Genomic DNA, 144,179 nt, shown 5'->3' with positions numbered 1-144,179 from the left:
AAATGTAGTATAAACAACAACAATTAAGAAACACTGGCCTACGAGCGCTCCAGTTGGAGAACAGCCTTAACCAAAGGTGTCATGGGCTTTGAACTCACTCGAACTCAGGACGCAAGGGAGAAACATGCTAGGAGGAAGGCACGCTTGGCAAACCCTCACCGTGATCAACTCCTGTCCAGAAACCTAGGTCCCCACTGTGGAAGGACATGTGGATCCAGAATTGGCCTCCACGGTCACTTATGGACCCACTGTTAAAATCATGTTTATGGAAGACAATCTTACTCGGCTACAAGTGATCGCCAAAGAAAGAAGAAAGAAGACCCAAGAACATATAGGCAGTACGCAGAAGGCATTGATGAACACAATAAAAATGGTGATATTTAGGGTAGATTTGGGAGCTGTTCGATACTGTAAGCATAAATCATCAGCATAATATCTATCATAGAGTACTATCCATTTTTTTTTATTTCTTATTACCTGAGCTGAATTTTACAGAAACTTCATAAAAGTACTTGAAATAGAAACAGGTATCATCTTTCACATAAAAATTTATCCTTCCTTCCTTAAGTGTGGTCACCACATAGCAAATTTATTTCTTTTAGATATTTATGGAAGTATTCTATACCATCATATCATAAAAGATATGTATCATTACAGCATGTATCATTAAAACATAAAACTCCATTGAAAACGATACAGATCATCATTAAAGTGACTAGCTCATCCAAAAATTAAGCAGCCACAAAGGCCTGTCAGCATAAAAAGGTCTTCGAGAGACGTCAGAAAGTCAAAAGCAAGAGCCCTGCAAATTTTGAATATGCTGTCACACTTCTCATCTTTCGTTTCAGCCAAGTCTTAGCCTTCTGCCGTGAGTTCCACCCACATCATTGGCTGCTTAAGAGCCTTGGCAGCCAGTCCGAGGGCAGCACAAGCTTTGAATCTTACTCCCAATTTCAACAACTCTATCCTCTGGCTTCCAAGTCATGCTGCAGCGAATCGTCCCCTCCAGGCACACGGTAGCAGCGGCAGAGCGGGGTGGGTGGGTGAGTGAGGGAGTGCTTCCCCTGACAAGCGTGTTTTCATTTCAAAACCCTCTTATCCATTACCTAGACAGAAGACTGCTTGTGTTCCCCATCAAGCTTGAACATACCGTAACCAAAGTTAGTTCACAATGTGTAAAAACAAATATATCGTGTGGTCCGGACTGGGCCACTGCTCCCAGGGCTGCCTGAAAGCCACCGAGTGTTTGAACGGCAAGTTTGGGAGAAGCAGCAACATTATCCTGAGTGGTCCCTTTCACTGTTCGACATTCCAAGGCCTTCAGACACCATCTGGCCAAATAGAGGCACTGTTTCTGAGTGGCCACTGTGGCAGGAAGTCAGGCCACACTGAGGAAACCCTGCTCTGTTTTTCTAGCTGTTTGGGGCATACATTTTATATATTATTCCCAATCCTTGATATTCGCTCCTCCCTGGAAGGAATTTAGGAGAAGCTGCTCAGTCACAAGGGCCTCTTAAACTGAGCTGAATCAATCATGCTTCATCTGTCTGTAATGTATCCCAGTGTTTTTGCAACGGGGACGGGGGAGAATTTTGATTCAGTTCTCATTTAAAGGCAAAACTTACCTAATTTGCACCCTCTAAAACAATGCAGGAACAGAAACATGGCCGTTTTTTTAAAATTCACGTGTCTTATTTTGCAGTGTAGTTCTCCAGCCAAGTTATGTGTACAAAAAAGGCCTATAACAGGGTAAAGTGTGCATACAAATACATATATTTCTGGAAATAAAACTCAAAATTGTGTATCATATCATATATGTGTGAGAGGTGGCCTTATTGTATTGGTTTGTTTTTGTTCTATTTATTTGTGTTTTTCATCCTGTATATAAATTTAATTAATTAATAAATCATCATCATCATATTCTTGAAAATTACTATCGCCAGCAACTCCAAGTAGGGCTGGAAAAAATGGTCTAAAAGCCTAGAGAACTGCAAGCAGCTAGCACAGATCAAATGGGCCCTATAAGGAGGCTTCCTATGTTCCTATGATAGGAGAGTCAGGAAAGACAAAAGAAAAAGAAACTTCACATAGCACATGATTAATTTCTGGAATTTGGTGTCACAAAATGTGCCTTGGTCCGCAAGTCTGACCCTATTGCACTCTCCTTATGTTCCAATGGAGCATTAAGTCATTGTGGGGATACTGAGCAATACGTCAGCTTAGATAGTGTTAAAAATGGGGAAATGGACCTATCCATGGAGGGAAAGTATATCAAAAGTCATGATGATTACCTGCAACCTACAGATTTAGATGTGCTATGCCTCTCTGCATAGGGATGTAAGAAGGCATTGTTGTCTGTTCTGTCTTGTATTCAAAGCATGCAGCGCTGTTTCTGCTCTGCTGTAATTCATCTCCCACCAAGCTGTCCACTGTGGCAAAAGTATGTAACTTACATGCTTAACTGCATAAGCTACATTGTCATTATGATATTCTTTCCCATTAATATGCAATGCCAGTGGGGTATGGGGATGATCTAACATGTATCATTTGCAGACTGAAAGCAGTTACAAAAGCAAATATTGGTCATATCTGGTAGATTCATTTCCATTCTGGAAATGGGACAAATATGCCAACATCAGCTGCCATTTCCGCTACCATCAAAATGCTCCAACATCTCTATCTCTGAGTACCAGCCATTGGAGAATTGCAGTGGGAGAAAGGTGGTGCCCACATGCCCTTTTTGCGTAATATCCAGAGGCCTCAGGATGCTGGACTGAAGTGGACCACTTAATCTGACCCAGTAGGGCTGTTCCTATGTTCTGGTGAAGCATAGAGTCACCATGGACTGAGTGATGTACCATAAAAGAAATGAAAATAAACTTGTCTGCACCATTTTGAGATTAGGGATGGAAATGCCATGAGCTCCATTTTATCCAGTTGAAAACTGCAATTGGCTGGTGATGGTCTTGTCCTCATCTCAACTGGGCTTGCAATCACATCTGTATGCAAATGAATACTGAAGCTTGCAGAGAAGACCTGAGCCTTTGATAGCCCTCTGCCAGACCAAACATTCTTTGCAATGTTTAGCTGGATTTGATGTGTCTTGCCCTTGGTCCAACCACAGAAAAACAGCACTGAATAAATATTAACAGATCCCAAATAGTGTTGAAGAAGCGTGGGGTTGTGTCACACCATTGAACAGCGGCAAAAAATAAACAGAGGCAAAGTAACTTGCATCGGATGAATGAGTTGTGAGAAATCAGTTCTCTTTTCTTGCATTTTGTCAGAGAAGCATGAGAAGCTGCATTATACCAGGTCATTTGCCCATCTAGCTCAGTACTGTCAACTCCTGGTTTGGAGCACTTTTTCTATAAAGGGCTGTTGACCCATGGGAAAAGTAATTCGGGGACAGGAGTAAATGATGGGCAAAGCCATAGCTATCTCGGCAGGGGCTGTAGATCAGATGGTGGGTCCAAAATCAAATATGGATGGAGCAGGAACCAAACATATGGAGTCATCCCTTCTTTCTCCCTGTTTCTTCTCTCTGCTACACCCTTCCCCAGCCTCTCTCTCTCGCTCTCGCTCTTCTCTATCCCCTTTCCTCTCTCTCTTCTCTCTAACCTTGAGCTGCACGTCCACCAACTTCCTTCAGCCCAGAGCCAGCAAGGGGCAGTGGAGTTGTGTTGGCTTCCTCAACCACCATGCTTGCTTCAATACTTGGTGATGCAACTGCCCAACAAGCACACAAATAGAGAAAGCATCTTGTGGCACCTCCAAAGTAGATGTAAAGGAGCTGGTAGGTTCATACCATCCTAAATATTCTCATTGAAATTGGTGGGACTCAAAAGGACTTTGTCTGTATATGCCATGTTTTGCTTTCTTCTCAAAGAAAACCAAAGCAATTGTTCACCTAAACACCATCCTAAGAATACATCCTTGGTTGATTCACTGCCTCCTGTGTTATAAACCAGATTCAAATACTTAAAGAAGCATGTTTCTAAATCAGCGCATAGGAATAAATCTTCAACATAGTCCAGAAACCTGAGTAAATTTCATTTCTGGCAAATTGCTCAGTTCATATTATCAAGGAACATATCTCCACCTACTGGAGCAACTTGACTTCACTGTGATAATACGCCCTCCCATCATGCAAATTAACTGCCCATTTATCAAGGGAACCCAATTTGGTGTTCCATTTCTCCAAGTCAACTTTGATACTCGAAAGACGGATGCAAGGCTTCTGTTGCCAGCAATTAGACCTGTAATACAAAGTGACCTGCAATTGCCATTTACTTAGATTGTGAAATTCAAAACCATTTACTGAATGCCTTCTTTGGGCTGGGATGCCAGCTGGTAGCACCATTGAATAAGATGTACAAACTAATTGATTGGCCAAAATCAACATCCTATAGCTACCCAGTGAGTCTTCTGATTGCATTTACACAGCTCCCTGTATATAATGGCATGCTGATCATTACAATATAGCATAGGAAAATCTACCTTAATATGTAAATAAGAACCAAACTAGATGTGACATTATGCATGTTTTTAGTCCTTGCATACATGATCAAAAGCAAAACAGGGAGATACCATAGGGAGGAAGGAGTTTATGCCTTTGCTTCATCACAAAGGATGATAAGGATTTGTAGCTCCTTAACCATGACAATTTCATCTGGTTGTCTCAACACACTCCCTTGGTGATGATTTACAGCTTTCTTTCTTATGCGTTGGGATTTGCGATTCCAAAATTACAGCTGCAATAGCAGCTTTGACCAGGTGATGGGGCAATACCAGAGCACATGTTCTACTTAGGGTAAAGCTTCTTTTCAGAATCTTAATATAAGCTCTATAGATTTGCCATGCTTTATTATTTTTACTTTGTGGGTAAAGACAGCACAAAAAGAGATGCACTATTTTCTTATGGAAGGTTATACTTTTTGAAGAATGGGGGTTCTAGTCTTTTTAAATGGATATCAAAGAACCCCCTCCCCCCAAAAAGTTATTTCCATTCTTTCCTTCCTTTATTTTTAATTTTTATATTCTGCCTTCCTTATGAAATAGCCCAAGATAGTTAACAGCATATCATTTTTAAACAACAGCACAACAATTGAACTGACAAAAATAAACAATAAAAAGCAACAGGAACAGGAGTCAAGGAGACTGTTTAAAAGCCTAGCAGAAATTCAGTTCCATTCATATTTTAATGTGAGCCTAGCTTATTTCCGCTTTCTGAAACAAGATGTGAACTGAAACACAGCCATCCTGTGCTTAGGGTACTGAGGCCCAGCACCAAAGGCCTTCTGGCAGTTACCTCGCTGCGAGAAGCCAAGTTATAGGGAACCAGGCAGAGGGCCCTGTGGAACGCTCTCCCACCAGATGTCAAAGAGAAAAACTACCAGACTTTTAGAAGACATCTGAAGGCAGCCCTGTTTCAGGAAGCTTTTAATGTTTAACAGACTATTGTGCTCTAATATTTGGTTGTAAGCCACCCAGAGTGGCTGGGGAAACCCAGCCAGATGGACGCAGTATTATTATTATTATTATTATTATTATTATTATTATTATTATTATTATTATTATTATATTATTTATTATTATTATTATCCTTCAAAATTTGTACTTATCTGAATTTTGCAGTCCAGTTCTGCAAGTAAATAATGTGTAAGAGAAAGAGTATAGTGTTGGCAAGTGAGCATACAAATGTATACCATTTGTATACAAAATAGCATACAAAAATGCATTACATTAACAGAAATTGCTTGCAAAAATGTGTATACAAGGGGAAAATGCACTAAAACGCTGGTGAATTTTCATGAGGACTTTTTTTCTTAAAGAAAATCACAAACTGATGCAGGATTGTAGTGAAATAAACCTAGGGCTGGAAAAATGAGTTTTGATTTCGGGAGAAATCAAAACTGGCAGATCTTTCCATCCCTAACAAACACATAAATGGAGAACAAACACAAAAATAACTCAACTGAGCTCCAAGCTACCGAGACATAGCAGGATTTATCTGGATGTCTGAAACATAGTGCCTGGGCTTGATGGACAGCATAAATATTAAGTGCAGCTAGCACCACCAAAGGCTGCCTTGCACCAAATCAGACCATTATTTCCTCTAGCTCAGTATTGTCTACACCAGAGATGGGGAAACCATTCACCCTCCAGATGTTGTTGTAGTTCATCTGAACTCCCATCATCCCCACCATTGGTAATGATGGCTGGGGCTGAGGAGAGGGCCATGGGTTCCTCATCCTTGATCTACTCTGACAAGCAGCACCACTCCAGGGTTCCAGACAGGAAGCTGTCCCAACCCTACCTGCTCCATCACTGAGCTACCTACTTTTTGCTAAGACAAGCAAAATAAATGAACCCCAAGCTAGACTTTTACCTAGTATGACAATGCTGGGGCCAGATGGGTGTCCCTTGGAAGGGATTTCCATTGTGCCATTCCACATCTCTGTGTAATTGTCCTCGCTGACATTGTCTTTCTGTGAAGGGTGTTACACAAGACTGGAAATGCAACTGAAAAGGCCCTGGTCCTACTGGACATCTGATATGCAGGATTTGGGAAAGGCATCCAAAGCATTACCTCTCCACCCCCAGGCAGCTGTTCCCAACTCAGAATCATCAGTCTATAAAGCAGAGATGGGGAACCTGTTTTCTCTCATGGACTGCATTCCCCAACGTGAACAGAACAACTCTCTCTTTCTTTCTCCCACTTCTTTGTCTCTTTCTTTCTGCTACCTCTTTCCCTCTCTTTGCCACTCGTTTCTCTCCATTTTTCCTTCTTGTTGCCCTAGCAAAATTAGGCTGTGGATTCTCCATACCAGTCATAAAACATGGAGACTTTCACGGCTCCCAGATCCACTTCCGATATTCACTTTGATTTCCTTCTTTGACATCCTTTGCCCTGGTGTGTCATGGACCAGGAATCAGCTTTGCCTGATGAACAGCAGTCTGAAGGGGGAGTGACTACACCTGCAACTGATCAGCTGGCTTCAGCCTTAATAATAATAATAATAATAATAATAATAATAATAAACTTTTATTTATATCCCACCCTCCCCAGCCGAAGTTGGGCTCAGGGCGGCTAACATCAGATATATAACATCAGTATAAAATCAAACAATAATTAAATTACCTCCTAAAAACAGGTCAAAATCAAATTAAAGTCTAATTAAATGGCTTTCCACAGGGTTAGGGTTGGGAACAGTAAGTGCTGATCTTATATGGGCCTATGAGAATGCTGGGAAGCCTCTTCCATATTAGTTCTTACACAAAAAGAAAAGGGGAGTCAGGCTGAACCCTAACCAAAGGCCTGGAGGAACAACTCTGTCTTGCAGGACCTGCAGAAAGATGTCAAATCCTGCAGGGCCCTGATCTCTTGTGGCAGAGTGTTCCACCAGGCCGGGGCCAAGGCCAAAAAGGCCCTGCCCCTGGTCAAGGCCAGCCTAATCTCTCTGAGGCCCAGGATCTCCAAGGTGTTATTATTTGCAGACTGTAAGGTCCTCTGTAGGCTAAGGCCAGAATGAGACTGATGTGGAAATGACCCAATCACGCCAGTGGACGAGCCTCTACTGCCTATGTTGGTCCAGACACCTTTACTACAATCAATGCCTTACCCCATCACCAAGTGCCAAGGAACCTCTCAGGATGTGTCTTAGTATTTATCAGTAATGCCTCCCAGGAACCTCTCTCACAGTGAAGCAGATCTCTGCATGTGGCTTCATGAATGGGACAAGGAACTGTGTGGAGTTGAGCCAAACCACAAGGGCAATTTTCATGCCTGAGTGTCAGTGAAGTTTGACACCTGGTCCCAGGGGGGCAGGAAACCTAACAGTCCTGGCCCACCCTACAACTTCAACCACAGCTATGTGGAAATATTGAAAGCATATAGTTTCTGCCTTGCATTCCCCACCCCACCCCCAATCCAGAAGAGGAGTTTCTGTAGACAGGGCTTCTGAAAGTGAATTAAGATTTATTTTACAGGAAAAATTAAATAAAACTGGGTCAGGGACTATTAACAGTGAAACCACATTTAAAAAAACAACAAAGCAGTGAGCTACTCTGACAAAAAAACACAAACAAACCAGAGAGAGCAGTGTTGATCCATCAGGAATTTAAAAAATCCAAATCCACAGCAGAGCAGTAATGGTATTACTATGTGCCAGAATGTCACAGGATGATATGAACTCAAAGTCTTGCTTTCCATTTTGTAATATTTGGGTTGATACTGCCCTACTATGGGTTTGACTAACTTTTCAGTCCCCGCTGGCCAAATCCAGCTCCCCTCCCCTGTTTTAATGGTGGCAGCCAAATCCAAAAATACCAGAAAAGAAATTACAGGGGAAAGAAATGGGGAGGGGGTGCTCTGATACTCTTCCCACAAAAGAATTGCAGCTACCCCCTAAACTGTTGTCAGAGTGAGTGAAAGAGCTGAAGAATTATCCTTGTCAATTTAGCCCAGCCCTACAGGATGATGCTTTGGGTAAAAAGGTAAAGGACCGCTGGACGGTTAAGTCCAATCAACGGCGACTATGGGGATGCAGTGCTCATCTTGCTTCAGACCAAGGGAGCCAGCATTTGTCCACAGATGGCTTTCCAGGTCAGGTGACCAGCATGACTAAACTGTTTCTGGCACAACGGAACATCATGATGGAAATACTGTTTACCTTCCCGCCACAGCAGTACCTATTTATCTACTTGCAGTGGTGTGCTTTCGAACTGCTATGTTGACAGGAGCTGGGACAGAGCAATGGGAGCTCACTCCATTGTGGGGATTTGAACCAGTGACCTTCTGATCAGCAAGCCCAAGAGGCTTGGTGGTTTAGACCACAGCGCCCCCCGCATCCCTGGATGATGCTTTTTCCCACATCTGACCATTGGTTCATCAAGTTCAGTATTGTCTACACTTGACTGAGAAGTTTGTGGGAAGGGCCATAGCTCAGTTGCAGAACATCTGCCTTGCATGAAGGAGGTTCCAGTTCAATCCCTGGGATCCCCAGGTAGGGCTGGGAGAAACCTAGCTGATTCTGGTCAGTATAGACAATGGTGAACTAAATGGATCAATTGTTCTGACTCAGTGTAATGCAGCTTCCTATGTTCCCAAGCAGAAAACACAACACAGCTTCCAAGAAGATGTGCATTTCTCATGGTGCCAATTACATGTATGGGAGATTGTGGAACTGAATCGGGGCCTTTTTGCCTCTTTTCATACATGTTCCTTCTCTCAGCCATTTTTAGACCTCTATATGCATCTTTGGAGAGCAGCCAAGATGCTCATGAAGAACTTCTTTCTGTCCACAGTTCAGGCACCAGAGTATAAGAACATAAAACAGTATTCATCAATGTTCTCTTATAACACTGACCCTAAATTATGGGAAGTAATGATAATTGCAGTTAGTCTTTTGGCTAAGGACACCTTCTGCCTGATAGTGGATTGTTCAGAAATCTAACCATAAGCGGCTGAAATCCACAGAGAGCTTACAGAGTTTGTGAACACCTACCCTGATAACTATTGCCAGTCTAATATGACTGACACCATAGGTTTGTTCACACGCTACTCTTTACACATGTACAAGCTGTCTCTACACGTGTCTGTGTGAAAGGGTGTACACCTGTTGATTTGTACAGTTTTGTACAATTTGTGTGAACTATTTGTGTGAACAGATTCTACTCTTGTTGAGTGTCAACATGCCTCATACATTTTATACCGATCTGTCTATACATGAGTAAGGAAAACCTCTTTTTAAAGAATTTGGGTTATTTTAAACCTAACTCTCACTTATGTTTTCCATTGAGGGGGAGAAGGGATCCAGCCATAACTCAGAGTAACAGCCTTGCTGTTATCCACGGGTCATCAAACTTTTTCAGCGGAGGGCTGGTCCACTGTCCCTCAGACCTTGTGGGGGGCCGGACTATATTTTCGGGGGGAAGTGAATGAATTTTTGTGCCCCACAAATAACCCAGAGGTCATTTTAAATAAAAGAACACATTCTACTCATGTAAAAACACGCTGATTCCTGGACTGTCCACAGGCCGGATTTAAAAGGCGATTGGGCCGGATCCGGCCCCCGGGCCTTAGCTTGCCTACTCATGTGTTATACTATCAGCATTCCTATGGTACCACAAATCTTCGTAAAATGCTAGCATGCTGTTGGTTTTAGCTGGCCACTCTCCTTGAAGTGTAACTTCTAAAAAACTCTGGGGAGGAAGTTTGAGAACTACAATGACTATGCTTTCCTATGCTTCCTGTACAACCAAACTCCCCTTGACAGATTTACTAAATAAGCCATAGAAAGTCATGATTGTGCATAAAATAACTTGTCAGACCTGCACAACCAAAGGGCAATGGAAGTAATAAGCTTTCAGTGATGTTTGGTTTTCCATTACTCAGGCATGTGGAAATCCCACAAGAAAAAGTCCAAATGCCTCTCTCAATATAAATCCATTAGGAACATAGGAAGCAGGCTTAGAGCAGGTCAGATGATTTGTTCATATAGCCTTGTATTGCTTACTCTGACTGACAGCAACTCTCAGGGGTCTCTCAGGCAGAGGTCTTTCCCATCACCTTGTAAGTGGAAATGCCAGCAACCGAAGCCAGGACTTTCTGTGGGCAAAACATTAATACAGTGGTACCTCGGGTTAAGAACTTAATTCGTTCTGGAGGTCCATTCTTAACCTTAAACTGTTCTTAACCTGAGGTACCACTTTAGCTAATGGGGCCTCCTGCTGCCGCTGCGCCACCGCCGCACAATTTCTGTTCTCATCCTGAAGCAAAGTTCTTAGCCCAAGGTACTCTTTCTGGGTTAGCGGAGTCTGTAACCTGAAGCGTCTGTAACCCGAGGTACCACTGTACAAGCAAAGTCAGTCGTCGCAGACCCTCCACATTCTGTCATGTTAATATGCTGGCTTGTGAGCATCCTTCTGGGTACTGATGTGAAATGGAGGATAAAAAAAATCAAGCTGAACCAGTGGCAGCCTATCCCATTTTGCCATGGGGATGGTAAACTGCCCTCCCCCTGCCAATAGCAGGTGGCAGCGGGCAGGGTGCCCGGGGGGGGGCCACCACCTTGTTGGGATTCATGGGCAGGCTAGCCCTGAACTGAACAACTCATAGAATCATAGAACCATACAGTTGGGAGGGATCATGAGGGTCATTTAGTCCAACTCCCTGCAATGCAGGAATCTTTTGCTCAGAATCAAGATGGAACTAGGATTGATTGGGAAATGAAAGAAAACAAATTGCTATGTATATAAGGTAAAAAGGTAAGGTAAAGGACTCCTGAACATTTAAGTCCAGTCAAAGGCAACTATGGGGTTGTGGTGCTCATCTCGCTTCAGGCCGAGGGAGCTGGTGTTTGTATGCACACAGCTTTCTGTGTCATGTGGCCAGCATGACTAAACTGCTTCTGGAGCAATGGAACAGCGTGACGGAAACCAGAGTGCACGGAAATGCCTTTTATCTTCCTGCTGCAGCAGTACCTATTTATCTACTTGCACTGGTTTTAAATTGCTAGCTTAGCAGGAGCTGGGACAGAGCAACGGGAGCTCACCCCGTTGCAGGGATTCGAACTGCTGACCTTCTGATTGGCAAGTCCAAGCAGCTCAGTGGTTTAGACCACAGCGCCACCTGCATCCCCTTGGCTATGTATATAAAAAGGCTGGGTTGGGTACTGCATAATAAACAGAAGGCAAGCAGAACAAATGCCACCAAACTTTTTCTAACATTCAGAGACCTTACAAAAGAGTGAAGGCAGAGAGAGAGAGAGAGATGCTGGTTTTAACACTTCACTATTCTTTCCCCTAATCCCTGTGACTGGAGAGTGTTGAGTGAGATTCTAATCCTGGATTGGAAGCTAGGTCTCTCAGAGAGTAAATCCAGCTCCCCTCTGTCCACTCTGGTGTTCTCCTTACTGTATATGATGTTACTTTGCAACACTTGGGAGATATGCCATCTTGCTTTCAAGCTGTGGATCGGTCCAAAGTGCTCCAGAGAGATTTGGAACAACCTGAGACATTTTGGATTGATCCTGAGCTGCCTCGACCAACTTTGGACCAGAACTACTTTGGTTCTGATTTCAGGCATCATTCAAAGCAGTTGTAGAACTCTGCTTTCCAATACAGTGCATTTGCTGCAGACTCTGTAACAAAACGTTTGATTTTGCTATGGTGCTTTGCCTCAGTTTATACTATATAGTTGTCTAGATATGTATATGTGTCCTTTCTTTTTCTTTACTTCCCCCCACTTTTTTTCCTCTGGAAAAAAAAGTTGAGGCTGATTTACTATTGTGATGCTGTTTTGCTTGAAATAGTCGATAAATTTTAATAGGTGGGGAAAGAAACGATTTTCAGTGCAGTAATTGTGAATCTGCTGACACCTTCCCAGAACCCCCTTTAAAATAGTTGGTGGCATGTTCGTTGTCTGCTTCTGCAAAAAAATAACAAGGGATTTTTACTTTACTTTTTACTTTACTAAAAACAAGGGATTCCGAGATCTCACCGTGGAGGAAATCCACCCTTTTTCATTCTATACTGAAAAGCAGTAACTCAGACATTTTTCACCACTTCTTTGAAAGTATGAACTCGTTACTGGAGTCTATATTGCTGGGAGCATTTTGCATTACAAGCACTGTGCCACAAATTGACTCAGGAATATGGAGCCAATTCATATTCTCTTCCTCTCACCTTGGAATATGGAATATTTTAACTGCTCATGTTCTTAAAGTTTGTGGGCTTTCTTTTCTTTTTTAAGAATGCTTTTCAGTCAGGGAACCTATGATAATAGAGTCATGTTTAATTTATTCTCTTTATCTATGCTTTCTCCAGTCTTCCAGTTTAACTAGATACTTTTTAAAAATTATTTTAATTTTTTTAAGAACTCTGCTTCACAGCGGTAGGAAACACCGACACACACATCTACACAGTACTATAAATTCAGAATGTGTACTTTCTTTCAAAACAGAATGATTTCTCTCAGACATTTCTGAGAGAAATCCCCCCTGGGTGTCATAACATAGTCTTGGTGTTCTAACATGCAGAATTCTGAGAATTCACTTCAGGTTCCCTGCTGACTCTTTCCTCATCCAAATCCAATTCCTTCCCTCCCCCCAACATATAAATACAGCCTTTATCCTTCTCCTGCATTTGATCCCAGTATTTTGACTTATCCTACATCAGTTGGTCTAGACTTTTTAAAAAACCAAAACCCTCCTAGTTGATTTGATAAGAAGCAGCCTATGTTCATACCCTGGGGAGACTTTGAAGATTTGGTAGAAATCTGCCATAAACCAGGTCAGACTGTTTGTCCATCCAGCCAATGTCCTCTACTCTGACTGGCAGAAGCTTTCTGGGGTCTCCATGTGGGTCTTTCTCAGTCCTTGTTGAAGATGCCAGGGACTGAATCCAAAACCTTCTGTGCACACGGCATGTGCTGTACCACTAGCCAATGGCCACTCTTCAGCGCCAGCCCATCCATCAGATGACCTGAGGCAGCTGCCTCAGATGGTGGAATCCAATAGGCAGCACCCCATTAGGGGACTGGACCACCACCACTGGAGAAGCAACAAAAAGCAGTTGTGGCTTCACAAAAGATCTTGTGGGGCTCTTCCAATATGTCGCTGGGAGTTACCATGGCTGCCACAAATGCTTATCCTCACTTTTTCTGTGGTGGGGGGTGCCACCCACTGCAGCCACCACCAGAGAAAGAAGAAGAAGCAATGGCGGGTTCCGGGTTTTGGTGAGATCTCACAGACCTCTTGCAAGATCTCCCCAGAACCTGGAACCAGCTTCTGCAGCTATACAAACCCAATAAGCAAGGCTCCAGGGGGTGGGGAGGAGGGTCAGCACCTTCCAGTTTTGCCTCAGGTGATGAAATGGGAGAGGCGACCCCTGCCCGCCATCATAACTGGTGATATCTCATCAAGCAAGTTCAAGGATTCCACAGAAATGTTCCACAGTAACAATAATGCCCATTAGTGGTCACACCAGAAACACTTCTCCTTGAACTCTGGTGTGCTTTCTATACTGTTCAGTGTGTCAGAATATTATTTCAGCTGGATGCTTTCATGGGATAGTTTATTTTGGACAACCCAAGTAGGGGGTATGGTTTGCATATGACGCCGTGTGTTTATACTACTGCTACTATTACTGCTAGTAGTATTTCCACACCTATTGCTATATTCTAGTTTCTGGGTTTCGAATGTAGCTGTATTTGAGCACGGTGGAAAGGCTCTTTCTGCTTACATGTTCATCGCTCACCCGTTAATAGAAGTGAGGGGCAGTTTAGAGAGAGAGAATCTTATAGGGTTCACTGACGAGAATGCCCAGAGGCTTCAAATAGGACCAGGCAGGACCAGACTTTCCTGAAGGGCTGGAAGAAGTGGATAATGAAGTCGAAAGACAGTTGTAATCAATCAACATCGCTTGTAGGGTTACAAGAAGTTTTGTGAGGAGAATTATACAAATTACTGCAAAAGGGATTAAGTATAAGTTTATTTAGGATTTGTATTTTATAGCAATAATTACAGTAATAAAATGCAGAATTAGAAATGATTTTAGAAAACCATTGGACGGGGTTGAAGGAAGTCTTAGGCTGTGATAGCCAAAGATTTGATTTGATGTTCATGAGATGTTATGCTGGAAAATATGTGTAAAATATGTGTAAACCAAGAAAAATTATTATATCTTTTTTAAAATGTCTAGGGGCTTCATGTAAGCAGGATAGATTGACTGTTTTACAGCTGGCAGTCGGGTTTTCATCTTAGAGAAAAGGCAAGCAAGCGACAACATGATAGAAGTTCATAAAATTAAACATGACATGGAGAAGGTTGGGTCGATAAAATGGTTTTCTCCTTCTCTCATTACTCTAGAACTCGTGAAAATTCAAGGAAGCTGAACATTGGGAAATCTAGGACAGAGAAAAGAAAGGAATTCTTCATACAATACATAGCTAAACTAAAGAACTCATTCCCATGAGAAGCAGTGAGGTCACCAACCTAGATGGCTTTAAAAGAGGCTTAGACAAATTCATGAAAGGGGGGGCTGTCAATGGCTACTAGTCATGCTGCGTATGCTCTGCCTCCATAGTTGTAGGTAGTAGTGCTTCTGAATACCACTTGCTGGAAATCATGGGAGAAGAAGGTGCTCTTGCTATCGAATCCTCCTTGAGGGTTTCCCACAAGCATCTGGTTGTCTATTATGAGTTGGGCCATTGGTCAGATCCAATGGTAGCCATTGGTAGGCTTTTCTTATGTTCTTATCCAGGGGTCAGCAAACTTTTTCAGCAGGGGAGCTGGTCCACTCCCCCTCAGACCTTGTGGAGGGCAGGAAAAAGAAAAGAAAAAAAATGAATGAATTCTTATGCCCCGCAAATAACCCAAAGATGCATTTTAAATAAAAGGACACATTCTATTCATGTAAAAACACGCTGATTCCTGGACCATCCATGGGATGGATTTAGAAGGCAATTGGGCCAGATTTGGCCCCCCGGGCCTTAATTTGTCTACCCATGTTCTTATCTAACTAAAGGAAAAAACTGGGAGCTCTCTGATTTCTACACTAATAAAACAGAAGCACAACAAAGAGGACCAAGCCACATAGGATATGGGAGGTTGACACCTCGGTGTTCTCTAGTTGTGGGTTGTTTTCGTTCCACTTATTTAGCCCCAAAACAGTTGGGCTAGAAGTGTGGTTGTTTAACACTTTCCCGTGTGCTGTTTTCTGGATCCAAGTTCCTCCACCAAAGTGGGATAATGCAAGCACTTTATAAGTACCAGAATATATATATTTCTGCTACAGGGTTAATGGAAGAGGAGCAATTAAAATCTGGGAATCAGAGTGAGGGAAGGGGTTAAATGGCCTCTTCCTCAGGTGCTGTTTCACCAATTAAAATCAATAGCCTTGCCAATTACAACAAAACTTTTTTAAATCCATAAAAAATATCTGATCATAGATCTCACTGAATTGTTTACTGTGCTAGTCATTTGGAGCAGTCTTAAACTCTGTAGGTCATTGAAGTCATGTTTCATATGGACTAGTTACAGATAGGTAGCCGTGTTGGTCTGCCATAGTCAAAATAAAAAAATTCCTTCCAGTAGCACCTTAAAGACCAACTAAGTTAGTTCTTGGTATACCAAGAACTAACTTAGTTGGTCTTTAAGGTGCTACTGGAAGGAATTTTTTTATTTTTCATATGGACTAGATATCTTTTCTTTTTTTAAAAAAAAAAATTGATATCTTCTAGATGCTGAATTTTGCACCCAGTTCCATCATGGGATGTAAAATTCTGAAACAATAAACAAACAAACAAATAAATAGGATACATTTAAGATTTTGGTGAGCCTAAATAGAAAGAAAGGTAAAAGGTAAAGGGACCCCTGACCATTAGGTCCAGTCGTGACCGACTCTGGGGTTGCGGCGCTCATCTTGCTTTACTGGCTGAGGGAGCCAGCATACAGCTTCCAAGTCATGTGGCCAGCATGACTAAGCCGATTCTGGCGAATCAGAGCAGTGCATGGAAACGCCATTTACCTTCCCGCCAGAGCAGTCCCTATTTATCTACTTGCACTTTGTGCTTTTGAACTGCTAGGTTGGCAGGAGCAGGGACTGAGCAACGGGAGCGCACCCCGTCATGGGGATTCGAACCGCCAACCTTCTAATTGGCAAGTCCTAGGCTCTGTGGCTTAACCCACAGCACCACCTGCGTCCCAATAGAAAGAAAAGAGAACCACAAACCTTCAAAATGGCTGCATGGAAAGGCAGCAGTTGCCACAGCTTTGTGCTAAAATAACCTCTTTTCTCCCGTTAAGCATTATCAACCTGATCTTATCAACTGGTTTAGCTTGAGTTCCCATCTTCAGTGGAGTAGGCTCTCCCCAAGCTGTCATTCACTAAGTACAGCAAGTGCAAATGTGCTTGTATGTTTCTGTCATTACATTCCTATCATCCTTTGAAATATTAATCTGTTGCAGAAGGAAGGAGGGAGAGGGAGAGATGTTCGATGTCTTTACATGCATTTATCACTTCTGGTATGGAAGTTTGCAAATGAGTGAAGCAGCAAGGGGTAGCCACTAGGCAGGACTTCATACATGTATAAATATTTGACAGTTCAGCCAGGTATTCATACACTATGTTCTGCCAAATGTTACATAGGAAGTAGCCCCTCCCTCCCTCCCTCCCTACACACAAGCACTTCCCCTCCCACCAGCCTCCTAATAAATTTGGTATTTTTTTAAATGCAACTGCTGTCACTGTCTTATTTCCTCTCTCACACACTATGTCAATAAATACATAGTGGAACATAACATACAAACAACCAGCACAACTCTGGTACAAGAGCAGACTGTGCCCACTTCTTTGGAAGACTGATAATAATGTTGTTACCCAACAAAGCCCTGTGTTACACCCAAAGGCAGTGTAATTGGAGTGCTATTTTGTATCATTCAGACTGATGAAGCGTGTAGCGAAACCTGTAATATATCCGGAGAACAGGTCTCCTTTTGCCCACTTGCGTTATTCTCACCAGGGTGGTGACTTTGATTTGCTTTCCCGTGATTGATCCATGCATACGGCTTTGTGTTTCCAACTCAAGACCCATTGAAGAACATCTCATCCAGTTCAATCTTTGAAAAACAGCTTTGAAAAACATTTTCATATTCTCCGGTGTGCTACCCTTGCCGTTGTGGCGGCATGGGGTTGCCATTCTGTGATTGGACTTACTCTACTTGTTGAACGGCTCATTTATCCAGTCTGTATAACTGCACATGTAACTTGTTAAGATAGAGTTGTACATCTATCCACTCCATGTTTACAGTATCTCCAGGCTTTGTCTTGCACATGGCACCTTAGTATGTTTGTTGTTTGAATGGTCATAAGTCTATCTCTATTCTAGCTATTGTTCTAGTAAATTTGGTTTTATACTTACCATATAAGCCAGTTTGTGGTGTTGTTGTTTTGTTGTAAAGCCTATTGCTTGCCTTCTCATTCCACAAAGTGCATTGCAGGTAGCATTGTGATATGGTACAGTGGTGCCTCGCAAGACGAAATTAATCCGTTCCGCGAGTCTCTTTGTCTAGCGGTTTTTTCATCTTGCGAAGCAACCCTATTAGCGGATTAGCGCTATTAGCGGTTTAGCGGCTATTAAAGGCTTAGCGGCTATTAAAGGATTAGCGGATTAGCGGCTAAAAGGCTATTAGCGGCTTAGCGGCTTAGAAAAAGGGGGGAGCGGAAAAAAATCGGAACACTTGCAAGACGTTTTCGTCTTGCAAAGCAAGCCCATAGGGAAAATCGTCTTGTGAAGCAGCTCAAAAACGGAAAACCCTTTCGTCTAGCGGGTTTTCCGTCTTGCGAGGCATTCGTCTTGCGGGGCACCACTGTACATGATTTAGAATCCTTCAGCGTAGATGCTTCTTCCACCAGAGAGATTCATTTCAACATCTGAGGCGAAACAGGAAGGTGCTGCCTTGCGTGTCGTTACCACCCTCCACCCCCACCAAAGCCTCTTTTACCAGTGTCACGTAGCCGTGGCTTCTGACAAGGTCTCATGAGACCCCTGCGAGACATCATCTCCAACACAATCTTGAGGGCCTCTTGAAAGTTCTTGCAGGACATTTGCAAGATCTCACCAGAACCCAGAAGCTGCCTCAGCCACTTCTCCTTGCTTTTCCGGTGGCCGCAGAGGGGAGGCCCATGGAGTTGCCTCTTGAATTCCACTGCCTGAGGCCACTGCCTCAGTCTGCCTCATGGATGGGCCAGCACTGCTTGCCTGCTCACTTTGATTCTCAGGAATAACCGTCTTAGTAGTGCTGTATGCTCTAGGGTTTGTCTTATATCCACTGTGGTCCTACCTGTGCTATGCATTTAAAGCAGTATTATAGCACTTTAAACAGTCATGGCTTCCCCCAAAAAAAATCCTAGAGACAGTAGTTTCTTAAGGGTTTGGAGAGTTGTTAGGAGATGCCTGTTTCCCTCACAGAGGTGCAGCTCTCAGAGTTCCCCAGGAAGAGGGATTGGCCATTTAGCCATTCTGGGCCACACAAAAACACTCAAGGAGGGTATGGAAGAAGGCCACTTTGAGAGGTGTGGCTTGGGGAGGAAAAATGGACTGGATAAAGTCCTGAGGGCCAGAAGGAGAGGCTGGACAGCTACATTTGGCGTCCAGGACCAACTATTCCAGCCGCTTTCTTTAACCCGTGTTAACATTTTCCTTCATATTGACATCAGCAACTTTCAGACTTCAGCACCACTTCAGTGCTTGTTTGAACTTTGCTATTATATTTTAGAGCTGAACGCAGCCTTCTGAATGGGCAAATGTGAGTGATGGGGATTGTCACATTTTTCTTTCAATGAAAAAAGGAAGGAGCAAAGAATGGTGGGAGATGAATTGCAGTGGAACAGAAACATTGCTGCATGTGACAAACACAGGGCAGAATGGAAAACTCTGTCTTCTTGCATCCTTAGCTTTTGGCTGCAATTGCAAAGAAACAATTTGAACAGTCTTAAAGCATGCTTCTGGTTCTTCCTCAGCAAGCACAGCTTGAATTTGATGGCTTCTGAAATTTGGCACCCCATCCAGGCCTGTTGGGATGGCTCCCACGCAGGGACTGATCCCCATTAACAGCACTGAATTTAACCAAATCTACTGCAAGTTCCAGGGATGTGGGTGGCGCTGTGGGCTAAACCACAGAGCCTAGGGCTTGCCGATCAGAAGGTCAGTGGTTCGAATCCCCACGACGGGTTGAGCTCCCGTTGTTCGGTCCCTGCTCCTGCCAACCTAGCAGTTCGAAAGCACGTCAAAGTGCAAGTAGATAAACAGGTACCGCTCCGGCGGGAAGGTAAACGGCATTTCTGTGTGCTGCTCTGGTTCGCCAAAAGTGGCTTAGTCATGCTGGCCACATGACCCGAAAGCTGTACACCGGCTCCCTCGGCCAGTAAAGCAAGCGCCACAACCCTAGAGTAGGCCACAACTGGACCTAATGGTCAGGGGTCCCTTTACCTTTACCTTTACTGCAAGTTCCACTGGGATAGTCAGGAATCATAGCTGCCCCAGCTGGAATTCAAGGTGCAGCTGTAAAAGGAGGGTGTACTCACCGGCAGTGATAAAGGGCTATCAACAAGCTAGGTGAATTCATGGAGGGTAAGTCCAGCAATGGCTCCTGTCATGATAGCATGGTGCTGATGATGCCAAGGTTGCAGGTTCGATCCCTGTTTGAGACAGGTGCATATTCCTGCGTTGCAGGGAGTTGGATGACATGATTCTCAGGGTCTCTTACAACTCTATGATTCTGTATGCAACCTCCAGCCATCAAATGGAAGTGCCTGGGAACAACTGCAGGAGGGCTATCACATTCATGCCCTGCTTGTGGACTAAGAAGAGGCATCTGGTTGGCCAGTGTGGATAAAGGCATCTAGGATTAGATGGGCCAGCAAGACTCTATTTAGGTTCTTACATTGCCTAGGAACCATTTATGCTGCAAGATGGAAGCAAATGAGAAAGCGTTTGCAGGAGGTTAACGGCAGCAAATATTATTCCAACTTAAGTGTTCTATTTTGAGAACATATAGCAGCTTTTAAATTCACACCGCTGATGGGTGTTGGGAGATTAAAACATATACTTCTCTGTCTGTCTTCTGCAGCAGCCAAACCTGTAAAGTTGACAACCACCGCAACTGGAAATTTCTAGTTGTTGTTGTTGTTGTTGTTGTTTTAAAAAAGAGCATTTCCATCCTCAGTTGACACCAACATTTTCACTCCCTCACCCCTTCAGGGCTTGAAAACAATTCTAAATGCACTTACCTGTGAATTTTTGAACCGCCAATTCCTTATAAATAGTAAGGCACCGTCACTTCTGAAAGGACAAATCTACCACTTTTCCTTCAGTGATAGTGCTCCAGGCATTTGCATTTCAAAGAATCAAGCTGAATTAATTTCAGACGAAATGTAAATAAGGCACCTGGATGCTAATCAAGAAAGTAAACAGCAAATTTGGATATATATTTTTTCATGAATAAAACAGCATGTTAAGGAGGCAGCACCCTGGCAGGACATCTTGAGCTGTGTGTTCCTACAGGATTCTTTCATTAACATGGGGGTGTGAGGGGAAAGGTGTGAAATAAAACGAGGAAAGGTTGCTCCCATAACAGAAAATAAGTTTTAAAAGACCCTTAACTATATAATTCCAGGTCACAGCTGGAAACCTGTGGCTACAGCTTAGTGGCAGAGCATCAAAATTTGGCGCACAAAACTTCCAAGGTTCAATCCCTGGCATTTCCAGGCAGGGCTGGGAGAGGACCCTGTCTGAAACTCTGGACAGCTGTTGCCAGTCTGTGTGCAGACTGTCAGGGGACTGCCATCGGAACAGGGGAGGGAGGCAGGGAGTCATTGGGATACAGAGAGCCTCCAAAACTCCTGAGGAGCAGTTCCTCTTCCAGCAGTGGGAAAAGCCACACCTCCAGTTTAGAAGAGAGGGAAGGGCTCGAGGATGCTGCTGAAAGCCCCAGCGCCTCACCTGGCCAGGCTGGCCAGGAGGGAAGCACGCCACTTCCGTTGCCCAGCTTGCGCAGAGGGGTGAAACGCAAGGAGGGGAGGAGGAGGCTTGGGGTGCCGAAGTTCTTATGTTGGAGGAGAAGCCGGAAGGGGCCACTCCCAGATTCTGCAAGTGACTAAGATGGACATGGACTTTGTGGATCTGCACTGTGAATAGTTTGCACAATAAAACCTGTAAAAGACAGGTCAGAGTCCTGCCTGGTTACTCACGAGCAACCACCACCAGCATCTGACAAGACTGTACGGAAGTAGGTGGACCAGTGATCTGACTCAGTACAGTGGTACCTCTGGTTAAGAACTTAATTCGTTCCGGAGGTCTGTTCTTAACCTGAAACTGTTGAGACACCACTTTAGCTAATGGGGCCTCCCGCTGCCACCAAACCGCCGTCACACAATTTCTGTTCTCATCCTGAAGCAAAGTTCTTAACCTGAGGTACTATTTCTGAGTTAGCGGAGTCTGTAACCTGAAGCTTCTGTAACCCGATTGCTGTTGTCCAGCATAATCTGAAGGGTCACTAGTCCCTCCACCCCTGGTATAGTCAGTGTCAGCTCCAGCATTTTTTAGGGTCCCCAGGCAAGACACTCTCCAAGCCCCACACCTCAGCTGGGAATCCTGATAGCAGCAGGTGGGAGCCTTTCTTGGGTGCAGACCCACCAGTATAACTGAAGGAGCGTCTCCACCCCCATCGTTCAGCCCAAACACTGAGGTCCAGCGCCGAGGACCTTCTGACGGTTCCCTCATTGCGAGAAGTGAGGTTGCAGGGAAGCAGGCATGAGGCCTTATCGGTAGTGGTGCCCGCGCTGTGGAACACCCCCCATTAGATGTCAATGAAATAAACAACTATCTGACTTTTAGAAGACATCTGAAGGCAGACCTCTTTAGGGAGGTTTTTAATGTTTGATATTATTATTATTATTATTATTATTATTATTATTATTATTATTATTACTCCGCCCATCAGGCTGGGTTTCCCTAGCCCCTGTGGGCAGCTTCCAACAAAGATTAAAAAGAACATTAACACATCAGCCCTAAAGAGGGCTGCCTTCAGATGCCTTCTAAACGTCAGATATTTGTTTAGCTCTTTTATTGTGTTTTCAGTATTCTGTTGGGAGCTACCCAGAGTGGCAGGGGAAACCCAGCCAGATGGGTGGGGTATAAATAAATTGTTGTTGTTCTTGTTCCTGCCTTTCATCCAGGTTACTTGAGAAATTCAAGAAGAGGAATCCTAAATTAATACTACCTCCTCAAAATTCCCCATTGTTTCCTCCTCCTTCCCCTTGCCTGACCAGGCTTTTCAAGCTTTCTGCGAAAAAGGTTGCATCTTTGTTAACTTCCTTTAGCTGGCTAAACTGTTCCCTCTGCTGACAAAACCAAGGAACAACTGATCAGCCAACCGAAATGATGTTGACTACAGCTTAGACTAATTTGGGTGGGGGCAACAGCAGGTATTTCAAAGTAATCTGTCCCATGACAAAATGTGCTTTTAAAGAATGGAGAAACAGAGAGCAAATACATCACGTTTGTATTTAGTGCAAAACAATGGAGATTTGACCTCCGAAAAGGAAATATTCTGTGTTTCATTTCATATTCTGTTTTCTGAATCTCTGAGGCCCCCTCTGCACCATACATTTACAACTGTTTCATACCAATGTAAACAGTCAAGCTTCCCCCAAATAATCTTGGGTGCTGACCTAGTTGGGATTTGAACCCTGGTCTCCTGGGTTCTAGTTTGACACTCTAACCACTACACCACTCTCAAGTGTGCATAGGATTGTAGCCTGGCTCAGCAAACCTATAGACACCCCAGAGGGTATTCCAGAGGCCAACGGAACACTTTCTCCCTATCTTCCTGAGAGTTCCGACTTTAGAGAGGGAGCTTCAATGTTGGATTCCCCTCCCAATAATAAATTCAGTTTGATATGAATTTTCAGTATACAGTGGTACCTCGGGTTAAGAACTTAATTCGTTCTGGAGGTCTGTTCTTAACCTGAAACTGTTCTTAACCTGAAGCACTACTTTAGCTAATGGGACCTCCCGCTGTTCTCATCCTGAAACACAGTTCTTAACATGAGGTACTGTAACCTGAAGTGTCTGTAACCTGAAGCATCTGTAACCCGAAGTACCACTGTATGTTGCTTAATAGTAGTAGTGCAAACCTACCTAATTTGCACATCCTGTAAGAACATGCAAGTAAAAATATAGCCACCCTTCAAAATTCTCACTTCTCCTGAATGTGTGCAGAAAATGTCTATATTAGGGGGAAATGCTTGTTAAAATGTGTTTATTAGGCAAAAATTGCATAGAAAAATGTGTATTGCTGGGAGAAACTGATGGGTTTCTGTGATGACTTGTTTTTCCTCAATGCAGACTGTTGTGGAAAGGATGTGACATTGAAATTAAGATGAGAAAGATGAAAAACAGAAACAGAAATAGATGGATTCATCCATCCCTACACGCTTACAACAGAATCACCAGCGGTCCTTCTCAATGACATCAGAGCTCCAACTTCACCAGCATCAAAAAGCATGTGTGTTCTGTGAGTGAATTTGGGGTGTGCAGAAAATGCAAAGGATGCAATGCCTTTCCAGTATCATGACAAACCCTCAAACTGGAGATTAAACCACAGCAGCCTTTGAACTGGCACCCTTTAATGCCAGGGACGCGGGTGGCGCTGTGGGTAAAACCTCAGTTCCTAGGACTTGCCCATTGCATGGTCAGCAGTTCGAATCCCCGCGGCGGGGTGAGCTCCCGTCGCTCGGTCCCAGCTCCTGCCCACCTAGCAGTTCGAAAGCACCCCCAAGTGCAAGTAGATAAATAGGTACCGCTTTATAGCGGGAAGGTAACGGCGTTTCCATGCACTGCGCTGGTGCTGACTCGCCAGAGCAGCTTCGTCACACTGGCCACGAGACCCGGAAGTGTCTTTGGACAGCGCTGGCTCCCCGCCTCTTAAGCGAGATGAGCATGCAACCCTAGAGTCGGACACGACTGGCCCGTATGGGCAAGGGTACCTTTACCTTTAATGCCATCCCATTTTTTCCAGTGGGAGGGGGGGAAGATGCAGGAGATGAAAAGGAAGAAGAGGGAAAAGGCCGAATCCAGGAAAAGATGGAAGAGGGCAAGCCACAGTCAATGAGAGTCCAAAAGGGCATTGGATGAGATGGAAGAGCCAACTTTCGTTCCCACATTCCTCAGTCCTGCATCCTTAAAGACCCCAGGGTCACTTGCCCCTTCTACCAAAAGCAATGCTAGCCAATATTTCCAAAGCGTGTCCTTTAATGTGCCCCATAGTGTAGCTTCTGGTTGCTGCAAGGCTATTAAGTGTTGGCAATTGGAAATGACAGCACACCAGAACCACCAAGCATGGTCCCAAGTCCTAAAGTGGCCTGTTTCTCTGGTTTCCAGGTGTAGCTGCTTTAGCAATCTGATTTCAGGGGACTGGAACTGATATCAATGGTAATAATAATAATAATAATTTATTATTTGTACCCCGCCCCATCTGGCTGGGTTTCCCCAGCCACTCTGGGCGGCTTCCATAGAAACAAAAAATACACTAAAATATCACAGATTAAAAACTTCCCTGAACAGGGCTGCCTTAAGATGTCTTCTGAATGTCAGGTAGTTATTTATTGCTTTGACATCTGATGGGAGGGCGTTGCACAGGGAGGGCACCACTACCGAGAAGGCCCTCTGCCTGGTTCCCTGTAGCTTTGCTTCTCGCAATGAGGGAACCTCAGCGTCCGGGCAGAACAATGGGGGTGGAGACGCGCCTTCAGGTATACTGGGCCGAGGCCGTTTAGGGCTTTAAAGGTCAACACCAGCACTTTGAATTGTGCTCAGAAACGTACTGGGAAACGTTAGGTCATTTTAGAACTGCATTTTTGTGGGGTGGGGAGGACTTTTTAGAAGGTATTACTTCAACTCACATCAAAACTTGATAAGCCAGCCCTGCTGTGCTTTGGGAGACCTCCTGCTCACCCTGAGTGGGACTCTGGTAGGGATGGGGGAGGAATTCGGTTGAATTTGGATTTCAGCGTGAGCCTACCTAGGTTGGACTTTCAAAAACAATATGCAAACTGAAACACAGCTGTCCTTCAATGCCTCTCAGATTTTGTGAAGCCATCCTTCTGTCAAATAATGCATGCAGGCATGCATTCAAAAGTGTTTATTGGGGGAAAGTGTGCCAAAAAGATGCAATATACATTGTTGGAATTGACATACATCGCAGTACATGAAGTCAACTATCCATTGTCCTTGGGTAGAGATGGGGGAGAAATATAATTCAGATTGCATTTAAAGGCAAACCTCCCCAATTCACACTTTTCCAAACCATTCACAAACAAACACACAGCTATTCATTGAAATCTGCCCTTCTCTGAATTTTGCAGAGCAGTTCTCCAGCCAAGTAATGGATACAACAATGCATGCATTAGGGTAAATTGTGCATATAAATGCATATATTTGTGAAAATGGCATGGAAAGAGGTTTTATGTTAGGAGAAATGGCTTGCCCAAATGTGTACACAAAGCAAAAATTGCATACAAAAATGTGTATATTAGGAGAAAATTGCACTAAAATTCCTACAAGCTTTGATGAGGACTTTTTATTTAAATAAAAATAAAAATGGCAGAGTGGTGCAGAAATGTTGAGAATTCAACTTAAGGTGGGGAGGGATGAGAAACCATGAAAAATAGACTGATCTGTCCATTCTTAGACATGTGCCCTGAAATCCCATCCTAATGGCACCACTGCCCAGAATAGCGGTCCACTCTACAACGGAGAAACCACACATCTTTTGTCTTGCTCCCCAAATCATTACACAAACACTCAAGGAAAGACTCCAATGTGAACATTTGTGTTTATTTTGTTCCTTTTTATAAATGGGCACAACACATGAGTAATAAAAAAAATAGACATTACCATTACAGTGCTACATTGGCAAAGATTATTTTTTTAATATTTTTTTAAAGGTTTTGGCCATCGACTCTGGACAAAAACAATTAAACATTTTTATTATTTTTATTATTATTTGTTTCCCCACCCTCCATTCATAAAACAGACACTAAATAGCAATTTCAGTACTAAACTCTAGAAGAGTTTATGTACATACAAAAAAAAATGATTTTAAGACATATTTTACCTTTAAAAATATTTACATGCATTGCTCCCCCGTGTTAGCAGAATAGTACACAACTTGGTATTTTGCCTAACGTTAAAAGTTTTCCATTATCCTGTAATTTGTAGTTCCCATAAGAGACTTGCAGAGGTATCTATTTGCTTGTCAAAACACTCCAGGAGGCAATTTTTTTTGGGGGGTGGGGGTGGATATCAATGCTTTGTTTTTATCTATTTATTGAAATTTTATACACGTTGGGTTCCTATTTACAAGACAAGTGGGGCGGATTTTGTCTTTGAAGACACAGAAAACAATGAGGTTGTTCTAGCAAGCAGGCTGTTGCACTGGCAATTATTTTAAAAAAGCAGTTTTATAAAACAGTGTACAGAAAAGGAGTTGTAGCTGACTTCAGGATGCAATCCTAGCCAATTCTACCCAGAAGTAAGTCTTAGTGAAAGCAACGACTTACACCCAGGTTAAGTGATGCTAGGATTGCAGCTTTTCATACTCAAAGCAAGCCCATTAAAATGAATGGACACGACTAGGTGAAGTCCATTCATTTCGGTAGCTCTACTCTGAATGTAACTTAGTCAGATACCACCCTCTCTTTTTTTGCTTTTAGTCTGATTTGATTGTCAATTGTAAAGATATTATATTCGATCCCAGCCACAAACACATCTACCAACGCTGCATCTGTGGCATTCCAGCTCTGGAGGCCTTGGGGAAAGAATCAAGGAAATTCCCACAGACATCACTAAATCTTGGGGCAATGACAATGTATTCAAAGTTGAACGCTAAGGGCTTGCACCTGTTATGACCTTCTGGTTATGCTTGGTGGACTCCAACTCTTTTGAGCTCCAGCCAACATGCCCAATGATCAGAGATGATGGGAGTCCAATAACACCTTGAGGGCATCAGATTGAGGAAGACTTCTTTAATCAGATGTATCAGGAGAACCTTTCACTTTCTACTGGATTCCAACCCACACCAGCTCCAGCCATGTATGATGGAATTTGTAGTCCAGCAACATCTGAAGGGCCACAGATTTGGCTCCTATATAGTGTTCATTGTGTGGCCTGGCCATGAGCCATATTTAGGCTGCTGTCCTGCACCTACATTAAATTCAGTGGGATTTATTTACCAATAGACATGTGTAGGATTGCACTTTAAGGAAGATGCTTCAAGCAGAGACTTGTGTATCATTAAAAGGTCTACAAATGATCTTTATTTTTATAGATATTATGAAGTTGGGGTACCATTTTTTAAAAAATGTCCAGGTTCCAAACTTTATTGATTTAGATCTAGGAACACAAGATGAACATTAACTGAGCCACCAGGTAAGGTGGGGAATCCCCAAAGTTTGAAGAAGTACAAAGAAATATTTAGGGAAGGAGAAATGATAATGAGCAAGAAAGACGGAACATTGCCAACAGTCAGAGAGCTGGAAAAGGAAAAATGGGAGTAGGGTAGAAGTGGGCATAACTGTCTGGCTGGAACCCTGAACAGAAACACTCCACACTGCAACAATTTGTTACAGGTCCTTGTGCATCTTAATAGTGATTTTGACCTCCTGGAAAAGGAACTGGAGCTTCATCTACCCTTGTCAGTCATCTGCTTGGCCGGGCGTCTGTGAAAAATTTAGATGTCCTGGTGCCCACCAATATAAACAGGGTTCTTCCTTGCTTATGTACACATTTTAAATTAATATTGTGTGTGTATCTATATGTACATACAAAAAACATGTACATATATACATTAACTACATACATATACATACACACATATGCATACACACACCGTAACCTATTCACATCATCCCCACAGTCAAACTTCTGTCAACTGGAGGTGGTTTGTATCCATTCAGTAGGGTTGTAAGCAAAGCCCCTTGGTAAGACTCAAGCAAAATGTTATGTAATAGGAGTGCAGTGACCTTTCCCAAGAAAATGAAGGCCTTTTGAAGTGTTAAAGCTAGGAGAAGAGAGCATCCCATTAATCTTTAAGTGGAGCAAAACTGCCAATTAACTTTGGTTGGTGGGATGAAAGGAGATCATGCTTTGTCGCAGAGATTATTTTTGAGTGGAAAATTTCAGCCAGTATCTAGAGGATCAAGATAAAGCATCAAGAGGGGAGCAGGCAAAAAGCACACAAGAGCTGGCAACACTGGCTGTCACACAGCCATCAACCTTCATCATAGAAAGTCAATGGATTTGCAGGAGAAGAATATTTTACGTTTCCAGTAAGAACATTATTTAGATATTTGATTGCTAGGGAAATACAATTGCTTTGCAATAGAACAGAGGTGGGTATGTTTTGGGCCTCCAGATGTTGCTAGACTACAACTCCCATTATCCTTGACTATTAACCATGCTGTCTGGAGCTGATGTGGCTTATAGTTTAACAACACATAGAAGGAAGTGGGTTCCCAGTCTTTGCAACAGATGCATGCTTTGAGAAAGAGCATCTAAATTGTGGAGAACGGATCCGTTTTTCTCCACATTGCAAAGGCACCAGAACACTGCAGACCACTATTTCAAAGCCAGAAGAATCTCAGAAAGAATTCAGGATGTTGGACGGGTTTAATTCCAATTTCCCTTTGCCTGTTCACTTTGGCCCTTAGAAAAAGGCTAACAGCATAATCAGTAGTCCCAGGACAGACCAAAGTGTTCAATGAGCTGTGTATGCTTTGGTCATTAAAACTGCTCAGATGTTATATAAACAACTTTTGAGAAGCACTTCCAGGTATTTGTGAGTTGCTTCTGCTGATGTTTATTCCATTTTTAATGTTCCTATCGGGATCACATAGAACTAAGGTAGGCAAAGTGGTGCATCTCCAGTTGTTGTTGGACTCCCAACTTCCATTAGCTCCAGCCAATGCTCAGGAATGGTGGGAGATGGAGTCCAACAATATTGGCATGACACCCTGTTGCCTACCCCTACAGTAGAATGTTTGTGAAGAAGACATTTCCTGGTATGCACTTTTTGTCTTCGATGAGCCCAGGAGTGCAAGCTCTAGCTGCTCAAGGAACTGATGACAATATACACCCTCCTTTGTCCAAGGAGGAAGGTCCTCGTCAATGTACAAAGCACTTGACATCTGCATTCTTCATTTAAGGGAAGGAAGTCATTCCTGTTTGAATGAGGATATTGGAATGAATGAGGACTACTGTGTGGCTCTCTAGGCAGAATGGCATGCTTCACAGCATGCTTTTTTTGGATTGCCTTCCTTTATCTTTTAATGCCTTCCCCCAACCAGGTACCTTTCAGGCTAACATCCTCCCTGACCATTGGCCATGCTGGCACAGTGGCACACTCAGAAAAAGGACATCTTTGCGTAACAAATCACTTTTGTTTCAATTTCCTCATTTCAGTGAGCTGAGTTTTCACGGTGTTGCGGCGTAAACACACAGAGAATCAATCAATCAATCAGTCACAGAGATTGATGAAGTTCCTTCCTCCAATCTAATCAGCCATGTTTCTATATTTACAAAGAATCCCCTTTTCTAATGTAGTAAAGGAGTCAACACCTGTAGAAAATTATTTTTGGAACTTTGTGTTGGATCATTTCCATTAACTCTGTCACAGCAAATAGGCCTGTCGTGTTGTCGGACAACAGCGGCAATAGCAAAGTTTGGTGTCCATGACCAAAGTGTGTCTTTGATTGCTACCTGCATTAAGAGGCATCCTTATATTTAAACATGCACTGTTTCTCTGGGATTAAACACATAAGGACATCTCCCCTGCCCCTTAAAAAGTAACTGTTGTAATGCTCACCTTCTGTCACTAGGTGTCGCTAAAGTGCAACTGTGTTCAGCCTTAGCTTCTTATGGAAACAGCACTACAGAGGCCCCTAATAGAATGTGCATACTCTTAGAAAGAAAGACAATACCTTGGAAACAGCTGCTGCTTCATTGGCTTTTAGGAGGACCTAATAAACCTCTCCAGTTTTCCAAGAGACGCTAGATTTTTTACAAAGAAAAACAACTACAGTCTGCATCAGACTGAAAGTGACTACTGATGAGAATTGCTACTCCAGAGTTACAGCAATATGTCCTTTTCATGAGTGTGAGTACCAAGAATCAAAACTCACATGGAACAAAGTTAAAACTCAGATCCATCAATGCATAAACTCACCCAGAGTCCCAAAGTGTCACAGATACAGCAAAAGCATTGCCTAGTTTCTGCATTTATAAAAAGAGAACTCCATAATAAAATCAAGATATTAAAGAGAATTTTTTTAATCTCGCCCCCCCCAAACACACACACATGAGATTTCAGGGTTTTACTGCCAGCTACTTAGTCTTTGTCTCCTTTTCTGCACGCAAACCAGTAGGACCTTGCAGTGCTTTGGATATATTACAAAGGCTGAAGTCTTTAGGCACAATTATCTGGGAGTGAGCCCCATTTGAATGTAGTGAGGCTTATTTCTGAGTCAGCATGCATGGAATTACATCGGAAATCAGTGTAAAAACCATTAGAAACCAGACACAAAGATGCTTCTCAAGAATTTCTAATCTGCATGCATGAGGATAATTGGTGTAAAGCTAGAAGAATTTTAAAGACACCCAGGAGTTCAAAGGAAAAGTGACAAGATTAATAGTCATGGAAGCGTTGGGTTGGATCCAACTCACTTCTACTCAGAGTACATCCAATGAAATTAATGGACCGAAATTTGTCATACCCATTAATTTCAGTGGGTCTACCCTAAGAATGATTGACATTGGATACAACCCACTGAAATTAATGGGGGGTTGGAACTAACTCAAGAGTAGCCAATGTGGTTCCCACCAAATGTTGAATTTCAGCTCCCATCAGCTTCTGCCAGCATCGGCAATGGTTTGTGATGATGGGAGCTGGAGTCCAATAATATCTGGAATGTACCAAATTGGCTACCGCTGGACTAAACTGATTTAGTAGTTTCAATCACAAAAGCTCAATGATGCTGCATTCATTTGCTTTGAGATATTAACATTCATCAGGAAATATAACCTACAGGTAACCAATGCTGTTGGACTACAACACCCATCATCCCTGACCATTGGCTATGCCGACTGGGGCCAATGGGAGTTATAGTCAGGCAGCATTTGGAGAGCACTGTATTGGCTAGTGCTAAGCTGACCAGAAGAAACATGAACAATGAGATTTGTAGCTGTAATAGAATAATAGGATCAGAAGGTTATTGCCAAGATCTGCTGGTTCAGCTAGGCTGGAATGAATTATGGTTATTCATTGCACAACCTGAGAATCTACCATGAAGCCAGTTCCTTCAGCACATGGGTGACATTTTCAAAGTTTTCTGAATGGGAGACCAGCCCCCCTTATTCACACGCACCAAGGCAGCACAGTGCTCGCTACGAGTAAGCAAGACAGGCAACTTGACTCTTTGGAACCAATTCCTACATGAAGGCAAACTGCCAACCTCACTCCCCTCCCATTGTTGATTAGTGTAATGGCAATATTGATGGTGGGTTGGGGTTGACATACCTGCATTTGTTTAGCATTACCAACTTGGGTTACCTTTAATTTCAAAATCAAGGGAGGGATTCCAATGTACTCTTGCCCCCCTTTTTTCCCTTAACACAGAGAAGAAAAATATTGTTGGGTCAACTTTGCTCTCACTGTGGTTTGCTGGGGGGGGGGATCATCTGTTTGCTGTTGTTCATAGATGTGCATGCACCCTTCTCCATCAAAACCTCCAGAAACTGACAGCTACACAGCTTCCCATCCTCAAAAAAAACCCCAAATTGTTTCTAGAACATTTTTTTTTCCTCCTTGGTGTCTATCGTCCTGCATACTTACCTGGGAATTGGTAGGCATTCTTAAGATTGCGGCAGTTCTCTTCAGATATTCAAAATAGCACGTGAAGGCTTAAACCAGGCATAGGCAAACTCGCCCCCCCCCCAGCTGTTTTGTGGTACCTCCAGTTCAGTATTGTCTATGACGGCAGGCAGCAGCTTTCAGGGGTTTCAGATGGGAGTCCTCCTCATCCCTACCCAGAAATGCCAGGGACTGAACCTGGGGCTTTCTTTCTGCATGCAAGTAAGGTGCTCTACCACAAAGCCATGGCCCTCCCCCAATAGTTAGAATCCTCACAGGTTAGAATCCCCTACGCACATCTCAGTTGGGTATCCTGATTGCACTAAATGTGTAAAAATCAGAGGTATATCCAGCACTCATGGGAACATTGTGGGCAGGACCTGCATGCATGCCCCACTCTAATCCCAAACCCTATACATATGGACTCAGAAGTAGGTCCCATTGGCTTAAAGGGGGCATACTCCCAGGGAAGTGTTGATATGATCACAGCCTAAGTTACATGTATTTTGCTGCTATACGTCAGCTGTCTTAAACAACAGCTCCCATCATCCCCACCCAGCCAATGGGAATTGTTGTCCAAAACACCTGGAGTTCCCAGGTTAGGGAAGGCTGCCATATGTTCGTTCTGCTACTTCCTTTACTGGTTTTGCCAGCCTGGTTTTTGAAAAGTTCAACAGAGTTCCCAGCTTTCCTTTGTATATCCAATGTGCCAAGCTCAGTAGCAACTTTGTGGCTCAACTCTGAATCTTCCCCTATTTACTTATATATCTCTGAACTGTGATCACTTGGCTTGCTGCTCCAGCCAAGGTGTGTGTACAACATTCAGTCAATGCAATTTGAATGGGCATTTGCCAATACCATATTGGCACCTTGCAATAGCATCCTATTAGTGATGCATAATTTAAAACACCCTTATCACCCATTGGTGATTTTCAATTGCATTGCATTTCCCCCACCCATATTGTTTTTGTTGTTGTTGTTTTTTAGTACCCTTGGCTTTCTGATATGTAAGAGTGAACATTTGTCTTTCCTTGCCTTCATTTTTATTGCATACAGTTCAATCGCCAATTTATCCATTTGGTCCCTCTGTGGCATTTGGGCCATAGGTCATCTGCCAATCTAGGGGTCAGCACTATTCCCTCGCCTACGTTGCCAGTGAAAATGTGACATCTGCTTTAGCAGGGAAGGTTTGGGTGAAATGTCACACTCCCCAGCTTGATAAAGGTAAAGATAAAGGTACCCCTGCCCGAACGGGCCAGTCTTGACAGACTCTGGGGTTTGTGCGCCCATCTCACATCTATTGGCCGGGGGCCAGCGCTGTCCGAAGACACTTCCGGGTCACGTGGCCAGCGTGACAACGCTGCTCTGGCGAGCCAGAGCCGCACACGGAACGCCGTTTACCTTCCCGCTGGTAAGCGGTACCTATTTATCTACTTGCCCCCGGGGGTGCTTTCGAACTGACCTACAAATTCCTGCTTTGGAGATGCAGGTTTCACCCCAACAGTTGAGCACTGGTGTTTATTAACTTTTTACCACTTCCATTTATTTACAGAGTTATATGGAACCAAAGATCTGCTGCAGCAGATCATGGACTCATGTTGTCCTTCTCCCTTCCCCCATATTCCCCCATACCCTTATAAAGAAGGAAAGGACCCACACCACTGGTTGAGAAGTGTGACACATTATCTATTTCCTACAGACTTCAGAAAAAGCTTGCCTTTTCCACACGTATCCCTGTTTTCCCACAAATAATATCTTAGAAAAGTGTTTCTTGGTCATCTGCCTGAGCTTGCAATACCATGCAAGTTGAGTCTTCAAGGTCACAGTGAAAGCCAGCTGAATGAATCTGGGCATAAGGTTTAACCGGAAACCTCTGCAAGCCTAGGATGGTCCTTCTGTAGGGAGATAGTTTCAAAGTGGTGGTTGTGAGTAGGAATGGGAGGAAGGGAGGTGCTCTCAGCAAGGAAATAATGCACAGCTGGGAAAAGGTGCTCTCTGTGGACCATGTGAGATCTCCAAGGAAGCAATTAAAATGTCCATCACAACTGACCGATTGCAGGAGGGAGCTGTAAGCAGCCCAGATGATCAGATGTTGCATCTCCTAGCTGTTGCATCTCCTAGTCGAGCGGAGTCAGTCGAGTCAAAAAAGATATCGCCTTGAAGAGTGCTGCAAAGTGCCAGAAACCAAAACGGACCACCTCACTTGAAACAAAAGAAGTCAAGGCTCTAGACCTGAGGGAGGTGTGACTCGAGACCGTTCCTGGCAGAGGTGCTAACTCAAGCGTTCATCCAGCCAGGAGTTCACTGTTTGCTCCACATTCTGATGCTTTCTGATTCAACCTTCCCCTTTCCTTTTTAAAAGCAAATAACATACATGATACTTTTTTTAAAAAACTGTCGGTTTCTTCTAGGCTTCTTTGTTAAAATTCACAGACTTGATTAGAAAGAGAGAGAAAAAGAGGCTGGGTGAATAATAAGAGAGATTTTTTTTCTTTTTTGTTTCTGTTTCTTAAAAAAAGGACGGCATCGGGACAGAAAAAGAGGTGGCGAGGCACTGATTTATGCATAGAATTCCTCCTGCTTGTCGGGTTTTTGGTACGTGACACTCGCCTGCTTTGGCTCCTCCAAGGTATAGCTCCCCTCGTCCTTCTTTTTCATCCTGTAGATGAGCAGCATCACCAGGAAGGCAGCAAAGAGAGCTCCAACGACCCCGCCCACAATCACGGCTGCAAAGAAGACAGCAAAAGATGCAGAGTCAGTAATATCTCAGAAGGGCAGCCCAATGGTTGCCATTAATTTGATGCTGAGTTGATTTTAGAATGAATTGATTTTAGTATGTATTTCAATTAATTGATTGTGATTTTATGTAAACTGTGTTACTTTTACTGTTGTTAGCAGCTCTGAGCCCGGTTTTGGCTGGGGAGGGTGGGATATAAAGAAAAAAATTATTTTATTATTATTATTTAATTATTATTATTAGGATGCAACCCTCCTCCAGGACAGGGGTGGAGCAGCTCAGGTCCAGGGAGCTCAGGCTCTCCTGAGGCCATGCCCCTCCTCCCCCAGGGCCACACTCCTCACCAGCCTTGTTTTGCACCCTCCTTGGGCCCTTTTGTTGGGTTGAAATGAAATGCGTCCTTGAACTTGGACCATTACTCTCTCGCTTGCCTGGATAGCAGGATGGAGATGTGTGTGTGTGTGTGTGTGTGTGTGTGTGTGTGTGTGTGTGTGTGTCCTTTTTCAAAACTGGAAATGGCTGGGATTAAATGGGGAACCTTCTGTGTGAATATTCACACACTGAGCTTTTTGGTCCCTCGCTATCTGAGGCAGCACCATTTCAGGAAAAAAAGTGGGGGTCCTATTCCAGAATGCTCCCCTGGTATACCTTGATTCTTGGTGAATTTGAGACCACCTCCTGCATGCTATTTTCTATTTACATGGAGAGTGTTTTGTTTTGTTTTGTTTATTTTAAAAAAGTGGACAGGGGAGGAGCATTCAAAATGGCAACACACACACACACTGCAATCAGTAGTGGTACAATCCATTCTAGCATGTCAAAGCCCTCTCTACTGCATTTGTAAGTTATATTCAGATGTGGGAAATATTGATTTAGTTTTGCTGATCTGAATACTGACACTTCCAGTGTTCCTTTTCCACTGCTGTACCTGTTATGGAACAGTGTTTTTTTTTTTAATCACTATACCAGCATGTCACACTAAATTTCATTTGCCACTCATCCTTCTTTTCCACATATGCGTGTTTCTGTTCCCCAGTGGAAACAACAGAAAAGAACTATAAACCAGTATACCACCCCAAATTCTGTCCCTTTACTCCTGTGATTTTTCTGGATGAATGTTTTGTTTGTCCCCACCCCCCCACCCCCAGAAGTTATTGACCTGGAAATGAGTGCTAAAGTTTTGCTCTATTCCACCATATTTCCAGAAGCGGTTTTTATGTCTCTGGAAAGCTCAACGACAATGCAAAAATTAACAGTTCAGGAAATGCCAGGGAAACAGAATAAACTGTCCTGTGAATGCAGTCATAGACTAATTACAGATAGGTAGCCGTGTTGGTCTGCCATAGTCAAAATAAAAAAATTCCTTCCAGTAGCACCTTAAAGACCAACTAAGTTAGTTCTTGGTATGAGCTTTCGTGTGCATGCATGCATGTGTGTATCTGAAGAAGTGTGCATGCACACGAAAGCTCATACCAAGAACTAACTTAGTTGGTCTTTAAGGTGCTACTGGAAGGAATTTTTTTATTATAGACTAGATTGTAAAGACACCTATGGAGGGGAAGATACCTATTAGCTGCTATTAGCTGTGGCTGTTAAATGGAACCTTCAAGTCCAGTGGCAGCATGACAACCCCTTCATGCCAATTGCAAAAATAAAAAATTGCAATTGGAAGCAGTGCAGGGAGTTGCAAACAGTGAAGAAGGGCTATTGCCTTTATGCCCTGCTTCTGGGCTTCCGAGAAGAATCTGATTGGCTGCTGCAGAGAACAGAATGCTGGACTGGAAAGGCCATGTGAACTCACCCAGCAAGGCTCTTCTTAACGTTCTTCATTTTGTCATCCAAAAGACCAAATTGAAATAAGCCAGATAATGAATTGGTAAGCAAGCAAGCAATTGGGGACACGTGGTGGGCATATGGTCTGAAGGAACGTGGGGCCACCACCTTGCTGAAGCTAAACAGGTCTGGGTCTGCTCAGTACTTATTTGACTGACCACCAGGAAAGCACATCTACATTGTCTTGGGTTCCACCATGGCATAAAGATGGGATAGAAAACATCAAAAGACAACTAACCTGCTTTAAAAAAAACCACCCTCTGCTCAAAGACTTTATATATATATATGCAAAATGCATACCAAGGCAGAATCAGTAAAATGTAATTATAAAGCCATTTTAAACAGGTATGGGAAACCTTTGGTCCTCCAGATTTTGCTGGATTATAACACCATCATCCTTGCCCATTGATCATGCTTGTTGGGGATGATGGGAGCTGAAGTTCAGCAACATCTGGAGGGCCAAAAGTTTCCCAGGCCTGATTTACAACACCCATTATACCTCAGAATAAGTACCTACCTATGAGGACCTCTTTCCTTTCCAGGATGTTTTTCTGGGGGAGCTGTGCAGCCGAGTTCCCAGATTCTATTGTATTGTCTACAAGCCCCGGCTCAGCATTCTTCCTCAGCACCGGCCCGGAGGCTGGGGTAACCAGGGCAACCACTTCATTGCTGAGCTCCGTCTGAGCTGCCACCTCCTCCTCCTCACGGATTTCAAAGTCCCCGCTGACGGGAACTTCCAGTTCGTTATTCATTGACGTGGAAGGGGTCGCATCCAGAGGCTCTCCCTGCGAGAGAGAAGACAGAGGACTGAGAGAGGAAAGGAGGGAGAAAGGATGCTTCGTTGCCTTCATGTGGCAAGAAAGAAGACACATCTGGAACATTTTTTATGTACGCTACAACAGCAGCAAGAATACTCATCGCTAAGTATTGGAAGACACAAGATCTACCCACCCTGGAAGAGTGGCAGATGAAGGTGATAGACTATATGGGACTGGCTGAAATGACTGGCAGAATCCGAGACCAGGGGAAAGAGACGGCGGAAGAAGATTGGAAGAAATTTAAAATTTATCTTAAGAAATATTGTAAAATTAATGAGTGTTAAAATGTTGTGATTATAGAAAGTAAGGGATTACAGCTGTAAAAGTTTAAGTAAAAGAAAAGAAAAGGAAACAATTAGATAAAATTAAGGGGGAGGATTTGCTGAAACAAATTTGGAAATTGGAATGCAGAAAGGGGAGGTATGGGGAAGTCGCAGAAGTAAGTTTCAAGAAAAAAAAGGATTTGAAATTATACATGTTTGTTTGTTTTTGTGTGTTTATGTGTGTATTGTATTGTATATTGTATTGCGTGTGTTCTTTATAATTTGTGAAAATTCAATAAATATTTTTTAAAAAAGAAAGAAGACACATCTGTGGCAGGAATGGGGAGGCAGAGTTCCTCCAGATGCTGCTGGAGTCCAACTCCCATGAGTTACCTCTCGCTTGGACTACTGCAATGCGTTCTATGTGGGGCTACCTTTGAAGGTGACCCGGAAACTACAACTAATCCAGAATGCGGCAGCAAGACTGGTGACTCGGAGCAACAGCAGGGACCACATAACACCGGTCCTGAAAGACCTACATTGGCTTCCAGTATGTTTCCAAGCACAATTCAAAGTGTTGGTGCTGACCTTTAAAGCCCTAAACGGCCTTGGCACAGGATACCTGAAGGAGTGTCTCCACCCCGATCGTTCTGCCAGGACACTGAGGTCCAGCACTGAGGGCCTTCTGGTGGTTCCCTCACTGCGAGAAGCCAAGTTACAGGGAACCAGGCAGAGGGCCTTCTTGGTAGTGGCACCCGCCCTGTGGAACGCCCTCCCGCCAGATGTCAAAGAGAAAAACAACTACCAGACTTTTAGAAGACATCTGAAGGCAGCCCTGTTTAGGGAAGCTCTTAATGTTTAATAGATTATTGTATTTTAATATTTTGTTGGAAGCCACCCAGAGTGTCTGGGAAACCCAGCCAGATGTTTCTCTATGCCTGGCTTATGCTAATATATTTCTATTTGGCTACAATCTGTACTTGGTTGCCTTATTAATAAATCTGAAATTTGTTTGCTTATTGATTATTTAGAAGCATTTCCAAACCACTGAATATTTCGTTTAATGATGTCTAAGCCGTGTACACTATGTACAATAGAAACACAATATCCATTTAAAAAACCTAAGAGCATAAAAGCCATGGTATAAAAACATACAAAAGCAAATAAAATAAGTTAGGAAGGATCCGTGCACATAGAACAGGTTGCAATTTGGTGGGTTAGGGAAAGTCTGGGTCAAATAAGGTCTTCATAAGAAGAAGAGAAGAAGAAGAGTTTGGATTTGATATCCCGCTTTATCACTACCCGAAGGAGTCTCAAAGTGGCTAACATTCTCCTTTCCTTTCCCTTCCTCCCCCACAACAAACACTCTGTGAGGTGAGTGAGGCTGAGAGACTTCAGAGAAGAGTGACTCGCCCAAGGTCACCCAGCAGCTGCATGTGGAGGAGCGGAGAAGCAAACCCGGTTCACCAGATTACGACTCGACCGCTCTTAGCCACTACACCACACTGGCTCTCTGCTGAGGCAGCAGTAATAGGGAAAGGACCATAGCTCTGTGGGGAAGAATCTGCTTTGAATGCAGAGGGTCTCAGGCTCAGTCCCTGGCATCTCCAGCTTGGGCTAGGAAAGACCCTGTCAGAAATCCTGGACAGCCACAATGGTATGACTCAGAAGAAGCAGGCTTCCTGTTTTGTGTTCCTCTTACATGAAACCGCAAAATCTAGGGCAGGATCTAGCAGAGGCCAATTCAATAGGCATCTCCATGTGGGAACAACCCCAAAAACGACAGAGAATGAATTAGAAAACTTTTTTTGAAATAATAACTTCACCTTCAACCCTCATCATTCAGTGGTTCTTTAACATAAGAAGATTCTACCGCCCACACTGCTCTTTCTGAGTCAGACTCTGCACTTTTATGAGAAAACTGGTTGGAATCCTCTCTCAAAGCCGCTCTCATGCTCTTCTGATTTATTATTATCCTGGGCAAATAAGAAGAGGCAAAGTTGAGGGATCTTCACAAGGAGCATTTTTTGAATGTTGTGGAACTGCCTGTTACAGACATTGGCCGGCAGGGGGAGGCAGAGACTAATGGCTTCTGGACACACCCACCCCTGAAATAAGGCTTTGCATGTCAGGAATCCAGGGCATCTGATGAGAGAGAGAGAGAGAGAGAGAGAGAGAGAGAAGTTGTCCTGTGAACATAATGACCCAAGAACAGTTAACCCTGAAGGAATCAGCTATCTCAAGTGCAGGAGACAGGATATTTCAAAGCAAGAGTGGCATTTTAACAAATACCTTTTCGGAAAAAGGAGGGAGGAAGGAAGATGCCTCCGTGCAGAGGAACCACCTTGAGCCAAAGACTGGGGGTTCAGTGATGAGTGGCGTGTGCAATGTCACACATGTGGCGTGCAGTGCACAGCTGCGACATTGCATGCACGACATGCATTGCGCACCTGTGACGTCACACAAGAAATGCGCTTATCACTGGGAGGAGGCATGTCGTCGTGAGGAGGCCTTGCCCAGTGCCACACAGCTTCAATGGCCATAGCTCCTTCTCATGCACACTCAGGAAGCACCTGCATTTGATGCTGTGCTCGGCTCAGCAGTTTGGCCTCTTCCACCCCCTCAATATTTGGGGGTGGGGTGAAGCCCCCTGCTAAGGAATACTGATGGGGCTGAAGATGCCTCTGCCCCCTAGAGTAGGCACGCCTGCCTCCGTGTAAGATTGGGGTAGGAAGCCCTCCAGGGAGAGCCAGTGTGGTGTAGTGGTTAAGAGCGATAGACTCGTAGTCTGGGGAACTGGGTTCGCATCTCTGCTCCTCCACATGCAGCTGCTGGGTGACCTTGGGCCAGTCACACTTCTTTGAAGTCTCTCAGCCCCACTCACCTCACAGAGTGTTTATTGTGGGGGAGGAAGGGAAAGGAGAATGTTAGCTGGTATCACTAGGGTAGTGATAAAGCGGGGTATCAAATCCAAACTCTTCTCTTCTTCTCCAGATATTGCAGGACTACAACTCCCATCATCCATGGCCAACAGCCATGCTGACCGGGGCTGATGGGAAATGGAGTCCAACAACAATTAATAATAATATTATGCATGTATGCATGGGAAATGGCACTAAGGGTCGTGTGAGTCATGTGCCACCACATCTGCCGTGGATCCACTCCTTTTTGGGAAAGGCTGACCAGCCTTCAAAATGAATTGTGCTTAAGAGCAATGATTCCTTCTCGTTTTCAGGAAAAAACGGAGCGCAGTCTGCACATCCCTTCTGCAGATTGTGGAGGTGATACTGCCTCCATTTGCCAGGAACAATGTTTCAAGTTTAATATTGGGTTTTTTTATTTAAAAAATGATAAAGTTTAGTAAAGAAAGCACTAGGATAGCTTTCTACAGCTGTCCCCAAAGAATCGATGGTGGTGTGTGGGTGTGGGTGGGTCTGAAAATCCACACCCTTTTGTGTCAAGTACATGTGTAAGCTAGAATGTTGTAGTGTAGAGGGTGGGGAACAACTGACCCTCCAAATGTTGCTGGACAACAACTCCCATGATCCTGGACCATTTGTCTTTCTGGTTCGGGCTGATGGGACTTGGAAGTCCAGCAACATCCCTACCACAGATGCAGTGGCAAGAGGGCTAGACTAGGAGTGGAGAAAGCCAGGCTGAAATCCCCACTGAGCCATAAAGCAGACTGGGTGGCCCTGGACCACATAGCCTCCCTCACAGGGCTGCTGTGAGGATGAAACAGCAGCGCCATATGAACCTCTGTGAGCTTCTCGGGAGCAAAGTCTGGACAAAATGATAATCAGCGAAATAACAAAACCACACCCAGCACTTTTAATCCAGCTCCTGGGATTCTTTGTGCTTTCCCACAATACATCCCAGCCACGACCAACCAAAATAGCCTCCTTCTCAATATTTAACAAGAGCAAAGAAATGCCGTCATCCCTATTTTGCAGATTGGGAGCCCAGACAAAGAGAAGGATTAGATTTCTCTGCGGCACCTGTTGTGCCTCTAACTGGCAGATTGTTAGAAAGAGGATAATGTGCTGCGCACCGGGAGGGCTTGGAAACCCAGAAGATCTACCCAAAAACCAGTGCAGCAAAGAAAGCTGCCATGCGCTGAGTCAGGCCACTGGTCCATCTAGCTCAGCATTGCCTACACTGACTGGCAGCAGTTCTCCAGAGCTTCAGATATTATATGAATCATAGAGCTGGAAGAGACACCCAGGGTCATCTAGTCCAACCCCCTGCAATGCAGGAATCTCAGTAGATGAAGAGCAGGTGCTCTACTCCTGAGTCACAGCCCTCTAGCCATAGATCAGGGTGATTTCTCCCGCGGCCCCCCCCTCTAAATGTTACAGTCACAATGCTGGAATCACAGCTGCAGCCCAGCAGCCAACTGGTGGCATGACTTTGGGGACGAAGTCTAGCCTGACTGAAAAGAAATAGACTAAGAAGGAGGTCCCCAAACAAGTCTTACCACAAACAAGTCAAGTAATGCACATTACTATTGAGGTAAAGGTAAAGGTGAAGGACCCCTGGACGGTTAAGTCCAGTCAAAGGCGACTATGGGGTTGCGGCGCTCATCTCGCTTTCAGGCCAAGGGAGCTGGTGTTTGTCCATAGACAGCCTTCTGGGTCATGTAGCCAGCAGGACTAAACCGCTTCTGGCGCAACGGGACACCGTGACAGAAACCAGAGCACACAGAAATGCTCTTTACCTTCCTGCCACAGTGGTACCTTTCTATCTACTTTCACTGGCGTGCTTTCGAACTGCTAGGTTGGCAGGAGCTGGGATAGAGCAATGGGAGCTCAACCCATCGTGGGGATTCAAACCGCTGACCTTCTGATCAGCAAGCCCAAGAGGCTCAGTGGTTTAGACCACAGCGCCACCCGCATCCCTTACATATTAGAAGCAGGACACACACCAGCATGGTGCCTGTGAGTGCAGATGTGGCCAAAGCAACATTCCCTGATGCCTACGAGGTTCATTTTCCCCAGTGAAATAAGGCTTACGAGAGGCATTCTATTGCCACTCATAGAATAGGGAGCAGCGTTTGCTTGGTTGCACATATAAGTTTCTCCAACTTGCAAATCTGCCCATGGGTCAAAAAAGTGGCAAACCCGGATCTGTTATTATATAGTATTAACTGCCCTTCACTACCAGGCCCCAGAGCAGGTTACAAATCTAAACTCATGGACATCCAAAGAAATGAATGAGGGAAGATGCAGGACAAGAAAAAGGAAGTCCTTTGTAGGTCAGCTATAGAATTCACTCCCACAAGATGGCCACTTTAAAAGGGTATTAGTGGAAATCATGGAGGATAAGGCTACTAGTTGTGATGTCTATATTCTGCTCCATGGTTGGAGGCAGTAGACCTCTGAATGCCACTTGCTGGGAATTGCAGGTGAGGCGAGTGGTGTTGAACTCAGTTCCTACTTGCTGGCATCTTGTTGGCCACTGTGAGAATAGGAAGCTGGATTAGATGGGCCACAGACCTTATCTGGCAAGCCTTTGTTTTCTTCTCCTGCCCTTTGCTTCAGAGAGGAAAATGTATCGGGCTGGCCCTGTTTCTGTTCCTAGGAATCACTTATTGGATTCTCTGATCTGTGCACTTCCCTCTAGGCATACGATCGGCCTTTTCAATTGTGGCACCCCTACATTTTTGAATTTCCTCACCAGACATCCTTATCTAGCACCTACTTCAAGATTCCAGGTGACAAAGGTTTTATTATTTTCAAGCTTTCGCACCATTTAACCGGGATCTGTTGTTTTGGGGTTGGACGGTTGGTTGGTTTCTAATGCTGGAGCTGTTGTTGTTTTTTTGCGATCTAACTAAATTGGCTTGTATTCCACCAGCACCGCTTTTGATTTCTGCTGGAAGCCCCCTTGGTGCCCAATACAAATTCCCCACCTAAATAAATTTTTGGTTGGATTAATTAAAAACTATTTGATGGTGACAGCAGATCTCACACTATATGTCTGTATTTTTTAAAAAATCAAATTAACCTAAGCACTTACTCTGCCATTCTCCCGCTGCTATTTCTATCTCCACGGTCGAGCCTCAAACTTGGCCCTCAAGAGTGTAGAGGGCACAGAGAAGGTGTTAAGAAACCAAATCAACTGGAATAAAAAGGTGCTGTGCTCTCAGTGGAAGGTAGGGAAAATGGCATCATCCACAACCCTTCAGAAAAAGAACCTTGGGTTGTAGCCAATGCTAGACCCACTGAAATGAATGAGCATGACTAAGGATGTGTTCAAACAGGAGGAATGTTACATTAGTTTTCCCGATTATAACGCTAGGGCTTCTGGCTGTTTTCTAATGTTCTTTACACATTGAAGGACCTGTTGAGCTATGGAACTGTGGCTTTTTGACTGACATACAGGCATGACACACTAAGTTTCATTCACACCAGTGGGCGCGGTGTGACACAACAATGAACATCATTGGGCATCGCTACTCCCCCATCCCTTCTGCACATGTGTGCTTCTGTTCCCCCATGAAAAGGGCAGGAAAGAATCGCAAACATTATGCCGCCCCCAAAGCCGTCAATTTACTCCCACAATTTATATCAACCAGGGTTAAAGTCTGATGTGCAACAAAAGCTGATATTTGAAGTTAACAATGCTGGCTTGTTCTTAAAACAAAAAAGTGTACTTCTCTCCCTGCACTTTCAAGAACCGTTATTTATATTTCTCTGCAAATTTAGTCAGCTGGTTTACAATTCAGGTGGTAGCCCTAATACGCGTGTGCAGTGTTTGCTGAACCCCTCACACCATGCCATTTTCCCAGTCATTTACCAGGACTGCTGCCCTGAACCCATTTGCCCCCACCATCCTGCATCTTCCTTTAACTTTATTTAAACATTTAAATAAACATAAGATGAGAAGAACCAATAACAGACTGTCTGCACCTTGTGCTGTTTAGCCCTGCTCCCTGTCCTGCATGCCTTTTTCCACCTGGCCTGGGAGGGTGGGGCCCTGACTGACTCCAGCTACAAACACCGAAGCTGCTGAACAGACTGTTGGGATGGAGTATTGCTTAAGGGCATGGGGGGGAGTGGTTGCTGTTATTGTTATTAAATTTTTGTATCTTTATTTTTAGATTTTCTTATGATTAAATGTGGAAATTTTTACTCTGGTTGTGCACTTTGCCAAAGCGTCAGGGGAAAAATTAAACGCCCCCATCTAATGCCTCCTTGCAACTTGCCCTTTTGAACCTGAGGGGGGATCAAACGGCAAGTTTCTGATCTAAGGAACTTCTTATGTGGATGCTGACTGCAGCAATAACTTCTTTGGCCCATAAATCAAAGGGCTTTAGCCTCTCATTTTGGCATGAGAATATGTGGACTCTGGCTACTGTCAAGAAAATAACTCACAAATTACATATTTCTAAGCGTAAGGAAGACCCACAACCTTTCTGTGTTGTTTGGTGTGTCATTACTTATGTGATAAATTCAGAAAACTCTCTCCCCCGGCCAAATTGTGGAGTTTGGCTTCCATGATGTGTTCTACTGCTTTTATTTTTCTGCATTATTCACTCTCTGTTTTGGGGGGGAAATACCTCTGTGCTGCTCCTGTGTTTTGTAACTTTGGTGGGTGGGTGGGTGAGCGTGTTTGTATTTTTGTTGCTTTGTTTGTATTTTGTATTTTATGTTCATAGAATCATAGAATGGTAGAGTTGGAAGGGATCCCAAGGGTCTTCTAATCCAAAGTAATATCAACTACAGCATCCATGATAGAGGGCTATTCAACCTCTGATTAAAAATCTCCAAGGAAGGAGAGTCCACCACTTTCTGTTCCACTGTCAAACAACTCTTACCATCAGAAAGTTCTTCCTGATGTTCAGTCAGAATCCCTTTCTTCTAATTTGAAGCTTGCTCCCTCTTCCATGGGACATCCCTTTACTTAAGTTAATAAATCACAAGAACAACAAACCATACCTGAACTGGTTCTGTAGGTGCTGTAGAACTTGAGGGTTGGGGCAGTGTGGTAGTCCTCTCACTGCGGTCTGGCTCCCGAGAAGTACTTGGCTTTGGCACAGCCCTGCTCTTCGTCACGCCAGTGGTCACCAGCGGAGCTGTGTTCAGTTCCGTCCTGGCAACTTCGGTGGCCGTGGTTGGCGTTTCAAGTGTGATCGACTGCGTCGTGGCTACAATGGTGATAAAGGGGGGCAGGACTCTCAGGACAGTCGTTGGCTTGGACATGGGCATCGTAGCAGAGGTGGTGGTGGCAGCAGTTGTGGCGGTGGTGGTAGCAATAGTACTAGCGGTAGCAGAGGCATCAAGGGCTGCGGTGCTAGCAGTGGTACCAAGCGCTTTCCGGATGGTGACCGCTGGTGCTTCGGTCACCCTGGGGATGTAGAGGCTGCTTGTTACTGGATCAGAGGTGGCTTCCTCTGCAGGGAATGGTGCAAAGGGGGTGGCTACTGGCTGCACAGAGGTGGTGGGCAACATGGGGGAAGTTGTAGGTAGGGTGAGGGGTGCATCTGTGTTGAGCCGCACAATGGTCTTGATCCCAGAGTCCTGCTCAAAATCTGTAAGGGAAGCAAAGGTTAGGATCTGACTGTTCAGAGTCACTGTAGGGACACAGGAAGCTGCTGTCTACAAAGTCAGCCATCTAGCTGAGTTTTTCCTACACTGACTAATCTCCAGGGATTCCTACACTGACTGAATCTCCAGGGATCCAGACTGGAGTCCTTTTCAGCCCTACCTAGAGGTGCCAAGGATTGAACCTGGAGCCTTCTGGATGCAAAGCATGTGTCCTACCACTGTGCTAATGGTCCTCCCCATTAATAATTTTATCTACACTGTGCTTGAGGCTTCCCACCAATGTTTTATTTGCAAGCCACCTTAATAGGGTTTTTGGCCTTTAAAAGTAAGCCTATAAGCATTTTAAATAAATGAACCAGACATTCAGTAGGATGAGGAGAATAAATGCATTCAATGTTCTGTACAATGTTTGCTTCTGGAAGGCTAACCAGCTGTCTGCTTCTGAATTCCAAAAAAATTACATTCAACCTCTGGGCTTTTTTATCCCCACCACCACCACCAAAACCCCCCACGAATTTTCCGTAATAACTCTGCCACCAATATAAATGGAGGAGGAAGAGTGATCTCTTCTATCCAGCCACGCTCAGCAGAGCGACGTCCCTCCTTTTAAGGGTCTTAAATATGTACTCACATCCTGAGCCAGAGCCTGAGTAGAGTTCCTCGATTTCATCAATTTCTTCATCCTCAAAGGAGTCATCATCTCCAGAGCCTTCCAGGTCAATGGGCCGCTCATAATTTTCATTCCGCCAGTGCTGGGCCTGGGTTCAAACATCAAGAAAAACAGACTTAATACTTTCCAGTGCAGCAACGTGTGCAGAGAATAAGAGTCAGCATAGGCAGTAATTTTGGAGGCAGTAATTTTGGAGCCCAGGGGCGTACGCAAGCTGTCTTATATTGAACTAGACCATTGGTCCATTTAGTTAAGCACTGTCTACACAGACTGGCAGTGGCTCTCCATGGTTTCAGACTGGGGCTCACTCCCAGACCTACATGGAGATGCCAATGAATGACTCTGGGGAGCTTCTGCGTGCAAAGTAGAAGCTCCACCACTTAGTAAGAGAGGAAACATACACAGGAGCTGCCATCATGCCTTACCAAAAGGGTGGAAACCTGTTGTCCTTCAGATGCTGTAGGTCTCCTGACTTCCATCAGCCCCCTGCCAGCCTGATTAATGGTTAAGGATGGTGGGAACTGGAGGGCTCTAACCTCTAGAGAGCCACAGATCCCACCCCCCTGGTCTTGACAGTCAGTTGGTGGTTTACAAATTCCATGTTAGCAGCATATGAAACTCCCATTGTTATAGGAGCATTTTGCAACGAGGAATTTCACTAGCATGAGCAGTTTCTGAGCTCTGGGCACAATGCTGTACCTAAGATTTCAGATTAAAATGGCAGAGTGGAAGGAAAGGAGGGCCTTTTCCTGCCTCCCCACTTCCAACCACTCTCTGAAGAGTGGAGAAAAGACCTTCTTAAGAATATTAGCAGGGCGGGCGGTTGAAGGACTTGACCATGTGAAAAATGAACATGATATTTTAGCTGTAGTTCATTCATTTCCAGCTTTGTATTCTTGTTATTTAAAAAGTGTGCCTGTACATTCCGTTGTTGCTCCCATTACCTAGGTTTAAGGTGCCATTTAGCTCCTAGTGTTCATATCTCAGTTTCTAACACTGCATTTTAGTATATTACAAAACAGGAGGCAGGCAAAACCACAGAGTTTGTAGAAAGAAGAAAAATGTCACAACAGAAAACCAGTACAGTGGTACCTTGGGTTAAGTACTTAATTCGTTCCGGAGGTCCATTCTTAACCTGAAACTGTTCTTAACCTGAAGCACCACTTTAGCTAATGGGGCCTCCTGCTGACGCCGCGCCGCTAGAGCCCGATTTCTGTTCTCATCCTGAAGCAAAGTTCTTAACCCGAGATAATATTTCTGGGTTAGCGGAGTCTGTAACCTGAAGCGTATGTAACCTGAAGCGTATGTAACCCGAGGTACCACTGTACCTAAGAACGCTGATGTTGTTAATAATTACGTGCCCTTCATCAGCAGAGTCCAGGTCAGTTACAGCAATTAAAAATTAAAAACGGTTTAAACAGAGCCACAGAAATAAGTAGGCCCTGAAAACACACGTCTCAAGCATCAAAAGAAGTGAGCCTTCAGAACATAAGGAGAACCCTGTTGGATCTAGCCAATGGCCCATCTAGTGCACTCTCCCCTCCTGGGGCTTCCAGCAACTGGTATCCAGAAGGATCATTGCCTCCATCTTAAGTCCTACAGTACGTCCAAGCAAAGCACTCTGGCTTTCTGCTCCCCTCCCTCGCCCTGGATCGAGCTTACAGCATGGCCACCAATCTTTCAGCAAAAACCACTGCTTGGGTTTTACCATACAACAGGGGATAATGCCCTTTTAAACACTCTACTGTGAAATTCAGCCATGTGGCTTCCAGCTGTAGCTTTACTGAGACTGCAGAAGAAGCAGAAGCCTGGGCAGTCCAGCTGTCACCCATTTAGCACATGGAGCTGTGAGGAAGTGGGAAGGAGTCTATGTTTAAGCAGCGAGGTTCCCCTCCCAGGTCCTGTCAGCGCTATTGTCAAATCAGCAGTCAGCCACCTGGATGGTGGCAACGAGATCCCAACTTCCTCCTCAGAGGAGAGCATGCTCAGCTTATGCCGAGGAAGCAGAAAGTTGCGGGGGGGGGGAGAGACCAACAGAGAGGAGAAACCACGATGGCGGCTTGTAGACATGCCTTGAAAATGTGTTCTCCTTTTTTTTAATCCCAGAAGGATTTTTATAATTGATTTCTGCTGTTTGAAACTGCAGCTGGTTGAACGGTGCTGAGTATTACAGCTGGAATTTTTTGAACTGTATTTGCAACAAAGTGGTGGCTTTGCACTAGTGCAGAGGAGGCAAAACCTCAGGCCAGGGGGCCAAATGAAACCCTCTGGGTCTCTCTATCAGCCCCTCAGGACACTTGCCAGGTCACACAGCCTCTCCTGAGGCCACACACCCCGCCAGCCATTATTCACATGGCCCTTGAGTGCTTCTGATTGGCTTGAATGGTTCCTTCAGAGAAGGGCAACCAAAATGATGAAGGGGATGGAGGGACTCCCCTCTGAGGTAAGGTTGCAGCGTCTGGGACATTTTAGCTTAGTTAAAAGGTGAGTGAGAGAGGACACGGTAGAAGTGTATAAAATCACGCATGGCATACAGAAAGTGGGGAGAGAAATGCTTTTCTCCCTCTCTTAACACTAGAATTCTTGACCATGCAATGAAACTGAATGTTGAAAGATTCAGGACAGATGAAAGGAAATAGTTCTTCACTCTGTGCAGTTAAACGATGAACATTTACTCTCACTAGAGGCAGTGATGGCCACCATCTTAGATGGCTTGGACAAATTCATGGAGAATACAGCTATCAGTGGCTATGAGTAGCCACCAAGACCATATAACACCGGTCCTGAAAGACCTACATTGGCTCCTAGTACATTTCTGAGCACAATTCAAAGTGTTGGTGCTGGAAGACACAAGATTTGCCCACACTGGAAGAATGGCAGACGCAACTGATAGACTATATGGAGTTGGCCGAAATGACTGGCAGAATTCGAGACTTGGGAGAAGAGATAATGGAAGAGGATTGGAAAAAATTTAAAGACTATCTACAAAAACAGCACAAACTATATGAATGTTAAGAAACTGTACGATTGAAAAGAACATGGTACCAGCAACTTAGCCGAAAGACATGTGAGACTAAGTGATGTTTAAGAAAAAGATGAAATCTGAAGTAATATTATGTTTGAATTACACTGATAAGTATTGGACAAAAATTATTTGACATTTGAGACATAATATTTGAGAAGTACAAATTAAGAACTGAAACAAGGTAATAAATTGCTGTTTATAACTTTATTATTGAGAATGCAGGGAAGGGAGATGTGAGGAAGTCCAGTTAGGTATGAAAAAATGCGTTATGAATAGTCATGATGTTTTTTATTTTAGATTTATGTTTTTGTCTATGTATGTTTTTCTTTGTTTGTTACTTTTTTGGTGAAGGGATTGTATATGTTTGGTGACTTTTCTTTGTTTGAAACTTGCAATAAAAAATATTTTTTTAAAAAAACAAAGTGTTGGTGCTGACCTTTAAAGCCCTAAATGGCCTCGGCCCAGGATACTTGAAGGAGCACCTCCACTTCCATCATTCAACCCGGACACTGAGGTCCAGCTCTGAGGGCCTTCTGGTGGTTCCCTCACTGCGAGAAGTGAGGTTACAAGGAACCAGGCAGAGGACCTTCTTGGTAGTGGCGCCTGCCCTGTGGAACGCCCTCCCATCAGATGTCAAGGAAATGAACAACTATCTGACTTTTAGAAGACATCTGAAGGCAGCCCTGTTTAGGGAAGTTTTTAATGTTTGGTGTTTTATCATGTTTTTAATATTCTGTTGGGAGCTGCCCAGAGTGGCTGGAGAAACCCAGCCTGATGCGTGGGGTATAAATTATTATTATTATTATTATTATTATTATTATTATTATTATTATTATTATTATTATTTCATAATGGTTTTGGTCTGTATGCACAGTTGGAGGAAATTGATGGAAATGAAAAGGAAGGAAAAGGGGCAGAGGCAGAATTGTGAGTGTGAGTGTGTGAGAGAGAGATGGGAAGAGTGTAGGATGGTGAGCAAAGGAGGGAAGAAGTGTGTACATATGTGCGTAAGAGACAGGGGAGGGGATGTATGAGAGAAGGTGAGCATGTGTGTGAGAGAAGGAAAGAGAAGGCTCTTAATCAATTCAAAATGCATTATTGTCAATTACAAGGACAAAGATAACAAAAGGTGGGATGGAGTGACCTCTTCCAGCTGGAAGGGTGGTTGAGAACAATCAATCAGATGAAAAGTGAGCAAGTTCCACACACACAAACACAGACAGGGCTAAATTTGATTAGTGTGAAACGAGGCAGTTTTTCAAGAATTCTGCACATAAACGGACCAATGCTTGATAGGGTTGTGACAGAAAACATGATGGTAACCAGCACAGACAGAACAAAACTAGCACTGTGTGTTCCACAAAATAGGCTCCAGATACAACTATTTATCAGGCTGGAAATTTTATTTTGCATGAATTAAGGCCCCTGAACATTTTTCAATGGTAGCCCCACACGCGATGCATACCAATAGTTCAGCCTAGAGTGGGACAGCAGACAATTCTGCTTTCTCGAGGATGCCAAACACAAAATCAAGTCACATTACAGTGGTTCCTTGGTTTTTAGAACATTGGCTATCATAACTACACATAAGGGGGGAAAATATTTTTATTTTCATCATCTACAATACTGTCTTATTCATTTTACAGCACAGTACATTGATTTTTGCTCATGTTGAGAGTAGGCTGGTCTTCTAACACCTAACCACAGTATGCACTTTTTTCATTAATATTCCTTTCTAAAAAAAATAAAAAATAGCTATTTAATTAGTAAAAAAAAGGCATCCATTTTCAGTTTATCATCCTAGCCAGCGAAGACAGGAATTGCTAGATTTGGGATATTGCAGTTGACCTTACATAAACCCTAACAGCATTGTGGGGTGTAGCTTTTTCACCACTGAAAACAAAGAGAGGAAATGAACCGCTTGAATGTCAACAGACCAGCCCATCGCACTCCCTTCAAACATTCTAACCTAGCCACCCACCAGGAAAGCCTGTGGGATTGGCAGAGACTACAGTTGTGCTAAAATATTCATGGTCTAGAAGCATGTGAACTGGAAGATGTGCTGTTTGCATGTTCACAGAGAAGGAAAGAAATGATCTGCGGGAGAAGAAGGACAGCAGTTTTCAGAGAAGATCTGGAGTCTGTGGAGCACACAGCTTCTCCTCTTACCTAGGGTACACGGAGATGTCATTTAGTGACACATGGGAAAGCTTTTCTTCCACGATGAATAGTAGGCATGGGGAGAGGGATTTGGATTGGAACATAGAATTACAGAATTATTGAATTGTAGAGTTGGAAGGAACCCCGAGGGTCATCCAGTCTAACCTCTTGCAATGCAGGAATATCAGCTAAATCAAGGGTCAGCAACCTTTTTCAGCCTTGGGCTGGTCCACCGTCCCTCAGACCATGTGGTGGGCCGGACTATATTTTTTGGGGGGAAATGAACGAATTCCTGTGCCCCACAAATAACCCAGAGATGCATTTTAAATAAAAGCACACATTCTACTCATGTAAAAACACACTGATTCCCGCACCGTCCGTGGGCCAGATTTAGAAGGCGATTGGGCCGCATCCAGCCCCTGGGCCTTGGTTTGCCTACCCCTGAGCTAAAGCATCCAGGACAGAGGGCCATCCAACCTCTGCTTCATAAATGCCAAGCAAGAAAAAGTCCACCACCTCCCGAGGGAGTCCATTCCACTGTTGAACAGCTCTTGCTACCAGGAAGGTTTTCCTGGTGTTTAGTCAGAATCTCCTTTCTTATAACTTGAATCCATTTGTTCAAGTCCTGCCATCCAGAACAGGAGAAATCAAGCTTGCTCCATCTTCAACATGACATCCATGTAGATATTTGAAGACGGCCGTCATATCTGCTCTCAGTCTCCTCTTTTCCAAGCTAAACATACCCAGCTCCTTCAACCATTCCTCATAAGATTTGGTTTCAACAGACCCTTGACCATCTTGGTTGCCCTCTTCTGCACACATTCCAGCTTGTCAACATCCTTCTTAAATTGTGGCGCCCAGAGCTGGACACAACACTCCGGGTGTGGTCTGTCCAAGGCAGAATACAGTGGTGCTACTACTTCTCTTGATTGGGACCCTAAACTTCTGCTGATACAGCGTAAAATAGCATTAGATTTTTTTTTGCTGCCACATCACGCTGTTGAGTCATGTTAAGCTTGTGATCCACTAAGACCCCTAGATTCTTTTCACACTCTACTATTTCTGATGATGCACCCTTGTGCCTTCCCCTTGGGCCACTAAATGACATCTCCATGTACACCATGTACCCATGAATTAAAGCCACCCTTTGACACCCCCAGTTTGACTTGCATTCCCCTGTGCTGACTGGGAAAGAAAACTCAACTGTGCAGGGACAGGTAATGTGGCAAATCTCACATCTTGCCTGGCTTTAGGCTTGCTCTCTGCTTGGATGCAGATATGCAGGCAATTCTCCCCCTGCTCCATTCAGAGCTGTTTGAGAGTCTAAACTTTGACTCCTGCCCCTGTACGCTTCTGCAAGCTTGAAGTCTAACCTGACCAACAGACTCCATTTGGAACAAGATAGAGAAATCCTTTTAGTCTCAGAAATACATTTCTGGGTGTGAGGTATCTTAACATTTCTCCAGCTGTCTCCCATTCCTCACCATAAACATTCAGAACATAAGAGCCCTGGTAGATCACATCCAAAGTCCATGTAGCCCAGCATTCTGTTCTTGCTGTGGTCAACACAGGGGCCAACTCCTAGGGACTGTGGGGGTTTGGCCCCATAATAAAATATTTGAGGGAGCCTGGCTCCCACAAAGTTGATGGGCATTTCCATTCAAATAGTGTGTGTGCACTGCATCATGCGGTCGATTATGCGGGGCGGGACTTACCTGGGCCCCACAATCTTTTAGTCAAGTTGACTTGCAGAAGCAGGACCTGAGGGCAATAGCGCTCTCCTCACTTGCAGTTCCTAGCATGTGAGGCAGTACCTAGCCATCATGGCTAGTAGTCATTAATAGCCTTCTCCTCTGTGAACGAGTCTGATCCTATTTTAAATCTGACCAGGTTGGTGGCCATCACTACATATTGTTAGGTAAATAACATAGTGCAGGTGGCGCTGTGAGTTAAACCACAGAGCCTAGGGCTTGCCGATTGCAAGGTTGGCGGTTCGAATCCCCGCAACGGGGTGAGCTCCCGTTGCTCGGTCCCAGCTCCTGCCAACCTAGCAGTTCGAAAGCACAAAAGTGCAAGTAGATAAATAGGTACCGCTCCGGCGGGAAGGTAAACGGCGTTTCCGTGCGCTGCTCTGGTTCGCCAGAAGCGGCTTAGTCATGCTAGCCACATGACCCGGAAGCTGTACACCGGCTCCCTCAGCCAATAAAGTGAGATGAGCGCCGCAACCCCAGAGTCGGCCACGACTGGACCTAATGGTCAGGGGTCCCTTTACCTTTAACCATGTGCTGTGTGAACATGGGAAGCTGCCCTATACTAAGGCAGATCCTCAGTCCGTCTAGTTGAGTACTGCCTACACTGACTCGGCAGGAATCAGGTATGATTCTCTCCCAGACCTACCTGGACATGCTAGGGAATGAACCTGGGACTTTCTGTATGCAAGCAGATGCTCCACTGCTGAACCACAGTCCTTCCTTGGACTTCTGTCTCTGCTGTAATTTCTCTCCTCGCATGAATACCCCACCCCAAAAATCTATCTGTGTATTTGTAAGAAGAAAAGGGTGTGATGCCAATCTATCCCTCGCAAACTCGGAGGGAGATGGAGCTCATCACTGCAAGGATAAGTGTGCGGATGTAGCAAAGCACTGAAAATCCAGAGAGGGAGGATATCAATAAAGCCAGGTTTTAAAATACAGATAGATGGACTGAGGAATCCCACCGGGATACCATCCTAATAGTCACTTACATGACAACAGTAACCATAGAAACCAATTCCTCCATCCTAATGGCTGTGCTCTGATCTCCTTTTCAGACTTCAGAGAAAGACGAGGGAGAATGAACATCATTTTGAAGTCAAGAGATATTCTTGAACACTTTGATGTCTAGCTCCGCTTCTACGTACCAATAGGATGACCTTGGCTATCCCTGCTTAGCTCCTCTAGGAAAGTCAGTTCAAGCTGAGTTGGTTTGATGGAAAGCAAACCCATAAATGCTTCACGGAGGATTGTGCTTTTTAACTGCGATGGCACAGTCAAATCAACATTAAGAGGGGGAGAAACCTCTAAGTCAGTTAGCCTATATAGCTTAACAATTAGTTTTTGACAGCAATCACATTCAGACACTTTGAGACATTTTAATAGCACAAAGGACTCACAGAGTAGCCTTTGTTTGCAATTCATTCTCGGTTTCTGGCTGACTAAGAAAATAAGGAATCCACAACACCCTTAGCATTCAAATAATTTCCAGTTACAGATAGGTAGCCGTGTTGGTCTGCCATAGTCAAAATAAAAAAAATCCTTCCAGTAGACCTTAAAGACCAACTAAGTTAGTTCTTGGTATGAGCTTTCGTGTGCATGCACACTTGGTATCTGAAGAAGTGTGCATGCACACGAAAGCTCATACCAAGAACTAACTTAGTTGGTCTTTAAGGTGCTACTGGAAATAATTTCCAGGTTAGTGGAGGAGCCTTTGCCAATCTGGAGTGGTTTGGAGACCCCCTATCCCCCTCGGAGCAACAATTCCCAGAATTCACTGGGAAGTCAGATCAACTGTTAAACCCCTCTGGGAATTGTAGCCCTGTGATGGGAATAGGGGTCCCTTCACAACTCTCAGCACACCCTCAACAAACTACAGTTCCCAGGAAGACATGATGGTTTAATATTGTATGGCATGATACTGTATTGGTATGATATTGCATTGAATGTACAGTGCAGATGGGGACAAAATCAATTCAAATCCAAAATAGATTCCAACTGGGATAAATATTTTAGAAGGCTTGTTGGAAAAGGAACATCTTTAGCAGGCATCAAAAATGCATCGGAGAAGGCACCTATCTGATACGCAGTGGGAAGGAATTCCAAGGGGTAGGTGTCACCACGCTAAAAGCCTGATTCTGACATTGGGCAGAACAGGCCTCCTGATAGATCCCAACTCCATTCAACCATGGTGGTTACAAGAGATGGTCTCCTCCTGGACTGCTGCAATCTCCTTTACCCCACAAGCTGCACCATAGAAGCAAAGGGCTCTTATCAAATTTGCATGTGATGATGATCTACATGCAGTCTGCATGCTAATTCCTACACAGGCATCTCTTAACATGCAAAGCATGTCTTTCACTATGGGACCCTGAGCGGTAAGAGCTTAGTGACAGAAGACATGTTTTGCATAAACAAACGCAGCAGTTTAAACCCTAAGTATTTCGTTTTATTAATTTATCTACAACACTCTTTGACCACCCCGATCAAGAAAGACGTCTGGACCACCCAGTCAACAAAGTTCCTAATCAGTTCAATTTCCTGCCTAAAACCCAGAACAAGTAGCAAAATAAGGTTTAAAACCCAGCAGAAATAACCTGTTCCAAGGGCAAAAATAGAAAAGCTTTAGGAGAACTGAAAGGTATTCATCTGAAAGGATTTTAATGTAGGCACCAGTTGAGCTTTGTGAGGGAGGATATTTTGTCACTACGAAAAAGGTTCTCTCCTTTGCAACCCCACACCTTGCCTCTTTAGGTGGGGTCCTCTAATGACGCTCTCAAGGTCCAGCCAGTTATATCTGGGATGATCTTTCAGGTAACCTGATTATCTCTCCAGTTGAAAGCTCTTAGACAGCCCGGCTAAGAATGCCGTGTTTGATTCAGTGCTAGTCAGAGCATGGTACTGCTCTAAGCAGAGCAATGATCTGGCTCAGTATAAAGGTAGCTCTTTATTAGAGGAACGGGACACAGCTTGGCGATGCACCAGATGATGCTCAATGATGCAAACCAACTGCCGGCTCCCAAACTTATTCTGGATCACTGCAGGGCTGCTACTAAAAATATCAGCACAAATAGATAGGTGTAACATGATGGCCGCAAGTGGCGCTCACACCCTCCTCCGCTGAGAACAGGGGAATCTCACACCATCTCAGGATGAACTTAGAATAGAATGAAAATAATTTAACATTTGGGCAGCACAGTTGTGCAACTTAGGTCTGAACAGAACAAGCCAATGAGAAACATCACCTCTGCGAGACATGCAGGCAGCAGAGTGCCACTCGATAGCATTGGTGCTGTCTTTTGAACAAGAAAGAGTAAAATATAGGATCTACCACCATGGTGGGCTACTAGTGGTCCTTCCAGATGTTGTTGGACTCCAACTCCCATCAGCCCCAGCCAGCATGGCCAATGCTCAGGGATGAAAGGCGTTGTAGTTAAGCAATGTCTGGGGCCCCTCAAGAGTCCAATGTTGGATACATCATTGGGGTGAATCTGTGGAAGGGTCTAGCATCATGTTCTGTGGAACTACCCATATAGTAGGGTTACCAGACATCCCCATTTCCCGGGAGAGTCCCCGGATTTGCAAATAAGTCCCCGGACAAATTCCATCCCCAGAATGTCCCCGGATTTCATCTAATGTCCCCGGGAAATGCAGCAGCAGCAGTCTCAGCAGCCCAGAGCAGTTGGCTCTGGCTGGCTTCAGGAGCTGCTCAGAAGTCCCCCATATGATGGTGGTACTGGAGCTCTAAGATGCAGCTTCTGGGCTGCCTCCACCTTCGCTGACCCCAGCAACTAAGCTGTGAAGGGTGGCTACCTGCTGCCTATTGGAGCAGCCTCCCAACTCCTACTTGCATGCAAGCAGGAGCGGTGTGGGGAACTCTCAGCTGTGAAGGGGGGCTTCATGCTGCCTATCAGAGCTTGTGTGCAAGCAGGAGGGGGCAGGGATCACTCAGTTAGGCAACAGGAAGCCTCCCTTCCCAGGTGAGGGATCCCCGCCCCCTCCTGCTTGCACACAAGTAGGAATGGGATTGGGGCTGCTCCGATAGGGAGGGAGGCATCACGCTGCCTGAGAGATCCCTGCATCCTCCTGCTTCCATGCAAGTAGGAGTTGGCATGGGGCTGCTCCGAAAGGCAGTGTGAAGCCTCCCTTCCCAGCTGAGGGATCCCTGCCCCCTCCTGCTTGCACACAAGTAGGAATGGGATTGGGGCTGCTCTGATGGGGAGGGAGGCATCGCACTGCCCAAGCCTCACCGCTGCCTCCACCGCCGCCGCTCTCAGCCCTCCATCTCCGCCTTCCATGCCTGACCCACTGCGCACCGCTTCCCCACCACCACCGAAGAACCAACAACTCAGGGGCTGCCCAGGCTCATGGAGAAAGGAGATAGAAGCCTCAGAGGAAGGGGAAACGTAGCGGTTGAGGTCAAGTTGGTGGCCGCCCCTCTGCCACTGCCATTGCTGCAGAATCAACGTTCCAAACGTGTAGTAATTAATTAATTAATTAACATGTCCCTGGATTCATTGAAAAAAATCTGGTAACCTTACCATATAGCTCAACTTGAAGCAGGGTTGAATCCCACACACAGAGGCCTCCTTGGGGCAAGGGTTCAAGGGTTCAAGTCCCCCTGAGAGCAAAACCCATTTAAGGGGCAGAGGGAAGCTTGGCGAAGTCAGTGGTAAAACTTCGATGAAAAAGTTCCCTGGTTCAAGTCATCTAAATCCTGGCAGCTCCAGATAAAGGCTGGGAAAGACTCTGGTTTGAGACTCTGGAAAGCTGCTGCTACAGACCAGCCTTCCCCAACCATATGTTTTAGACTGCAAGTCCCCTCATACTTGACCACTGGCTATGCTGGCTGGGGCTGATGGGAGCTGTGGTCCAAAACATCAGCTTGAAGAAGACCAATAAAGACAATATATAGCTGGACCAATGATCTAACTGGGCTTAAAACAGTTTCCTCTGCTGTTCCTGCGGGGCAGTCATAAGGCAACAGATTCAACAAAAAGAAATGTTAATCTTAACACTTTTCTGATGAGGTACTAACTTTCACTAAAGACACACAGAACCAGCTAATTGGAACAAGACATGCAGATAACTGTGGACTATACAAGCTGTTTGCAGTATTTTCAGGTACAAATCATATTAAAATCAGCTGGGGGAGAAATGTCCATATGGTAAAAATTAGTCTGCAACGAGTGTGCTTTAGGGGGAAATATATATCTTCTATGGCATGTTGAATTTGTTTTTTTAAAAAAAATGTTAGGCAAATCCTAAGTTGGTATATAATACAATGGATATAAATAGATAAAATTGGCTTTATACACTCCCAAATTTATCAGGATTTATACACACGCACACACACACACACACACACACACACACACACAACCCTATAAAATGCTGGTCACATGCCTGTTAACACCACATTATTTCCAAACTTGCTCTGTTCTCTCTCCTGGGAGGAGATGTGAAGAAGTCATCCACTGCCCCCCTGGCGTTAAAGTGAGATGAGGAATGACAAATGAGCAACCTGACTGTTGGCACAAATTGCATCAGACCGGCTCTGAGATTTATTCTCGGCTCCGAGGTTGGAATATAAGATTGCCACGAACAATTCATTTCCCCAAGGATCTAGTTCTCTGGGAGTGTTTTAAAATAAAATAAAAATCTCCCTGCCCAACCCTTTACAGTCAAGTCGCAGCTTTCAAACACACAGAGTTTTGCTATTTAGACTTCTTCATAGAGGAATAGTAGAATTTGTTTTATTTTGAAGGTTTACCTTTCCTTTTTTTATTTATTTCTGGTAAATAACATTATTAGGGCCCAAAGCATACAAAAAACTATGCCCAAATATTATAGCCCCTGAGGCTGCACTTGGCTCAGTACTCTGTCTGTTCTGGCAGGCAGTGGCTCTCTAGGGCAGAGGTGGGCAAGGGCCACATTACCTCATAGGAACCTTCTGAGGGCCATATGCCAGTGATAGGCAGGCAAAAGTGGTTGGCGAAACCTACGGGACTTTCATCTTTGTACAGTAAATAGGTGTTTCTAATTCAGGCATAGGCAAACGCTGGCCCTCCAGATGTTTTGAGACTACAACTCCCATCATTCCTGACCACTGGTCCTGTTAGCTAGGGATGATGGGAATTGTAGTCCCAAACATCTGGAGGGCCAGAGTTTGCCTATGCCTGTTCTAATCCAACAATGTCTGGAGGGTCACAGGTTCCCCTTGATACATGAACCCTTTGCTCATCCAGCAGGGCTCATTTTGTGAAAGCTCATGTTTGAAAGTAAACTGGTGAACTGAATACATTATCAACCCGTTCCATCACTTTCTGGTTGATGCGAAACTTCTGGGCAATGACAGAAGCTACATAGTGTTGATTATTGCATTCATTACCCACCCATTCATTCATTTCAGATGGAAGTCAGGCAAATCAGCCCTCGCAATCTCGTGCTGCCAATTGCTCTCAAAATTAGCCTATGCCGTGACTGTTAAACAAAACTTGCAAGGGCAAACGCTTAACTGTGCAGGCATTGAACTCTGGGATGATGTGTTTGCTCATAGCCGGCAATATGATGCTCTTGGCAGAGCGTGCTCATCTCAGACAATTGGAGTCCTTGTCCAAGAGAAGAGACGGCTTCCGCCACTGTAAGCCACCAACATGGCGGACAAAGGGCTCCTTTGAACCGACAGCACAATGCTGTAGATTTCACCACACTTCAGTGAAACATATCAAAGCATTCAGACAAAGAAATACTGGGAGATCCATTTCTTTAATGTACGTATGAGTAATACCCAGCAAGCTGGAGCAACTCCAATGTTCTAAGCAGAGGCAAAGAATTTGCTTTTCCATTAGGACATTTTTTTATAACAAAGCATGACTAACATGGTCGCATTGCTTTACTGTTCCATATATTTAGCCAAAGGTCAACAAATACACCTGACAGTTCGCCACTGGCGAGTACATCTTTTAACCTGGTGATTATAACATCAGGGAGAAGCTATCAGTCCACATTCGCTAGACTTGAGCAGGGTGTGATGGTGTGAAGGAACTGGATTCTTATGAGGTAAAATGGGTATGTTAGGAATGCTGTTATGATATGAAAACTGGTATGAAAATGGTTAACTATGGGAAGGGGGGGGCTAGTATTTTATTCCAGGATAAAGCCAGAAAATATACAGTTCATGTGGGTTTATCTGGTAGTCTGCCAAGAACCACCATATGAGGCTGTTACAGTTTCAAAAGAGGTCTCTTGGTTAATAACTTGCCAGCTATTGCCAGTTATTTACAGTTATAGGAGTTAACAGCAAAATCCAGCTTTTTTATGGGTCAGGAGAATTCAAAAGGGCTTACAAAATGGTGATTCGTCCTTCAGTGGACATTCTATTCAAAATGTACTGGTACACAGTTACAGGCCAATGAGGGTTTAGAGCTCCAGGGAGATCCTGATTGGTCAAAGGTTTCTAACTGGGATGAATATAAAGGTGGGCACAGGACCGATTGCTGGTAGTTCTGGGAGGTTAGGTGGGGATGAGGGTCAAAAAGAGAGGGAAGGCAAGCTGAGGAAAGACAACCACTCAGGAGGAGGAGTCTCAACAGGCAGTTATCCAGGATAGCTTTTGGCCAGAGTGAGAGCAGCTGACATTTAGTCACTGGAACTGTGACATCAGGCAACTGTGATATCTTTGTGGCTGAGTGATGGTCTTCAAGTACCTGATGAGAAAGAAGACTTCAGTGGAAAGCTGAAGGAAGTCTGCCAAGGGGAAGGCAGCAATCTTATGAGGTGCAAGTGACAGCCAAAAAACTCCTAGTGAGGTTCTCCAAGTTCCTGTCAGTTAACTAGGAGATGAGATAAGGGGGAATTAGCTTTGTATAAATATGACAACGAGGGTAAGAGCTTAAAGAATTCTGGCAGGATATGGCTATCATGATGGCTCTGTTCTACCTCCGTGGTTGGAGGAGACCGTGTGCTTCTGAATGCCAGTTGCTGGAAAGCACATTCATTGCTTTCTTCTTGTGGGGTTCCCATAAACATCTAGTTGGAGAGAAGGATGCAGGACTAGATAGGTGCTTTGTCTGTTCAAGCAAGGCTCTTTAAGTATATAGTTATCACTTTTGAAGCAACAGCATCAGTTTTTGAAGCCACAGTAAGTGGCTGTCTCATATTTAAAGCAACAGCGACCTATCAAAGCAACTTGATAGGTCAATAAACCCTTGCTGGACCTAGCAAGGAGGACCTCTGATAAAGAACCCTGGTCCATCTAGCTCAGTGTTGACTACAACATTAAGCGGCCAACCTTTTCTGGCCAGAAGGCTGAATTCACTCTGGGGACTACTTGCCACCAGTCAATGTGACCACGCCACACTCTCAGATGCAGGAAGCAAGAGCCATACTCCTCAGATGGCCAAAGGGGACAATCTTCACACACACACCCCATCAGAATGCTGAGCTGCATGGAGAAGTTTAAGCTCCCCACCGCAGTGCTGTGCCAACTTTTGTTTTCTTTTCGCCAACACTGGTAAGATCGGGAAGGTGAGGAAAGAGAAATTTGATGGGAGAGAGGACCTGATGTTGTCCCCAGGCCAAGTGTTAGCCACACCTGGTCCATATTATTGAAAGATTTTATTGTCACTTGTACAACTTGTATACAGTGAGATTACAGGAGCACACCCCCCCCCCACTCAGCTCTCTTAGTCTTAATTCCCCTCATTTACTGACGCACACCTACCTAACCCAAAAGTCAGTTGCCCTGTTGTTATCTTTTCATTCAGCAGCCTAACAGCCCACGGATAGAAGCTGTACTTTACCCTGTTGGTGTGACTAATCATGCTTCTATATCTTCTGCCTGAGGGCAGGAGATCAAGAAAGTGCCGGCCAGGATGTGAATCATCCCTGAGAATTTTCCTCACTCTCCTGAGGCAACGTTCTTCCGCGATGTCATCCAGCAGATTCATGGGACAGCCCATAATATCTTGTGCTGTATTCACCACCCTCTGTAGGCACTTCCTATCCACTGATGTCAAACCAGCGTACCACACCGTGATGCAGTACGAAAGGACACTTTCTATTGTGGACCGGTAGAAGGAGATCATCAAATGTTGATTGAAATTGTTCTTTCGCAATACTCTGAGGAGATGGAGTCTCTGTTGGCCTTTCTTAACCACCTGGTTAGCTGGCAGTTGCTCTCCAATGTTCCATGCAAGATCCTTTTCCAGCCATACCTGGATATGCTAGGAACTGAACCTGAGCCCAGCAAAGCATGCTCAGCCTCTGAGCTACAGACCTTCCACAAGCAGCCAGACATGAGTATATGTGTGGAGATGACATGCTTCAATTATTATTTGATCAACTACATTTTTATCCAACTCTAGATTATCAAGATGGCTCACCACTACCACCCTTAAATCCTCACAACCACCCTGGGAGGTTGCTGGGTTAGGCTGTGAAAGAGAAAATGACCAGTCCAAAGTTACCCAGTGAGCTTCAGGGCTGAGTGGGGGTTTGCGTGGGGAAATTTAGCCCAGCCAACATATCATTACACCTCACTAGATCTCTAATTTACGCCTGCATAACACAACACAATGTTCATTAGAAACAGGCACGCCCTGTCCTCCTAAATTAACCTAATCCTTTTTTAAAAGAAAAGCTGGCATTTGTTTTATAGTTATTGTATGTGGTGGAACTTATTTATTAAAGCCTAGTATTAAATGGCACATGTAAATTATTGGGCTATATACCCTGGGGTTCCCGAATGAAAGTCAGGAAGAATGGTTTGGTCCTTTGAATATTGTTCATGCGTTTATATTTCCATTGCACCATGGACTGTAACACTATTTGTTATGCATAATTGATTGCAACAGTATAGGATTAATTTCACAATGGTTGACTAAAGAACCAAGCTACGCGTTGCATTAAAGGCCTGATTTCATCTGACGTTATCTTTTAATGTATGTAGGTGTTTTTACCTCATGCAATTAAAGTCACATGAGGGTTTTTTTTGGGGGGGTTACTGGCCAACCCTACCTGCCCCCGCCCCCCCCCCCGGGACATCCCTGAAGGATGCTGTGCTTGTGAAGAGCTTCACAGATCCCTGGTTATGCAGGGCTCTAAGCCGCACTGGGAGCTTCTGATTACAAGACACTGCCTACTGCAGGCATTTTGTACTTTTAACATGGAGGACTGTAAACAATAGGATGGTAATGTAGAAGAATCACAGAATTATCAAGTGACTATGAGGGTTATCTGGTCCATCCCCCTGCAATGCAGGAATCTTTTGCCCAACATGGGGCTCAAACCTACAACTGAAATAGAAGAATAAGAATAAGAATAAGAATAAGAATAAGAGGAGGAGGAGGAGGAGTTTGGATTTGCTATCCCGCTTTATCACTACCCTAAGGAGTCTCAAAGTGGCTAACATTCTCCTTTCCCTTCCTCCCCCACAACAAACACTCTGTGAGGTGAGTGGGGCTGAGAGACTTCAGAGAAGAGTGACTGGCCCAAGGTCACCCAGCACCTGCATGTGGAGGAGCGGAGACGCGAACCTGGTTCACCAGATTACGAGTCCACCACTCTTAACCACTACACCACACTGGCTCTTAAGAGTCTCATGTTCTTCCAACTAAGAATGGGGATTGTGGTCAAAGCAACAATGTGCCAGAGGGGCCAGTGCCGCCGCCACCAGCCTCCCACCACATGTGATTTTGATTGCATGTAGAAAACGGATGCCCAAATATGGCTGGTTTGATTTTTTTTAAAAATAAACCATGGGTGAGGTTGCATACATGCCCAGTCAGAATCGGGAACATGGAACATGTGTGGAAGAGTGTTACAACCGTTTCTCTCCAATGTGTTCATGGGGGAAAACCCACCTTAGGTGCTTGTTGTGGGACAGAAACTGCAGCTAGGAAGCTCCCACAACAAATCTAACTTTTTATAAAATCAATCAATCAATCACAGTTCTCATCCTGCCCTTCTGATCTCTATGTTTCTCTTTGTACAGCCTACAGTAATTTAAAAGACTCAAAACTGGAAACCAAAAGCAATGGCTTTATAATTGTATTTGATAGATAAGGTAGATTTATTTTTAAAGCACATTTTTCAGAGAAGACATCTTCCTTTTAAGGCCAAAAAAAAAACAAAAACTTGCTGGAATGAAAATGTCTTCAGCAACTGAAAGAGGTCAACTGGATAAGGGGGTTTCTTGAGGAAAGGTGTTCTATACAATTGGTCTAGCCACCAAGAAGGCCCCGCCTCTAGTTCCAATGAACAGTGGCCTCAATCACAGATTTAGGGTCACACAGAGCAGGGTCTCTCCATTTGATCCTAATAAGATTGATACTTCCCTGGGTTCCATAGGCGGAAAGGTGGGGTATAAATGTGGTAATAAAATAAATAAGCAAACATTGGACAGGGTGATTCTGTGTCTCCTATGGCTCAGGGGCTATAGGATTGCAGGAGGTATTTTACTACACGGGAACAACCTTATACAGAGTAAGACCAGTTGTGCATCTTGTTCATGGAACCATTGAATTGTGGGGTTAGAAGAGATCACAGCTAAGAAAATGGCCATCCAACCTCTTTTTAAAAACATCCAATAGAAAGTCTACCACCTTCTGAGGTACCCTGTTCCACTGTCAAACAGCTCTTAGCATCAGAAAGTTCTTCCTGATGTTTAGTTGGAATCATTATTCTTACAACGTGAATCCACTGGTTCAAGTCTTACCCTCTAGAGCAACAGAAAACAAACCTGCTCCATCTTCCATGTGACAGTTCTTCCAATATCACATATTTGGTCTACACCATGGTTTCCCAAGCTTGGGTCTCCAGCCTTTTTTGGACTACAGTTCCCATCATCCCTGACGACTGGTCCTGCTCGCTAAGGATGATGGGAGTTGCAGTCCAGAAATGGCTGGACACCCAAGTTTGGGAAACCCTGGTCTACACTTAATGGCAGCAGCTCTCCAGCATTTCTGGCAGGATTCTCCCCAGTCCTACCTGCAGATGGCTGAGCCTACAGCCTGCGCTCACCCAAGTTGGCATGCAAGCCGTGCTTCATAAAGTGAAGAAATGGAATCATTTGAAGCTGTAATCTGGATGTTTTGAGTGCAATAGCTACTCACGTTAAGATGTATACCTAAAACAGAGCAAAATAAAATCTTCCTGGAAGACAACTGTCAATAAATGGAGGTGTTATCAGCCAGTGGGAACTGCCACCTCATTAAAATTGAAGCGTGGTAAGAGTGTGCATTCATGCACACACATGTTTTAAATTGGAACGTTTTCCATTTGACAACAAAGTTGCCATTCTTTTAAACATATGCTGTTTCCCTTCAAAGCACAGTCCATTAGTATTCTCCCAAGGCAAACACAGCCTTTCTGCAATGAGAGAAAATCCTGCCAAGAGGAAATCTACAGCTTTTCTCTCTCTCCCCCACCTCTTCCTCTCTTTTTTCTGCACAGCAAAGAGATGGCATTTTCAAGACAATAAAAAAGGAGGTCACAGATTTGGGAAAGTTTCCTCCGCTGGCTTCATCTCTGGAGCAGGTTGCTTGTGCAAAGGAGGAAATTCAACCTCAACACAAGCTTTGTTAAATGTAACTTGCCCAGCTAGAAAAGTTCAGACTAAATAAGCTGAATGAAGGTCTGTGGGTCCATGTGGTGAGCCCAGCATAAGGGGAGGCCATCAGTTATGATGGACGCAATGTGCTCTATGTGGAGCTGTCATTGAAAAGATTTGGAAGCCATGTTGTTATTGTTGTTGTTTAGTCGTGTCCGACTCTTCGTGACCCCATGGACCAGAGCACACCAGGCACTCCTGTCTTCCACTGCTTCCTGTAGTTTGGTCAAATTCATGCTGGTAGCCATCCCATCCTCTGTTGTCCCCTTCTCCTTGTGCCCTCAATCTTTCCCAATACCAGGGTCTTTTCCAGGGAGTCTTCTCTTCTCAGGAGGTGGCCAAAGTATTGAAGCTTCAGCTTCACAATCTGTTCTTCCAGTGATCACTCAGGGCTAATTTCCTTAAGAATGGATGCGTTTGATCTTCTTGCAGTCCATGGGACTCTCAAGAGTCTCCTCCAGCACCATAATTCAAAAGCATCAATTCTTCGGCGATCAGCCTTCTTTATGGTCCAGCTCTCACTTCCATACATCACTACTGGGAAAACCATAGCTTTAACTATATGGACCTTTGTTGGCAAGGTGATGTCTCTGCTTTGGAAGCCATAGTAACTGGTGCAAAATTTGGAAGCTAGGCTGACTACATGGCATTTTACCAGCTTCTCCAAAAGAATATCATGGGGGACTTTGTCAAAGGCCTTCCTGAAATCAAGATAACTACATCCACAGCATTCCCTTGATTCAACAAGCTTGTAACTCTATCAAAAAAGATGAAATTGAGTATTGTATTGTATTGTATTGTATTGTATTGTATTGTATTGTATTGTATTGTGGCTACAACTCAATGGTAGAGCATCTGCTTTGCAGAAGGTCCCAGATTCAATTCCTGGCTGGGAAGGCTGGGAAAAGTCCTCCCTGAAAACCTGCAGAGCTGCTGCCAGCCAGTATAGACTTTTCTGAGCTATATGGACCAGTGGTATGACTCACTAGAAGTCAGCTTCCTATTCCTCTCTTGGCTCCTGGAACTTCCATAGACTCCTGGGTGTGTCATCTACCTTCCTAGGCTCTCCTTCCATAACTGGAGATATGCATGCGTTTTTAACACAGCAAGACAATTGTTTGTCCATCATCCAAGGCGATGCAGTCTCCACCAGGACATAAGAACTGAAGAGGAGCCAAGGAAAGGGAAACCCAACACCAAAAACATTAGGACAGAGATTTGCATACAGGAATGCACACATCCAGATGCAAATTTAGAAACAATTGCTCTTCATTTAAATAGCAGGCAAGGTTATGAGTTGGTGAGCTCTGTGCTTGCTCAGTCTGCTCCCCAGGTGCTAGTTGGTGGTGGGCAACTTCAAGGTCCCTGCTGCTCTCCCTTCCTTATGATGCTTCATCTTTAAACTGGACTCAGATCACACAGCCCTTCATTAAACTGGACAGCCCTTCCCATGGAGAGCAACATCAAATAGAGGACTGCCCCCTGAGAGCCCTTCAAATAGAAGGATGCATGACTACTCTATTAAGGGGAAGAACACTGACTTCCTCCATGCCATGCATAAATGTAAAAACCCGTTCTTATAAACACCCAGATACTTTAGCCACTCCTCCAAGGAAAAGGTGTCCTCGCCCCATCATTCATTTAGCTTGTCCTTTTTTGCACCTTTCCTATTATTCAGTGGCCTGACCAGAACTGTACACACCAGTTGAGCTATGCCAGCTATGCTAGTGGGCAAGAGCCTGGCACAATCAAAGGCATCCTTCCAGAAAGAATCTGAATTACTCAATGGCAGGCAAAGCTCCAACTTCCATGGCGCCTATGACCCGTTCATCTCCGCAGACTAACACTCCTCAAAGACTCGCTCCCAAGTGCTTCATGTTCAGAGAAATCTGGGGAATGAGAGCGGAGACGACGCCACCATGAGAACAGGGCACAGCTACAGGGAACTGTCCCTTCTCTCTGGTGGGCCTTGCAGGACAGATCTTGTACATGAAAGAAAGGGGAAACTGGCAAGACCCCGCTTGATTTATTCTGCATGGAAACATAGGGGTCATTGTGCTCAGCTGGGATGGGACACGCTAAAGAACACTAAACCATCTATTACCCTGTTTCTTGTGTCCCAATTCCTTCCTTTTTATTTATTTATCTTTTTAAAAAGGGGGGCAGGGGCAACTGGCATGACACCATTGAGGCAGTTTGCCTCAATGAATGCAAAGTCTAAGAATGGATGCTATTCAAACCACCTCCTTCTAAGGATCTAGCCTTCAGCTAAGATGCTACTGTTGTGGTTTCCTCTGAGCCCTTTGATCCAGGCCAGAGACCCATCTGCACTATATATTTAAAGGGGTATCATTACATTTTCACTAGTCATAGCTTCCTCCAAAGAATTCTGGGAACTGTAGTTTACTAAGGAAGCTGAGAGTTGTTAAGAGACCACTATTCCCAGCACAGAGCTACAATATGGGAGAGAGGTTGACTGTTAAACCTCTCTGGAAATCATAACTCTGTTATTCAATAAGATTTGCTTTCAACATAATACTAAAAAGCTTGCAGAGGTGAAACCCAGACCAAGAGGAGCTAGATAAACAGGAAGGGAAGGGGTCTGGGTTTACAAAAGACCTGCCAAGCCAAAAGATATGTGGGTGGGACAACATTCACCCAGCTAAGCTTCAAAACAAAATTTGAAAAATATTTCCAGTAGCACCTTAGAGACCAACTAAGTTTGTTATTGGTATGAGCTTTTGTCTGCATGCACACTTCTTCAGATACACTCATACCAATAACAAACTTAGTTGGTCTCTAAGGTGCTACTGGAAGGATTTTTTAAATTTTGTTTCGACTACAGCAAGACCAACACGGCTACCTACCTGTAACCAGCTAAACTCAATTGTGATGCCTTTTTTACCCTGTACCTCCTTTGCTCCTCTTTGGTCTTTGCAAGGGAAAACCAGAAGCTTTCTGGTTGCATCATCACCTCTGATTCCTGGTCCTCCTGAAGGTAAGAGGACTTCACCAAGCAAGCCGGGAAGGGCTATAGCTCAGTAGTAGAGAATCTGCTTTGCACCCAGAAGATCCCAGGTTCAATTCCTAGTATCTCCTGGTAGGGCTGGGAGAGAACCCAGTTGGAAAGCTGCTGCCACTCAGGGGGAACAATACTGAGCTAGATGAACCAACTCAGTATGAGGCTGTTTCCTACTTTCCTATGTCAGATGAGTGAGTGGAGGCAAATGCCCAGCATCCCATCCAATACACTATGGTCAAGCTCTCCAATTGCTCCCCCCCCCCAAAAAAAAGAAAGCCTTTGTGGGAGAGTTTATTTATTTTTAATTGGTCTTTTAGTCCACATTGGATTGGACCATCATCCTCTCCCAAGAAGCCTTTTCCATCCTCTTCTTGAAACCAGATTCCAAATGGAGCCATTCCTTCCTCCCTTACGTTTGCTTGAGGAGCAGGGAGGGAGGTTCTAAAAGATGCTGCTCTGAGTTATGTGCCATCCCTGCTCAGGGAAATCTTTCAACAGCTTTGGCCTGAATGAGAGCAGGGGAGAATGAGTGTTCTCTGGTTTTCAAATGAAGTGAAATATAGGACACATTTATTAGGTGTGAGCAACTTGTCAGAGCTGTTGCCTGGGTTTTGCGGGGTTTGTTTGTTTGTCAATCCCAGGGGACATGCTTTTTTTTGCTTGAAAGGAACAGAATCAGATCCACATTTTCATTGACTCAAAGCCTATACTCCTTCTTTCCGACCAGTTGCGTTAACCTGTGACAGAAACATAATAAAAAAGTTCTAGTGCACCAATTTATGGTGGAAGGAGATCCCCTTCAGGCAGATGCATGAAATGTTACTCTCGGCGGACAGAAAAGCCATGTTGGACTTTCAAAAAATATGAAGTGCTCCTGTCCAGAAATGCCACCAGCTGGCCAAGTCCTCTTCTGGGATACACCATTACACACATCCAACTACCAGTCAGAATTTCATGCCCAGAGAACATTTTTCAGCCCTCACTATTATCAGCTCCTTGATTTTTTCCTAAATATTCTTTGGTTCTTCTTCAAATATGGGGTTTACCTAAGCATCATGGGACCTGCAACAAAATATTGCGCTGTGGATGGATGGAGTGCCCCTGCTCGAAATTCTAGCCAGCCATGCCCTCTCTTCCAGCTGCTGCATTCTGTACCCATTTCAGTTTCTAAACCATCTCCAGAAACACCTGCACCTGGAGTAATCTAACCTGCATGGAACCAAGACATGCATCTCTACATAAGCTCTCCCTAGATAGGCTAGTTTGGCAACAGCAGTCCTAAGCTGGTAAAGGTAAAGGGGTAAAGGTAAAGGGACCCCTGACCATTAGGTCCAGTCGTGGCCGACTCTGGGGTTGCGGTGCTCATCTCACTTTATTGGCCAAGGGAGCCGGCGTACAGCTTCCAGGTCATGTGGCCAGCATGACTAAGCCGCTTCTGGTGAACCAGAGCAGCGCACGGAAACGCCATTTACCTTCCTCTGGAGCAGTACCTATTTATCTACTTGCACTTTGACGTGCTTTCGAACTGCTAGGTTGGCCGGAGCAGGGACCGAGCAACGGGAGCTCACCCTGTCGCGGGGATTCGAACCACCGACCTTCTGATCGGCAAGTCCTAGGCTCTGTGGTTTAACTCACAGCACCACCCACGTCCCAGAAGCTGGTAAAGGGCACTCCTTATCATGGACGACATGTTGCGCCTTTTGAGTACAAATCCATGCATGCTTACCTAGAAGTAAACTCCACCGAGCACAGCAGAAGGTACTTCAAAGTAAACACACACAGGACTCCATTGTTAGAACCTATTTTCTTCCCTGCTGGGGACGCACTGCAATGTTCTTCAGCTTGAAGAGCACCATCTGTTCAGATTATATTTATAATAGATACCCTCTGTGATTCAGAAAGCATCTACTGATTGTTACAGAACTTGGGCCCAGTACTTCTCCAGGCAAAGTGATCCTTTCCATTGCATGGATGAGCCACGTTCAATAGCCTCCTTCCCCCTTTCTTTAATTCAAGGTGGCAACACTCCTATGAGTTATCAGGAAGCAAGATGGTCACGTCAGTACATTTATTACTTCCTCTAAGGCTGGAGAAACACATTTTTAAATGAAACAAGCTAAAAGCAGGGCTGCATCTTCTTCTTGTTGTTGTTGTTTTAAAAAATCTGCATGTGTGAATGTGGGCCACGTTTTTTCTAACTTCTAACAAATCTAGCTGCTTGGGGTCTTGTGCATTAAAACAATCTAGCACCTGAGAACCTCAGACCCCATGAAGAAGCCTTGGGTGCTGCAGGGAGAAACTTGCTGGTAGCTGTCGATCTAAGTTATGGATTCAGAAATGAAAGCTATGGTGCTAACTGGTGGTGACAGCTGCAATCCAATTAAGGCAGTGCAGCTTAATTAAACCATTGTAAATAGAGACTTTAGCATTACTGGTGATTGGCAGGCTTGGTAACCCTCCACAACAGTGAGATGGCGTGGATCCAAAGAACTACTTTACGGAACACCTCAGGGCTCAGACATGCCCAGCGCAATCTTTGAGTTCTTGCAGCCTTTCGACACCAGGTCCACTTGCCACATCTCAAGCAGCTTTTGAAACTCTCGATTTCAGAAATGACATGGCTACAGGGCACAAGGGAACTGCTTTCCCAGAGACAGGAGTCCAAAGAACAGACTAAGCAGGAGATGTTGGCCAAGATGGAGCAGGCCAGGTTGCTGGCAGAGGAGGAGAGCCTAACGTCTGCTTGGGTGCAACACCTTGAGTTTATGGTGGACCTTCATGGCCACCTGGAGCATGACACTGACAAAAATGATCATAGGTCAGTGGTAAAGTGTTTGCCTTTCAAGCAAAAGGTCCTGGGTGATACTGGAACAAACTGGGGCAGGTCACATGGTTAAGCCACAATCACAGCACATAGAGTGTGTTTGGCTTGTCATCATCTGCTTCCAGGTCCTGCACACATCTCCATTTCATGATGCCCTGCATGCTTTTGCTGAACTCTTGTTTTTACTAAGATGTTGCTTTCCCATTGTTCATTTATTGCATTTCATAGAATTTGTATTGCTTTCTTTTGTTGTGTTGCATATTGTTTTGTTGTTTTACTCCTTCCTGGTTGAACTCATACTATAAGCAGTCTGGGGAGTGCCCCCCGTTCTTCCCAGTACAGTATCTAAAGCACAGGGTATAAACTGGCTCTCTGGAATGAGCAGCCACTGTGCTAAACTGCTGTCACTGCTCTTACATTGCAGACCTGCCATCCTTCCCTCTATCTCATCTCATCTCATTTCATATCTCGCCCACTTCTGCTTATTTGAACCCAGGTTGAGCTGATCCCTTCCCCCTCACATGACAGAACTGATTCCAGAGCTTTGTCTGACAGATCTGGAGCAAACATGGAGAATCTTTGGTTCTCTGAATGTTGCTGTACTATGCTTCCCATCACCACCCCCAGCAAGCATGGCCAATGGCCTGGGATGATTGGAGTTGTATTTCAGCAACAAGAAAGAAAGAAAGAAAGAAAGAAAGAAAGAAAGAAAGAAAGAAAGAGAGTGTGTGTTTGGGGGAGGAAGCTTATTTATTTCCTTTTGTTCTTGTTTTTAATCATGTCTTTGGTGTTCTCATTTTGTATTTTTATGTTGTGAACCGCCCTGTGATCTTTGGGTGAAGGACGGTGTAATGGTTCTAGGGGTTACTCGTGCGTAAATCGGCGCCACACCTGGCTGGGTTGCCTGAGTGAACCCTTTCTGTCTGGACAGCCACTCGCCCGTGGCTGTCTCAATCGCTGGCAGAATCCGTCAGTGGGTGTTTCTTGAACTTCTTCCAGCAAAGAAGCTCTTTGACGCCTAGTCTCCTCCTACTCTCCCTGTGCAGAAGCCTTCTGCGCAGGGAGGGTGTAGGCAGCGGAGGACCCGTGCTCTCCCCGCTGGTCCCCGGCGAGGAGTCATGGAGCCACCTCGCCGATTCCCCCATCTGCCCCCCTTCTCCACTGGTGCTCTGCTGATTTCCTTCCCCAGAAGATGTGCTGCTTCTCTCCCTCCCGGGACGCTCCCCGGAACCCCTCTGGAGCCCTCCCCCTCCCTCTGGCTCCGATGGCAGTTCCCTGACAGACGGTATACAAATTTAGTGAATAAATAAATGAAGCACAATAAAAATAGGGGGCCACGGGTTCCCCACATCTGCCCTAGAGGAAATACATTCAGTTTAATTACATTTAAGCTTATTTTATTTATTTAAGAATATTTAAAAACAAATTCTCCCGAGTGATACACTGATTCAACTATATATAAAACATGACTTAACATAAATACACTGACCATTATAAACAACTATACATTAAGCCATCACTAGAAATAAAGGTAAAAATCAATAAAACGTTTAAAACAAATGCAACTAAGCCTCAGTTTCTAAGCTTCTGGGTTGGCAGTGATCATAACTTTTTGCTAAGGTGCATCACTTATACAAGCAACCCTTGGAATATTCACATCCTTTCTTTATCACTTCCAGACTGGCACCTTCCAAAAATGATTTTCTTTGCAACTCTCAGTTAAAATTGTAGCTTTGTGAGGGGAATAGAGGATCTCCTAACAATTCCCAGCACACTTAACAAGCCACAGTTCCCAGGATTCTTTGCAGGAAGCCGTGGCTGTTCAGAGTGCAATGATGCCACTTTAAATGCATAGTGCAGATGGGGCCTTTTATCAATGGTCCTATGGCTGCAGTATTTATTTATTTTTCTGTCACTGTTAAGGCATATTTCTTTATTTCTCCCAGTATCGGTTTCAAGCTCTAGATCCAACTCCAGAGAGAAAGAAAAAATTCTATGGATGCTTGTATGCTGTTTCAAGTGCTCCATGTAAGAAAACCACTCCAAAAGCATGTCAAGTGATTGCATCCTTGAATAGGTAAAAACCTGCTTTTCCTAGTGACTTCAAAAAAAAAATTAAATGCCAAAGAGTGGGGAAAGCCCTCCAGTCCAAGATGGGAGCTGAAAGGTTCAACTGTGGCACCCAGACTCTTGCACTGATCCCGACACCACCATAAACATTGTTCTGCAACATCATAGCTTTTGTTACAATGAACTGGAAACATGACTGATGAGCTCCATTTTAAGAATGTAAAAGACCCCTGGATGGTTAAGTCCAGTCAAAGGCAACTGTGGGGTTGGGGCACTCATCTCGCTTTCAAGCCGAGGGAGCCGGCGTCCACAGACAGGTTTCCGGGTCATGTGGCCAGCAGGACTAAACCGCTTTTGGAACAGCAGAACACCGTGACAGAAACCAGAGTGCACAGAAACACTGTTTACCTTCCCGCCGCAGCGGTACCTATTTATCTACTTGCACTGGCATGCTTTCGAACTGCTAGGTTGGCAGGAACTGGGACAGATCAACGAGAGCTCACCCTACCACGGGGATTTGAACCGCCAACCTTCTGATCGGCAAGCCCAAGAGGCTCAGTGGTTTAGACCACAGCGCCACCTGGGTCCCAAGAATGTATGTACAGATGGAGGAGCTTTCGCTATTGAACTGGGGGGGGGAGAGATATAAGAAGGGCGCGGTTGCCCATTCATAGCACTGCCAGCCCACATGTTTAGCTTGCAAGAGCAAATAACAGATTGTGAGAGAACAAAGCTGCACGCCAAACTCCCTCAAAGCCGCTCTGCATTTAAATAAAGAGCTGCTGCATATGCAGCTATGTGAAGAAGGGACGATATGCTTAGCATGTAGAACATGGGTCGGCAAACTAAGATCCGCGGGCCAGATCAGGCCCAATTGCCTTCTAGATCCGGCCCACCACGTGGATTGCCAGCGTACGGGTTCTCTCCCTCTCTCTCCCTCTCTCTCCCTCACACGGCAGCGCCTTTCTCCTCAGGGACGCAGCAATCTTGTCCCACACCAGGCGCCGTCAATGGCTTGCCCACCTCAGCAGGGTGGCGCTGTGAAGGGGTCGAGTGATGCCAGCTGCTGACTGCTGCTATGTTTTCCTTCTGCTCCTCCTCCCTCACCCTCAGTTGGCCCTTCCTTAATTCTCTGCACCCCTTTTCCGCACCGCTTCCTCACACGCTTTCTTTGTCATTGCCGCCTTCCTGCCTGCCTCCCTCCTTCATTCCTCACATGGCATTCAGGCGGGTTGTTGCGGTGGCCATGGCCGCCACTTGTGGGTTGGCAGGCGGCTCTGTCTTCTTCTCTGCGGTGTCTATCAAGAAGCAGCAGCAGGAGGAGGATGTGGTGGGTAAAAGCTCTGGCGACGCCCCAGTTCCCCTACCTCCATCCGCAGCTCCTTCACCGGAGCTGCTGCTTCTGTCTTCGCTGGCCAATGCAGCCTCCTACCCTGCCACAGTGCCTGGCTGGCTGGAGAAGCCCAACTGCAGCTATTAGGATGACAACTGGGACAGGTAAAGGGAAGCATCTTCAGGCCTCTTTGCGGGCGGGCAAAAATCGTTCATTTCCACACACACACCCCAAAAATATATATAGTCTGGCCCCTCCACAAGGCCTGAGGGACAGTGGACCCCCCCCCCACTGAAAACATTTGCTGGCCCCTGATGTAAAAGGTCCAAGGTTCAATTTCCCACACCTCCACAGATCTCTGGGAGCAGGAAGATAAACAAAGGAAAATAAGAAGATCCCTGCAGTGTGAGGACAAAGATCTATCTAGTTCTGGATCCTGCATCCCAACCAGATATTTTTGGTCAGATTAGGGAAGACAACATGATGTGTTCCAGGTGATGTCATGGATGCTTTAGCTGAGATTCTTGCATTGCAGGGGTTTGGACTAGATTCTATGTGGGATTCCAACTCTTATCAGTCCCAGCTAAGCATGGTCAAGGATGATGGGAGGTGTTGTGAAAGGAAATCCAAAGAAGAAGAAGAAGAAGAGTTTGGATTTGATATCCCGCCTTTCACTCCCTTTAAGGAGTCTCAAAGCGGCTAACATTCTCCTTTCCCTTCCTCCCCCACAACAAACACTCTGTGAGGTGAGTGGGGCTGAGAGACTTCAAAGAAGTGTGACTGGCCCAAGGTCACCCAGCAGCTGCATGTGGAGGAGCGGAGACACGAACCCGGTTCCCCAGATTACGAGTCTACCGCTCTTAACCACTACACCACACTGGCTCTCCATAGGCTACTCTCAGATTAGGTTCATATCCCAACTTTTTGATCAGATCAAATCCTCAAGGAATCTTACAATATGAACTAGATCTGAGGGCCAAGAGGCACATTTGCAAACTGGAGGAACTGTTGTGGGCACAACACAGGCACACACAGAACACCTATGCTGCTAGCTATAACAGACTGCTTCTTTCAAGCCTTATTTCAACAGGGTAGGGAGATGGAGGGATGGGTCCTTGTGGGCACCAGGGCTGGCCTTAATGATTGCGTGTGCATCAATGGGCACTGTGTGAGTAATCCCTGCAAGAGGCTGTAGCAGTACAGGTACATGCGCACCTGCAACCCTTATTCCCCTGGCCAATGGATGAGAAACAGTGCATTTCCATTCAGCCCCAGGGCAATTAGGAGAAATTTGCACTAAGATGCTGACAAACTTTCATGATGACTTCAAAAATAAATAAATTCACAAACCAATGTGCAGAATGGAATCTGAGTTGGGAAAACGAGAAAAGTAGAGTAATTGAAACTGGCAGATTCACCCTACAGACAATAACCCTCCCCAAGAGCAGGCTGAGAAAGACCTGGTCCAGATTCCCCACTGTGGTGAGAGGTGCTGTATTTCGCTCTTTTCTTTTAAAATTAATATTCATTAGTTATTTGCATAAAATTTCCGAACAAAACATCTCATTTCATCTTCTACATCTTTTTGGCTATTTTAGCCTGAGACTTCCATCAACCATATCTAATGATTTTCCAACATCCTATCTAAACGTGCATTTTGTTATTATAACTATTGCTTTTAAGCATTATTATCCTAAATACTCTCTTCATTAGTCTTTTCTGCAATATTTCTTACAATTCTACTTACAAAACTGCTTGTAGTCCTACATACGTACTCAGCTGCTTACAACTGTCTTTCAAATAGTTAGTAAATTTCTTCCAGTCTTTCAGGAAGCTCTGTATTTGTGCTGAAATCCCAGTAATCATTTCTAAATTAGCATCTACCCATAACAATCAGCATACAAAAATGTTATGCAAACTGGTGCCCTCGTTCGTCCCCCGACCCCAGCCCCCAGAACAAGCTGCTATCCACAAGCCTTGCAAGCCTGGCGGCAACTCCTCCCGGGCTCGCAAGGAGGGCGCCCCGTGCTTCGGGCTGCTGCCCGCAAGCCTTGCGAGCCTGCGGGAACTCCCGCCGGGCGCACAAGGCTTGCGGATAGCTTTCTGAAGCCTGGAGAGCAAGAGGGGTTGGTGCGCACTGACGCCTCTCACTCTCACTTTTTTTAAAAAAAGATGTTTATTAAAGTTTCAACATATTACAAAAATAAGCCAAAAAAATAAAAATAAAAAAATAAAAAATGAAAATACAAGATAAAAACAATTAAAAAACAGATTAGTCTTTCCATGACTTATCTTTCATTTGCTTGTTTCCCCGACCTCCTCACACCTCCCTTTTTGTATTCCAGTTCAAATTAGTTAGTTCAGCAAATCCTTTCCTCTTTGATTTTATCTTAATTTCTTATCTTAAAATATAATAACTTTAAATTATCACCTGTTAACAATCCATTTTTACATATTCCTTTTAACATTGCCGCTAAAAACCACTTAACTTCAATCCAACATCATTCTAACATTCATTTATTTTGCAGTATTTCTGTAAATAGTCTTTAAATTTCTTCCAATCTTCTTCCACCGACTCTTCTCCCTGGTCTCGGATTCTGCCAGTCATTTCCGCCAGTTCCATATAGTCCATCACTTTCATCTGCCATTCTTCCCGGGTGGGTAAATCTTGTGTCTTCCAATACTTTGCAATAAGTATTCTTGCTGCTGTTGTAGCATACATAAAGAAGGTTCTATCCTTCTTTAGCACCAATTGGCCAACCATGCCCAGGAGAAAGGCCTCTGGTTTCTTCAGAAAGGTATATTTAAATACCCTTTTCATTTCTTTATAAATCATTTCCCAGAAGGCCTTAATCCTTGGGCACGTCCACCAAAGGTGAAAGAATGTACCTTCAGTTTCTTTACATTTCCAACATTTATTATCGGGCAAATGATAGATTTTTGCAAGCTTGACTGGTGTCATGTACCACCTGTAAATCATAATATTCATAATATTCTCTCGACGCCTCTCACTCTCCAGGCTTCAGCAAAAGCCTGCATTCGCCCCATAGGACGCACACACATTTCCCCTTCATTTTTGGAGGGGGGAAAGTGCGTCCTATAGGGCAAAAAATACGGTACACTGAAGACAGATTATCCGTTTGATACAGCTGATGGAAGCTCTCCTGCAGAATTATTAAAGTTGCAAGAGACCTGTCCTCTTTTGCATATGGTCACACTACTTGTGAGGAAAAACTGCTCATTGGGCCAGTAGTAAGAGACAAGTCAAATATCAAGCTTGAATGCTAACATGTTCCACAACAACACTTGGTCAGTGAATGACTGTCCTAGTCCCTTGAGAAGTCCAGGACAGGGACAGACAGTGAAATCCTTGGCCATTAATTTAGATTTTACACTACAGTAGCAGACCAGAGGCTCCAGTTCTCCTCTGGGTGTTGCTTTCGCTGCCAGAATTTACACTTGGTAGAAAGAAATAATTGGCGCCACTGTGTCAGATGCAGTTGACACAAAGCCCGGTGCTTTTAGAGCCAGGAAAACCACAGAACCAACAGCCAAACCCTACTGAGAGAAGCTCTGTTCCAAAGGATTGACCTCCTAAAATCAAATATAACTTAAGTTTAGACAAATCAGCCTAAATATATAAAATCTTCTTCTGCTTGCTTTGCCCAGCACAGGCCCAAATAGACAGAGGGCTGAGCAAGGATTAATTGATAGTGGGAAAGATTACACTGCAGCCTCAAAACCAATGCAGAGAAGCAGATTGCAAGTGGGGAGTGATGTAGTTGGGCTAAAAGTTTTTTTGATTTTTCATTCTCCTCCTCCTTCAACCATTGTTAAAGGATGTGTAGCAAGGCAGAGTGTTTGCCTAGGGGTGATTAAAGCTGCAGTCCTATACTCAGCTGGGTGTGAAGCTGTGTTCACATACCAAATACTTACTGTTTTTCCAGGGCTGGATTTTTAATCTGTGTCCATATGACATAATTCTGTGCACTGATATAAAACTTGTTTGATGCCTGCTTCTCAGATCAGCTTCCCAATAATTAGAGTCCTTCAGTCATTCCCTTTTCTGTCACTACCCGAGGTGTGAACGTCTTTGCAGAGGGTAAATTATCTCCCCGCCCTGTCAATCCCCCCCCCAAATTAAAACACAATGAATCCAGCTCTAATGAAGCCATGCTGATGCAACCAGCTTAGGAGAGAAAGAGCTGTGAAATGCACTGGTGTGGGAGAATCAACTTCAGATTTGGCTTTTGTAACAAGGAGGATTCAAAGCAATCCTCCCTCTGGCAAATCTCCATCTTTTAATCATTACTGTCACCACAGATCACGCAACACTCATCCTCCAAGGCTGTTGCAAACTCTAATAAAAGCAACTTTGGTATTCAGAGGCTACATAAAGGGGACCAGGCAGAAGTACAACTGGCAACTGCTCCCCCCATGGGAGAAATTACACAAGTCTCTACACTTTGAGCTATCTTAGGACATTGCAAACCTTATTTAGGGTGAAGGGTGCTTGTGTCTTACAAAGATGGGCTTACCCCATCTAGCAGGGACATTACGAGACCGACTTACTTTCTCTCTGAGGCACCAACTTTATCTAGTCCCATTGTGCTTAACATTTTACACAATAGCAAGTTGCAGAGGTGTTAAAGCTGCCTGAGTCCATACTCTACAAGCTGTTTTGCACACATACCCCAAACGGAAAACCTTATGCATGCACTGCTTAAGCAGAATGCATTTATTCAGTGCTGTTTTTCTAGAAAAAGAGGTGCTGGAATTCACCACGAACACCTCCCTTGTTCTCTTTTAATGACAATGGCACCTACCTGAGAGGTGCCAGAACTGAGTTATGGTGAGTACCAGCTTGGGGGGGGGGGGCAAGCCCTGCATTAATTCTAAAATAGAAAGCGCCATTTTGACTGTCTCCTCCAATCAGCAAAGGGCTGCCACCCAACCGCTTGCCCTGCACGGTGCAAACCAACCAAGCACAACAAGTCAAAGATGCAGTGGCGTAGCGAGGTTGTCAGCACCCGGGGCAAGGCAAGTAATTTGCGCCCCCTAACCCGTGGATTTGCACCCCTAACCCGTGGATTTGCGCCCCCTAACCTGTGGATTTGCGCCCCCTACCCCGTGGATTTGCGCCCCTAACCCTAACCCCCAGATGTTGCACCCGGTGCGGCCGGCCCCCCTGCACCCCCCACGCTACGCCACTGCAAAGATATGCACAAGCCCAACACACGCTCTCAGTTTCCCCACATTGAAAATCCACTCCCAGCTTCCATTGAAGGCTTGCTTTTCCTTCTCCCCAGAGTTGTGGTCTTTGCTGAAGGAGGCTGGGCACTGAACATGCATCACTTAAAGCAGTGGTGGCCAAACTTGGCCCTCCAGCTGTTTGGGGACTACAACTCCCTTCATCCCTAGCTAACAGGACCAGTGGTCAGGGATGATGGGAAACGTAGTCCCAAAACAGCTGGAGGGCCGAGTTTGGCCACCACTGCCTTAAATGATCATCCTTAGATGAAACTTGTGATCATGTGGACAGGAAGCACAAGCTGGTAGCACTTCCTCTCTTGCCACTCTTCAAGTAAGAACCACAGAACAGTGATACAGCATGCAGAAGGTTGCAAGCTGAATCCTCAGCATTTCCATGTAGAGCTGGGAGCCAAACCAGCTTGAAACCCTGGAATGCCGCAGAGTGTAAGTGTACACACTACTGAGCTAGAAGGACCAATGAGTCTGAGGCTTATAAGGTAGCTTCCTGTATGTCAGCTTTCTCCTGACTGAAGTGCACAGTGTTTGAGGACCAGGACATTCGCAGGGAAGCCAAAATGCTTGTTTACAAAGCTATTGTACTACCAACCTTACTGTATGCTTGTGAAACGTGGACCACTTGTAAACACCATCTTCAACTCCTCAAAAGAGTCCATCAAAGGTGTCTCTTAAATTTTTTACACACCACTTGGAAAGACAGGTGAACTAATGCCAGTGTACTGGAAGGAGCAAAGATCACCAGTGTTGAAGCAATGATTCTTCAACAGCAACTTCGTTGGACTGGTCATGTTGTGCAGATGCCTGAATGTCGTCTTCCAAAGCGACTACTCTATTCCGAGCTTAAAAATGGAAAACGTAGTGCCGGTGGTCAACAAAAGAGGTTCAAAGACTCTCAAGGCAAATATTAAAAAATGCAGTATGAACATCAACAACCGGGAAACACTGGCTTGCGAGAGCTCCAGTTGGAGAACAGCCTTTACCAAAAGTGCTTTGAAGATGCTCAAACTCAGGACGAAAGGGAGAAATGAGCTAAGAGGAAGGCACACTTGGCAAACCCTCACTCACCATGATCAACTCCTGCCCGGAAACCTATGTCCCCACTGTGGAAGGACGTGTGGATCCAGAATTGGCCTCCACAGTCACTTACGGACTCACTGTTTAAACCGTGTTCATGGAAGACAATCTTACTCAGCTACAAGTGATTGCCGAAGAAGAAGAGGACACAATACTGAGCAAGAAGGACCTATGAGTCTGAGTTATATAAGGCAGCTTCCTGTATGTCAGTGCTCACAGAGGTTTCAAGAATCCCAGGTGTTTTGAATATAATATTGTCCATTAAAGGCAGCAGTTTCTTCATATTTTCCGAACAAAGAGCTTCCTCTCCTTATTATACCTGAAGCTTAACAGGCATATTAAGAAATCAGAGTGCAAATAAATGAAGAACCAAGTGGAGGAAAAAACGATAATGACAAACTGGTAACAAAAGAATAGATAATTAAACAATTATGTGATTGCTAATTGAACAGCTAATAATTAGACAAAAAAAATCATCATGATTTAAAGAACAAACATAATTATAGTTGTAGTTAGTAGGAGGGAGTTATTTGGAGAATGCTTTTTAGTTTGTAATTTATGATTGAGAATTAGGGAAAACATTGTTTTCATTTATTTCTTCAGTGTATTTATATCCCACCTTTTACTCCAATGAGCTCAGATGCAGTGTGCGTAGTTCTCCCACAACAACCCTGTGAGGTAGCCCAGGCCAAGAAGCAGAGACTGCCCCGAGGTCATGGCCAAGTGGAAATTTCGACCTTCATCTCCCAGGCTCTAGTCTGACACCCTAATCACTATGCCACACTAGCTTTGTACCATAGTCCTATTTCCTCATAAAATGGAAAAATGATAATAACTAATACCCCTTCTTACTGCTATTCCACAGTTCTTAAAGCACAGCCCATTATTAATCCAATCAATTTACTTTAAGAACCCAAGCTCTCCTGCTAAAGGTGGCCAACGCCCATAATTTAATATATCATTTCCTTCAGTGGGGAAGTTCCTTCTGTTTTACGGTAACGCATACACTCCAGATTCTTAAAATGTGCTCACCACCTCAAAGTCTCCAAATCCCCTCCACCCCCCATGTTCACAGGAGATGAACAGTCCCCCCCAAATGTGGAGGGTGTGATATGCAGTCCAGTTTTAACTCCTAGCAAGTTACAAAATTTAAAAAACCAAAAAATGCAATGAACTATACTATGGTCTCACTGAACCAGTACTATGCATTACTAAAAGCCCTGGGCAGAGAGGAACGCCTCCTCTTGGGTGGTGTTCAACTAAGCTTTACACAAAGTAGACCCACGAATCATCCTGGAACCTAACCATTAATTTCAATGGGTGTACTTTTGAGCAAAACCTAGTTGAACACCTCCCCTAGTAAATGAAACACACACACACACACCCGAGTGACAGCATTAGAAACTGTATGCCAAATTCCCAGGAGGCAAGCCAAGGTATCTGCAGCTATACTTTCCACTTGCCAACCATTCCTATATTTAACACACACAAAATACCCTTTATCTAATTAGCAGCCAACGCTAATCTCCTCATTGCTTCAGTTGCACAGTGTATTAAAAGCCATTGTCAAAGCTTTTGCTGTTCTCCCCAGCATGGATCACACCTATTCTTTTGTCTCAGGTTTTGTCTCCAGGTGTTTTTGGACTACAACTCCCATCATCCCTCGCTAGCAGGACCAGTGGTCAGGGATGATAGGAACTGTAGTCCAAAACAGCTAGAACCCCAAGGTTGGGAAACCCTGGTCTACACTGATTCACAGCAGCTCTCCAGGGTTTCAGACAGGAGTATCTCTTCCAGTCCTACCTTGGAGATCTTGGAGTTTGAACCTGGGACCTTTTGCATGCAAAGCACATGCCCAACCACTCAGCTACTGCTCCTCCCTAAATTTCAATGGAGGGCTACAATCTGTGCTAGAGTAATGTACACACACACACACACACACCCCAACTCTGGTTTAGAATCAGTGATGTGTGGCAGAACATTTTCCAGCCCCCCCCTTTTTATCCACAGCTATTTTTTCCCTTTCATAAGTTCATTAGTAACAATGATTGGATGCCAATTGCAAATACAATAAATACCAAGCAAGCTTGGCAGCTTCCACTTTGTTTACTGCAAGCAAGTACAACAAACACACTGAATTAGATCACCCTCTAAGGCGTCGGGAAATTTTCCAATGCAAACTGAACATTTCCCCAATGTGAATCACCCCATGTAAATCGCCCTAATTTGCAGAGGGAGAATCTCCAAATGAATATTCCATTTTCTAGAGAAACAACAACAACATATCCCACCTTACAAATGGAAACTAGGTAAGTCGGATGTCATTTCCAATGAGCAGGATAAGACACAGTTTTATCCAAAAGTAGATGCAGAGTGTGCATAGCAGGGGAAAACCTGGAGCTCTGGAACTAGGTTACCTGCCCAGGCTGCAAAACTCTCTTGGGAATAAAATGCACTCAGGAACAAAGAGTGAAGTTTCAAGAGATCTCTCCATTGGGGGAGTCATATTTCTTCCACAGATATACAGTTTCCCCACTTTTGGAGATCACCTGCCTTCATTTGCATGATCATTTATGACTCCTTCATGGACAAGACCCTTCTTGTCTTCCCATTTTTGTTTACAGAAACTTTTATTTGTACAACCTGTCTGGCCTGAATGTCGGTTGGAATAGAAGCGGAATAAACACACCATCAACCCTCCCTCCGTGTCGACCAATACGGTACATAAGAACGAGTCATCAGCAGCCAGTAGGTACCACAATGATGCTACAGTCTGCCAACGCAGCCAGCCAAGTATGCACTAACTAAATACCCTGTGGGCAGAGTTGGCACAACAGGAACAGCCCACAGGAAGACTTCAACCTTGAAATGTTATTTGAAAGTGTGGATCAAGCTTTCTCCAACACAGTGTCTCCCCTACAGCACTGGACTACAACCCCACTAAACATTGACTATTGCCATGCTGAAAAGGGGCAGCCAGAATATGGAGGCCACCAGGTTGGGAGAAGCTGGTGCAGATTTTAAAAAGCTCACTCATTTTCTCGGGTGTTTCTGTTTTGTTTTTGCAACAGACAAGAAACAGACAATTATCACCACCCTGATAATTATACCGCTCTGAGGGGAATAGGGGTCTCCTCAGAACTCTTAGCACCCTTAACAAACTACAGCTCCTAGGATTCTTCAGGGAAAAGCCATGACTGTTTAAAATGGCACCACAGTGCTTTAAATTTATGGTGCAGATGAGGCCCTTGTTTTAGCATGGAAATTTGATTACTCTCTTTCTCCCTTTTCTGGTAGCTTCTAATTGAACTGCTGATCAGCCATGCCATGTTATTTTTGATGTATTTTGACCGCATCAAATTTTAGATTCAGTTGTTAGCTATGCTGTGAGGTGGGTTGTCCCATGACAGGAAAGAAACGTGGAATACACAGATTTTGGCAAATGAATGAACAAAAGAAGAGTGTGTGTACAGAAATCCATCTCAATAGGATGCCCAACCTGAATTTGGCAGGACTGCATTTCTATCATGGTTTACAGATAGAAGAAGAATAAGAGTTTGGATTTGATATCCCGCTTTATCACTCCCCTTCAGGAGTCTCAAAGCGGCTAACAATCTCCTTTCCCTTCCTCCCCCACAACAAACACTCTGTGAGGTGAGTGAGGCTGAGAGACTTCAGAGAAGTGTGACTGGCCCAAGGTCACCCAGCAGCTGCATGTGGAGGAGCAGGGAAGCGAACCTGGTTCACCAGATTACGAGACTACCGCTCTTAAACACTACACCACACTGGCTCTCTTGGATTCCATTTTTGAAGCATCTTGACTGACTGACTGACTGATTGCACTAATATCCCACCATTTTCTCCAAGGAGCTCCAGGTGACTTAGATGGTTCTCCCCACTTCATTTAATCCCCACAATAACCTTGCAAGGTACGCTAGTCTGAGAGGTAGCAAACAGCCCAAGTGAGCTTCATGGCTGAGTGGGGATTTGAACCTTGGCCTCCCAGGTCCTAGTCCAACACTCTAACTGTTATGTCACACTGCCTCTCAGATTCTGGAGGCATGCTTTAGAATTTCCCCCCAGGAAAACTGAATTGCAAAACTGCACAGTGATACAGTGGGAATCCCTAATTAGCTCAACAGGGATGCTTAAAGACACAGCAACCCCTAGAATGTCTGTCACCATTGAATACCTTCACTCACAAAAGGTCTCCAGGCAAAACAAAACTGCAGCCCCTAAAGCAGTGGGTTGGAAGGAAATCAAGTTCTGTCTACTTGCTGAAAGTGGTGAGGACATACTTGAAAAGGTGAAATGGTAAACTGGACTTCTTTAATATTCTTTTTTTTTAACAAAAGAAATAGGAATAGTGCATGATCAAGATATGTCCTGTCCTGAAATCCAACCAGACTTGAATCTGAGCTGTAGCTCAGTGGAAGAGCAAGTGCTTTGTATGTTTAAAGGTCCCTGTTTCAACCCCTGACATCTCCAGGTAGGGATGGGAAAGATGTTGTTGGACTCCAGATCCCATCAGCCCCAGCCAGCATGACGAATGGTCAGCCATGATGGGAGTTGTAGGACAGTGTCTCTGACGTCCCACCATCACTCAGTGCTGGCCTGTTTGGACCAATTGTCGGACTTGGTATAAGTTCCTATGTTCCACTTCCTATGTCCCTATTTCAATCATCCCTAAAATAAAATTCTATCTGGGTACAGGTCAAAAAAGGGGGAGGAGGGATGTTATAACAATGCCATAGATAGGCAAGCCTCTCAGCAAGCATAAATGCAAAGCCATGGAAATGTTTAACTAATCTCCATGACCCTCTGACCCACCCTCCCTTCCAAAAGGCTCAGAAACTCTGGGAAGCAGGACTCACAAGGACAGACTTCTCCCACCAAGACGGCATTCATGAGCTGTGCACCAGTTTACCAGGAGGCAAAAGTGCTCTCAGTGAAGCCATCTCAGTAGTGGGAAACGGTTCTCCCCATGTGCCACTACAAACACCCAGCTTGCACCACCCTTTTCAAGGCACCTATTTCATGCAACAACATCCACAGCGCATCATCGTCCATTCTCAAGGAAACGGTTCCCATGGCAACCAACCTGCCGCATTCTAAGAAAGCAGGATTTGGGGTGGGGGGAGCGGAAGGGGAAGACAATGGAAGTCGTAGCCTCAGTGCCCAAATTGGTGGTGAATTGATGCTTGGGAATGAAAGCCTGCTGAGGCCCATAGACAAGAAGTACGCAGGTTTGGTTTTGCTCCATAAGGGAGAAAGCAGGCGGGGAATCATATCCCAGAACTGCAAATGAGCCTTCATTAGTGGTGGTGGAGAATTTCATTCACAGTTCCTGAGCTTACATACACAGAGTGATCACTGTGTTCCAACTGCAGTTCTCCAAATTTTGCTGCACAGTTCCGATTTTTTTATTTTTAAAATATGTTTAATATGTTTAAATATGTTTAAAATATGTTTTTAGAAAGATGTCTAGAAAGGACATACAAAATGAGTATTTCTCTTTTTTGGGGGGGTGCAATTTGAATGTGAATGCATTTTACATTTAAATATGAATATATTTTAAGCAGGCTTTAACATTTAAAAGCTTAAAAGGCCGTGTGTGTGTGTGTGTGTGTGTGTGTGTGTGTGTGTGTGTAGGTGTCAAAAAGACCGCAAGGCAGGTACCAAGCAAGACTCTCTCGGGAGTGATTTTCACAGCTCAGTACTACCACCAATTTCTTTCTCCAGCAGCCACCCACCACACCTCACCTGGCAAGGACACCCAGAGAAAGGCCTCTGAAGATGGTTTCCGTAAAGGGAAGGGCCATGGCTCAGTGATAGAGCATCTGCCCTGCATATAGAACAGGCATAGGCAAACTCAGCCCTCCAGATGTTTTGGGACTACAACTCCCATCATTCCTGACCACTGGTCCTGTTAGCTAGGGATGATGGGAGTTGTAGTCCCAAAACAACTGGGGGCCAAGTTTGCCTATGCCTCATATATAAGTTCCCAGGTTCCATCCCCACCACCTCCATGTACAACCAGGAAGAGGACCCTACCTCAAGCCCTGCCTGTCAGTGCAGATAGTAATGATCTACTCATGGACCAATGTTTCTGATTCAGTATAAGACAACTTCAAATGTTCTTGTGTTCAGTTCCTGTGTACAGTTGGGAGGGGGTGATCCTACAGGTATCCTGGTCTAAACTGCTTAAGGCTTCATTGGTCTTACCTAATGCTCTGTATCGGGCCCAGAATTGGACTGGAAACCAGTACACATGATAAAGAAGTACCAGTACAATGTGATAAAAAATCACACAGTCCCTTGCACCTAAGAAGATCAGTGCCAAACACGTTACAGTGATCCAAACTGGAGGTGACCAGATCATGGATAACTGGGCATGAAACTGATGCGCTCCCAGTGCCAACTGATGCACTCAGCATCCAGATTCCATGCACACAAGACATCCCTGCCTTTAAAAAAAAATTCCCCTCCCTAGATCTCACTGGCCTAGGCAGAGCATCCCTGCTGCCAACATGTAATGGTAAATTTAAGAGGGGGCAGGGGGAATGGCTGGCACATTGCCAGTTTAGCAGGAGATGCTAGGCAGCCAGCGAGACTGATAATGACTGCATCGCCAGCCTCCGTGCAGCCCTCTCCCAGCCTCCTAATTGCTACTTAGCAAGCAACTGAATTACTACTTTGAACCCAAAACAATTATCTTCAGATAAATGGAAAGCAGGAGCTCCTTTCAGTTGCAGGGCAAAAAACAAAAACAACCAATTAAAGGGAGATCGGGCAGGGATGCAGGCTGTTATTGAGAACACCGAGGAGATCAGGAACCTCCGTTGGCATAAATTCCACTGGACGGAAGAAAGGAAGGAGAAAAAGGAGACAGAGTCTTTATAGCTTCCTCAAAGACAAAGGCCAAATTTATCCTCACACAGCCGCTGGGTCAACCACATCCACCTGACCGCAGCAGGGCTTCGGCTTCCAAACCACCTAACTGTGACCAAAGATGAATGAAAGGCTGGAGCTGTCTGAAGATCCAAAACCAAATCAAACCCTGCCTACTGGCTTGGTTGCTAAAACACACAATTAAAAGGCTAAGAATGTCAGAGCAGCTCTGTTGCATCAGACTACAGAACCATCTATTCCTGCACCCTGTTCTCACACTGGCCAACAAGATACCTCGCAAGGAAGCTCGGAAGAAGGACCTGAATGCAACAGAACTCCTTCCAATTGTGCTTCCCTGCAACTTGTATTCAGACACACATGCAGCCATGGTGTTGATTCAAACATGATGACATAGCATAGTTTAAGACAGGGTTTCCCAAATGTGGGACTCCTGCTGTTTTGGGACTACAACTCCCATCATCCCTAGCCAAGAGGAGCATGATGAGAATTTTAGTCTAAAAACAACTGGAGATCCAAGTTTAGGGAACCCTGGTTTAAGGACAAAAGATGAGCCTGCTGGATCAGGCCAATAGCCCACCTACTCCAGGATCTGGTTCTCACTTTCCTCAACCAGATGCCTGGGGGAAGCACACAGCAGGATCTGCCAGTGTGGTGTAGTGGTTAAGAGCGGTAGTCTCATAATCTGGGGAACCGGGTTCGCGTCTCCGCTCCTCCACATGCAGCTGCTGGGTGACCTTGGGCCAGTCACACTTCTTTGAAGTCTCTCAGCCCTACTCCCCTCACAGAGTGTTTGTTGTGGGGAAGGAAGGGAAAGGAGAATGTTAGCCGCTTTGAGACTCCTTAAAGGGAGTGAAAGGCGGGATATCAAATCCAAACTCTTCTTCTTCTTCTTCTCTCCTTCTGTGGTTTCCAGCAAGTGGTATTCAGAGGTGTGCTGCCTCTGGCAGTGAATGCAGAACAGGGGTCAGCAACCTTTTTTCAGCCGTGGGCTGGCCCACTGTCCCTCAGACCTTGTGGGGGGCTGGACTATATTTTGAAAAAAATAATGAATGAATTCCTATGCCCCACAAATAACCCAGAGATGCATTTTAATTCTACTCATGTAAAAACACGCTGATTCCTGGACCGTCCACGGGCCAGATTGAGAAGGTGATTGGGCCGGATCCGGCCTCCGGGTGTTAGTTTGCCTACCCATGATGTGGCCACCCACTGTGGCTAATGGCCACTGATAGTCTTGTCTTCCATGACTTTTTCTTAAAGCAATCAAAGTTGGTAGCCATCACTGCCTCCTGTGCAGTTTAACTATGTGCTTCGTGAAGTACAGTGGTACCTCGGGTTACAGACGCTTCAGGTTACAGACTCCGCTAACCCAGAAATAGTACCTCAAGTTAAGAACTTTACATCAGGATGAGAACAGAAATCGTGCGGCGGCAGCGGGAGGCCTCATTAGCTAAAGTGGTACCTCAGGTTAAGAACAGTTTCAGGTTAAGAACGGACCTCCAGAACAAATTAAGTTCTTAACCTGAGGTACCGTTCCTTCTTTTAACCAATAAACCTTGGCTTGGGCTGTTGCTCTGTCCTCAGAGACCCCCCAGATTCTCAGAAACGGCAGGGAAAATGAGAGAAACTGCATAACTGCCTCCGGATGCTACTGCTACCCCAGATCCTCTCTTCTCCTTCTTGTGCTCTCCCTCAGCAATTTATCCCCCTCAGGTGCCTTATTTTTATTTATTTAATACAATTCATATACTGCTTAACTGTTTTTTTAAAAAACAACACTTCTCCTTTCAAGCTGCCTGGGCTGCTCCTACCACACTTCCTGCCAGCCACCATAATCTTCTTGCCCTCTCAGTATCACTGTCACCTGCTGATGATGTCAAACACAAGCGCCATGGCCCACAGCCATTCCATGTTGGCCCTACAGGGCTTGCAGGGGTGGGGGACATTCCAACTCCATGCTCCAGCTCGCCTGGATGCAACAGTGAGTTTCACACATCTCATAAGCATCCATTCAACTTGCATGCCCAGTTTCATTGAAATGATAAAAATAAATATAGTCCACTTGCAAATGAACTGGCAACAAAAAAATAAAAATTCAAGCAACCTAGTAATCTTGGAGGCACCGTGTGGGATCTGGCAAAAGGGGAAAAAGCAACTGAGTTGAAGGGTCAGGGAGAGAGAAATCCACGTATAGGGGAGCCTGCCACTAGAAGCCGCAAGTCATCAGTAATTGGGCCTCTACAATGGTTGGGAAATGCCACTGCCAGTTAGCACTAATCCCTTTGACGGATTCTCCAGGGAGTTTGCTGCAGATGCTCTACTAACCCAATTTCTGTAACTCTAATACAACGGCAGAAAAAATGCGACCCATCTCTCCGAAGCCAGCTCAGTCCCCATCTCTTCTGCTTTGGTGGTGTGCAGCTAGGAGTGGCCAAAACATTGAAGAAAGTTCTGAGATTTTGAGATGGCAGAAGGAAAGCATGTCTGTTACCTGTATTATAGTGCAGGAAGAAAGATAACCCTCTGCATATGTATTGCCATTATCTCTCCCAATGTCCCAAAACACAGGAAAAATGAATAACTAGGCTACACACACACACCCCAAAAAAAAAAAAAAATCAGCTGTACATCGTAAAGGTAATTCCAGGTTAGAAGCACCTCTAAGGGTTAGAAAGCTGACGGCATATCCCCAATGGGGCAGATGAGCTCAGCACAGGTCCTTTGGAGCCAACTGCATGACCCATCTGTTCACACACTGGAAGAGAGAGGCAATCAACAACACACAGGACTTTTCGGCCGGGTGGTGTTGCTCTATAAGAAGATTAGCTCTGTGGGCAACAAGCTAGTCTGCTTTCAAAGGGCCCAGATTCTTATTTTTTATTATTATCATGCATAATAATAAACATTATTACATTCATATCCCGTCATGAAAACCACAGCAGCATGCCTGTTGTTCTCAGGCAGTCAGCCAACGTCACAGCTGACGAGCCCAGGACCTGGTGGGGTGGCCGGGCATTTAAGTGAAGGCAGAGACAAGGGAGTCACAGGAGGTGAAGCCAGCTTGGTGTGGCTTTCACCCCACCCATAAGTGCCGCCACTTCTGCTAGGAGTGTAGAAGCGCTGCCACTATCAGCATCAATTTGGGGCAAGATCATATCCGTCTGGGACAAGATCTTGCCTGAAATCACATGAGATCTTGCGGAGCACGCAAGATCTCACATGATTTTGAGCAAGATCTTGCCTCAAGTCACTGTCAATTGTGGTGGCGCTTCTCTTTTTTTTTTAAAGTAATTTTTATTAAAGTTTCACAAACAATAAAAAGTTTCAAAGATTAAACATGAGAAAAACTACAAAAATAGAAAAATACAAAAACAAAACACATAAAATATACACTAAAAAACAGCTAACAAGAAAAAAGAGGGGGGGAGAAAAAAAAGATAAACCAAAAAGCCAAACAGAAAATAGGTTAGTATTTTCATATCTTATACTTCATTCACTAGTTTCTTGACCTCCTCACACCTCCCTTTTTGTATTCCAGTTCAGATATTTAATTCAGCAAGTCCTTACCCTATAGCATTTATCCTCACTCAAGATATTAACCTGTTATAAATATCAATTTTCCAATTGTCAAACCCTATTTACATTTTCTTAGAAATCTTTTTACCAATACCACTTATTTTCCATCAGACATCGTTTTAACATTCCTTAATTTTACAGTATTTCTGCAAGTAGTCTTTAAATTTCTTCCAGTCTTTTTCCACCAACTCTTCTCCCTGGTCTCGGATTCTGCCAGTCATTTCTGCCAGTTCCATGTAGTCCATCACTTTCATCTGCCATTCTTCCAAGGTGGGTAGATCCTGTGTCTTCCAATACTTTGCAATGAGAATTCTTGCTGCTGTTGTATGTGGCGGCGCTTCTCTGCCAGTGGCCAATGCGGCAGGGCGCATGGTGACAACACAGCAGGCAGCATCAGGGCAGGTAGGTGGCGGCGGCAGCAATGGAGGCAGCAACACAGTAAGGCTGCACTCCCCATTTTTCCTCAAGCAGCAAAACAGGGCATGCCATCCCTGCTTTCAATGGAGCAGTTTCCCTCCGCCAAGCCTATTGATACCTCTGGTCTTGGGCTTCCAGATGACATCATTTTGGCTAAGTACAGAATGGCACACCTAGCTGGAACATTGCAAATGGAGGGCAACGATTCAGTAAACGCATCGGATGTCATTGCCATTAAGAAAAAACTACATTTAATCTAGCCTTTGAAACCAGTGGTACTCAATGGTCCTAATCTCAAAGTTTCTTTTACTTTGTTGATTGATTTTACTAAGTGCAGTTAATATCTTTACGCCATCTCAAAAATAAAAAGCAACGTGTTTGAAGACATACGGTACTTTGCGTATTATTTTTGAAGAGTGCTATGGATTGCCTGAAAAAAACACCTTCACTTGGAAAGGGCCACCAAAAATCATCAAGGGGATGGAGCAGCCCTTGCATGAGGAAAGGATGAGGAATTTCGGGTTTTTTAGTTTAGAGAAAAGGTGACATGTTGTTGTTGTTGTTGTTGTTGTTGTTGTTGTTGTTGTTGTTGTTGTTTAGTCGTGTCTGACTCTTCGTGACCCCATGGACCAGAGCACGCCAGGCACTCCTGTCTTCCACTGCCTCCCGCAGTTTAGTCAAACTCATGCTGGTAGCTTCGAGAACACTATCCAACCATCTCGTCCTCTGTCATCCCCTTCTCCATGTGCCCTCAATATTTCCCAACATCAGGATCTTTTCCAAGGAGTCTTCTCTTCTCAGGAGGTGGCCAAAGTATTGGAGCCTCAGCTTCAGGATCTGTCCTTCCAGTGAGCACTCAGGGCTGATTTCCTTCAGAATGGATAGGTTTGATCTTCTTGCAGTCCACGGGACTCTCAAGTGTCTCCTCCAGCACCATAATTCAAAATGTTATAGACATGACAAAAGTTTATAAAATTATGCACAGCATGGACAAAGTTCATACAGAACAGTTTTCCTCCCTCTCCCTTAATGCTAGAATTTGTAGACTTCCAAGGGAGCTGAATGCTTGGAACATTCAAGGCAGACGAAAGAAAGAAGCAGTTCTTCAAATGGTACAATGGAGCTCTGCGAATAACTTGGTGGCTTTAAAAGAGAATAAGGCAAATTCATTGTGGATTGGCCTATCAGCGGCTGCTGGCCATTACGGCTATGTTCTACCTCCACATTGTGGAAGGCAGCCTGCCTCTGAATAAAAGTTCCTGTGAATCCCAGGTGGGGAGAGCGTTATTGAGCTTCCCATATGCATTCAGCTTCCCATATACATCTGGCTGGCCACTGTGAGAAGAGGATCCTGAACTAAGATGGTCCACTAGCCTGATCAACAGGCTCTTTGTACATTATGCTCTTATACTCTCTGCTTTTTGCATGGAAGCTGCATGTTTGTTTCTTCGTTTACAATGTTTCTGTAGCACACCATAACACAGATTTTTCTGGGCAGTTTCCAAGAAATAAAACTGGAGGTTTTATTGTTGCTGCTACTGGGTTTGTTGGTTTGTTTGTTTGTTGGTTGGTTTGTTTGTTTTTTAAAAAAGAGTTCAAAATAAGACAGGGTTAATACAGATAAGAAATTGCCCCATTGCTGTTCTTGCTTCTGCGGCCACAATAAAGCTCCAACACAATGATATATTTCGCTAAGCTAAAATCTCTACTTATGCTTGTATTAAGCTAAAAAGGCTGTGAAAAGCTGTATTGCATAACGCACTGTTATCTGAATTCATTGCCTATTCCTCACATCGCACAGTGCCAATGTAACCATATGTCAACGGCACTCATGTTTATCCTAACTTCTGATTATACACATATTCTGAATTTTCCAAGGCTATTTGAGGAAAGGGGGGGGGGTGGGGAACAAGGCTCAGAACATATACTGACAGTAGATTTTTCAGATTGTGAGCCTGTGGGAAGGCACTTTCTTGTTTAATTGATTGTATGAAACTGCTCTGGGAGTCTTTTTGGATGAAGAACAGGGTGCAAATGCTCTAAATAAATACAGACATAAATAAAAGATTCCTAAAGAGGCAGCCGCCATTTCACTTTTAATTCTCTTCACGTTTGGAACTTTAACCTAAGCATCTTTTCCCATTAGTTGGTGAATTTGCCACTTGAAGTCTGAAAACGTAAGAACTGCCCCAGCTGCATTAAAATCAAAGACCTATCTTATCTACCCACCTTGGCCAACAAGACCACCTCTGAGATGAACAGAAGCAGGACATGGAGGCAATCGCCCCTCTTGCCTTATTGCTCCCCAGAAGCTGGAATTCAGCACCAAGCATCAAGGGTTAGGAATGAAGAGCCTCACCCTCCTGAGCAAGTTTCCAGAGGACACATGCAAAAGTGGGTGGAGCAGGAAATAAATGCAATTTTATTTTATTTTTTGTCTTTGTACGATAGAGTACTTTCAACACACACAACCTCACGGTTCTCTCTCAGTTGTCCATTTCAAAAGGTCCCCTACAAAACAGGAAAGCAAACTTAGCTCGACATTTTTTTTATCCGATTCCAATTTATCTAGACCTAAATCTTTCTTAAATGTGCATCATCATCATCATTATTCTACTTCTTCTTCTTCTTTGATGATCACTCATAGTTGAGTAAGATTGTCTTCCACAAACACTATTTTAACAGTGGGTCCGTAAGTGACTGTGGAGGCCAATTCTGGATCCACATGTCCTTCCACAGAGGGGTCATAGGTTTCCAGGCGGAAGTTGATCATGGTGTGGGTTTGCCAAGCATGCCTTCCTCTTAGCACATTTCTCCCTTTCGTCCTGAGTTTGCGCATCTTCAAAGCACCTTTGGTAAAGGCTGTTCTCCAACTGGAGCTCTCGCAGGCCAGTGTTTCCTGGTTGTCAGTGTTTATATGTGCAATATCCAGAACTGGACATGGTGCTGAGCTCTTTCCAGGCTCAGGTTAAATTACTGGATTTGATCTTCAAAGCCCTGGAGCATTTAGGACCAGATCTGAACCTGTGTGAACTTCCCTGGGGGCTCTGATATCAGGACGTATTCTATGTCCTGGGGAAGGCTGATGCTCAGCAGTACAGCCTTTGCTTTACATGATGAAAGTTCCAGGTTAAATCCCTGGCGCCCCCAACTATGTCTGGGAAACAGTCCCCTCTGAAAGAGAGCTGCTGCAAGTCAGTGTGGGCATTACGTAGCTTCCCCATGTCCTGCCACTGAGACCCATTGGATTCAGTGGGTGTGACCCCTGCATCCAGTCCTCTATGTGTGCAGAGCTCTTAAAACACAAAACAGTTCTGTAACTAAAAGAACCTTAGGACAGGCCTATCCACTTTCGAATGGCAGTCGGTTGGCAAGTGTTTTGTGCCCTCTCCCTCACAGTGTCTCACAAACACACGCCCAGCCAGCACATGATATTCAAGGCTTTGATGATGATGATAATACTACTACTAATAATAATAATAATAATTCATTATTTATACCCCGCCCATCTGGCTGGGTTTCACCAGCCACTCTGGGCAGCTTCCAACAGAAAATTAAAATACAACAGTCTATTAAACATTAAAAGCTTCCCTAAACAGGGTTGCCTTCAGATGTCTTCTAAAAGTCAGATAGCTGTTTATTTCCTTGACATCTGATGGGAGGGTGTTCCACAGGGCGGGTGCCACTACCAAGAAGGCCCTCTGCCTGGTTCCCTGCAACTTCACTTCTCACAGTGAGGAAACCGCTAGAAGGCCCTCGGAGCTGGACCTCAGTGTCTGGGCAGAATGATGGGAGTGGAGACGCTCCTTCAGGGACACAGGGCAGAGGCCATTTAGGTCTTTAAAGGTCAGCACCAACACTTTCAATTGTGCTTGGAAACATACTTGCTTTGCTTATTTCTTGCTTTGCTTATAAGCAAGTTCTTCCAAAACCGTGCCCTAGCCGAATGATTCCTAGTCACCTCCCTCACCGCCGCTCTTCTCCCTCCCCTTAGTTTCTTCAGATTAATCGTTATTGGATGGAATTGGGGCAGGTTTCCAGTGGCGAGCTCATTATAGCCACAGGGCCAGACACCCCTGGCAGCACTGTGGGGAGGTTGCAAGGCTTGCTAACATTCCTTAAATTACCCGAACACTGTCAAGTACTTATTGGCACAGTCAAAACCACACAGCTGCCTCTCACTGCCCCTCTGCACCCGCTCCCAGCCGCACCTTGGGAGGACAATGGAGTTCTTAATTGCTGAGGTTGTGCGGGAAAGGTGTCAGAAGTGCACAAAGTCATACAGCAGGAAAAGGGGCAGAAGGTCATGCAAAGCAACCACAGGACCAGCAGCAGTACTGGGGACCCATGACAGCAACCTCTGCATAGAGCCCTCCAGGAAAAATAGGTGTGCTATTAAATAGCTCGCTTAAAAAGGGGGGAAAATAGTTCATTCTCTTGCCTCTTCCCAAAGCTTGTGGTATCTTTAATAAAACATTTGTAATGGGATTGATGGGAAGCAGAGACAGAAAGCCAGGACAAATTCATTACAGAAAGGGCTGGCTGGCTTGCAGTTAGGGGTGGGAGTGTTAAATGTAATTGGGGGGGGGGAGTTCGTCAAAATAACAGCAGCTATTTTTGTTTGGAAGGAGAACAGGAAGATGCTAGAAATAGAGAAATAGAGTACAGAAGTGAGATCTGCAACAAAATATTGCAGTGCAGAAGAAGAAGAGTTTGGATTTGATACCCCGCTTTCTCACTACCCGAAGGAGTCTCAAAGCAGCTAACAATCTTCTTTTCCCTTCCTCCCCCACAACAAACACTATGTGAGGTGAGTGAGGCTAAGAGACTTCAGAGAAGTGTGACTAGCCCAAGGTCACCCAGCAGCTGCATGTGGAGGAGCGGGGAAGCGAACCCGGTTCACCAGATTACGAGTCCACCGCTCTTAACCACTACACCACAAGTGCTTCTGCCCTTCATTCTACTCAATGTCATCTCCTCCTCCACAGCTCTGCACTCCATTCCCCTCCCACCTGGCTTGCTGTCTCTTCGGGGGAGGCTCGGGAGTCGCACTCTGTGCATTTATGTTTCACAGGGTGCAAAAGAAGGGCTTTGCACCTTGCCTGGCAGAGAAACCGTGAACCTTGTGCCCCTCCTGGGCAACGGCCACCCACCCGCGTCTCCTAAGCCTCCTCCAATTTGTCAAAACAAAGGGGAAAGGGGGCAGGAAATCAGAGAAGCCTTGAGAGTCACGGGCGCGCAGCGTGCCATTGCCCAGGTTTTTTAAAACTCTGCACATTTATGTTTCACAGGGTGTGAAAGAGGGATTTGAACTTTCATACAATATGCATGTGTGCTTGGGCCCAGGGTCTTTTGCCTCACCATCCCTACTACTGACTCCCTGTTGCTACTCAGCTTTCCCCCCCCCAAAAAAAAAAAGTGTCCCCGGATTCATTGAAAAAAATCTGGTGTCCATATCTAGGGTTACTCTGGAGAAGGCAAGTGGGAAGTTGGTGGAGTTGTACTGTAAGCACCAAAGCCAAGCATTGAGACAACATTGAGAACATAAGGTTCTTCACTTTCAAGAGAGGCCTGTGCAAGTTCTGTTTCGTACAATGGAATTTTGAGGAAAGCACAACCTAACTCACTCCGAAAGAAGATATTGGAGCACTCCAAATCGTTTGCCCATGTACCTGCAGAGAAAATAGTAGATCTAACTGAAACACAACACATGAAGTTCTGCATTGATCATGGCAATGCATTATTGCTATTAATTGTATGGTTGCTGTATAATCTCAGAAGGGGAATAGCTGTGATAGGTGTGGTTGTGAGGAACCATGGCTGCAACTATCCTGAAGGGACCTTGCCCTTCTGAATTTGCCACTACCAGTGGCGTAGCGTGGGTTGTCAGCACCCGGGGCAAAGCAAGTAATTTGCGCCCCCTAACCCGTGGATTTGCGCCCCCTAACACTAACCCCCAGATGTTGCGCCCAGTGCAGCCGGCCCCCTGCACCCCCCATGCTACACCACTGGCCACTACATTACCGGAACCCTAGACCTTTTTCAGGCCAAACACCAACAGGAGTGCTGCCTTTTTTCTTGCTTTTTGAAAGGAATCTAGCCAAGATTTCCCCTTTAATTCCCGTTTTCCTACGTCAATGCAGGATGAAATGTTTAAAGCTAGATTACACTCCTAAAGCCCACTTTTGCCTGGAGCTTGCAACAGGGCACACTTAAAAGAATAGAAAGGCCGAGAAACTAAATAACTCTTAATCCACGCTGTGAACAGATGTTGAGATGGGATGCTGATGTCGATACGAATGGATGGATTGCGGTTTTAAAAGGGAGCTGGCATATCTCAACTGGCTTCACCATATCCTCTTGATGACTCTGCCATTAAATTAGTGGGTTCCTGTTTTTTAAAAAAAACCAAAACACAGGGCTGCCATCAAAGAGAAACAACGGACAGCTCTGGGAACGGAGCTTCCTCCTACTTTACATAATGGGAATCACAACAGGCAAGGTTTTAACGGCAATGCTGCCCTTGGGTTCCAATATGACTTGAAGGAGGAAGCTGGAGGCAAAAGAAAGAAAGAAAGAAAACTCATTTTCTCTTATCGATCCGCAAGATCAAGCCATAAGCCATCCTATTATCGCCTGTTAAAATGGAAAGCCTGGGAAAGAACGGTACTTGCAGACTACCCTGACTTGCCAGGACAGTTTACAAAACACGAAATCGACATGTCTGAGAAACAGTCACTGCAAGACACTGACGGTTGGCTACAGTGGCAGGGGCTGATGGGAGTTGCAGTCAAAAACATCTGGAGTATATCAGTTTGGAGAAGACCACTATATGGTGTGTGTGTGTGTGAGAGAGAGAGAGAGAGAGAGAGACAGAGACAGAGACAGACAGAGAACACTGAGAAGTATAACCATCTTCATAATCACAATTTCTTCATAGGAACGGAAAACACCACTTAACTGAAACCTAGCAGATGTTCCCATAAACCACCACTCAAAATGCCTGCTTCCCATGTTACGCGTGCTGTTCAGCATTTCCCTGAGTTGAAAAAAACAACAAGCCATGTCCTTGGAACACAACAAAAATGGGTGGTTGTTTTGTTAAATCTGTGTTAGGACCATTCTTTTATTTACACAGACAGCTGCCAAGATGAAGACATCACAGGAATCTCATAAGGACGCAACACATGTCCCGCTTATCAGTTTCTGAGCTCAGCCGACTGAGATTCAATCGCCGACAAACCTTCTTTTGCACCTGATTATCTGGCTCGGAAGATTGTGCTAGGAAAAGTGAAATATCTGAGATGGACACACAAAAGGCAACATTGGGCAATACATCTCCCCAATCCATTGCACAGAAGCAGAACGAGAGGCTGCGCACAAAACTCTCATTTGCTCTGCATCCCGTGTGCTCCCAAACACTGGTTTGGCAAGAGGCGTACACATGACATAAGCCACAATCCACATTATCTATCTTGTTGTTTCTTATGAAATGCTTTTGATGCATTTCCGCCAAGGCCAGCTTCAATCTGAATTAAGGAAAAGAATGAGTCAGCTGTGTTCCAAACAGGCAATCGGTACCCAGCCTGGGAGTGTCTTCACTCCCCATCCACTGAGTGTACCAGCTCTGCCTTCAATGTCCCCACAGAAACATAACATTCAAACACAAATAATGCATCCAAAATCCAATAGGGCAAAAGCACGCAGCTAATTTCTCAGTGTAAACTCTAGTCAAATATGCTATGCATTTAGGGTTTTGTATGTCAATGTCCTATTTAAAGGTTACCACATTGGGGGAGGGGTTCTTCATTATTATTTTAATGAAACTGATTTGATTAATATATTACAAAAAATTAAATAAATCCAGAAATAAAAATTTTACTCCACCCACCCTCCCTGGCAGGTGAAGTCTGCACCCAAATCTGAAGTCCTTTCTAGCTCACAACCTATATCCAGATTCTAGAAAAGGTAACACACACAAAATAGTCAAACCAATAAAAAATGCTTATGTGAAATCCATTCTTCACCGTATGCATAATAAAACTGTTCCATTCTACCGTAAATGAGTCATTTCATTTTACACCTTGTGCCATTCTAAGTTTATGGGCAAGTTTCTCAACAACTGCCAATTTCCAGACCTTATTAAACCAATTCATCGGAGAGGCTCCTTCCATAACTTTCCAATACGCAGTTACAATAAGTCTTGCTGCAAATAATAGATACCCAGCTGGCAGCCTATAATGCACATCTGCATTTTACACACACACACACACACACACACACACAAATTAACAAAGCCAATTCTGGGCATTTAACTACCCTTTTTCCAGTCATTTTGTGGATTTCATCAAATGCCTTGTCCCTTGTTACCACATGTGATCGTGCAGAGATGCTGGAGGCAAAAGACCACACACTTGCTCCCCTTGAAAATGGACCAGTTCAGGGAGAGCTGCTGCCTATTCTGTCCTGAAGCAAATTTGCAGGTCTACTTCCATTGACAAAGAGATGACATCTTAATCATCCTTGATTCCCAATAGACAAAAAAACCCACCCTTATTCCACTGCTAAGGATGCTTCAGGCACTTTCCTGGAGAAGCTCTGAAACGCACCATCCCCAACCACGATGATGTAGAGCAGGGGTGGACAAGTGTCAGGCTTGATGGATAGGCTTCGTTTTGGATTAGAAACCCTGAGGTTACTAACTAGCAGGGAGGGCCATAGCTCAGAGGTAGAGCGTCTGCTGTGCATATATAACATGGGTAGGTAGATTAAGGCCCGGGGGCTGGATCTGACCCAATCGCCTTCTCAATCCGCCCCACGGATGGTCCAGGAATCAGCGTGTTTTTACATGAGTAGAATGTGTCCTTTTATTTAAAATGCATCTCTGGGTTATTTGTGGGGCATAGGAATGCATTCATATATTTTTTTCAAAATATAGTCCGGCCTCCCACAAGGTCTGAGGGATAGTGGACCGGCCCCCTGCTGAGAAAAGTTTGCTGACCCCTGATATATAAGGTTCCCTGTTTGATCTCCAGTGAGGGCTGGGAGACAACCCTGGAGAACTGGTAGCAGTCAATGTAGACAAATACTGATCTAGGTGGACAAGTAGAACTGACAGCTAGGTGCAAAATAGTGGGACCCAGGGGAGGCAGAGCCATATGCAAAATGGCAGCCCAGAGGCAAAGCCTTACTGCACCCCATAAACCACATACTGGGATGACCACCTTAAGCACAAATTTACATTTGACTTACTAAAGATCAGGGAGCAGGGAAGCATTTTTGTCATTAAAAGCAACTGGGGATCAAAATATTCCTCCTGATCTAGTGCAAATCTGGTCCTGTGGTGTACCAGAAGATCCCCTATCTACTTTCTGCCTACCCCAGGTTGGAAAGAAATTTCCTTTGACCATTACTCTCCAGGTCTGAAACCTTCTTTTTTTTGCATCCAGTAAATGCCACTTCCTTCCTCTTGAATGACCCACTTGGGGACGAGGGGAAGTGAAGCACCCAATGAAAAAAAGGTCCACAGCCCACTCTCAGTACATAACAGGAAAACTGATACCCATATAATTCTATTGCACTTTCTGGGGTGAATCCAGCTGGAACAGGCCCACTGGAATGAAGTTAATTAAATTAGGTCCACTTGTGTCAGCGTGTCAACTTTGGTGAATTTTAAGTCTCTGGCTCTGTTTCATTGTAAGGGATAATCGCCTCCTTGTAAACCAGTCATGGGATGCATTTCCTCATGAGGAACTTTCTGGGGAGCGCATGCCAGTGATGGGTGAGGCAGATGTGATTCTTACCTTTGTATATTCTAGACCAGGGGTCAGCAAACTTTTTCAGCATGAGGCTGGTTCACTGTCCCTCAGATCTTGTTGAGGGCCAGACTATACAGTGGTACCTCGGGTTACATACGCTTCAGGTTACATACGCTTCAGGTTACAGACTCCACTAAGCCAGAAATAGTGCTTCAGGTTAAGAACTTTGCTTCAGGATGAGAACAGAAATCGTGTTCCGGCGGCGCAGCAGCAGCAGAAGGTCCCATTAGCTAAAGTGGTGCTTCAGGTTAAGAACAGTTTCAGGTTAAGTACGGACCTCCGGAACGAATTAAGTACTTAACCCGAGGTACCACTGTATTTTGAAAAAAATAATGAACAAATTCCTATGCCCCACAAATAACCCAGAGATGCATTTTAAATAAAAAGACGCATTCTACTCATGTAAAAACACACTTGTCAGGGTTGCTTCCAGATCCTAGCTCACAGAGGATCACGCCAGCCAGCTATCATTAAATAAAAGTCTTTATTGAGTTACAGTCTCCATTCTCAAGCTGCTGCGCGCAACTCTACGTCTTATGCTTAGATCGGCGAAGCTCCGTCTGAGTCTCCGCCCCTTGTGCACCAACTTAATATCCTAGCCCTGCTCCACCTTTTCCGCCTGACAGTTCTCCTCTGGGTCCCTCTGCCCCCCGGGGTCTCTTCCTTCCGGGATTCTTCTGACGCTGACCCCCCGGACCCTTCTGTCTCCTTGCGCCGGGCTTTAGGACCTGGCTCCCTTTCCGGGCTACCTACTGCGCCACTTTCCTGTGCATTTGAACTTGGCGCGCGCGCCCAACCTTCCACCTTCCGCCTAACCGTCTCCTCGCTCCCCGATGGAGGTGTGGCCACTCCTGACTCGTGCCCTCCCTCCTGTTGTGAGCTGCCAGCGCTTGAGCCCTGGCGCCCTTCCTCATCCCTGCTCTCTGGCGGTGACGCTGGTCCCGATTTCCAACTGCTCCCCTCTGAGTCCCCTCTGGCTCTATCTTCCTGGGGTGTCCCCCTAGTCTCCCCCCTTGCCCTGGCCACTGGTGCTCCTCTTTGTGAATCTTCTGATTCACTGGAAAGACTCGGAGATCTCGGGTCGTCGTCATCACTCATCTTTTCTTCTGCCTCCTCCCCCTCGCTCTCTGTTTCCTCCCTTTCCCTCGCCTCTGCTCCTGAACCCCTGACATCCATCCCCCCCTCGAAGCCCCCTCTTCCCCCCTCCCCGCCTTCCGGTGCTGGAGCTGGGTGCTGCCGTGTCGAGGGAACGAATGTCGGGTACAGTTCGCTTCCCGTGGCGGGCCTCCATCTGACGTCTTCCGGTTCTTCCTCCCTGCTCTCGTCGACGACGGTCACCTCTGCTTCCATCTCTGTGCCGCCGTGCTCGAAACCCTGGTCGTCCCCGAAAACGTCCATGTCCGTCTCTCCCTCGCTTCCTTCTGGAGGCGTTGCTCGTCCTGGACCCTCCAGCCACCTCCTGCGCCACTGCTCCTCTGGTCGATCATCCCACCAATACGAGGGTTCTGAAGCAGATCCCGAGGGCGACCCCTCCGGAGAACTGGCGTCTCGTGTCGGTTCCTCATCCGAGTCGAACCCCCGGAACGTGCTGGCTGAAAGCGTGGGCGTGAAAAGCCAGTCGTCGAAAAAGTCCGCTGGCATTGGTCTATGCGGGAAAAGGGCATGAAACTCTTCCTTGAGCAGCGGTTCGTCTAAAGCGTAGCCCGGCACCCAGCTGTTGGCACTGGCCGGGGTGCCCTCCTTAGCGAGAAGGTATTCTACCCCCTCTTCCCCCCATCTGGAGTCCAAAATCTCCGTGACGTCGTTGATGCGCACCTCCTGTGTCCCTCCCCGTTGCCCGGTTCCGTCTCGGAGCGGACTCGGCGCCGTTCCTGGTTCCTGAAATCTGTGAGGTGCCTTGTAGGGAGTGAGCACCGATCTGTGGAACACCGGATGCATCCTGGAACCCTCCGGAAGCGCCAGCCTGAAAGCTACCGGGTTGACCTGCTCTTCGACTTGGTAGGGCCCCAGTTGCTTATGCCCTAGTTTCTTCTTGGCCAACGACCTGGCCGGCACTGCGTGGGCTGCTAACCAGACCCAGTCTCCCACATGGATCTCTTCGCCAACCCTTCTGTGTTTGTCTGCCTGCACCTTGTATGCGTGTTTGGCCAGCTCCAGGTGCCGCCGCAGCTGATCGTGGACCTCCTGCAACTCCGACGCGAACGCATCTGCTGTCTGCGGCTCCCCCTCCACCATTCTTTCCAGTCCCGGGAAGGTTCTGGGGTGCCTCCCGTTGTTGGCGAAGAACGGCGTGACCCCCGTGGACACGTGCTTCGTGTTGTTGTAGGCGAACTCGGCGAGCGGCAGGTAATCCACCCACGTCGCAGGCTGTTGATTCGCATAGCATCTCAGGTACTGCTGCATGATGGCATTGACCCGCTCCGCTTGCCCGTTGGTCTGCGGGTGTCTCGCCGACGCCAGGTTGATCTTGACGTTTAGGAAGTTCATCAGCTTCTGCCAGAAATTCGAGATGAACTGCCGTCCGCGGTCGGACAGAATAGACCGTGGCAGACCGTGAACCTTGAACACGTGGTCTATGAACAGTTTGGCGGTTTGTTCCGCCGTGGCCACCTTCGCACAGGGGATGAAATGTGCCATCTTGGAGAACAAGTCCACCACCACCAGCACGGCCGTCTTGCCCCTCGAGCTGGGCAGATCCGTGACGAAGTCCAGGGCGACTCTCTCCCATGGTTCGACCGGAGTTTGCAGCGGTTCCAACAGTCCGGCCGGCGGTCTGTGCACTGGTTTGGCCCTCTGGCAGGTGTCGCACCTCGCCATGTAGTCCGCGACCTCCCCTCTCATTCCGGGCCACCAGAAATCCCTGGCGACTAATTCCACCGTCTTCTCCTTGCCAAAGTGCCCGGCAGTGGGCGCGTCGTGCAGCTGCTGCAGTACCTTGGCGCGAAGTTCGTCTCCCGGCACGTAGATGGCCCCTTTACGGATGAGCAATCCATCTCTCAGCTGGAACCCATCGGTCGCCGCCTTGCCCCTTTGCATCTCTGCCATCTTAGCTTGCGCGAAGGAGTCATTCTGCAACGCTCGGCGCACCGCCTCCAGGTCCACTGTCGCCGCCGCGCACGCCCACACTGTTGGTGCGAAGATGTGCATGGCGGCCACTGGCGTGACATCCTCCAGATACTGTGGCTTACGGGAGAGCGCGTCCGCCATGATGTTGGTGTCCCCAGGGACATACTCTATGCGGAAGTCGAAGTTCGCAAAGAACTCCGCCCAACGTATCTGCCTCTGGTTCAGGAACTGTGCCGTGCGCCAGTGCTCCAAATTCTTGTGGTCCGTGCATACTTGCACCGTGTGCTTGGCGCCGATCAGGAAGTGCCTCCACGCTTTGAATGCTGCATGAATGGCCAGCAACTCCCTGTCCCAGATGGTGTAGTTCTGTTCGGACTTGCTGAGCTTCCTGGAGTAAAACGCTCCCAGCCTCCAAACCCCCTGCGGGTCCTTCTGCATCAGGACGGCTCCGACGGCCCTGTCTGAGGCGTCTGTTTCAACCCTCATCGGCCTGCTGGGGTCGACATGAAGCAGCTGTTCTTCCGACGCGAAGAGACGCTTGAGTGCCTGAAAGGACTGCTCCGCCTGCGCTGTCCAGATGAACTTCTTTTTCTTGGAGCTGAGCGTGTCCGTGATGGCCGCTGTCTGCATAGCAAAGCCTTTGATGAACTTGCGATAGAAGTTCGCGAAGCCGACAAACCGTTGGACCTCCTTCCGGTTGCGTGGGCTTTTCCAATCCAACACCGCTCGAACCTTGGTGCTGTCCATGGCGAGCCCCTTGTCAGACAACTTGTAGCCCAGGAAATCCACCTCCGTCACGTCAAATTGGCACTTCTCAAGCTTGGCGTACAGCCTATGTTGCTGCAGCCTGCTCAGCACTTCCCTGACGTGTCTGTCATGCTCCTGCTGCGATTCCGAAAAGATCAGGATGTCATCCAAGAAACAGACGCACGTCTTGTAGAGGAGCCCCGCCAACACGTGATGCATGAAAGCTTGAAAAACGTGGGAGCCATTTTGTAATCCAAAAGGCAGAACTCTATATTCGTAGGTGCCCAGGGGCGTGAACATGGCTGTTTTCCACTCATCTCCTTCCCGCATGCGAATGAGGTTGTACGCCCCTCGCAGGTCCAACTTGGTGAAGACGCTGCCCTTGCGCACTTTTGCGAGGAGGTCATCGATTCGGGGCATGGGGAAGTCCGATGGCTTGGTCACACTGTTCAAAATGCGGTAGTCCACCACGAGTCTTTTTTGGGGCGTGTCTCGCTTCTTAACAAAGAATACCGGACTGCCCCCCGCCGCCCTGGACTCTCGGATGAAACCGCACTCCATATTATGATCTATGAACTCTTTGAGTTCCTGCAGTTCGTCCTCAGACATGGAATACAGCTTCCCTTTGGGCAGCGCCGCCCCCGGCAGCAGGTCAATCTTGCAGTCATATGGTCTGTGGGGGGGTAGCCTGTCTGCCTCCTTCTCGCAGAAAACCTCCAAAAATTCTGCGTACTTGTGGGGAATCGCTTGCAGCGTGCCTAGCAGCAGCTGTGACTCCTCTTGCTCCCCTTCCTGCCGGGGCATGATGCAGTGTTCAGCACAAAAGGAAGAGCCGAAGGTCAGCTGCCTCTGGTACCAAGCCAGCGCCGGGCTGTGCTTGTCCAGCCAACTCATGCCCAATACAATAGGCGTGTCCGACAGTTGAGTGACGTTGAAGCTGATGATTTCCTTGTGATTTCCAAGCCGCAGCACCATAGGTGGCGTCTGCTTCACCACTTGCCCCCCTAGCAGCTCCCTGCCATCCACCGTGACAACCTGCAGGGGCAGCGTGGCAGGCAGCAACTGTACAGCGTGCCGGTCGACAAAGTCCTGCCCTATGAAGTCTGCATTGCTTCCCGAGTCGACGGTGATTGGCACGTCCATGGTGATTCCATTGGGTAGCTGGAGCGATGCGGTGAGCCTCACTACTGGCTTGGGCGGGAGGGGGTCCATGGGCGGTAAATTCCCTGGGGACTGCTTCACTGACACGTCTGGCTGGGCCCCAGTGCCTCTTCCTCCAGCCAGACATCGTCGTTTCCCTGCTGCGGTTCTCCTTGCTGCGTTGCTGCAGTCACCATTGCCGAAGCTGCAGTGTGCTTGTGGAGCCTCCGGGGACACTCTTTCGCCATATGCCCTGGATCCTCGCAGATATAACACTTCCTGTTCCCTCTAGGAGGCTTCGCTTTCACTGCTGCCGGTGCTAGGGCTCTGGCTGCTGACTGAGCCCTTGCACTCCCAACCTCCATCGGTTCCACCCCTCCCCCTGTTGGAGGCGTGGATTGCGCACGCGCTGCTTCTCTGGGAAGGAAGGAGGAGCCCCTGGCTGGTTCGCGCCCGCTGCGCCCTTCTTCCCTGCTCCACGGACGTTCTTCCAGCCGCACTCCCACCGCCAGCGCCCTCTGAACGACCTCCTGCGTGGTCCGGGGTCTCTCCCCCCTCGCAATCTCATCTTTAACCGAGCTGTGCAAGCCCTCCCAAAAAAGGTCTCTGACAGGCGCCGAATCTCTGTCCCATTCCAGGGCACTGACCAAGGCGAAAAAGCGGGCATGGTACTGCCTCACGCTGGCTCTCCCTTGTCTTAGTCCATGCACCTCCTTCCGGGCAAGATCCACGTCAATGCTGGATAAAAAACACCCATCCATCGCTTTAATAAAGGCGTCCGCATTTTGGAGCGCAGGATCCTTATCTCTCCACAAATTGCGCAGCCATGCTTTTGCGTCTCCATGCAAATGGGACATGATGAACCCCACTTTCTCTTGTTCATCTCTAAAGTCTTTGTGCAGTAGTTGCAGTGCACACATTACGTCTGCTCTAAAGTTGGGGTACTGTTGCAAATTCCCATCGAAGTGAGAGACCAGACCGCCTGTGCGTCTCCCCAACCCAATCCCCTCTGATTTGGGTGTCTGTTGCCCTTGCTTCGTAAGCACGTCCAACCTGACCTGGAGATCCCTGTAGGCGGCAGCTGCGTCCTCCTCTCTCTTCCTGGATGCCAGCGCCTCGGCATTCAGTCGTGACACTGCTTCTCTCAGTTCCGCTATTTGCTGTTCGGCCGTCATAGCGTCTGCCGTTCGTGAGCTCTCTAGTAGGCACCCGCTTTCTCTCCTCTCCGCGAGGCCGTGGATGCCCACAATTTGATGAGACGGAGCTTACTGTCAGGGTTGCTTCCAGATCCTAGCTCACAGAGGATCACGCCAGCCAGCTATCATTAAATAAAAGTCTTTATTGAGTTACAGTCTCTATTCTCAAGCTGCTGCGTGCAACTCTACGTCTTATGCTTAGATCGGCGAAGCTCCGTCTGAGTCTCCGCCCCTTGTGCACCAACTTAATATCCTAGCCCTGCTCCACCTTTTCCGCCTGACAGTTCTCCTCTGGGTCCCTCTGCCCCCCGGGGTCTCTTCCTTCCGGGATTCTTCTGACGCTGACCCCCCAGACCCTTCTGTCTCCTTGCGCCGGGCTTTAGGACCTGGCTCCCTTTCCGGGCTACCTACTACGCCACTTTCCTGTGCATTTGAACTTGGTGCGCGCGCCCAACCTTCCACCTTCCGCCTAACCGTCTCCTCGCTCCCCGATGGAGGTGTGGCCACTTCTGACTCGTGCCCTCCCTCCTGTTGTGAGCTGCCAGCGCTTGAGCCCTGGCGCCCTTCCTCATCCCTGCTCTCTGGCGGTGACGCTGGTCCCGATTTCCAACTGCTCCCCTCTGAGTCCCCTCTGGCTCTATCTTCCTGGGGTGTCCCCCTAGTCTCCCCCCTTGCCCTGGCCACTGGTGCTCCTCTTTGTGAATCTTCTGATTCACTGGAAAGACTCGGAGATCTCGGGTCGTCGTCATCACTCATCTTTTCTTCTGCCTCCTCCCCCTCGCTCTCTGTTTCCTCCCTTTCCCTCGCCTCTGCTCCTGAACCCCTGACAACACTGAATCCACGGGCCGGATTTAGAAGGCAATTGGGCCGGATCCGGCCCCCAGGCCTTAGTTTGCCCCCCTATGTTCTAGACTTTAAAAATGCAAAGGCTTCAAAATTCCGCCAGAGGGAGGGAGAGGGAGAGAGGGGGAGAGAGAGAGGGAGAGGGAGAGGGAGAGAGAGAGAGAGAGAGAGAGAGAGAGAGAGAGAGAGAGAGAGAGAGAGATCCATCTTCCATCCAGGCACAAGAGATATTGCCACACACAGTTCAGGGATGCCTCCCAGCCATGCAAAACTAGTTGAGAGCAGGCTGGTGAAGGTGCGGCCTCAGTCAGGGAGGCCTGGAGGGCCGCATCCAGACCCTGGCCCCGATTTCCACCCCAGCTGCTGACATATGAGCCCATGCTCTACACCACACTCGAAGATATATACCTACACAAAACCACACATGGCAACAATTCAACCAATCCCCCACCTGGCTTGCCTCCAAGATGAACTGTAATGACTGTAATAGAGAAGTAACTGGAAACCTATTGTCTGCTTCCTTTCTCCCCAAATGCCAAGGCATTGTGCCAAGGAATCTGCCTCTCTGGCTAGCCAATCTCCTCTCCACATCGCTTCGCCCTCCCTTTGTGCCAAAGCATCTGCAAAAACTGAAGGAAGGGGCTGAGCCTCCCACCCCCTCGTAATTGGACCAATGGAAAGAAGCATACTGCCTGAATCAGTGGTTCTCGTATGACAACTTTTGGCTTAAAGCTGCGTCGAAAGGGCAACCGCTCAACCCCTGTTGCAAAACTTGGCCGGGGAACGATTCACTAGTTGTAGCAAATTTGTAGGCAGCGGCAGCAGCTTTTAACACCATTGTTAAATATCAAAATGACTAAAAATTTCAAAAGACTGTACTGACAGACAGACAGACACACACACACCAGCACACTACTACATTTAGTACAGGTAAAGGTAAAGGACCCTTGACAGTTAAGTCCAGTCACGAACAACTCTGGGATTGAAACAAAATTTAAAAATTCCTTCCAGTAGCACCTTAGAGACCAACTAAGTTTGTCATTGCTATGAGCTTTCATGTGCATGCACACTTCTTCAGATGCACTGAAACAGAAGTCACCAGACCCTTATATATAGTGAGAGGGTGAGGAGGGGTATTACTCAGAAAGGTGATGGGACTCTGGGGTTGCGGTGCGCATCTCGCTTTACTGGCCGAGTGAGCCGGCGTTTGTCCGCAGACGGTTTTTCTGGGTCATGTGGCCAGCATGACTAAGTTGCTTCTGGCGAACCAGAGCAGCGCACAGAAACGTCGTTTAACTTCCTGCCGGAACAGTGCCTATTTATCTACTTGCACTTTGACGTGCTTTTGAACTGCTAGGTTGGCAGGAGCAGGGACCAAGCAACGGGAGCTCACCCCATCGTGGGGATTCGAACTGCCGACCTTCCGATCAGCAAGCCCTAGGCTCAGTGGTTTAGACCACAGCGCCACCCAAGTCCCTATGTAGTACAGAGCTCCCCCAAAAAACTGTCCATCCTTCACCAACAGAGTCACCAACCTTGTGCCCACAGACACTCACCTTGGCACCAAACTAAGGATACTTGCAATTCCTAATTTTATGTTATTTTTAAAATTGGGGGGTGCCTGCATTCTTTGCCCGTGTTTTGGGTTTTTTTTGGGGGGATGCTGTGTTTTCTTTACTGTTGCTCATTGGCATCTCGGGCATTGCCAGTTTCTCTTCTGTGGAATGGGTGTTATGTGGTGCCCTTGACAGTTTTGCATATTTCCAAAACCCCATCTGCCAGGGCAGGTGGGATTCTTAACAACCCTACAGCAAAGAATTCTAGAGCAAAGAACCCCATCCCTGGCCGCAGCAAAGTTGGCAAGCAGAGATGAAGGAACGAGCAGCCTCCGTTCCAGGAATATGGTACAATGTGGAAAGTTAAGATTGTCACCAAACATGACAGGTGGACAGTGGAAGAAGAAAGCAGCCGAGCTGGTGAGCCCTCATTGCCAGACAGCCCTATTAGGTGACTGCTATGACATGAACAAAAAAAAAAATCAGCATACCTTTCCCTGAGCTTGTCAAAAACCATGTAATAAGTTGCAATGGGCAATTTCCTCTGGGCTCAGCTCAGAAAGTGCTCATTATTTATGAGCGCTCCCAGGGCTTTCTTGGGAAAGGTTTGTCAGTTTCCCAAGAGTTCTCTGCTGGCTCATAAAGTTGGGTTTCAGATCTGGATGTTGGCAAACAAAGGTCTGCCAAGAAACCCACAGAGAACATTGACCTGGAGTTCAGCCACTCCACGTTTACATGTGTCTCCTCACCACACCCCAGTTTTATCTTCAAGTGCAGAACCTTGTTTTGCATTCTAAGCCAGGGGAAAAAAATTCTTGGAGGAACTGCACTTCAAATGTGATAAATCCAAGATGGGCTGGGCTCAAAGTTTAGCAGCAGCAGCCCCCACCCCCCAAGCGATCTTCCCTCTGGACTTGCCTCAAGGCAGTGGCTGGCACTGGGAAGTGAACTGGTACTTCAGGAATTCCGGGGCACTGTGGAAAATGTGACACGGCATAAATCTTCCAGCTGCTGCCTGCAGAGAAGCCCACTTCCAGAGGAGCAAGCAGGTAAGAGGACCAAAAAGGAGTCAGTGGCTACAAGACATTTTACTCCAGGAGTTTCCCATGAGTGCTAACATCAGCCCACTGTGTTCCAAGCAGGAGAACTCCTAGGCCACATTCTCACTGTGCAGTTAAAGTACTATGATACCACTTTAAACCGTTGTGTCTTCCACCAAAGTATCCTGGGAGCTACAGTTTATTAAAGCTGCTGAGAGTTGTTAAAGGTAAAGGGACCCCTGACCATTAGGTCCAGTCGTGGCCGACTCTGGGGTTGCGACGCTCATCTCGCTTTATTGGCCGATGGAGTCGGCGTACAGCTTCCGGGTCATGTGGCCAGCATGACTAAGCCGCTTCTGGCAAACCAGAGCAGCGCACAGAAACGCCATTTACCTTCCCGCCAGAGCGGTACCTATTTATCTACTTGCACTTTGATGTGCTTTCGAACTGCTAGGTGGGCAGGAGCAGGGACCAAGCAACAGGAGCTCACCCTGTCACGGGGATTTGAACCGTCAGCCTTTCGATCGGCAAGCCCTAGGCTCTGTAGTTTAACCCATAGCGCCACTCACGTCCCGCTGAGAGTTGTTAGGCGACCCCTTATTTCCCTCCAAGAGCTATAATTCTCAGAGTTCTGTGCAAAGAGAGATTGACTATTAAACCACTCTGGGAATTGTAGCCCAGGAGGGAGGGGGATAGGGGTCTCCCAACAGCTCTCAGCACCCTTAAAAAAAAAAAACCACAGCTCCCATAATTCTTGGGGGGAGGGGAAGCAGCCATGCCTGTTTAAAGTGCTTTAAATAGTGCAAGGCAGAACATCATGAACTTGGGCAATGACATTAGTTACAGGTAACAGATAAGGAGTTCAAATCAAGCCCGGGACTAAACAATACACCATGGCTTGCACTTTGCACCAGGGCAGAACTGCACAAAAGCTCTCAGCTCAAGGCAAGTTGTTTCCATGAAACGGAATAGTGGCTCCTGACCTTAAGCCACCTGATTGTGTTGTGGCAGGCAGTAGGCAGGGAGGGAGAGCTGGCGTATTCAAGAAAGCCAACAGAAAATGACCTGTGTTCTTTTTCTTATTGGGGAAAATGAGCTAGCTGCAGCTTATGTGATAAGAAAGCGGTCCCTTCCATCTGTGCCGGATTGAAGACAGACTGAGCCAGACACCTAGGAAAAAGGAGATAAATAGTCGCGGAGATTGCGGAAGTCTATTGCACAGATACACACACATACTCCTTCGTTTCTGTATTTTGCCATAAAGTAATTGCATCACTCCTGGAAGGGGGAGCATATGCTTGCTCATCCTCAGCAGAATAGTCCCTGAAGGGCACGTGTAAGCAAATTTTAGAGACCTGCCAAGAGGTTACAGCTAATCTCTCTTAAGAGTTAAGGTGACAGGCTGATCCTTAAGCTCTGGATTGAAGCAGTTTGGAAGAAGAAGCAAGCAGACAAACACAGGAAGCTGCTCTGTACCAGGAAAGGGCTCTGCTCCATTCAGCTTAGTACTGTGTACACTGACTGGCAGAAGCTCTACAAGTTCACGGGCAGAGGACGGTCTTCTCTGTTCTCTGATCTCTTTTATAAAATGAAGATTTTGCAAATTAAACCTGTGACTATCGCAGCAAGTTGTGCTTAGTCAAGCCTTGGTCAGTCTAGCTCAATACTGCCTACACTGGCTGGCAGCAGCTCTCCAGGATTTGAAGCGGGGTCTTTCCCAGGGTCCCAGCCCTACCAAGAGAAGCTGGATATTCATTTTTTAATGCAGTTTTGGATTACACTTGTTTTCATACATTCATCTTCTCCTATCTGGTTATTCATGGACTTCCCAACCTATCTTTCCTTGACATCCTATCTTACCCTCTTTGGTTTGCTACAACTCCTTGGATTCCCCCCTCTTTTCCCCTCTATTCTTAACTCTAGTTGTTCCCATTCACTTATCACTATCTTTCTATCTGTATTTCTTATTTTAGCCGTCATAGCGGCAAGTTCAAGACAGTCTTTTAATTTAAGAAGTTACTGGTCTTTGGTCAGGATATTCATCCTGGGGCCTCTGTATGCCTGGCAGATGCTCCACCGCTGAGCTACAACCCTTAGGGTCCCTTCCCCTACAGAAACGTGTGGCGCCCTTTGAGTCTGATCTCCCACCCAGTCCCCAAGTGGCCATGATCACAGACTTAAAGCTTGTTGTCTCAGTGCTGCAGCAACAAACAAGGTGGGGAAGAGAAAGAGCACAGCAGCCATCTGGAATTTGCTTCCCGCCACCCACCCAAGAACAGGCAAATCTTTGACTAAACAAAACTCAACACCCTCCTGCTTGGTTTTCAACTACAGTGAACTTTTTGAGAATCTTAAAAAAAGAAAGGAAGAAATGTTCAGGGGCATTGTCCTCTCCTTCTGCATCCCCCTGCATTTCACTCCGAGGGAAGGTTTCCAGGAAAATCCAAGTGTGAAGGAGGAAACATCTACCACTGATTCATCTCACTTAGTATTGTCTACGCAGATTGGTAGTTGCTTACAGCAGGGGTCTCTTCTATCTCCACCTGGAGATGCCAGGGATTGAACAGGAGACCTTCTGCGTGCAAAACAGGTTGCTCTACCAACCGAGCTACAGCCCCGAGTGCATTTTGGTGGGGAGAGAAACGGGTCCAAGGGCTGCTGTCGCTTCTGACTCCACGTCTCGCCAAAGGCTCTCACAGCCTCCTCATCACTAATTCAAGGCACCTTCTATTCCTGAAGGAAGTCCTTTGAAGGAGAAGAGCTGTGCAAAAACTCTCCTCCCGGTCACCTTGAGCCTGAACGAGACGCATACCTTTCGAGAAACGCAACTGCACATTAGCAAGGAGGAGCCTGAAGACATGACAGGAATAAAGGAAAAGGAGGCAGAGAGTACTGGGTGGCCCAGAAACCAAGTGCGGTCAGTGGAACAAACACAACAAGGAACCAATGAAGGATTTCCCACCTCCTCTCCAAACAGGACACCTCCTCAGGTCTTTGACTTAGCATCAATTAATCAATATGTCTAGCTCAGTGTTTGTCAACCTTGGGTCCCCAGATGTTGTTGGACTACAACTCCCATCATCCCTGAGCTCTGGCCTTGCTAGCTAGGGATGATGGGAGTTGTAGGCCAAAAACATCTGGGGACCCAAGGTTGAGTAAGGCTAGTCTAGCTGATCCTTTTATGGATTGCTAAGCATTTATTGGAGGGATACAGGGAACTGATTATTTACCCATCTAAGCCTATCCAAGAGACTGCGATGTCCCTCCAGATGTTAGTGGACTGCAACTCCCATCAGCTCCACTCAGGATAGCCGATGGTGAAGGGTGATGGGAGTTGTAGTCCAACAACATCTGGAAGACACCCATGTTGGCTGTTGTTTTTACCTGTAAGCCTCCTGGAGTCCCATAAGTGGGGTATAAAAAGTGAGGTTTGGTTACCTCTTGGCTTTAAAAAATGTTCAGAGGGGGGAGATGTAGCAAACGTCTATTTCGCACACTGAGCTAACTCTGAAATTGACTTCAGTCTAAGAATAAAGGGTTTGGCTAAACATCAGAGAATCTACCTAGGCAGTGATGTCTCCATTCACTTGTTGCGAACCTGACAGATGATGTAATGGCAGTTAAAGACACTCCACTTTCTGCCAGCATTTGCTTACCTAGCCAAAAGCTATCAAGCAGTGATTGGTGAGCTCCAACAGAGACTGAATTATCCGTTTATTTTTCTTGCTGCAGGGTGTATTGATTTAAAATCACAAAAGGCCAATTTAAATCAGTGATATAAATTAAGTTCCCCTGCTTTGCAATTCATAGTTTTCCTGAACATGGATGCATGCGAATTTGGTTGCTGCTGCAGTTAAATCAAACCCGTTTGCAAAATGCATTAAAGCAAGCACTATTTTAAAAATATCTGGCCTTGTAGGTCATATGGCTTTTGCATGTAGATGAATCTGTTCAGAGTGAGTGAGGTCATAATTATGTTTATTACTTTATTTCCAACAGTTTACATACCCGTTAATTTAGAGTCATCTATAATTGGTGTGGGACGCAGGTGCCACTGTGAGTTAAACCATTGAGCCTAGGGCTTGCCGATCAGAAGGTCGGTGGTTCGAATCCCTGCAACGGGGTGAGCTCCCGTTGCTCGGTCCCTGCTCCAGCCAACCTAGCAGTTCAAAAGCACGAAGTGCAAGTAGATAAATAGGCACTGCTCCGGCGGGAAGGTAAACGGCGTTTCCATGCGCTGCTCTGGTTCGCCAGAAGCAGCTTATTCATGCTGGCCACATGACCCAGAAGCTGTACACCGGCTCCCTCGGCCAGTAAAGCGAGATGAGCGCCGCAACCCCAGAGTCATCTGCGAATGGACCTAACGGTCAGGGGTCTCTTTACCTTCTTTTTATAATTGGTATACAGCAAACTCAACAAATATAACAAAACTCCACAAAGATAACATCAGTTAAAAGGAAGGTCCTCAAAACTGAGCCCACAAAGCAGAACATAAGGTGCTTGGTGGACGAGAGCCATGAATCCAAGCCACAAGGACCACTAGCAGTGACTCCCACAAAGTGATCAAGCCAGGATGTAAGGAATCCAGCAGTGTTTAAGGCATCAGTTGTTAAGGACTTTGTAAAATAATATGAGAACCTTGAACATTGGTGACTGGGAGTGGCTGCCGAGACCATATAGCACTGGTCCTGAAGGACCTACATTGGCTCACGGTATGTTTCCAAGCACAATTCAAAGTGTTGGTCCTGACCTTTAAAGCCCCAAATGGCCTCAGCCCAGTATATCTGAAGGAGCGTCTCCACCCCCATCAATCAGTCCAGACACTGAGGTCCAGCGCCGAGGGACTTCTGGTGGTTCCCTCATTGCGAGAAGCAAAGCTACAGGGAACCAGGCAGAGGGCCTTCTTGGTAGTGGCACCCGCCCTGTGGAACACCCTCCCATCAGATTTCAAGGAAATAAGCAGCTATCTGACTTTTAGAAGACATCTGAAGGCAGTCCTGTTTAGGGACGCTTTTAATGTTTGATGTTTTATCGTGTTTTAATATTCTGTTGGGAACCACAGAGAGTGTCTGGGGAGACCCAGCCAGATGGGCGGGGTATAAATAAATTATGTTGTTGTTGTTGTTGTTGTTGTTGTTGTTGTTGTTGTTGTTGTTGTTACTAAACCTAATATAGTAGTGTATGGGCAGCAAAGTTTTGTGCAATGGTATCAAAAGCTGCTGAGATGCTGCAGAAGCAGAGACGCACTCCTCCCCCCATCATGTACCTGATGCAGGTCATCAGGGTGACCATGACTGATTCAGTCCCCAAACCATGCCTGAACCCAGACTGAAATGGACCCAGTTTAATATGTATCCTCTAGGAACTCCTGCAGCTGGATGACCAACCCTCGCTCCACCACCTTATCCAAAAAAGGTGTATCCAGCCAGCAGTTGTTATAAACTTTATTTCTTGATTATTGACATTTCTTTTCCAAGGAAAAGATAGGCATGAATTTGGTGTGTTTGAGAAAGGGGCATGAATTGAGCTTTAAGGGATAATCACAGAACTTAATGTGTCTTTATTATTAGAGTTGAAACCAGTTCTTTTTTTTTTCCTTTAAAAATGTTTAGGGGTACGCGAGAAATTAACCATTTTATAGTTCAAATTGGGGAAATTAAATACAGTAAATGGACAAAAGGCAACCATCGGGGCCAGCAATGGAACTGACGATTCCCTGTGCGATTCAAAGGAACTGATGATTCACCGTGCTAGAGAAGAAACTAAAAAAAAAAGTTTCTTTTCCTGTTAGATTCACAAAATGTTTAGGGGTATGTGTACCCCTGCGTACCCCCAGAAAAAAACACTGGTTGAAACCAGGTGGTTTTTTTAAAGCCACATTTCATGCAACTTTCGTTTTTGTTTTTTTACAGAGCATGGTTCAAATGTAGAAATTCATTTATTAAAAAATAATCTTCATGCACCATGTTTTGCTTAAGCTATTCTGTTACAAAGTTCTATTTGGAATCACCACACCTGGGCCTGTGTGAGTGAGTGAGCATACACAAGCAATGTAAATGTGTGTTCTCTTTTCCCAGGAAACCACACAGGCAGGTAGGCAGGCACATTTTATGGGTGATTCTGCCAACTCCAGCATCCCCACTTCCCCAGTGCCTCATTACCTATTGATGGGCTACACATGGGAAAAAATCCTGCAGAAAATTTGACAGACCATTAAGTTCAAAGATGCATATTCCAAATACAGTATTAGGCAGCCTCTTCGGTTTCAACGTTTTTAGCTTTTTTAACTTAAATGCAAGTAAAATAACCAAGACAAATTACATCACTCTCTAGGGCAGGGGCAGGCAACCTACGGCCCGTGGGTCGGATGCGGCCCAATCGCCTTCTCAATCCGGCCCGCGGACGGTCCAGGAATCAGCATGTTTTTACATGAGTAGAATGTGTCCTTTTATTTAAAATGCATCTCTGGGTTATTTGTGGGGCCTGCCTGGTGTTTTTACATGAATAGAATGTGTGCTTGTATTTAAAATGCATCTCTGGGTTATTTGTGGGGCATAGGAATTTGTTTGTTTCCCCCCCCAAAAAAATAATAATATATAGTCTGGCCCACCACATGGTCTGAGGGACGGTGGACCGTCCCGCGGCTGAAAAAGGTTGCTGACCCCTGATCTAGGGCAGGGGGGGGGGAGTCCTATGCAAATTGCCCTTGTTTTCAAATACCAGATTTCAGAAAATTTTCCTATGCAAAATCTTCCGGAAAGCCCATATCTTGCTTGTAGGAGTTTTGCAGGTGTGCTTAGGGAGAAACTGTGGAAGAATAAATCAAAATAAATAAATAACGTTCTAAATAGCTAGTTCAAAATGAGTGGAGACAATCATATTGAAAGAATGTGCTTTCAGATGGTGCAAACAGCTGTATATGCTAAAGAGGGGTTTGCCCTCACCTCTGTATCCTCTCCCAACCCTCCTGGAAATTCAGCTAGCTTGTTCAAGGGAAACACTAATTTGATGTGTTTAATTAAATTTTCTCCTAGAGAGTAAGCATGCTATGACCGTAAGCTATTAAAGAGATAACAATTCCTGGGGAATATGCCCCAAGGGGACTGCCTGGGGACTGCACCAGTCAAGGGCAGCCAGGTTGCAAAGTGGTGACCTTCCCCGTCAAATTTACCGAAGGCTCATCTGACAGGAAGCATTACATTTCATAATGGGCAATCTGCAGATTTAAAAGGCTGCGCAAACGATGCCTCCTGGGCAAAGATCTGAGAAATGACAGACACGCCTCCTGCTGAGCACGCTGAATGGGACTCCCTTCAGCCCAGCGTAGCGTAAAAAAGTGTCTATCCAGTGGGATCCTCGCTTGAGGGGGGTGGCAGCAGCGGCTCAGTGTCTTAGCTCTACAGAAACAGGCCGATATCTAGGTGCCGGTGGGCCAAGCAAGACACGGCATTAATTGTGTGTGGGCAATTAACATGCACGGCAAGCAATTAACATGCATGGTTCTTTTAAAATTGAAATGGTCTCTGCTGGGGGAGGGTGCCAAGCAAGTTCAAGACCGAAGCGTGGTGGGTGGGTGGGAGGGAGAGTTTAAACCAAGGGCTGGGGAAGTTTTTCAGGCTCGTATTCCCTTCTGTGGGCCACATTCCAGGTGGTGAGCTGCAGGTGAAGAGGCGGAAGTGGATGTAGCAATAGGTGAACATTTTACCCAGTTTCTATACATCCCTCTTCATGGTCGGCATCCGCCTGTCTCAAGAGACAATGGGAGTGTGCCTCTGAGGGTGACAATGGAGTGTGGAGAGTCCGGTGGGGGAGTCAAACCACTGCAGTGAACTCCCTGGGGCGCAAGCCTGGGCAGTGTGTGTGAAGATCCTGGGCTGCCCAGATGACCACACACACACACACACACACACAACCCCTTGGACTTGATCATGCAGTCCAAAGGAAAGCAGAACAGTATGTTTGGCACAAGCTTGGCTGCAGGAACTGCCAAAAGGAGCTGTACAAGGAAGGGCCGGATTTAGGTTTGATGAGGCCGTAAGCTACTGAGGGTAATGGGGCCCTTTATATGCCCAGCTGTCCTTTGTCAACAACAAATTGTCACTGTTTTTTGTGTTGAATATATGCTATATGGTAACTTATGGACTTAATACGTATCAAAAGCCATTTAGAACACTGTTGCTGTATGTAGGTTTTATTTTATTTGTTTTTTTATCTTATATTTTGGAAATGTACATCCAGGGGGTTTTTTCCTTTAATTTTTTTTTGGGCCCCCAAGAGAGTGGGGCCCTAAGCTATAGCTTGTTTAGCTTATATATAAATCCGACACTGATAGAAGGCATCATCCAACCATTTTAGGGACTCCAGATTTGTGTAGGATTTACTCCTTAGCCTTGTCTTCTCCCAAAGATTCCTGCAAGGCAAAGGGGTGTAGGATCAGAGTTTTCCATCTCTGAGATGGGCAACCTTCCCACAGAGGTTACAGCCTGGAGAGCTCAGCTGGTTAGAGTGTGGTGTTGACAATGCCAAGGTTGCAGGTTTGATCCCCATACGGGACAGCTGCATATTCCTGCATTGCAAGGGGTTTAACTAGATGACCCTCAAGGTCCCTTCCAACTCTACAATACAATTCAACTTTGCAGGATGCAACAAAATCTATACTTTGTAGGTGCCAGACACACCTTTCTGGGAAGGGAACTTAGGGACTGGCCAGAAAGCCCTCTCCTAGACCACCACCGCCTGAACTTCTGAGGGTATTGGAACTACCAAGAGAGTCTCTGTCCGCCAGTATTAACACCCAAGAAGTTCTGTAAGGTTAGCTGTTAGTTGGAGGTTGTTAACGTATTGATTTGAATGTACCTCTGTTGTTGAAAGCAATTCGTTCCGGAGGACCATTCGACTTCTGAAACATTCAACAACTGAGGTGCAAAGGGAAGTCAGCAAAGTCAATGGAGAAAAAAGAAAACAAGGCATGTTCGAAAACGGAAGCAATTACTTCTGGGTTTTTGGCGTTCGGCTTCCAAAACATTCGGCTTCCAAGATGCTCAAAAACCGAGATACAGTGGTACCTTGGGTTAAGAACTTAATTCGTTCTGGAGGTCTGTTCTTAACCTGAAACTGTTCTTAACCTGAAACAGCACTTTAGCTAATGGGGCCTCCCACTGCTGCCACGCCGCCGGAGCATGATTTCTGTTCTCATCCTGAAGCAAAGTTCTTAACCCGAAGTACTATTTCTGGGTTAGCGAAGTCTGTAACCTGAAGCGTCTGTAACCTGAAGCATCTGTAACCTGAGGTACCGCTGTACCACTGTATTGTGGTATGTTGGTCACAGGAATTATTTTCACTTTAAATTGCTTTCACTGTTGCTTCTTTGCCACCTTGCGTCTCTGGAGCAGGCATTTTAAAAGCTATAAACAAATGTGCAGGACTGGGCAAAGGCACACTCTTCTCAGGAAGCGATTCATGCCACGTGTGTGGGTTCAGCTTTGCTCCCCCCCCCTTTCTAGTTGCATTTTGAAGCCTGTGGGATTATTTCAATTCTAAATAACCATTTAAGGAGAGGGCCTGCAAAGCTGCTTAGAAAGAGTAATGCTTTTGGAAATTACAAGAACACTCAGCTCGCGCGGCACTGGCAGCCAGACAAAACAGAAATATCAACATGCTCAGCGCTAGGCAGGAACTGTCCCATCCATAATGGAGCAACACGCTTGGCATCTGTCCTCCAGTGGCCTCTCCTTCCCCTGTGTGGAAAAGGTGTCAAGAGATTCTGAGCCAATGGGAGGGAGGAAAGCTTCTTGGATATGACATGTGTTTGGCATGCCAAAGGTCCTAGGTTCAATCCCCAGAGATGGCTGGGGGACAATCTCTGTCTCGGACCTGGAAAGATGCTGGATGTCAGCATCAGCAGCACAGAGTTAAATGGACCAGTGTTCTGACACAGTAAATTTTATTATTGTTGTTGTTGTTTACTTGACTTATATCTCACCCTTCCTCCCAAAGGAGCCCCAGGCAGCAGGCAGTCACACAATTTTAAAATGAAGGAAAAACTTTCTAAAGCAGTTGAAACATTCCAAAAAGAATTGTGACTGGAAACATCTAAAAGCAGCTGCAGTGAGAAACATCCTTCCATCCATTGATGGCGGAATTGCAAGGAACAGTATTTTTCAGCCACCCAATGCAAACAGGAATGTTTGCACATTCTTCCTAAAAGTTAATAATGATGGAAATGGGTGCACCTCACCAGGGAGGGCATTCCATAACTGGGGAGCCACCAGTGAAAAGGCCCTGCCACAGCTCAGCGCCAACCAGGTATGGAATATTTATTCAGTTTTTTTTTCTTACATGCATCTCCCTCCCCTCTCCCCATCACTGAACACAGGTCATTTCCTGCAGCCACTCATCCTGGCACTGCCAAGACCTGCTTAGCTTCACCAAAGGGCGTGATCTATATTGTCCAATGCTCTAAATTCCTTCCGATGTGGAGCAAAAGGAGTCAAGTCATTTGCAATTCAATGTCACCCTCTTTCAGGGGTGGGGAAGGAGAAGGTGCCAGAATCATGTTTCTAGTAGGCTACATGGAACGCAGATGTGCGTAGGAGATACTGCTGGCAATGTAATTTTTAAAATAAATATCTATGATCCTTTGCCGTCATGTTACCAGAAACCATTTTGGTCCTTAATATTTTTTATTTAGGAGAAAGAGAGTGCCAAGGGAGAGAGGCATTCAGCATCTCTTGTTTGTTTGGATCCAGATTTAATTGCCAGCATTTGAAAGCAGCACCATGTTCCCAGATGCTTTAAATTGTCTGGGGTGTGTGCATATTTTTTATTGTTTATTGAAAGGGGGGAGTGGCAGGAGACATTCTCATCTCCCTCTTTGTTTAAAAACGGGCCATTTAATCGTCAGTATGCGATGCCAGGCTTATGCTTCCATAAGCATTCTTTTTAATGGACCATTTTTCACTTTGTTTCCTGGTGGGAAAGGCTGCAACTCCCCCAAGATATTGCCGGTTTGAATCAGGGATGGGGAACCATTTTCTTCCCAAGGGTCACAATCCCTTCTGAGCAACATTTCAGGGGCCACACAACAATGGTGGGCAGGTCCAGACCCAAAAGTGAGAGGAGCAAGAAATGGAAATTTATATACATATGCATGCATGCATAATTTTATTTCCATGCTGCCTTTCCTTAGTTGAAACCATGCTCAAGGTGGCTCACAACTTTAAAAATTGCACAATTGCAAATATAACAAAAGTAGTCGTAAACAATCAACAGAAAAAGTACACAGCCATATTGAACCATTTCCACATAGATCATATTTAAGATCTAAAATAAAGGTTATAAAAAACTATGACAAACACAGCTGCAATTCCACCCCCAACAAAAACCTCTAAACAGTTCCCCAACTATACAACCTTTGTATACAATACTAGTTTCCATAGGCGCCGACTCCATGGGGCCTGAGGGGGCCTGAGCCCCCTCAAAAATTCGTTTGGGGGGCTCTGCCCCCCCAATAATCTCGGGCGCCCCTCTAGCAGAGCGCCACCGCCGCCCCTCCCCCAGCCCAAAATGCACAGGGTCGGGCTGCATGCCTCCTGCCCTCCCTCCCGAGCAAAAGCTCCACCCAATTTCCTTCGGAGCTGATTAATAGGCGCAGCACGCTCTCCCCTATTCACTCACGAGGAGGCGGCGCCACTTTATCTGCATATTCATGAGCTTATTTATTATTCATGAGCTTTCGCGGGCTCCCCCAATATTTTTTATAAGTCGGCGCCCCTGCTAGTTTCTACACATGCTCACACATCCCTCTTTATCCACCAAGAAAGGCAAGCGAGTGGCATTATCAGAGTTCAGGAACACCTTTCAGCCTTGCAAAAAGCACTCAAGGCCAGAAACCTCCCTGATGATTCCATACCCTCCAACATTTCTCCAATGAAAATGCAGACATCTCAATCCATAATGATAACCGTACTATTTATACCCCACACATCTTACTGGGGTTGCCCCAGCTCTCTGGGCAGCTTCCAAAATACCGTATTTTTCGCCCTATAGGACGCACCGTCCCATAAAGTGCACCTAGGTTTTTTGGGAGGGAAATAAAGGGGGGGAAATTATTATTTTTTCCCAGGCGCAGGGCTGGGGCGGGGGAAGCCCGAGCTTCCCCCAACCCCAGCCCCCAGAACAGGCAACTCTATGCAAGCCACAGGAGCCCAGCGCCGGGCTCCTGCATCTTGCGGAGAGCCGCGCGAAGTCTGGACGTGCTGAGCTTGACTTTGATGCTCAAGAGCCACAGTCTAACCTAACTTAAAAGGCTGCCTGCCCACATACAGACCCATGCAATCATTTAGAACATATGCAGAAATTCTACTCAGGACACTGCTCCCTACAGTGGGCAGTAGGGCTGCTACTTCTTCTTTTTCTTTTTTGTTGTTGCTCTTTTTCTGTAGAATGGTCTTCCTTCGGCCATATGTGAAGCAGCAACGTCCAGTGGCTTCACAAGTCTTGTAAAGATTTATCCTTTGGCCCAGGCTTTCATTGATTCATGAGATTAGACCATGATTTATGGTATATGAATCCCCTGAATTTCTGTTTTACTTTATATGCTTTTATATAGTTTTATTGGTTTTAGGTTGTATTTGGGGTTTAATGGATATTGTTTTTAATAGTGTACATCGTGTATCTCACTTAGAATTTTTTAAAAATATATATATTAAGAGGTTTAGAAATGCTCTTAAACTAATGAAGCAATTAATTAATTGTTGAAAGCCTAAGTTTGCTGGTTTGCAACAGAATCCCTCCAGCAAAAGAGTGTAGAAGTGGCTTTAATTTTACCTGTTCCACTGCTTTTTTTTATATTGTTTTTATTAAAGGTTTTCTTGCATTTCAAACATACGTACATTGTCTCTATTTTCAGATGATAAAGTCCTTTCTGCAGCTCAGTTATTGAATCATTGTTTTGTAGCAGGAAAAAAATGTAATTATTTGAGTCGTAGCCCCCTCAGAAATTTAGGCTATTGAAAAGGTGGGTAAAAGTTTTTTGAACAAATAGATCGTGACAAGATGAAAAAGGAATTCAAGGTTCGGGTTAGGAGGGTGACTCATATGTTTCACAACTGAAAGAAACTGCTACCTTCACTTTACACAAGGCTCAAAGAGACTTATATATTCATGCCTGCAAGCTCTGGGATCACTAAGGTTGGAAATTTCCCCTATATTTTTTTTTCCAAACTAAAAGTGCAACTCCAAGAAAGTTTGCTCAAAGCTAAGGCCTCCTGAGTTCAGCAAAGCATACTCCCAGATAAGTGGTTATAGGATTACAGCCTAAAGTAGCAATCCTATTATTATTATTATTATTATTATTATTATTATTATTATTATTATTATTAAATACCGTTCTATACCCGGACGTCTCAGGGTGGTTCACAAAAAAGGTCACAATATATTAAATAAAAATAAAAACAATAATCCAATAACACCCCCCCCCAAAAAAAAAGAGCCACATTTTAAAGGGCATAGGATGTTGATTAGGTCAGCCAAAGGCCTGGTTAAAAAGGAATGTTTTTGCCTGGTGCCTAAAGGTGTATAATGAAGGCGTCAGGGAGAGCATTGCACAGATGGGGAGTCACTGCAGAGAAGGCCCGTTCTCGTATTGCTACCCTCTGACCCTCTCAAGGAAGAAGCATACGAAAGAGGGCCTCAGAAGATGATCTCAGGGTCCGGATAGATTCATATGGAGAGAAGCAGTCCGTGAGGTATTGCGGTCCTGAGCTGTTTAAGGCTTTATAGGTCAAAACCAGCACTTGGAATTAGACCCAAAAACTAATTGGTAGCCAGTGCAATTAGACCAGGATCAGTGTAATATGTTCAAACCGTCTTACTCCGGTGAGCAACCTGGCCACTGAATTCTGCACTAGCTGAAATTTCTGAACCGTCTTCAGAGACAGCACTACGTATAATGCATTGCAGTAATCTAACCCAAGAGTAAACATTCCATTTAATGGAACATACTTATTAGTAAGCAATTATAATATCCCCCTGTAAGTGAAGGAAGGTTTGACTAGACAGTATGGAAACCTGGGGGAGCCATTAAAAGCCCATTCCAGCATTCCAGGTGTACTTAGAAACTGACCAGAATCCATTGTCATTATCTCAAAGCTGGCATGATATTTCCCATCCAGTCAAGGCTTGCTGCCATATGCTGAACCAACTACAGTTTCCGAATTGTCTTCAAGGGCAGCCCCCGTACGCAACGCATGGCAGTAATTCAAGTGCATTAAGTGGAACATGGATAACTCTCTTTGCCACAGAGGATCTGTGTAGGTCGAAACATTAAACAATATATTCACCCTTGTCACTCAAAATTGTCCCGCAATAACCTCTTTGCGTTGGACCAACCTAAGCAAATTTTAAAAAGTAGCCAGCACAACTGGAGTCAGAAACCTGTTGTAGTCAGTCAGATTGAGAACTGGTGGTTCATGGAGAGTTCTGCTTTCAGGAACAGGAAACTGCCATCTACGGAGTCAGAACACTCTTTCATCTACTTCAGCATTGTCTACTCTGACCGGCAGTGCCTCTCCAGAATTTCAGACATATGACATTCCATACTTGGAAATGCTGAGGATTGAACCTGAAACCTTCTGCATGTTCTACCGCTGAACTGCTGCCTTTCCTCTTTTGCTCCTCCTGCTAGCTATGAAGTGAAGAAGCACGAGCTGCAAGATTTGAACTGAAAGAGGACTACAGTGGTACCTTGGGTTCTTGAGCTTAATCCATTCAAGGAGTCCATTCGACTCCCGAAACCATCCGAAAACCAAGGCTCAGCTTCTGATTGGCTGCAGGAGCTTCCTGCACTCAAGCAGAAGCCGCGTCGGACGTTCGGCTTCCGAAAAATGTTCGCAAACCGGAACACTTGCTTCCGGGTTTGCGGTGTTCAGGAGTCGATTTGTTCGACAACTAAGCCGTTCGAGAACAAAGGTACCACTGTATTACCAGTCAACCAAGTACCTTGGTGTGGCAAACCCAGAGAGCAACAAATTTTGTATGGTACAAGCTTTTGTGGATTTACAGTCTACTCCACCAGATGCATGAAGAGAAACTTAACAACCCCCAGCCCCCTGCTGAAAATGCTTGCTCCAGATAGACAGAAAGGGTTATGTCTGACCAGAATAGTGAAATAAGCTCTAATTAGCAGCCACATTGTGTAATCTCCACCAACAGTCCTGGTGGAGGGAGGCTTCTCAAGGGGGTTTCACTAAATCACTGCCTGTCTCTCCATTAAAAAAGAAAAAGGAAGTGAAACTTGCAAACCCCACTTCCCTTCCTCATCCTGAATGGCTACAAAAGCTTGCTTTCTTCTACAAACCGTGCAAAGAAGTTCAGCCCAGAAACTCAACCAGGGCTTTCTTGCAGACAATTAATACATCTTTGCACTAGGTCAGAATGGTGCAGAGCCAGCACTGAGGACCTCAGTGCTTCCTCGAACTCAAAATTTCTTCAACATAATACAACCTGCATGCCCTCTGCCCTCCAGTAACCTTCTTCACTAAATCCTCTCCTGTCCCCAACAACCAAGGTCCATGAAAAAAATGCAAACATTTCTCTCACTGGTGCCTAGAGGGGTATAATGAAGTTGTAGATAGACTACGGCCATCAGACATGCTGGCTGGAACTGAGGGGAGGACACCATTTGAATTGCTTGCTCTCAGTGCCAGACCAAACCCTGTGGAGACCCCTAGGCAGTCAAAATCCTGAGGCTTCCCTCATTCTGGGGGGATAACATTGAACTAAGAAAGCTTGACTGTAATTTTCTTTCAGGATCAAATCAATATTGTTTTGATCCTTTGTCGAAAGGGCCCATAAAATTAGTTCTCACCCAACCGGTGAGGTGACACTGAAAAACATATTTCCAATGCTTTATTTCTTTGGCAGACAATTTTCCATGGTAAAAAATGCATTGTTCAATAATAACAATCACCATCACCATAATAATAATAATGAATCAACACAATACAAATCCACTTAAGAAAGAGGAAGAGATGCAGTGCCAATTAAATCTTAGCTGTAATTAACTCCTTTCAGGGAAGTATCCCTAAGAAGTCCATATATTTATGAGCACATTTCTCCAGGCATGCTAAAATTAGCACAGTAACCATTTTCACGGTCTTCTTCAGCTTTTCCCCTTAAAATATAAATACAAGTAAAGGAGAAGTGTATGCTACTGATGTGTATGCCACATCTTAAGACATTTACAAGCCTTCCAATAAAAACAATTCCCTAGTAGAGCTTTGAATTCGTTTCAATGCAACATTTAATCCACACAAAGTATCCTCACTCCTGCAACATTTCACCTACTCTGAGGGCTTGATCCAAGTTTTCAGCGATCAATAGCAAAAGCAAAGAAAAACACACATTCACGTTCATGGGAAACATCGCTTGTTGATAGAAAACATGCCCAATGTAGTGACAATAATGTTATCACATTATACCAAATCAAACCAGAGGCTCACCTAGTTCAGTATTGACAAAGCCAACGGTTCTCTTACAAATATGAAAGATCAGAAAAGAGAAAGACTTCTTTGAGTCGATGGGGAGAAGAGTGTTTGCCTATCTCAAATTAGACCTAATATAAACGAGATTACCCAGCAAAAGCAAACTCCTACCTCTCATGGAGTTTGTATACATACTTAAGGTGCATGTGTAAGAGGCTCATTTATCATTCTATTTTGGGAACGATTCCTGTTCTTATGTAGCTTCGCTGTTTCATACTTTCTGGACGTCCCATGATCATATTACAAAGTAGTGGTGTTCTATGTTACAACTCAAGAACCTCTTGTTTTCCAATGTATTTCCTATCAATAAAAAAAATCAGTATGGTGCAAGTAAATTTTTCTTCTGAAAGTATGGCCCACAGAAAAAAAGTTTGAGAACCACTGATAGCAGCTCTCTAGAATTTAGGCAGGTATCTTTCCCAACTCTACCTAGAGATGCCAGAGATTGAACTGGAACCTTCTGCATGCAAATAAAGTGCTGTTAAGCTAAGGCCCTTCCCATAATTTGTTCCACAGTAAGAATACATTGACTTGGTGTTGTTGTTATTTTGTAAGTATCAACCTGTTGATGAATAAAGTACAGCAGTACCTTGGATCTCAAACGCCTTGGCTCCCAAACAAATAGGCTCCTGAACTATTGAAACCCGAAGGTGAGTGTTCTGGTTTTCGAACGATTTCCGGAAGCCAAACGTCTGGCGCAGCTTCTGCAGCTTCCGATTGGCTGCGGGAGCCAATCGTAAACCACGCCTTGGTTATCGAACAGTTCTGGGAGTTGAACAGACTCCTGAAATACATTCTGTTCGAGAACCAAGGTACGACTGTATCTTTTTATTGTTTTAATAAAAGTCATCCTTTAGCACCTGACCTTTACTTGACAATAGTTGACCAACCCATTTTTAACTGCTCCACTACTCTCTGGTACAATGCAGCTCCTAAGTTCAATTCCATGGCTCTCCATGTACGATTGGGCATGTTCCTTGTCTGAAATCCTGGAGGTACACTGCCAGTCCGAGTAGGCAATACTGAACTAGATGGACTAGTGGTTCGATTCATAGGCAGCTTTCAATATTCCTATATTCTGAGCTATGGCGTTTGTTTGTTTGTTGGATGGGTGGGAACGGCAACAAGAGGTTGGGTTGGGGATGTGGTGAAGTTACATTTTATATCTCTAAGAGATTCATCATATACATAAGATATTTTTAAGGGTATTTTTTTAAATACATTAAAAACATACACTTCAACATACTGTTGAACTTAGATTCACTTCCTGCAAGCTCATCAAACTTCCCAGAAAAGTTTTTTATGGTTGCCTCCTCAGCAGCCCCAAAGTCCAGCCTCTGAAGCCCACACACAATTGGCTCGGCGGACAATGCAAAACAAACATTTTATTGTTCAAAATGGCATGCAGCTCCATCGCCTAGAACAGAATGTGTGCAAATGAGATTCTCCTTCAGAAGCTAACTCCAAACATCTTACACAAATATTAAAAACTTCTGAAGTGGTCCCTTCTGCTGCAAAACTAGGATAAGTCAGGACTCAGATTTTTAATTTTTTTTATTCAGAAGATATGCAAACACAACGCTATCTGCAGGACTAGTGGCTGGCAGACATGCTCTACGGGGAGCTGACTTCAGGCACCAGGCCCATTGGCGGACCAACTCTGTGCTACAAAGATGTCTGCAAACATGACACAAAGGCTGTCAACACCAACCCCTCTTTGTGGATATCCCTTGCAGATGACCGCAGTGCCTGGAGACGGACAGTCAGGTTGTGTATCCACAGCAATGACCAGAGGAGGAATGACCCCTGGGAGGAATGTAGTGTGGAAAAACGCCATGGTGCATCTGCAGCAGCACAACTGGATGCCTTCATCTGCCCCAGCTGCAGCAAACCATCTCTCTCCCCTATCAGTCTCTACAGCCACAACAGACACTGTAACCTTCTAACAGCTTGACCTCACCTCCATTGTCTCCCAAGACAGATGGGTGCCAACAAGGGGCAGACAGCACTTTTGAACTCTCCATCTAGCTGGCCGGTGTTTGAAACACGATATTGGGCCAGTTGGGCCCTTGATCAGACCCAACTGGGCCCCTGTATATTCCTAGGCAATTGTTGGGTAACCCACAGCTTAACTGTAGGCGTTTTTTACTTAGAAACAAAACATGTTCAAAGACACATATCCCCAAGAATTGGATCCCGGCCTGAATTACAGAACATTGGAGAGGGTCCAAAAAGCTACTTAAATTCTACTCAAGAGCTTGGACCATTCTGTGTAAAGTTTTCCCCCCTTTGAAAAGCAAAACCCCACGTCATTTTTTAAAAGTGCTTTGGATTTCAAAAGTGCTTAGCTATGTAGCATGCAGTGGGGTAAGGAAAGGAGACTGCACTACAAAAGCCCCTTGGGGATGTTATGGAGAACTAGCCGTATGGTTCTCTGGATCCCAGACATTCATGATTATGAACGCAGGGGGTCTCCTCTGTTTTGCATTGCACTCAACACACTGCTACATCTGCACCACTGACAGGCATCATCTGCTTGCACCCTGTTAACTCAGTCAGTTAGGGCATGGTGCTAATAACACCAAGGTCGCAGGTTGAATCCCCATACAGGCCACCTAGATATTCCTGCATTGCAGGGGGTGAACTAGATGACCCTTGGGGTCCCTTTCAACTCTAAAATACAATGATTCTATTATTCAATGCTGAGAGTTGTACTCAGTGTTTGAAACTCCCATTGTTCTAGGTGCATTTTGCGACAGGGAATTTAATTAGCACAAGCAGTTTCTGAGCTCTGGGTGCAGTACTGGGCCTAAATTTTCAGATTAAAATGGCAGAGTGGAAGGAAAGAAGGACCTTTTTCTGCCTCCCCACTTTCAGCTAATCTCTGAAGACTGGAGAAGAGACCCTCTTAAGAATATTAGGTGGGTGGGCAGGGGAAGGACTAGACCGTGTGAAAAATGAACATAATATTTGAGCTGCAGTTCATCCATTTTCAGCTTTATATTCTTGTTACATATATAAAAAAGTGTGCCTAGACATTCCTTTGTTGCGCCCATAACCTAGGCTTAAAGTGCCATTTAGCTCCTAGCTTTCATATATCAGTTTCTAACACAGGCTGTGCTGCATGACAGTGTCTTGCTGGACAGTAGCAGTTCAGACTGGGGTACAGTATTACCTGTGTTTGAATTCCATCATAAAAAGATTCCCTGCTCACACAACACAAAGCCGCAGCAAAACAGCTGGGTGAGAGCTCTTCTTCGCAAGGTGCTTGTTTTCTGTCTTAACTATAGTTAAGAGAGCAAGAGCGATCTATGTACTCCTTGCCACTTTCTAGGGCAAACTCCCTCACCCATCTTTCTCTCTCTTTATTAAATCCATATTCCACATTAGTTACTGTGCAATAGGGTATAGGGTTAGATGTCGGGAATCCGTATATATAATATACGTTATGTACTGTGCTGAAATTGTACAGGCAAACTTCCCCTTTCTTCCCTTGTTGGTCTTAACCCAGGTTAAGGATGGTATGAAGGCAATGCTAAGCCAGGGGTCACTAACACAGAGCCCATGGGCACAAAGGTATTTAGGCATATGCATCCGGCTGCTGAAGCAAACTTGAAAGAAGCATTCCAGTGTACCCAATAGTGTGGCTACTGGTTGTGGTGAATGCTTGGTTGTGGGGGCGGGAGCCTGCAAAAGTTTCTATGGTTTGCAAATGTGCCCACAGGCCAAAAAGAAAAAGTTGACGAACTATGTGCTAAACTCTGTGGTTGATAAGAAGAACTAGAGTGTTATCTTGGGTTACAGACGCTTCAGGTTACGGACATTTCAGGTTACAGACTCCGCTAACTCAGCAATAGTACCTCGGGTTAAAAACTTTGCTTCAGGATGAGAACAGAAATTGTACAGCGGCAGCGGGAAGCCCCATTAGCTAAAGTGATACCTCAGGTTAAGAACAGTTTCAGGTTAAGAACGGACCTCCGGAACTAATTAAGTTCTTAACCCGAGGTACCACTGTACTTACAACAAGCCTTGGACCCGTGTGCCTCTCCCTTCTTCAGCAAAAGCACAAGGAGAAGTTTGGAAGCTTTCGCTTTTGTTTTTGATTAACTGCAACTCGCCATATTGTGCCAGCCAGAGTAAAGTGTAGCTAACTAGCGGCTAGCAGAAACAAACCAGTTTCAAAACATGGGTTATGAACCTGACTTGTTTTCTCTAACCACAGTTAAGAGTAAACACAGTTTAGGGAACAGGCAATGTACTAAACTATGGTTGGTCTAAAATGGAAGAGGAGGCTTTCAATTTCCTATTTGCAACTGCATCAGAAGAGAAGAGAGGGAGGAATGTGCAAACCTGAGAGGACGTATGGTTTTTTCCCCTGTAACACTAAACCATGGTTTAGTGTGATGGCCAAATGCAGACACAGCCACATCTGCCCATTGCAGCCCCCCTTACTCAAAAATGGAAAAGACGTTTCAACACAAGTTGACATGGTAACAATGAGTAGTACTGAGAAGATACAGTCCTGAACTCTAAGGCTTAAAAGGTAACAAAGTGAAAACCTTACTGCTGCAGAAAATGAGAGGGCACAGCCCACTCAAAATCTATTAACCATGGGTATAAGATTGTGCCATGATCTAAAGCAGTCCAGTCCAGCAAGAACTGATCTACTTGATTCTCCTGACAATGGAGATCAGGCTCCAAGTCATTGCTTGCACCCAGCTAATTTTTGTCACCCAGCAGACTGGAGAATGAAGTAAATTCCTGGCCTCAAGGAAGCCAATCCTGATGTACCTCCGACAGAAAGCGGGGTAGTAATCAACTCCAGCTTAAAATGTATGCAGCTAGACTTAATTTGTTTTCAACTTACCTCCAGGCAAAATGTTTAACCCCTGCTATTAGCTTAACAACATTGCCCATGGTTGGATGGAGAAATACAATATTTTGCTCAGTACGTTAAATACTAGCACAAGAAGGAAGTGAACAGAGCTAGTTAGATATCTATTATAAGAAAAATGCCACATATAAAGCAGAGATTTGCTCCTGAAAATAAAATTACACATCTAATTGCAGATTCGATATCTGGCTTACCAGCCTCATTAGGAAAATTTTAAAAGTTACATCTTATCTCGTTTGAGATGATCATTAAAAAAAATAATTGGGTAGCCCATTTGGCTTTAGATTTATTTTTCAATTGGATGTCTATGACAAAATACCAGAAAATGTTAGACCTGTTTAAAAGTCCATATTTATCGGGTGTTAGCTGCACCCTTAGTCCTCATTGGGCTGATTTGGACACCACCACCACCCCCAATAGTCATTTTCTTTTAATTTTCTTTTATTTATTTATTTTTGGTATTCTGAAAGCCTCAGAACTCCACCAGTGTTCTTCACTCTTTTTCTAATGACTACAATGTCCACACACACACACTTTTCTCTTCCCCAATGAGAAAATGAGCCATAGCTTGAAGCAGTGGAGCACAAGCAAAGGAGATACTTTGGCATCCCACCAGCCCAGAGTTACAGAACTGTCAGGGCATGAGAGAACCTCCCCAAAAGTACAGGATGTGCTGTTCAAGGCAAACTACCATAGTTTCTGCATCTCTAAAAGGATGTAAGAAGAGGCTGCTGGATCAGGCCAATGACCCATCTAGTCCAGCATCCTGTTCTTACAGTGGCCAACCAGACTGCCTGTGGGAAACCTGCAAACAAGACCCAAGCACTCTCCCCTTCAGCAATGGGTATTCAGTAGCATTACTCCCTCCATCCATAGAAACAGCCATAATGGCTCATAGCCATCAATAGTTTTCTTCTCCATGATTTTGTCTAATCCTATTTTAAGGCCTCCAGGCTGGGGGCCATTACTGCACCCTGAGAGAGAGAGAGAGTTCCACAGTTTAACTCGGCGCTCTCATTCCCTTCCTCTCCCACTCCCTCCACAAACATACCACTTGCTCCTAAGGAGGAAGGAGAACTTTGATTCACATAGAAAAACCAGCCTCCTTTATCTTCACCTGAGCCAAAACAATACGCAAACCAAAAAACACAGCCCGTTCTTGAAAGTAACAGTTCTCCAAATTCTACCATGCAGTTCTTCAGCCAAGTAATGTGTCCAGAAAAACATATACGAAGGTAGAGTGTGCATAAAGATGTACATTGGCTCCCAGTATGTTTCCGAGCACAATTCAAAGTGCTGGTGCTGAACTTAAAAGCCTTAAACTGCCTCGGCCGGTATACCCGAAGGAGCGTCTCCACCCCCATCATTCAGCCCAAACACTGAGGTCCAGCTCCGAGGGCCTTCTGGCAGTTCCCTCACTGTGAGAAGTGAGGTTACAGGGAACCAGGCAGAGGGCCTTCTCAGTGGTGGTGCCCACCCTGTGGAACGCCCTCCCATTAGATGTCAAGGAAATAATAAACAACTATCTGTGACATTTAGAAGGCATCTGAAGGCAGCCCTGTTTAGGGAAGTTTTTAATGTTTGATGTTTTATCATTTGTTTTTAATATTTTGTTGGGAGTTGCTCAGAGTGGCTGGGGAAACCCAGCCAGTTGGGCGGGGTATAAATATTATTATTATTATTATTATTATTATTATTATTATTATTATTATATTACATATATCCATGAAAATAACATACAAAGGGGCATACAAAGTCAGGGAAATGTATCTTATTTGGGGAAATTTGCCCTGAAATACTGGTGAATTTTCACAAGGACTTTAAAAAATAAACAAATCACCAAGCGATATGGAATTGTGTGGAACTGAATTTTAAGACTGAGAAAAATGAGAATCTGAAAGAAAACAAAATTCACCCATTTCCCCCCACCCCAGTGCAGCAGACAATTTATCTCCATCCCTCTGGTAGGAATAAAACAACTCCAGCCACTTTCCACAGCTGTCAGCAGTGCTTGAAAAGCCACCTCTTTGCCAGCACCAAGTCCCTTCACAGCTGCCGGCCCCTGCGGGGGGTGGGGGGAGAGCGGTCCTCCCATTAACTCAAGCTGGACTCCCTTGGTATCAATCTCCAGCTGCTCAATGTTTCTCATTGCCTCTCTATGCCACCTACAATGTTTTGTTCTCATGCACACAGGGTGGAGAAGGGTGTGTGTGGAGACATTTGTTAGAAGCTTTTGGAAGTGACTGCAAGACAGATTCCCTCCCCCTCCCCTCCAATCAATAGATTATTAGCAGCTTTAATTTGTGGGTGTTTGGGTAAATATCCCAAGGGACAAGTGGATTTTTGGGGCGGATTTGGGAGGTAATCGACAGTCAACAAACAGGGCAAGTTAAACCCTATTGATACTTGAGTTTTTGTTTTTAAACTGCACTTGACTGAAGTGGGTTGTGTATCCAGCGGAATTTTTAGACACTGGTCCCACCACTGGGGTAAACAAGTTATTTCTGCTCTAAAAATATTTTATGTATTTCCAGCTGCTCGGCTGATTTTGTTCCCAGTAACTCCCTGCTTTCCTGTCATCCAGGCTCAGAAAGCCACATTATCTGGGGCCCCACAGCTATTGCAGCCGTTCCTAGAGTGCATTGCTTCTTTCTAAAGCCAAGTGCAGACTTCACGGTGTCGGCAAGTCTGAGTTTGGGGACTTTTCCTTTCCTGTGAATGGACAGCTCTTCACGAAAGATGCTTTCCCACAAGCCTCTGGGGCTAGAACATCAAGCCCAGAATCGTTGCCTTCACCCAAAGGAAGTACCTCATCTGGTTATTATTTCAGTTACTGGCAGGTAACATATGGATTTATGACAGAATATTGGAAGCCGACTATTTCTTTGTCTCACTACAGCTGTGAGGGAGAAGTTATGGCCTTCCAACAGCTCCCAGCAGCCTCAGCCAGCAGGGTGAGGGATGATGGGAGTTGGGAGTCCAACAAAACATAAGAGGACCACAGGACCATAACTCCCATCAGCCCCAGACAGGATGGCTAAAGGTCCAGGGTGATACAAGCTGGAAGGCAGCAGGCCTGGGAAGGTGGCATTAGAGAACAAAAAGGGAACAGGACCCTGGATATGGTTTAGGGATTAACAATGCATGGGAGAGACACGGCCTCCACCCCAACCCAGGAACTGGATTTGGGAAGGACAGAAAGATGCACAGACTCTCTCGTGAATTGGGAATGGCCCCAATCAATAGCAAAGCAACTGGAAGATTCAGGACCGATAAAATGAAAGCACTTCTTTACACAACACATGGTTAAACTATGGAACTCATTGCCACAGGAGACAGTGATGGCCACCAACCAAGATGGTTTTCAAAGAGGATTGGACAAAAACATAGAGTAGAGGGCTATTGATGGCTTCTAGCCATGATGGCTTTGCTTGGCCTCCACAGATGGAACCCACAGGAATGGTCTTGTGCTCAGGGTCCTGCCTGGGAATTTCCCACAGGCTTCTGGTTGGCCCCTATGGGAACAGAACACTGGTCTAGATGGGCCTGATCCAGCAGGCTTTCCTTATGTTCATATGTTTGTTCTTGCACACAGAAAATGCAGCAGCCAAATATGGAGAGTGACCTTTTCTTTTTCCTTTTTTTAAACAAATGATCTAGGCATTTCCCATCATTGACTTTTGCTAAAGGAAGTAAGAGTGCTTTGCAGAGTGACCTCATCGACATTTTAATACAATGCATAAATCAGGCTTTTAAACAGCAGTGCTCAAGTAGACATTAGGGATGAGACACTTGGGCATCTGCCGCTAGAGATACCCCTACCTTTTGAAGCATCTAGCTGAACTCAAGTGTGCAGCATGATGCCATCCACAAAGGGCATTGACCCTCCACCTTGGCCCAAAACAGATGGCATGGCACAGGGGCAAAGGAAGTTATCTTCAATCTATGTGTCCATCTATCTCAGTAACACCTCCTCTGATAGGCAGTGACTCTCCAGGGTCTCAGGTAAACGGTCATTTCCAACACCTGCTCCTTGCAGCTAGAGGTGTCAGGGATTGCACCAGGGACCTTGTTCATATGAAGTATGGGCTCAGCCAGTTATGGGCAGTGTACACACCATGCATTTAAATCACACTTGGGAACTGTAGTTTAAGGGTGCTAGGAATTGTAGCTCTGTGAGCAGTAAAGTACAGTTTGCAGGATTCTCTTTGAGTGATGTGCTTCAGATATATGGTGCGCGTGTCTCTTCCCTTGTGGGCCATCCAAGGAAGCTGAATACAGTCGTACCTCGGGTTAAGTACTTAATTTGTTCCGGAGGTCCATTCTTAACCTGAAACTGTTCTTAACCTGAAGCATCACTTTAGTTAATGTGGCCTCCTGCTGCTGCCGCACTGCCGGAGCACGATTTCTGTTCTCATCCTGAAGCAAAGTTCTTAACCCGAGGTAATATTTCTGGGTTAGCGGAGTCTGTAACCTGAAGCGTATGTAACCCGAGGTACCACAGTATTGGAAGACTCAGGACAGATAAAAGAAATGAATTTCTCTGTTCAGTACATACAATGGAACTCCTTCCCACAGAAGGCAGTGATGGATGCCAACGTAGATGCCTTCAAAGAGGATTAGACAAATTCATGATGGAGAAGTCTGCTGAAGGCTATGATATCTATGTTCTTTCTCCACTGTTGGAGGCAGTCCTGCTTTTGAACACCAGTTGCTGCAAACCACAGAAGGGGCGAGTGGTCTTGTGCTCAAATTTCACTTGCAAGTTTCCCAAGGGCAGTATGAGAACAGGATGATGGACCAGGTGGACCACTGGCCTGATCCAGCAGGCTTTTCTTGTGTACCTATGAAGATGCCCCATTGCCTTTGTCTCTAGAGCATTGTCTTATTTTTTTTACTTTGGACCATCACCTCTTGCTACCAAGCCTGCAGAGCATGGAAATTCCAAGAATCATCTTCACCGATCCCCAGAGTAAGAGCTGTTTGACAGTGGAACAGTCTCACTTGGGAGGTTGTGGACTCTCCTTCCTTGGAAGTTTCCAAGCAGAGGTTGGATGGCCATCTGTCATGGATGCTTTAGTAGAGATTCCTGCATTGCAGGGGGTTGGACTAGATGACTCCTGAGGTCCCTTCCAACTCTACAATTGTATGATTCTATGAGTGGCAGGGGGCAGGGCAGGAAGAACACCAACCATCCTACAAACCGACAAACTGTTAGCTCCTCAACCCTCTTGGCAATATAACCTTTCCCCTATAATATTCCATATTACATGGTAGGTTGGAGGAAACAAGGTATGTAAGCTGCCTTAAACTTCCCCCAGCTGGTGCTGTTGGGACTCTGACCCTTCAGCCACAGCTGGCACGGCCAGTGGTCAGGGATGATGGGAGCTGTAGTCCTCACAAGAGGGTGGCCACGTTGTAGGCAGGCTGCCTTAAGCAACCTTCCCCCCACCCACCCACGCAAGGGACCCAGCTTGTGCCACAGGCAATAATGACAAGGCCCTGTGGGTAAAGAGAAACTAGCAAGAGCTTGAGCGCCACAGAGGCCAAACTGCGTGCAGAGAATCTCAATGGGCCAACCTCACCCCGCTCCTTCCCTTTTAAGCAATCAGCAAGCATCATCTCCATCATTTGCTGGAATGACAGCCAGCATTTTCTTCAGGCAGGAGGCTTGACAATTGAGGGGGAAAGCAATGGCAGGAGGAAAGCAATGGCAAGAGAACTGGTCCAGGGCATTGATATGCAGTCCACAGGGGCACATCCCTTGGCACACGTGAGCGCGCGCACACACACAAATAGGACTAGCCAGCCAGACTCCCTCCCACACAGAGAACAGAATGGCAGGGAATCAGCTTAGAGAGGAAAGGCAGGGACAGCAACTCCCACAGAAACCAGCCTCCTCCCAACATTTCGTCGCAGTCCCAGCAAGTCAGACGGGAGAGAAGGGGGGGGGGAATAAACCTTCACCCACCCCATGGAAAAAACGCACCCAAAATAAGGAACAACGAAATTGCAAAGGAGAAAAGAGAATGCCCTCTTTATTTGTAACCCTACTTCCCAGCTGACCTTCAAATGACATCTAGATATGGCTTTCACCGACCCCACCCCAAGTGCCTGGAAGCCCCCCCCCCCAAGAATGGAAATCTGGGACCAGGAAGAGCGAGAAGTGCCTTTATTTATTACCACCATCTGACGTGGCTGAACGATTCCTCTGAGGGAAGCTTTGCAATCACCGTGAAGATTAACGGGAGACGGGGGTCCCATCTCTTTCCCCACCCCCCAACAAAGCCCTTTGCAACTCCAGCTGCGATCCTGGCCAGTTATGTGGGAGGCTGACCCCGCCCCTCTTCCATGGACTAAGGGGGCTTATTCCCAAACAAGGCTGCCACACTAACATGTCCCAGGGAGAAGACACTGGAGGCCCCATTCACAAAATAAATCCAAGAAAGGGGGGGGGGGAGACACTATAAGCCTGCAGTCCTTACGCGCGTTTACCTAGGAGTAAAGCGCCGCTGCTCTTACTTTCAAGCAAGGCTGCGGTGCTAAAGGCGTGCTTTTCCAGAGAAATATGCCCCGCTGAACACAATCGACTGGGCCTTAAATGCCAAAGAAACTCGCCTGCGCTCTGGCAGCAAGGCGCACGTTTTACCTGGAAGCAAGCGCCACCGAGCGAGGGGACTCGTGGCTGAGCCAAAACTGCCTAAAGGTCGAGCTAAGCGAGGAAGTGGGGGGAGAAAGCGCACAAGATGCGACCCAAGCGGAGAGAGGGAGGCCGCCTCCTTGAGCCAACACGCCCACCCAGGGAGCCACTTGTTTCCCCCACGAATGCAAAAATCCGCAGCTGCTCCTTCCTCTCCCCCACCTAGGGGCAGCCAGGGAGGGTGGGGCGGGGCGTGCGGGTTGCGCCTAAGGGTCCCCCGGGAGGAAAGACCGGGGGGGTGGAGGCAGAAAGGCGAAGAAGCCCCCTGTCAAGGGAACTTGGCACGGCAGGCCCAGGATAGAGGCAAGGCGTCGAGCCGCGGGGAGGAGGAGGAAGGCAACGACGTAAACCTGGAAGCATTCAGGGGAGGGGGGTGCGCGCCCTGTGGGGAAGGAAGCAGGGCCGGGTGCCGTCGAGGGGGCGTCAGAGATGTCACTTACCCGGGCGACGTGGCCGTCCAGGAGCAGGAGCAGCAAGAGCGGCAGCAGGAGCCCTCCCTGTCGGCGGGGCCTCGACGGCAGCAGCCGAGGCATCTCCTTCATGCTGGGAAGGGGCGATCGGGGCGCCCACGGCGGCTGCTGCGGCTGCTACGCCCGTCGGGAGTCCAGAGGGACGGGAGGAAAGGAGGGGAAGGGGGGGAAGAAGGAGGGAGGGAGGGCGAGGGGGGGAAGCCTTTCCTTTGTTCCCGATGCAACCAGAAACCCACAGCAACGAGGCAGGGGAGGAGGCGGAGGAGGGCGGCAGCGAGCCCGAGGATGCAGGAAAGGCAAGGAGCGCGCCGGCGGCGGCGACGACGCTGCTGCTGCTTCTCCTGGGCTGGAGAGATGCTGCGAGGAGGAGGCAGGCGGAGGCCAGGGCTGCGGGGCTCGCCAGTCCGCCGGGCCCACGGCGACGCCTCCCCGGCTCCAGCCCACTCGCACCCCGCCGGCGCCGGACTGCAACGGTCAGAGCGTGCTCCGCCGCGGCTTCTTCCCCCTTGCAGGAAACGTGCGCTCCGGAGCCCAGTCCATTCGCTCAATGGCTGCGGGGACAAGGAGGAGGAGGAGGGAGAGGGGCTGTGGCGCCCTCTAGCGGAGGACTGAGTCAGCGGCTAGTGGCCAGGATGTGCCCCCGACGCACACCAACTCCCAGCGCGCTTTACTTGGAGGCAGGTTAGGGGGGAAGGGGGAGGGGTTTGGAAAGGAAAAGGATCGAGCTCGTTGTGAACAATGTGCAAGGAGGAGGAGGAGGTGGTGTTCCGCACGTTTAGGCTGCAGGAGGTGGGGGCGAGATTGCTCCCCACCCAGTGGCGTAGCGTGGGTTGTCAGCACCCGGGGCAAGGCAAGTAATTTGTGCCCCCTAACCCTAACCCCCAGATGTTGCGCCCGGTGCGGGCGGCCCCCCCTGCACAGCCCCCCACGCTACGCCGCTGTCCCCACCCCTTGTTTGAAAACCTCCTTGAAAGCACACCGCTAACACAAGGGCAAGAAACTAGTTTGCAATATGCCATAAGAAGGTAAGAAGAGCCTCTGGGTCAGGACAATGGCCCGTCTAGTCCAACATCCAACCAGAAACCTGCTGCGAGCCCACAAGGAGGACCCGGTGACAATGGCAGCCCCTCCCCTCTGTGGTTTCCAGAAACTGGTATTAAGAAGCATTAATGCCTCCGACCATGGAAGAGAGAGCATAGCCTTTAGAGCTAGTAGCCACTGATAGTCTTACCTTAAGGTTGCCAGACGTCCCCGTTTCCTGGGGACAGTCCCCAGATTTACAAATCAGTCCCCATACAAAATCCATTGAAGTTGAAAGGTGCCCCCGGATTCATTGAAAAAAATCTGGTGACCTAATCTTACCTCCCATGGATTTTTCTGATGATATTCTAAAGTCCAAATTTGGTTTCCAAAGTGGTGACCATCACTGCCCTTCTGCACGAGCAAGCTCTATAATTTAACTTTGGGCGGCATGAAGAAGTTTCCTTGTGTCTGCCCTGATTTTTCCAACATTCCACTCCATCTTGGTTGCCCTTTCCTGAACCTTTTTGCAACTCTGCAATATGAGTTGAGGCAAGCAAAACTGTAGACAGAAATGTATCCCAAATGCTGTCAAAACGGGGACTCCAGATTGTGTGGGACTCCCAACAACCAACAGCTGCAGCAGGCATGATGATGGGAGCTGTAGTCTATCAACATCTTGAGGGTTGCAGGTTCCCTGGAGTTTTCCAGGCGGGCTAAAAAATGAGACAAGCAAATGTTTCCTGTCATGAATGGACTGCAAGGACTGGTAGCTGAAATGTACAAAAGCATGGCAAAAGGATAATGTCCCCCAAAAGAGAGGAATAGGCTAGATTAGCAAGTATAGGATGGGTCACATGGCACAAGCAGCTCCTCCAACAAAGGAGAACAGCAGCCCAGAATTCAGGAGAATTGGCATCTGTTGCCTAAGGCACTCTGCCAAATGGTAGGGCCGGCCCCTGCAGGAAGACACTACAATGAATGAGAAGATCCCACGTTGCCAAGACTTGATGAAGAATAAAATATTAAAGATGACATTTCCTTCTAGCAAAGAGTGCTTGCCTTTTTTGTTAAACCGTGCATTATTTTGTGCTCAAAACTGTCTCTTTGGGATCCTCAGACCTCCTTCTCTGAGGGCCTTGGGATCAAAGAATTGCAGAGTCAGAAGCGACCCCAAGAGTCATCTAGTCCACAGGTGGAACTTGTTTAAATAACTCAGTGCATTGGTTCAAAGTCAGTTAACCAACAGGCAAGGCTGAGATCCTATCTACAATTGCTGGGGAGCAGTGCTCATGTTACAGAGGGAGCGCAGGCCCCTTAACTGCTCATTTACAACACTATGGAGGAGGCATAATTTGGCTAAGTGCTGGTGATTACCTTTCAAGCAGGACAGGAGAACCTGTGGCCACCCAGTTGCCATTGGACTACAACTCCCATCATTCCCCACTATTGGCCATGTTGGCTGGGACAGAGTCGTATACACACATTTTGCATGCATGAGATGCTCCAGGATATATGTAAGGGATGATATTGCCTGGTGCCAATGCCCATGCAGGGCCAGTTTGAATCCCGACTCAGCTATGAAACTCACTGGGTGATCTTGGGCCAGTCAGTGTTGCTCTGCCTAACTAACCTACCTCACTGGGTAGTTGTGGGAATAAAGATGGGATGGGGAAGAGTTCAATAAATTATTAGAATATATATTTTCCTTACCAGGCAGTTTGTCACTGCAATGTGAAGTGCTAGTGGGGCC

The 144,179-nt window shown here is 45.6% G+C and overlaps 1 protein-coding gene across 1 annotated transcript; it reads right to left on the bottom strand.

The window, feature by feature from the left end:
- Nucleotides 1-33,964: 33,964 nt before the first annotated feature.
- On the bottom strand, nt 33,965-141,980 carry SDC3 (syndecan 3). Its single transcript, XM_082231807.1, has 5 exons — nt 141,377-141,980; nt 47,306-47,432; nt 46,066-46,658; nt 37,562-37,829; nt 33,965-35,200 (listed from the first exon to the last, which is right to left on the bottom strand). The coding sequence occupies exons 1-5, from the start codon at nt 141,476-141,478 to the stop codon at nt 35,034-35,036; spliced, it is 1,257 nt and encodes a 418-aa protein (XP_082087933.1). The 5' UTR covers nt 141,479-141,980; the 3' UTR covers nt 33,965-35,033.
- Between the last annotated feature and the right edge of the window lie 2,199 nt (nt 141,981-144,179).

The sequence above is a fragment of the Podarcis vaucheri genome (assembly GCF_965113315.1).
Source record: "Podarcis vaucheri genome assembly, chromosome: 7".
Lineage (NCBI taxonomy): Eukaryota > Metazoa > Chordata > Lepidosauria > Squamata > Lacertidae > Podarcis > Podarcis vaucheri.
The sequence above is the reverse complement of the archived record's forward strand: the minus strand, read 5'-3'. Positions and strand labels throughout refer to the sequence as shown.

What these genes read in the sequence shown, in the direction of transcription:
- SDC3 (XM_082231807.1), bottom strand. Translation starts at nt 141,478, where the DNA reads ATGAAGGAGATGCCTCGGCTGCTGCCGTCGAGGCCCCGCCGACAGGGA. An exon ending in TGGACGGCCACGTCGCCCGG is followed by an intron (nt 47,433 to 141,376) that starts GTAAGTGACATC and finishes GTTTGAACCCAG; the next exon opens with GCCCAGCACTGGCGGAATGA. An exon ending in AAGGAAAGAGGTCCTCATAG is followed by an intron (nt 35,201 to 37,561) that starts GTAGGTACTTAT and finishes TCTTCTTTGCAG; the next exon opens with CCGTGATTGTGGGCGGGGTC.